At 37.5% G+C, this 106613-nt stretch overlaps 1 protein-coding gene and 1 long non-coding RNA gene across 3 annotated transcripts; both read left to right on the top strand.

Annotated features, from left to right (window-relative positions):
• Positions 1–298: 298 nt before the first annotated feature.
• LOC144211095 (uncharacterized) lies at positions 299–26670 on the top strand. Its single transcript, XR_013329523.1, has 4 exons — positions 299–350; positions 2191–2292; positions 12106–12182; positions 26527–26670. It is a non-coding gene; the product is annotated as an uncharacterized LOC144211095 (long non-coding RNA).
• Positions 26671–36401: 9731 nt separating this feature from the next.
• Positions 36402–101564, top strand: fibcd1b (fibrinogen C domain containing 1b). 2 transcript variants are annotated; one of them, XM_077738120.1, is made up of 8 exons: positions 36402–36764; positions 54519–54602; positions 59204–59683; positions 64760–64919; positions 67985–68121; positions 80482–80578; positions 99630–99809; positions 100669–101564. In XM_077738120.1, exons 1-8 carry the CDS (start codon positions 36705–36707, stop codon positions 100932–100934), a joined length of 1464 nt encoding a protein of 487 aa, XP_077594246.1. In that variant the 5' UTR covers positions 36402–36704; the 3' UTR covers positions 100935–101564. The 2 variants fall into 2 exon arrangements, with proteins under 2 accessions (XP_077594246.1, XP_077594247.1); XM_077738121.1 differs by lacking the exon at positions 54519–54602.
• The last annotated feature ends 5049 nt before the right edge of the window (positions 101565–106613 follow it).

Raw genomic sequence — 106613 nt, 5'->3', positions numbered from 1 at the left:
ACAAGGAAGTTGTCCCCAGAAATTACATTTGGAATGATAAACTATTGATTGGACAAGCGATTTCTAGCGTCATCATCGGATAATTCCAAAATATATATATGTAATAAGTGTAATAATGTTGCACTCGTTAATACATCAACCAAGAAACTATCATATATAGATAAACAATATTATATACTTAAAGAAAATATCATTCAGAAAGCTTGTTAATGTACTCCATCAAGAACTGGAAACTGGAATATCATGTGATAATTACAAGAGTCAATAATGGTAGAGTCCATGATCACGTGACTTTTGGATCCTTTTGGATCGGCCATCGAACCTGAAACAAGCTTAATGGTTAGCAGGTGGTAAGTTTTTGTGTTTTTGTGATCGTTTTTTAAACTAAATCTTAGTTTTTAAAACGGGATCAACACTTTGTACTGACAGTTCACAAAGATCTGAACTTTAAATGGTTCAAATCAATTAAATTGTTACAAAAAGCACGCACACTTGTACGCTAGACAACGTGATCGGATTTTCCCGGAATGTGCATAAACGTAAATCATAGAAATCGAATGGGAAGACAAATCAAAAAATCGTATAGTCATTATTTGGGATTTTTACCAATCTATCAAAGTAGGTGGAATCAACATTTTTGGTTATGATTGACATATGGATGCTGATATTAACCCTTTCATGCGCTCAATAGAATTGGATCGGACGTCTATAGACGTCAATGGCAAAAACATGAGCATCCACAATCATTTAATATAAATTGGACATCTATCCCAGTTACTGGCATGCAATCAGCTGTATAAATGTAAAAATAAATGGAAAAATGGTAATTAAGTATGTTACTTGGGGGGTGATGAACAAAATTAGTTGTATTAATATTGCAATCATCCATAATAATATAAAAGTAATCAAACAATATAATGCAATAATATAATATATTATTAGTATTCTTAAAGGACAAAAATGCTGCCCTATAATGGATCACTTTTTTTTTTTTTATCCCTGTCCACTGTTCCAGAAAGGGAATAAAGTTATTCCATTTATTTCTTACTGTCTTAGTTTTGCACGTTTACATTTTAAATGTAGTGTTTCCTTGAGGATGGAAGTTTTAAATATTGATAATGTTATTTCTTTCCCCCCTATAAGTTTGCCATTTTTTATTTAAATATGATTCTACCTACTTGAATAGAAAAGTGGACTATTTTTCTAACCTATTTAAAGATGCATAAGTCATTCCTAAGCTTTAAATGCACTTGCAGAGATCAATGATGTTTGTAGTGTGTATGAATACTTTAACAAAACAAACAAAAACTCCCCCCAAAGATGTTGGGGATGCATTCGGGGGGTGTGGGGGTCTTCATGCCATCCTTTGGGGGATTTACGGCAAACTTTTGCTCATGTCGATGTGTGATTGCCTTGATTTATTGAGGCTGCCTGCACTCAGGCAGTCGCTTTGCAAGTCGGAGTAAAAAGCTGCATCAGTTAACTGTCAATTCCTTCAGCGCTCTCCAGGCTTCATGGCTTTTTAACTGTGGCTCGGCACACCACCGTACAAAAAAACATTCATTGTATATCGAATATGTGCCGTATTTTTTGTTGTTGCACTGTGCCAGAAGGAAAAGTAATGAAGTTAAAAAAAAATGGCACAAAAACAAAAATGTGCCGTTTACTGCAACTCAAATTGGAAGTTGACTCGAAAACTAAACAACAAAGAGAATAACTTTTTTTTACAGCTGTATGATAACTTGTAAAATTAGCACATGCATGTCACACTTCTCACAAAACTTTAAAAATTTCGTAATTAAGAGAAATGCAGTAATCCCTCGAATATTGTGGTTAATTTAGACCACACATTAATCGAAAAATGTATGATCATATAACTTTTATTGATGAGTCCTTAGTAGAAAAGTGGCTTCATTATTAATTTCAGTGTGAATTTTCACATTTTTACGAAAAATATTAATAAAAATATGTTTAATAACCAGAAAAAAATGCACAGCAGTGAATTTACGATAAGTGAAGTTACAATAATTGAGGGATTACTTTAATAGCAACTCATGCAATTAAATATGAAAATAATAATAGGAATATCTTCTTTATCCTCTGCAAAGATTACTATTGTAGATGTCCATTAATCTTATCTGAATGATGTCTAATGAATAATTTCTAACATTCATTCAACTTCCTTGATAGGGTTGCTGCAGCCTAACTTGACTGTCATTGAGCGAAAGGCAGACAACACCCGCGATTGGTCGCCACATATGGCACAAACAATCATCTAAGCACCTAAATCAGGTAAGTGAACCACTACACCACTTTCTAACCTATGATTCTATTATATTATATCTGTATTATAGTATTTTTACTCATTTCAATAGCAATCGGTGACAGATGTGAAATTAAACATGTCAATTTTTCACATTCACTAAACTGTCCTACATTATAAGGAAATATTTTTATACCCTTTCTTTGTTTAATTGATGTCTGCTTCACTGCGCCAAAAAATAATCTGTCCAAATGACTCCACATGAAATGTTGAAGTGACAAAGATGAAAAATCGGAGGCCAAAAAATTGGATAGGCCAGATTAGGTTGACATGGCAACATTGAACCAAAAAATAATACATCAAAATCCCAATTTCATGTACTACTAGAAGTACTAAGATATTTTGTAGGAGCTCAATTTATGGCGTTATTACTCTACTATGATACCTGATTTAGTTTTGTTTTCAGATTATTTTTTTCCCCTGGTAAAATGTTGATTAAAAAAAGATTTGCAAACTGTAAGCGAGATGAGAGCATACAAAGTGTAGGTTGATCCACATGCACTTAGTTTGGCGGTAGCACTTGGCGTACGTCATTCGGGTTCCTCTCCAAGCTCTTCTTTCAACCGTGCGTGGCATCATTAGCAAGCATGGCCGCGCTCAACAACACTACAGCCTACACGTTTTTTCACGTAGGAGTTTTTTTTTTTTGAGTGCCGCCATCAAATTCATAACCAAAGCTAATGGATGAATGGGTTTTCACTTTTTTTTTTTTTTTTTGGGAGACCGCCACTAATGGATGCCCCCAATGCAACAGCGCAAAAAAAAAGTGTGAAGAGAAAAACAGCCGTCACCCTCCTCCAAATAATCAAAACTCTGGGCTCTGGTTTTATATATAAAACAAGATTTTCTTGTTTCTTTTTAACATAGAAATTCTTTGAAGCTTTATTGAGAAATGCATCAATACAGAGTGAGAAACTAGTGTAGAATTGAGATGATCCAGACCATAAAATGTTACAATATCTCTGTAAAATTATATTTTCACATTTAAATTGCAAGCTTAAAAAATACTTAAAAAAGACAATCATCATGTTTATTAGTTTTTCCCCCCGAAACATAGCCTGTATAAATCTATGGAATAAAAAAGAGCACTAGTAAGAAAGGAGTAAAGTGTACACCCTATGATTAATGGTGGATCTGAACAGGAACAAGGTAACAAGGTGTCCTTTCAGAAGGCAAGAATGGATCACATTTATCTACCACAAAACACATTACACTTGCTACCCAGACGTTATTTTTGATGGCGGCAGATAATCGGCACTTTGATGAATTCCAAGTAGGGCGACTGCCTCGTATATGCAAATGATATTGGCAGAACCAAACAACAGTTTTTCATGCTGGTTTAGTTTTCAAACCAAATTCTAACATCTTTTCCCCACCATAAGCCTCTCTTAAAATTATTTTATTAGTCCCAGAAATTGATAGTGCCCTCTACGTATAAATTGAAGTTGTGCTTAATGAGCCACACCCTTAAAATTGCCTTAAAAATCATTGAATTTTACAATTTCTCGCGTATAAGCCGCCCTCAAGTTCACAATGTTGACCTCCCTATTCATGAATTTAAGTTAGTTAATAGTTTTTTCATGTTTTATGTAAGATACCATTTTTTTTCTTGAATTTCACTCATAGAAGCATTTTCTTTCCTCAATTTTGTCACCTTGCAGTTTGGTCAAGTCTAATTTATGCGCATATAAGCCTTACCCTTGATTCAGTCATCATTTTTTAGTGACAAATACGGTACTCAAAAAACTCAGTTATCATTGATCAAACCCATAAATTAAAGCAAGTTGAATATTTCAACAATATTTACAATGTTAAAAGTTAAAAACAAATGTAAAGGCACCCAAAGTCTTTTGTAGGTCTAATTAAAAGTTTTCAAACTGAGTAAGCTTTTCTTGCAAGTACGCACTTTGCATTACGGAGGGGGATTGTAAGGACAATTTAATATGATCCTATTATTTGGGTAATAACTGGAACAGCTTCTGGGCAGCTCAAGTAGTTTGTGAGTTGTTGTTTCACAGAGCTACGCGATTACAAACACATTGCTTTTTAAAAATGAAAGGAAAGCCCTCCAGGTATTGTTTGCACCCAGAACCTGGCTGCATAATTGTTAAATAAATGCCTTTCAAAGTGCCACGTCCATATTTCAACCATTGCTTACGTCACATTTATCTGAAATTATAGCGTCAGGCGGGCAAATATTTCTTGGAAATGTTTACTAAAACAAAAACGGAGACATCTTTTCAAGGAATGATTCCAAATCCTGGTGGGTGTAAATGAGGCGGAGGCACAGAATTACAGTTTTACTAAATTTACATGCAAGGCTCGCTTGAAAGCTATGTGGTGCATTTAAATGAAGATAATGGAGGGGTAGGGGCATCGTATTATTAATATGCAGAGTGATTGCTGAATCTGTCTTTCTTAGACCTATACTCCACTCATTATAAAACCAAAGTGCATGAAAAGCGTGATGGGAGTTTTTTTTTTCTATAATAAAGTGTAGAAAGTTGGTTAAAATGAGCATGCAGCATTCTCAACATTTGCATTAAGGTTGCCTTTTGATACCCTAATGGCACTTCGATAAATGTCATGCTTATTGGCGATGTTAAAACATGAAATTTGACATCAAGTGCTTTTCAAAATGCAGTTAAAAGCCAATATGGCATTGTATTAACAGTAACATTAACAAACTACAAACTGCATTTTCACGACTATACGGTGCACCACATTATAAGGCGCACCCTTAACGAATAACACTTTTTTTCCCATATATAAAGCACACTGTCTATTTTGGAGAAAATTGCAGACTTTTAAGAGCGCCTTATAGTCGGGAAAATACAGTAATGTGGTAATAACGTCGCCTTGTAGTTTTTATGTTCTCCCCATGCCTGCATAGTTTTTTGGGAGGTTATCTGGTATACAAATTGACCACTTCAAATTGCCCCAAGCGAGAATATTTGACCACTCGTTGTTAAAACTGAAAATGAATCATTTTGCCAATGAGTATCAAGTTAAAACTTCACCTAACATTTTGATTAAAAAGTAAAATGTACACACTAAACTGAGCAAATTATCAAGACTGATTGATTTCTCGCTAATCAAATCCAAGCTAAAGAAAGCTGCTTTTTTTCCACCCAGAATTAAGTCACGTTCTAACGACTGCGAGACCATCTGACAGTTTTAACTAAACCCTTAATTAGAGTCGAAGATTGTAATGGGTGGATTGAGGGTGCCATTCAGGCATCATCCTAACAGTCAAGCATCCTCCAAGTGACACTAAACCGCAGCAGTACAGAGGATTAAATCTGTAAATAAAAGCACTGACATGACCAGAATGTTCTTGGCCGTAAATCTGAGCCCTAATAATGTTTTCAAAGTGAGTCGTAAGGGATTATCATTGCCAGGAATTAGCTCCGTCCTTTTCCTATGCACTCAAGTATATTTGGGTCCAATGACATTTATAGTGCAATTTGTCACCCCGAGGTTACGCTTATTGGCCTCTCCGAAGACTTTGCAGCAGGCGATGATCACTCCCACAGGGCAATTTTCCTTGCTTTTGGCGTCTGTTGTATTTTTCCTTCTATTGGAGTAACGTTGAGCCCACAGTGGATGTAAAAAAATCCACACACCCTGATTGAATTCCCCCAAAATCCCAAACCGAAATGTGCACTTTCTTTTCTGCGACTGCAAATGCTTCAATCTTTCGCGATCGCTCCATGTCGCTCACTACTAACCCAGCACGGAATGAAGACAGACGGGTCATTGGAGCCTATTCAAGGGCGTAAATTGTCTCATCACTTGACCTGATTACCCACCCTTATACAAGCTAGGAAAGCAGGGGGTCATTTTTTGATTGATTTGCGACATTATGAACCCTAGTTGGAAGATGGCTATACGTTTCTAAGACTTTTTTCTGTTCCCTGATACACTAATACTGGTGCTCGGACGTTTGGTCGCTGGTCTTTTGGTCTTATGGTGACATAGAGTTTAGTGTTGAAGCCAGCTCTCAAAATTATATTCATGAGAGAGTTTAATATCTAAGTACTGTTTAATATCTAAGTACTGTTTAATATCTAAGTACTGTTTAATATCTAAGTACTGTTTTCTATCTAAGTACTGTTTAATATCTAAGTACTGTTTAATATCTAAGTAATGTTTCATATCTAAGTACTGTTTAATATCCAAGTACTGTATAATATCCACATACTGTTTAATATCCAAGTAGTGTTTAATATCTAGGTACTGTTTAATATCTAAGTACATTTGACCGGTGACCAAAAGACCGGCAGTAAAAAGTACACTAGAATTTTCTTTGCTGTCTTGGTTTTTCAGGCACCTGTGCTGTACTTCTTGCATTTGAAAACCGACATAATTCTTCGATAGTGCGTACCCAAGTATTCGCCTCAGAAGAAGTTAATTTCCTCGGACTGAGAAACATGTAGCAGAAAATTAGAAAACGGATGAGCTATTTTTCCCGAATTTTGTAGCTAAAATGAACAATGTAACGCTTCCAGATTACGACATACTTCTACATATGCTGAGTCAAGCGTTGCCTTGTGGATTTTGCAGACTATCTAATAAGTTGGACTGCTGCATCGCTAATGACTCCAACCGCAGAATCGTTGGGCTTGAGTGCACGCTCGGATTCAAAGTTTCCGACCACCCGCTGCTAGACTCGACGGCTACGACTTTCCGCTCAAAGCCCCGCTTTGAAACGCCAGTAATTTAAAGGTTACACATCATAAAACCAGACTGCGAACATCTCTGTGCGTTGCTGTAGCAAGAGCTAATGGTATCTTCCGTGAAAGCGATTGACACGCTCGGCTACTTCGCACAAGTGGAGCCACCGATCCAGGCGATAAGGTCGTGCTTGCAAAGACATGCCCGGGTTTAAGGAAAAGTCCTTATCTCCCGCAGAGGACCAGTGATCGCAGTCTTAGGAAGGGTTGGAACGAGAATCATGGCATGCATTGCAATTGTCCAAAAGGTATAGAGTTACTTTCATTAAGGGAAACAGTCGTGAACTAAAGTACTTCTTTACATAAATCAATATACCTGCTCTACTGCATTTACAGGCCGGGGATAGTTTTAGGTCTTAATTCTGAACTCAGACTCTGAGGCAGTTTTAGGCCTTTCGGAATGTTTTTTCTCACCACCATTTAATGATGGAGAAAGAAAACGTATGTCACGTCTGGAGTGAAAGTGTAATAAACCATTTCTTTCTCCTAGCGTTCAACAGTTGAACAAGAGTAAACAGATCGATAATCAAACAGCCGTATCGATTGATGGTTAATTACTGAGAATATGAGTCAATCAAATGCAAAGGTGCGGATCAGTGCATGGCTTTTTTTCAGATAGCAAGAAGAAGGGTTGCTCTTTATTGATTGTTGTGATAAACCGGCGGGCAAGCTGAAGTTCAGAGCTGATTCAGAATTGAGTTTTGTTTTGGTTAAGGATAGGTGCTCTAAATATATTGACCTGACTCTTATATGCAATGAATTCTTTTACCAATAGGCTCTTCATACGTGGAAAAATGTGACCTCAATGGGAATAGCAAACGGCATTACAAAACAAGTTCTGATTTGTCATTTTACAACCCACGGGCAACAAAAACTGAGTAAGAACTCCACTATCTTCCCATCTGTATGCTGTTTAAAATAGCCACATTTTAAATGCCCTCACCCTTCTCTATTTTTTTTATACATGCACGTAATCAAGTGGTAAGTCCAGCGACTAATCTCTCCGAGCTGTGAACGTGATGAGTCAACTGATGACCGGTTCCGCCCCCTCACTCAGAGATATTCCAACGAAAAGCACTTGCCGTTCAATGAACGTAGTGCAAAGATGGGCATGAGGTCCCATGAGTTTTCTCCACAAAAATCGGACTCGCGTATAAACGTAAACATCTGAAAACTAGGGCTACGTTTTAAAAAATAACAACATAATTTCTAATTCCTCTCCCGTACTAAATCCCCAAAAGACGACATAACCACTGTACATTTAACGAAATGAACTTCCGAAACTAATTTTCAATCAATGAAGACTGTTAACTAAACCTGAATTGTGTATAGCTGTAGAAACGTTATACTGATATTCCTTCATTCTTGGAAGTGTGCATTTTCAGTGTGAGTTTAAATAACGAAGCGTTTGGCGCGGGATCAATGCAAGCCGCCGCCCTCCGGGTACGTCGCCTCGCTACTTTCCCAACACCGTCCTCCGGCTGTTGGCGTTGGGCGGGGTGTAACGACGGAATCTGTAATTGCGAGTCATTGAGATTCATTAGCTGGTTTCCTGCTACAATGGCACAAAATCTATACCAAACGGCAGTTTGGTTCCTTTCTTCACTAAATGACTTTGATGGATGAATATGTTGCGATTAAGTTCACACTCTCGCCTCCTCACTACTGTTTTCTCTCACACGTCTGACGTGATTACTAACGCTGTCGGCGATGATTGCAATCCTTTGAGATACTACATTTCCATACCAAAAAGTAAACGGTAGACTTTTAACAGTGGGCAACAAATGTGTTGAATTACTAATGACACGGATGAGCAGCTCTTCCTATCAAAATCAGATTAGTCTCGATTACAAAGGTAGCTGTACTTTTTGCAGTCTACAAATGCACAGATGAGTCTTTTACAGGGAAAATCTGGAACGCAAGCCTATAAAATTTGGGCAAAAGGGGAATTTTAGACTCTTAATTGGTAATTCTTTGCAGTTAGTGAAATACCATTTTGTGGCATACCATACTGGGCATCACTGAGTTCTATTGGAAAAGATCTTGTGCAAATGTATATGTTAAAATGTTCATATTAAATCATTTGCTACAAGTGACAAACCAGTTATGCTTTAAAAACGTCAATTTTTTCCTTATCCGTTTTGATGGCAATCAAACTAATATAATTTCATCTCTATTGTTGATATAAATAACATACATTTTATTCTTTTACCAACTACCATACCACATACTTTGAGTATTCATTTTCTGTTCAATATTTGAAAATGACTGGAATCTCTTAATCCAGGCTCCAGGCAGGTGAATGTAAATTGGATAATTTAGAGAAGGGTAAAGCCAGAAAAAAATGAAGACAAAAGCCAAACACGCCTCATAGAGTTCGTCTCTAATGGATGAGTTATTCAGAGAAGTACATGAACAAAGAGACTTGGTGCTGTATTGCAGCTTGTGGCTAACTCAGAAAAATAGATTTTTTTTCTTAATGCCAATGTGTTGTTTCTAGGAAGGGTGGAGTCAGGTGATGGTGGTGTTTGCATTGAGATAACTCAGCAGGCTCTTATAGTTGGCAAAGTTATGTGCCGTCCAATTAGCTAAGTAAACTAGACAGTCTTTGAGATGTCTTTGTGATCGTGACTAGATTTATTTTGGCAAGAGACTTTAGTTCTTTAGCTCACATTTAAGAACGTTGGTGATTCTCGACCAATGTGTTGTGTGGTGCGACGCAAGATAATAATCTATTTTTTGAAATGAAACAAAAGGAAAGCATACAGTAATGTTAACATTTGGGATGTTTTGTAATTACACATACACATTTGCATGAATACCTCGTATACCCTGTAATTTGTTTCCGTGGAATAACGTAGAAAAGGTCTTCCATTGTTAGTCTATTGAAATGGCGTTTCTTCCCACCTTCATCCGGTGCCATGTCCACTTCACTGGACTGTTTATGACAGCCAATATCGGCGTGTAATTTATGCTCCTCTGACTGGAGCTGCCAATTTTATTTTCATTAGCAAACAAAATGAGCTCGAGCGCGGCAGGGGGAAAGCTGTCATGCCGCAAATTGATTAGCAAAATGCAACACACCAAACAAGATTGCGCTATGGCAATCCCCCCTTTTGTCCTAGATGGTACTCAGATGTCATCTCAACTTGTGTTCATGATGCCTGACAAATGTTTCGCCGCTGAGTACGATTCCGCCACGGCATGCTCGGAAGGGAAGGAAATTGAATAGAACTGACAGTAAAAGTCATAATTTGGCTGTGATTGATAAAAGCTCAACTACAGGCCTCTTAGACAGAATAATAATTCTTACTACAAGACCCAATGGTGGGAAGGAATGAAGATATTTTTTATAAATGGATCACAATTTGTTTTCAAGGTAAAAGTTTGAACAGATGTAAATATGTTTTGTCCTAAAATTTATCGCTAAGCCAAAGTATTGTAGTACAAATAACTAAATGCACTGAAAACAACGAAAAGCATAATTCATCAATTTCAACGAAAAGTTGAAGGTTAAAAAACTGACTATTTCGAACATCAAATTGCTACATTGGTGATTCTGTTTAGTATCTCATTCCTCTCATTGGTGCTGATGTTGGGTGAGCCTTGACTGATGCATTGAGCAAATTTCCCCAAGGACAATGAGCACAACTCACCTGTCGCACGTCTGAATCCTCCCGCTTTCCTCCCCTCCAGTAATTACGCTTCTTAATTAACATTCCTGATGCGATTACACACCTAATAAAATCTCATTTAAGCGTACAGTCAAACTTCACCCATTGCCTTCCTTCTTGCCGTGACCTTTACATTTGTTGTAGCATTGCAATAACAACGAACGTCAATACAACTAATGCACGTTACTTTCACTATTTTCCAAAGCCTGAACTGGGACAACACACAGATTAAATAGTAAGTAAATAGTATTGGATGTTCATTTCATCAAAACTTCAGCGGTTATGTTGTCTTTTGGGGATTTAGTATGGACGGTGGAGGAATTATCGTAAAAAGTAGCTCTATTTTTCAGCTTTTTACGTATAATATACGCAAGTCCGTTTTGTTTTGTCAAACAGAAGAATGTTTTTGGGTAAAAATAATAAAGGAGCAGTGACAAAAGTGTGCATTTCCGTTGAAGGGCAAGCCGAGAGGTTATCATTATAATGTCTGAAACTGTTAACGGGCTGCCTCAGTCAATATAGCGGAAATGCTGTTTTGTATTTCATCAGATAGTGACTATCAATTTATATCTAAAGCAGTATTATTCATGCTGAAAAGAGCCACCATTAAGTGGATAAAAATTAATGCATGATGATTATATTGTCGAAATAATGAACCAATCCAACCATAACATGAAATGTACTGTAAAAACTATTTATCTTAATACTCGGAGTCTTTCATAAGGCATGGTGCCTATTTTGGAGGTGTATTTTTTTTTAATCATGTTTCATTGATAGCTCAAAGAGTTATCTAGTATCAAAGTAAAAGAAAAATGACTGTAATTACCAGCTCTTGAAACTTAAACATGTCACGGTGACTCGGTTGCCGTTAGTCTTCCCATCATGGCGCTCGGATGGGGCTAAGTGCGCCTACATCAGCGTTCCAAACGAGGCAATAAGCAGTCCCTGTTGTGACATAAAGAGCCATATGCTTGATGCATTTGTGAAGGCGCGTTCCCATGCAGAAACATTAGCCGTTTTGACGTGACATACTAAATCATCAAGCGATTATCGATCGGCGGAAAAGGACAATGTCGGCGGGGGAGAGGAAGAAAAAAAAATATAGCGTGATGTACCCCTTATAGGAAATATCTTTTTTCAAAGCTACTCTCCAATGAATGTTTTCTAAGCCTTATGTCAAGTTGAATCGATTGAAGGATTTGAAGTAGCATATTAGAAATGCCATAAAAATGTCTCTTAATCTTGGTGTGGATGCATTTAAAAAAAATCAGAATAGTGGAGATGGATGAGACAATTTGACATGATGTTTATGACTTATTGATTGTTTTTGGGGGGATTTAGAACAGATATTTTTTCTTACTTTATGCAACAGAATTGATGACAGAGCTGGTCAAGAGGATGGCCCCCCAATGGACAATTTCAGCAAAGAGACTTTTTCACAGACTTCTCGTGAGTATTAAATGTATTATTTACAAAAGGGATCATTGGGATTTGTCGGGGAAACTAAACTACCTCAATTTTAGTTGTGTGGCAGCCCATTTATAAAAATAGAATTTCACAGAGGTCGTCATTCATATATTACAGCATTTTCAATCAAATTTAACTGTAAACTAGAAGATGTTTTGCCTACTCTTCTATTATTTAATTGTGCTTATAATTTTGGGCATTTCATTGGCTAGATGTCAAATCAATTTAGACTGGCAGAGGTAAATGAATTATTAAGAAAAGCTTACATGATGGTTTTTTACTGGATTTTCAATTATTTGTGCAGCATTACTATTTAATCCCATTACAACAACCAGTAAGGTAAGGTCAACAAATGTGAACTTTGAATTTACATTTGAAACAAAGTATCTGTAGTAACATTATGAGTATTTGAAAAACACATTCATATTGTTTTGACTGTCTGAACTGCTTGAATTTACATCCATTGCGTACTTTAGTGTTTGTCCCGAAGCAGCTTGTAGTTCATGATCCAAGGCACTTTTATTGTAAAACAAGGAGCAAGTATAATTTTATACATTTTTCCTCCCCAGTGATTTCAGGACAAATACACTCGCTAGCAAAGAATAAATAATAATCATCCGCCTGTCCTTGTTCTGTCTACGGAAAGTAGGAAAACAACTTTTTCCTCCGCCTCTATGGGTCTGAAATATCATGTTTGAAACCATTGTGCCCTTATGAATAATTAAACAATTTGTCTTACTGCACAAGTGCACAGCGGTGTGCAATTACTTTGAGAACGTAGACGTGTGGCTGTATATTAAAGGTGTCGTATTAATAGCGCATGTCATCCAGTGACGACGGCAAATGTTCAAAAGCGCCCAAGTAAACGTGGTGGCTGAGCAGCGTGCCTCGCGGGATTAAGATGATGTTTGCCTCGTACTGCAGTACTCACCGATGCAGTATTTTCAACCATGATGATCAGGAGGAAAAGTCTGCCAACATTTTTTTTTTTGCCTTTTCTCCCAATGCATTTTTTAGCGATGGGGGGTTCTCGTGGGTTGAGAAACACGAAATTGTAGCTGATACGTGCATAATTCAACCCTTGCAAATACTACGGAAAAATATACCCACCTCAGCAATTGTATTTTATTTAAAAGTCGTCTTGTTCGACAAGAACCAAGTTTGTCTGGTGCCGACTTCATTTCGCCGTTGATGCTTAGAACCCGGAATTTTTCATCGCCTAGGAGGGATGAAGAGGGCGTACGCTATAATGAGGCGCAGCGTTTGACAGCTGCGGCAATGGTGCACTGCTAAAGGAAAGGGGAGAGGTGGTAAGCTCCTTGGGAATAGAACATGTCAAGAAGCGAGACGGGATCGGTGCTCATTTTTTTTTTTGAGCAGGTTGATCTGAAGCCGTGTCCATGTCCTCGGGATTGTACCGTTATTCTTGAAAGTTGCTTGAGTAGGGCTGTAAATTTTTCATCTCAACTTGCGAAACACCAGTGACAAGTGATTAGGTTTTGGTTTTTAACTTTTTGGCTGCGTTGGAGGAACCAGAGTTGCTCTAACAATGAATGAGAAGATGATATTTCTGGAGAAATTGCTTGGGGATGCTTTGCCTTCTTATGGGTCATTTTCTGTAGATTTTGGGGCCTTTACGGACACTTGTTGAAACTATGTCATTTTTCTCCTATTGGAAATGAATGGGGGTATTTTGGCAAAACTGCACAACCTATGCTTAAGACCCTAACCCTTATTTACAATGCTCCCTTAAGCTGGAAACCCTATATAACTATCTTGCCCAGCGGTATCAATGCCATTTTTTACTTGTGCATCTCTACTGACCATTTTTTATCTGGTGAAAACATGAACAAATTCAACACTGCAGGTAGGAAAGCCAGATGGAGGAAAATTGTGGTCTCGACACACTCGGGTTGTTTTACGCAGTGAGCTGTGGTCACGGTCCAAGAGTTGGTGACCTACGAGTTGCGCTGTGGTGATGAGCGTGCAATGCTGCCTAGGAACAGAGAAAAATGTATTATTTTTCTTATTCTGTTCTTTTTTTTGTTCTTATTCTGCTGAGTTTAGGGGTCACACTTTCAGAGTTGACCTTCTCTACACACAAAGGAGTCTTACTGTTGTTGTGGGAAAGCTTCCAACCTTACTTTTGAGTTTCAAATAGGCAAGAAATTGTACCAGACTTGGTGGGCTAACTAATATTGTCTTAAAATTCGACCTAGATTTTGAAATGTTTAGTTTTGTAACTTTAAGCTAGTGTAAAATGGCATTATTGACCATAAGGGTGAAACTATAAGGAAGGTTATTGGATTTTCTTCATCCAATGGGGCAAGGTTTTGGATCCAACAAAAGACAGGTTGCCATCTTGGTGCCAACTCCACCAATGGCAAAAAAAAGTGCAGACTCCCTAACAAAATCCACAAGCTCCAGCCTTTCAACCTCAGGATCCTAGGCCCATTGGATCACCCGCAACAGGAGCCACGGAAAGGGGTAAAGACAAATGCTTAGGTGTTGATTGTTCTTCCGGCATTAGTCCGTATTTGCGCTAAAGCACATCAGGTTCTTATTGAGTGATTCTAAATTGACTTGGCAATTCTCTGAGAGGCGCCGGGTGTCAGCGAAGAATAACAATGAAGAGATGAGGAGCCGGTGACGGAGGCCGGCGGGGGGAAGAGGAGAGAGTGGAAAAAGGAAAAGGGCGGACTTATCAATAAGCAATTCCTTCTAATTGCTAGTTTGGAGAGCAGGACTCGGTGTGCAAATTCGTCGGCCGGTCACGTTTGCAGCTGTCTCATTCTCGGACTCTCGTTTTAACGCTAGTGGTTAAACAGAAAAAACAAGAAAAAACTACGAATCAGAAAATGCAATTTAACTTGACGCTGGTAACATTTAACGCGTCATACTTGGTGGAAGAGAGACTGTCTTATCCGTTAACGACAGTACATGTCTACTTTGTTAGAAGTGGAAGGGGCTGACATCATATCATCATATTTTCACGACTATAAGGCGCACTTAAAAGTCTGAAATTTTCTTCAAAATAAACAGGGCGTCATATAATCCAGTGTGCTTTATATATGGAAAAAATAAATAAAATGTGCCGTTTAGTTGTGAAAATAAGGTCCGTTTTGTATTTTTGAAAAATTGTTCCACTCTTTTACGCATTGGAATTTAGGATTAAAATGTTTGGACTTGCTACTTACTATTTCCTAGTTCAGAGGTATCAAATTGTATAAATCCTGTTAACAAACCAACTGTTCAATTACATTCACCACAACAGACCACACCAGAGTATCATGTAGTTTTTGTATCATTTGCATGGTCCAAACACATGAGAATTTTAGTTTGCTGTTTTGTTTTTGTTTCCTCTCTCCGCTGCCCTCTAGGCAAGTGTAATGAGCAACACAAACAGTGTTTATGCATGCAAATATATTTTTCTATTTTTCATTTTAAAAAGATGAGGGTGGTTATACTCAAGTCGAAGTTTTTTTTAGATTTAAATTAGTGCAACAAATGGCATACAGCCTAGAGGTAAGTCCTTGGAAAAAAATGAATAAAAATGGTAGAAGGATTCTTCCCAGCTCATACCTGAATCATGGTGAGCTGTGTCATTAATACTTTATTTCTATTGACCACCACTCATCCATGGAACGCTGTTGCCATGCACCCTTGCATGGATAAGGCCTTCATCCAAATACACTTAGACACACAAGCATGCACAAATAGTCAGTCTATTTTCACTGATCAAATTAGAGGTTTACTAATATTTATTCTGATTATCCATTGCTTGTTCTTGATCAATCCATGAATTGGACGTAGTTACCTGTTATAGCTATATATTTACATGTTTGTAATTGTACTTGTGTACTTGCACACATACACATACATGCACGCAAACATTTATACACATATATACCTATAATATACACATACATGTACACAAACATTTATACACATATATACCTATAACATACACATACATGTACACAATTATACACACACATACATACACATAGATGTACATGCATTTCTGTACAGGCGCGGAAACATGTATTGTGGTTGATTCTATTTTACATTTATCGCGGCCATGTTTGGTCTACATTAACTGCAATATTCAAGGGATTACTGTATATATATATATCAATGTGGGTATTTGTATGCATACATATGTACTTTAAATAGGAGAAAATATTGAATCTTTTGTACCTTTGTTAACACCTAGGTTTAGTATTTGTAACCACGCTTCCTTCTCTGCGTGCCGCACCACCTTTACGATCACACCTTCATCCAGGAGTTGGTTGTCACTTCTAATCACATAGCATATCACTCACATTTGCTACATTTCATTAGCAAAAGCCATGTGAAATCTGTCCGCAGGGACTTGGTTTTCCTTTTTCTAATTGGAGTATTTGTTAGAAAGCTAAGTTGCATTGCATTGCATTGCCTTTTTTTCCTCTGGAGAATACTGGCACCTTTGACAAGGTGGTCAGAACTATTTATTTACTTATTTTTTAAAATTACATTTTGTTTAACCTGATGTTCCTGCCCTACACTGAGGAATTTTGGATCCAATTGATTTTACAATTGAATTGGATGCTTTTATTGTCATTATATAAGTATAATGAGTTTTATAGCTTTCACCACATAGTGCACAATTACAACAACAAACAGGCAAATAAGTAATCAATTTATAAGAGTCCTAGCTGCAGAACTTGACTTGTGCATGGTGACAGTTCTTAGGAAGAAACTGTCCTTGAGTCTTGTTTGTCTTGGCCGTTATGGCTCTGTAGTGCCTTCCAGAGAGCAGCAGGTTGACGGATTAGAATTGGATTCTTGGCCTGATCAAATTCTGTTAATAGATACTGGGACAAAAGTAAGGGGTTTTCTATATAGTTTTAATCAAGGACTATGGTTGCCAAAAATTGTCCAAGTATGACTCGTTTTCTAATGTCTGAACATTTTCACTCCGTCACCAAGACAACACCACTAACGTGACCTTGGCCAAGTAATAAAGGGAGCCGGCCTCCTTTTGTTCACCCGTGTAAAAGTGTTTCTTACCCGCGGCGTCACTCCGACACCTGTGACCATGTGCACTGGAAAATGAATGATTTGATATGAGTCTTGAGCCCGATTGGGCTTTCAAAGTCCTTGTACTTTAGCGTTTTGGTTTTTTTTTTTCCATGCCAGAAAATAGCCTCTGCACTCAAATTTCCTGTTTCCCCTGATGAGATTTAAACTAGAAACAAACGGGTTGGATGTAGCAATGAGAATGCATAGATAGGAAAAAAACAAAAGGGACATCTGATTTCCATTTGACTCCATCACAGCTCGTTATCGAGCGCCCACTGCGGCCGACTTTGCCGCTGAGTGTTTAAATGACCATAAACGCAAATTGAATGGAGAGGAAATGCTGCACACTCCATTTTGATGCACCAAAAGAAGAGCCTCCAAAATGGTTCAAATTTAGAACTTTATTCAGCAGCTTACAGCTTGCGACTTTAACTCACACTTGGTGTGTTATTGCAGACAACTAGTCTATTTTAGAGGGACTACTTTAGAATGTAAAACATCATTTTACAAAATACCTTTCAATTCCAACAATGGAATTTCTTAGTAACTGGCACAGAATGGTCAAAAAATTGTCTTTATTCAGACTGATTGGTTATTTGTCTCAATGTGCCCTACGATTGGCTGGCAACCATCGCCCAAATTTGGCTAGGAAATAATTCAGCATCCTTCCGGTTAAGTGGAACATAAAATGAATGATTGAAATTTGCTGCCATTGCTAGACCTGACGTTACTTACTTATTCCGACTTGTGCGTTGACAGCACACCTGTGCAGACAGACCTTGAATTTTTAATCAACCCAACATGGCGTAACGCCACGTACAAAGCATCACACCTGTCGTTAAGCACCTTGACCTCAGGGAGGAGAAAAATCGAACGCAAGCAGGCTGGAATTCCGTCTGTGCGTAAATCAGGTTTCATAGCCTTCCCCGATCGACTGGCGGGTCACGATCCCCCAAGTGCTATTTTTGGGACATTGCCATGTAAGACAAGCAATGAGACAAGTTCTCAATGCTCTTACTCACAATAGAATAAAAGGAAAACGTCATATAGTGTTACCATCCGACATGCGTTGTGGCCGAAGGCATCATAAAGGCAATGAGGCCCAATGAAACTTAATAGCGGTATTGGGAGATGGCGTGGGCGCTCACTTACGCGGTGGAGGTATAGCGACTCTCGTAAAGATCCATTTGTGCCTCACCAATGTCAGCATTTTGTATTTAATGAACAACCTCATAGAGTTGCAGTAAATACACAAGCTGTCGCCCTTGTTTGTGTGTATGGAAATGGCAAATGTGCAAGGGGTTAATCGGTGAAGCAGAACCCACGCCTTGGTGTATGTACAGTTAGTTTATGGGAAGCAGATGAGTCAGTTTAGAGTCCTTAATGAAGCTTAACTGTTCTTTTTAATTGCTTAGGCAAATTTTGTACTGATAAGATTACACTTTGCAGATCATTTATGATAAAGAAATGTGGGTCTCGAACAACTTTTCATTATCTTGGTTTTTTTTTTTGGAAACATTGGAAGTAAAATTGGCTTAGATAGTTTAGAACATAGATGTCAATGTGGAGGCTTGGGGGCTAAATCTGGACCGCAACATAATTTTTGTGGCCTGAGAAAGTGAACTTTCTGTTTTAGGTCTAATTTAAAATGAAGATTATAGATGTATATTATATTTCCTGATTTTGTTTCCCCTTTTAAATCAATAATTGTAATTTTTAATCAATTAAAATGAAGATTATAGATGTATATTATATTCCCTGATTTTCCCCCTTTTAAATCAATAATTGTAATTTTTAAATCTTTTTCTTCCTGTGTTTTTAGTTCAAAATCGTTTTGTAAAATCTAAAAATATATAAAAATACTTTGTTTTCCAGTTTAATATGGAACATAATGATTAAGTTTCCTTTACTAAGAAAACAAGCTCAAATAAACAGTTTTAGATCTATAAAAACTGAATATTCAGGGCTTTTAATCCAGTTATTTTAATCCATTTATAAACAAATAAAAAAATCTAAATATTATATCTAAAATGATCCGACCCGCATCAAATCAAGTTGACATTAATACGGCCCGCGAACCAACCCAAGTCCGACACCCTTGGGATAGAACATCCCTGTTGAGTTCTGACATTCTTATGTGGACTTTCCAAGACTGAAAGTGGAAAAGAAAAAAAAAAACTCAACGTGACTGAAGTAAAGTCGCCCAAGGGTCAAACAATCTCCCTCATACAGTATGTCGTCCCTGGGCATTTGATCTGAAATCATCCCCCCGTGGCCTTGTAACAAGAGGTCTCCTGAAATTTCAGCGAGACCAGCGGCACTTTTGTCCGACCTCCTCTCATCTCCTGGCCTGGCAATTCCCTTCCGCTTTCTCGCCGCTAAACAAATTTTATCCCGAGTCAACCTCGCTCACTTCCTCTCTCCCGTGCTAGCCCCGGGCTGCTCAGATCCAATTTAACAAGCCGGCATTTGCATGGCGCTCTGCTACAATATATCCTCTTACACCGAGTGCTCCTTGAGACATTATTGATGAAGCCTTGGCAAAAGTTCAATGAGATTCTTCCATTTCCTGCACCGCTTGTCGTTATGCTCCCCCCTCTTCTGATCCCGGGCTGCTGTCCATCAAATAGTACCTTTGCCATTTTTACTGGATCTCATTCTGAATTCCCCCAAATTTTCCATGTTTCTCCATGTATTTGTCTACTAATGGTGTTCTACCTTTTTAAAAAATGGCAGAAGTGTTGTGGCGAGTCGGCTAAAGTTGTATTATTAGAGGTAAACTACAGATGTCCCCACTGTAATACAGAATGTTTAGACTAAAGGACATACGCAGCCATGTTTTTGTCTACTATTGGTGTTCTACCTTTTTAAAAATGGCAGAAGTGTTGTGGCGAGTCGGCTAATAACATGATTACAGATTTATTTGTTTTAAAGTTGTATTTTTAGAGGTAAACTACAGATGTCCCCACTGTAATACAGAATGTTTAGACTAAAGGACATACGCAGCCATGTTTTTGTTAAAGAGCCTGACAGCTGATGAGAGGAAGGTGCTGATGGTTCCAGTTCTTATTCTTTTTGAGTCACATTACCAGTGTCAGAAAGTTTGATCGTTTCATAGCAATTTGTTTCTCTCCCTCGCCCATTTTTGCCGAGTTAGTCTGCAAATTCCAGGCGAGGGATCCCCCGCCGGCATGCCACATTCTACCCGTCGCCATCTGCCGTTCGGGTGACCCATCCAAGAGTTTCCACCTCCCGCCTCCTGGCTTCACGCCACTACCAGCTGCATGTAGAGCCCCGAGGCATAGCGAGTGGTCGCACTCACACGACAAACACCAAACCAAAACCAGTACGAACAACTGCTTCCCAAGGAATCCATTTTGCCTTTCCTTGTGCCCAACAGCAGCTGTTTCCAGAAAAGCTGTGGCATCACAATTCCACTTTCACACAAAAACCTGTTTACGCCGTAAGTGTAGGAGTGGCCAAGTATCTCACTGTCGTCTCCCTTTTTTGTAATCTTCCCAATGCGACACATTTTCAGGGCGCTCGTACTGATTTGCGAGAAAAGCTCGTTAATAAAAGAAAAGCCGTTTGATTGTGGCACACTCGTTTGAATGGAAGCTCCAGGTGAGCCGTTTGATCTCTTGGGATGTCAGACATCAAAATGATTCTCGTCGAGGGGAAGTGAATAAAACTCTGAAGCTTGTGAGTTGTTTGTTGTTTTCTACGTCGTTTGTGTGATTACGTGCCGTTAAAGTCAAAGGGCTAAAAATATTGAGAGTTAGTCTTCTTTTATGGTATGTCTTTTAAGCCCTGTGTGTTTAAGCAAACAACATGGAAGACATTTTCAAAAGAGTTTCAAAAGGAGAGGTTGTGGGAGTACCCGGAGAAAAATCACATATGAACCCAATAGGGATGTAACCCTCAATCTTGACTTCAAGACAGAGTTGCTAACCATTCGGCCACCAAAAAATTGAAAAATGACCATTTCTAAATCGATCAAATCAATACATTTGTGATCACTGTACATTTTTTTACAATTAGGAATCAAATGGCAACTTAATCTCTTCTTTTTTGCAACCGATTTAAGCAACAACAATCTGGATATTGGTTGTCATCTCACCTGGGACAAGTGCAAAATAACAGGCTCAGTGATGGGATTTTTCTCTAATTGGAGCAAGGTGCCTATTCTGTTTGAACGGTGAAAGTAGATAAAGCCTGGATTTAGAATGTGTTGTGTGCCAGATTCATACAGATGAGTAAATTGGAAATCCATTATGCTACATGCCCTGGTGTTTGTTTACATCCACAAACTCAAGTATCAGGTGGTCTTATCCATAAACTCGGGTTTCTGGTGACGGCAACCAAACCAGTTTTTTCAAGAACTGACATATTTCTTCATCTTCACGTCTTGTTAGATACATTCTTCCGCACTAGACTCGCAATTCTCAAGATGTCATACTCTGTTATGGTATGTTTTTCGAACCACTTTCTTAAAGGATTGTTTGGCCTTGCCGGAAATTAAAAACCCAAGACACATTCATGGACAGCATGCACGTCTTCACAAACATTAGTTCCAAATCCTCTATTCCCTCAACTCCAATTGTCAGTTGTCGAGTGGGAGATCGATAAGCCATGTCTTGATGGATCCCAGCTCGTTAACGAGCCACCAACTAAGAAGTGTTTCCGACTTAGTCATACGCAGCGCAAATCAATTAACTTTGCTGTCTTGGCATGTTAATTAATCCCCATGCATGTTTTTCTAGTCTTCCCATCTGTTCCATACATTTCGAATAAACAACATGACATTTTATCTCATTTTCTGAACTGCTTTATCCTCGCTGGGCTCTTGGGGGTGCTGGAGCCTATCCCAATTGGTGGCCAGCCAATCCCAGGGCATTAGATTGACAACTATGTTTTTTTTATGTTGGGATCATTGACCTGAAGTTTTAAGCAAATTGGAATTAGAAAAAGTGTCGACTCTCCCTAAATTTTAAGTAAATTTGCCTATAGAGCATTTTTAAATTTGATTTTAAATCAAATTGTGCTTAAATAATTAATATATTGAACCACATTGATAGTTACTGTCCATATTTGGCTTATTAGTAAACATATTGAGTTCTCCAAGAAATCTTATGTAGACACACTATAAAAGGCACAACTGACATTAACAACCTGATATAGAAAAGCCCAGACAATCTTTTCATTTATTTATTATTATTCTAAGCGCCCTCACTGACACCAGCAAGATACATATTGTGCAAATAAGAGGCGGAGCACACAAAAGTGCCATTGAAAAACAACAATAACCTTGACAAAGTTTTACACGGCAGCTGTCGGAAGCTTTTCTCGTCAACCTTCTGGATATAACATTAACAATAACATATAACGCTTACACCTGACTTCTTATATAGTCTACCTTAAATGCTATTACACTGCTAGATACGTCTGAATAAGTAATGCTTTCAGACTTTTATTTCACTCTTAGCACTTCAATTTTTTTTACCTTGCATTTTGATACTAAAACTCCATAGCCACCATAGTTTTTATTGTATATAAATCTTTTTAAGGCTAGTTATTTATGATGACGCTTAATTTTATTGTACTGGTATAATGCCAATAAAGGCAGTCAATTCAATTTTGAAACAAAGTCAGGATTTGTGCAGTTTAAGTATAATGGTTCAGGTTTTGTACAAAGCTGACATATCACACTACCTGTTAATGCTACCTGCAGCTCTTCCAGAAGAAGCAATTGCTTCCCTACCTCCTCCATGCCGTTTCAGTCAAACCTGCACTAGTATTGATAAAGTTGATAAAGCAATGCTTGGGCATGCACTTGGCGGATTAGACATCAAATCCCCCACCTGTCCACCCTCACCCGGCGGGGATGCACAGCAGCCAGACGGCAAACACTGAAAGTCCCCCGACGGTCAACAGGCTCTTTTAGAGGAGAAAAAAATACCAATCGCCTACTAGATTTGTTTGCCTGGTTGGTAATTCCATTTTTTAGGCAAGTGTTTTATAGGAGATTTAGACACCAGGGAGAAAAATTGATTTTCGTTTTTTTAGAGGCGCTATTGATTGGATATAAATGGGTGGCGGGTGACATTTTGAAAGAATGACTGGAATTGCACTTGGAGAAAAAGGGATGCCAGCATAGAGATGGTTTGGCCAGAGATTTACTCTAGAGGAAACTGCAAGTGCTTGTCGAGAAAACGTGTGGATGCCAGATATACAACGCTGTGTCCAAACATGATGGGCCTTACGCAAATATAAACCCATGAAACGTACCGGAAACCAATTAATAAACATCAATGGTCTTGCATAGGCTTGCGTTTACGCACTTGTCAATCTTATAGGCTTAAATGGAAAATAGATAGGAAAGCAACATGGGCTACAGCTTAAGAGCGAACATTACGATGTCTGTGATTGACTGGCAACCGACCCGACGTCCTATGAGTAAATTCTATAATACTAGCATGGATTCGTAGCTCCTGGCTAGAATTGTTTTGTGGGTATAACTGTGTGACAGGAGGAAAATGTTTCTCTATATTTTTACATTAAACGAAATGTCCCTGATTGATCGACAACAAGTTTAGGTAGTAGCATGCCATTCGCCCCAAAGTCACCTGGGATAAATGTCACCTCCACTCAACCCTGAACAGGACAAGTGGTACAGACAAAATTAATCACAGTCTGTCACTGAATCCACAGGGAATGGAAGGATTTTGTGTAATTCTGTCACCCACCACTGCATTCACTACAACAGTCGCTGACCCAAAAGTCCGCCACCACCGTTACCGCAGTTGTTACCAGCCTCAAAGGTCTGGTGTTCTTTTGCCAGTAGAGGAAATGTCTTAAAGAAAATTCTTTTTGTATCCCATCTGACCTAAGTAAAGATTCATATGTCTTTCCAATGCAACCTCAGCTTCTGCTACTTCAATTGACACAGTTTTTTTCGTATTCTGGCTGATGTGGACTTTTTGGTGCCTGTGTTGCCTGTAAATTGAGTTAGAACAATCAGGCTTGTTTTGTAGTTGACGTACACGAAGCTTGGAGCGGAATACTGCATTTTAAAAGATAATGCTCATTAAGATTGGGCAATAAGGGCACATGGGTATACTTTGTGGCCTCAGTAATGATTGACAGATGGGTGAAGGTCATGTACCCCCTCGCAGCGTGACGGATGTCTTCTACGCCGAAGAGCAACGGAACCCATTCGGGGGGCTCTTCATCAATGTGTTTCGGAGCGGCACTAACCATTAGTTAGCACATCTACCGGCTGACATTTTCAATTTGGAGCACATTTGCGGTGCTTCAAGCATATGTCTGACTCAGGTAACAAGAGAATAAAGTCGTAATTATGGCGATAAATTTAAAGCTTTAGGAGAAGTCATGTTCTGAAGCCATTCAAGCATTTTTTTTTTGCCCCGCAATGGTTTCCAAGGCTCACGTTGTACATCTCCGTAATGGCAAAATATAATGTGGTGCGCGCAAGAATTGAAGGAAATTAAAGTGTTTTTTAAAGAGGGGACCTAATTTTGGGGGAAAAGTCCAAATCTGGCATTGGCAAATTAGCTTAGTATTTCAATGATTTTACAATGATGGTCCATGAGAAGGATGCTACACCAAGTCAACAATAGGAATTACATTGTACTGATTTGTTTAGCAAATATTGGCTTAAATGGTTGGTGCACAATGAAAGGAATGACAGGCTTAGTCGTGTTCCAGCTGGTGGCCTTTGACAAGCGTGCAATCTGCGGTTGGCACCGGAGCCCACTCAATTCCCGGGTCGTGCCGAGACTGCCGAGTAAGATTAAACCAATCTCCGGCTTCATTAAGGGTGTGATAGCAGAGTAGTAAACTTTGGGGCTCTTCCTGTCCACATAAATCTTTACACTGCCCATCTCCCCTCTAATCATCTCCACTGGAGGACATTTTTCTCATTTAGACCAAAGCACAAGTAAATAAAACTTTTTCCGCCATAAAAAAATAGAAAAGAAATGACCACTTATGTAATACAGTTAATTTCTATAATGATCAAATTATGTGTTAAAGTGGTGCTAATATAGATGAATTCTATTCAAGGGAATTAAATTTGCTAAATAAAAAGCTCACTTCCTATTAATGAGACATTTTTCGCATAATTATGCTGTTGTTAATCTCATAGTGGCTATTAAATGGTCACCCCTTTCTCCCCCACCTTCCTAGTGGGGAGATTATTCTTTTTTAGTAACAACCTGCCCAAGAAACAATGGCGCTTCCAAGACTCGAAACAACGGACAGCATACTAAAAAAAAAGCTTGTTTTTGTACACCCATCTTGGTAAACAACCCCAAAAAGCCTTCAAATATATTACAGCTTGTGACCAGACAGCAGAAGAAAAAGATCCATGTCCAATTCCCTCTGTTAAAGACACCGAAAAAGGATAAAGTCCAAAAAACAATCCTTCTATCATAAAGCAAGGAAGACAAAAAAAACCTTACTGGAAAACAGCAATTAATTTTATGTGAACGGTCGTCCTGCAGCGACCTCGGGAAGAAAAGGAGTCAGCCAACAGGCTTTTGCTGTAAATATGTCAAATATATCCAGCCGATAGACACACAGGGTCAGGGATAACGTGCGGATTTACCATTTTCATGCATCTTTCATTTAGTTGTTTATCGAGCTGTTTTGGGGGCCTGCTTTCTCTCCATGGCAGAGCCATTGATTTCCATCATGCCAATGTCATTTCCCCATTTGACAAACTCATTTCACATTCATTTTCTTGTTCCGACAATAGAAACGTGAAGAAAAGAATCTGTCTTAACTTCTTTTGTCATTTAAATTGGACACAACCTTACTGTACTTGATAAATGCACTGGAGTGGATCAAAAAAACTTAAAAAAAACAATTGCTTAAAATCTAATTTGTGTTTTACCTACCACTAGAAAGGTGCCCATGGCCCTCAGACCATATTTTTGAGGACTACTTGTCTTGAATTAAAGTAGTTAACAGAACATTTATTAATTTAAAAATAATGGCTCCAGTTTTTTTTAACTAGTTCTACAATGTCTTGTGTGTCTTGCTACTGCACACAAAAAAATCCCAAATAAGGGATAAAATAAAGTTCTAATCTAACCTAACCTAATGCACATATTTTAAATCAACCAAAAACCCTTAAATCGAATTATTGCAGTCTGCCTAATACAAAAGTTCATATCTGAAGAATTGTATGGTCATGAAAATGTAACATTTTTCTAACATATCCTCTATCTCTTCCTAGTTTTGTCAAAGACCACAATGAGGACCTCAATGAAAACCCAAATTGTCGGCATCCCCCTACCGATTTCCCCTAAGAACTTCACTCAGGCGTGAATGGTCTTCACAAGCTCGCCGGCAGACTCTTTGTTTGTCTTCTGCGTCCCAGAAGGTCAGTTGCATTCATTGTTTTCCTGTCTTGTTCACAGCGTGACATTCCAGGCCCAGCAGTCATTATGTCTTTACGCATGCGCATACCCCGCTGAGGTAGATGAGCTCAAGTTGGGATAAGCGGTTCAAGCGTGTCAAAATGTGAGGACCTAGCTCTGCAATAAGCGGCCAAAGCCATGTCAGCATGACAGCTGTCTGTGTTGCGATAAGGCTTGTCAGCGCCATTTTTAAACTCTGTGTCAATGTATGAAGGTTAATTTTCCATCTTAAGTTTTTTTCCCTCCTTTCAACTGCTACATTTAGTTTGACTTTGCTGTAAAAAGTAGCTTTTCATCAGCACAGGTCGTGGCAGGTTTCTTAGTCGATGGTCCCAGGGTCTTTGTTATCCCTTGTCATTGATTGTGGCGCTCATGGATCCTTGACGCCAAGACTGTAGTTGCGAGGAGCTTTTGTTCGGAAAGGCTACAAATAATGGTTAAAAACTAAAAGTAGGGACATGGCAGTTTCCAAATTTTCACTCAGAGGCATTGATTGGAAATGAGAACATGGTCATTCATGTCACAAGAAGATATTTCTAGAAGTAACTATTGAGAGATTTGCAAGGGTTTTTAAGGGTATTTTGTACCACATGACTGATTGCAAGACAGAGAATGCTAAGAATGCTTTTAAATGACTATGGTAAGACATTTCTCCATGTGTATGTATGCTGTTTAATTAGTAGACGCTTATATACGGAGAACAGGTGAGTGGTTTTGTGGATTTATGATAATTCCACATTTCATTTTGTACATTTAAACTCGTGTACTTGTAGTTGGTGAATTTAAGGCAGTAGCAAAGATAAAATACACAAAAAAACAAAAATTTTCTGTTATCATTTTAGAAATTTAACTCAATTGGGATTCATTCCTTAATATGTACTGTAATACAAACAAATATTTTTTTAACCTGTTGAGGTAAAAACGAACCTGGATTTAGTTAAAAAATGTTTTAGTCAAATATAAACACTTTGGCAGTATTCCTTACTTTCAGTTTAAATGACTCTGTTTCAAGAATTTCTCAGTTATTGATAGTAAAGTAGGTCATTGGACCACCCAATGGTATTTTTTTAGTAATTTTGGATGTATTGTCAGACAAATCAAAACCATTAGTCCACATTTGACTTCCATTTCCCACCCGCACGTCTTATTCTCGTCCATTTTTTCTTCCACTCTCTGTCCAAACTACCTCCTAATTTCTCATCCCAACGACTTTAACTGTTGCTCGGCGGGATGATCCCATTTCCGTATCTGTATCATAAAAGCATAAAAACATAAATGCAATAAAAAGCACTTTTGGAGTAGCACGCAGGCATATAAAGCACCGCCGTCTGTTTGACAAGATCAGGGGAGGTCGGCGCAAGGTTATCAACATTTGTCCAGCATATTGATCAAAATGTGCCGGCGGGGAAATGAGAGGTCGCCGGGGTGAAGAACTAAATCAAAGAGGAATACTAAGAGCAAGGTGACGAAATGTTGCCTGCGTAGCTTTGGAGACGGCGCTTAGCTCGTATCAATTACGCTCAAAGTTGAGAAGAGACAAGTGAGCCAATTAAGGTTTGCAGTGCCTGCAGGGTACGCTGGCGACCAGTCTTTCTTGGAGGTCAAACCACACACGGGTACACACACGTCGTAAAGTACCTCTTTCCATTTAGCATGCATTATGGATACTTTTTAATGAGGCCAGGTGATTCATTGTCGACGCCTTTTTACCTACGCGGCCATGATTTTTTTCTTCTTTTTTTGCTACTACTACTACCTTTCTTTCTTTTTTGCCACCCGGAAACAACATTATTAATTCAGACACAGCAACGCTTCACGGCTTGCCTTATTGATCACGACGTAGTAGCTGCCCCTGAGCTAGCCGTATCACATTTATGATACGTGATATCCTCAGGCTGATAACATTTTGGTGTGATGGCCTGATCTCACGTTCGAGTATTCTTGCATCTGTCATAAAGTCATAAATCGAAGCACAAAGATATTTAGTTGTTCTGATGTATCGATAAATAGTCTAATATCTAGAAATCTCTCTATTTCGTACCAAGAAGAATTTAATTTAACAATATTCTAAATCACTGTGTCAAAGTGGAGGTCTGGGAGCCAAATCTGGCCCGCTATATCATTTTGTGTGGCCCGGGAAAGTAAATCATGACTGCCAACTTTCTCTTTTAGGATCAAATTAAAATGAAGTATACATGTATATTAAAATTCCTGATTTTCCCCCTATTAAATTAATAATTGTCATTTTTAATCTATTTTTTCTGTGTCTTTAGTTCAAAAATCATTTTGTAAAATCTAAAAATACATAAAAAAAACTAAAAAACAATGTTTTATATCTATAAAAATCTAAATATTCAGGGCTTCTAATCCAGTTCTTTTAATCCATTCATAAAAAAAAAAATCTAAATATTATAGTCTGACACCCTTGCTCTAACTACACTATGACACACAAACTAGACTAAAACATATCTACATTGTAGTGTATTTTTTCTCCTGACCGTAAAACAAGACCACTGACTACACAGAGCAAATGGCATCAATGACAGTTGCCGTCCCATTTTTCTCTCCGCCACGGGTTGAAGGTTGCGGTTCAATCACGTTATTTGGTAGCTCCCCTTTTTCATCATACCTGCCCTCCATCCATCCAGCTCTCTCTGGCCTCTAATGGCGCCTCTTCACAGATATCCACCGACCGTAATAGAATTATGGACTGAAAATGCGTTTCGGTCATGCATTTCTCCTTTCATCTCCAGTTTTTCGTTAAGAGCCTACCAAGCATTCAACAACAGTTCTGATAGAAAGACTGACATTGCTAAGATAACGGACTTTGGTTAACAAGCTCATTAGCAAAAACCCCGCTTAATCGTCCCACGCCAAAAGACGGCCGTTACTTTGAACTATCGATCAGCTGCTGCCTTTTCATTGGACGTCTAGGTTGAGAAAACGGAGGTCCGTATTCACCTCACGTCTCCAAGTCGTGAATATCCAGGGAACGAAATCATTACTGCTTGGGTTCACACTAGAGAATCATTTTACACCGCACTCCCTGTTCTAACGCCATTGACGGGTAAAGGTAGACTACACGACACCAATTATCTTGTCAAACTGTAAAAGTGTTTTGTCTGGTGCATTTCTCATATAGCTAAATTCAGGAAAATTCAAGAAAAGTCACCATGAATTAGTTTAAATGGAAATTGAGTCTAAGGGTTTGTTTATAGAAAAGAAATACATATACCATATTTTCACGACTATAAGGCACACTGCATTATAAGTCGCACTCTTAATGAATGACACATTTTTATTTTTTTTCCATATATAAAGCACACTGGATTATAAGGCGCCCTGTCTATTTTGGAGAAATTTTAAGACTTATGTGCACCTTATAGTCGTGAAAATAAGATGTATTTATGTCACCGAAAATAATTATTTAGCTAAAATCCAACCACAAATAACATTGTCCAGAGAGAAAACATTTTACATAACTAAAGCCTAAAAAATTGACAAACCTTGAAACATTTTACCCAACATAAAATTGCATATTTTTCCTTTGTCACATCCAACTGTGATAATAAAAGCATAACTTTTTACCCCTCGAGTTTCACAGACAAATAAAGTCAAAAATGATTTGTATTTAGATGAAAAAAAATCACAAAGCCCCACAGGACTTTAGCTAAGATTTGAACTTTAAGTATAGATGTTGTAAAACAGTGACATTTGCTGGCTTTTATTGCCCTGTTGATTGAATCCTCTTGTGAATAGACACCAGACATTTTGAGATAGAAAAAAAGGGGAACATAATTGAAAAAAAACAGTTGGAAGCACGGCTATAAAAAGTACTCATCAGGTGACAACGATAGGAAATATCCTTAAATAACCAAAAGCTTCTTGCATCATTGTGGTGGGCACGACTTCACCGCCTCATCAAAGCGGAACAAAAACAACATCGTCGGCCGAGCTGACAAAAAATCTGCAACCATGACGAGCCGGCCTCAAAAATAAAAAAAATAACAAGAACGGTCCGCCGTTGGGACGGTGCGAAATCAATTAAGCGGGGGGTCTGTCGGGAAACGGGGGAGGATGTTTGCTGTCGTTCCCTGATAAGAATATCTTCTTGCGCTTGATTTCGGGCCGTGCCAAGAGGAAGATTATCGCCTGGCGCGAGTGCCACAAAGTGGGGGTGCCTGTGCCAGTTTTTTTTTTACAACGCTGCAGCCAATGAGTGGTAAAAAACTAACTCTTGGCCTTGTTGAATTTGGTTTGAACCCGTTTTATTCCTTAGCGTATTATCCGATTTTTAACGCCTGAGGTAGCAAAGTTAGCGTTTTTACAAGATGGGGTGTTACTTTTTGTAGGATATTTGTGTATATTTGTGGGAGGGTCCACACAATACATATACATACACATACAAATATATACGCACATATATACATATACATACATACATATATATAAGCACATATATACATGTACATACACATATAAGCACATACATACATATACATACACACATATATATAAGCACATGTACATCTACATACAAATACATACATATATAAGCACATGCATACATATACATACACATACATATATAAGCACATATATAGATTTACATACATATAACCACATATATACATATACATACATATAACCACATATATACATATACATACATATAACCACATATATACATATACATACATATAACCACATATATACATACATATAACCACATATATACATATACATACATATAACCACATATATACATATACATACATATAACCACATATATACATATACATACATATAACCACATATATACATATACATACACATACATGTAAGCACATATCTACATATACATACACATACATGTAAGCACATATCTACATATACATACACATACATATATATAAGGGTTTGGGTAAAATTATAGACTTTAAAGTGCACCCTATATGAGTAAATATGTATATAATATTATCACTTAATATGGGGAATTTCAATCATTAATGAGGGGTTGACAGATACGCAGAATTTAGGTGGGAACATATTTCTTCATTCTGAAATGTATTTTAAGGAACAGATACATTCCAATTAGGAGGAATTTGTAGTTGATAGAATTTATAAAATTTGTGTTCCTCTGCTATTTGACAAGCATTTATTTATCGTATTTGTTATTTTCAGCTCAATCAAAGCGTGTGCATACACTATAATAGAGCCGGGATACATCATGCTGTGTTTTTTAAAAGTTTTCCCCCTGACTTAAGGTGCAGTAGAACCAATCTGATTGGTTGTTTGGGAAATAAATCCTGAATAAAGACTGCAAAAGCGTTTTTTTTTAGGTTGTTTCTGTATAATAACCTCCTGCAAAGTAACAAATGTTGGAGGATTCTATCACTGGTAATTGATCTAGACTTTGACAAGGACTTTCAACTTAAGACTCAGTCTCAGTGGGATGGGATCGCATCCTTCTTTTTCCGTTTCCTCTTGACCCTAAGATAAAAGAAACACAGTCACTTTCATCCAGTACGTCACTCTTCCGTCAAGGTGCCCCGTTTTTCCGATAGCCGTGGCAATGTTGCAGCAAGCCAGAGTATAAAAAAATCCTTGATTTGTACTATTTACGACGGGTCATTTTCATTCTCCTCAACCGCTTAAAGTTGACTGGCCAAGGTGGTCCATTTTCATTCTGTCCTTTTGGATTTTATCCAACTATAAAACTCCAAACCTATTTTGACCGTAAGGCGAATGATGAAATTGTTGTTTTGTAAATGCGACAGCGATAAAGCAGCTTTTTTTTCTCTCTCTCTCAGGAAGACTTAACACACGCTCATCGCTTCAGAATATTTACACGCCTGGCTGTAAAACCGACTACCTTTTTCCCCACCTTTTCTGAAATGTAAACAGCTCGGGGCTGCAGTTGTGTGTTTTAAAATGAGCTTTACTCTGGTAATGTATGCAAGGCGTGTGGGTAAAACATCGGTAGTGACGAATGTGGTCTGCCAGGGAGGAGGAGAAATGGTTGTAGTGATACAATTCTCTGTTTTTGAATGAATCTTAGGAACAGTTTACAAAGTGGACGGCTTGGAACAGAGCTTCTGGGAGAATGTACTTCAATGAATCTGTTGTTTAGGCTGTTTAGGGCTTTATAAAGTTCAGTACTTTGTTGGATATTGGTTCCAATCTTTGCAGAATACAATGAAATCTCTAGACCAAACATTTTGGTTCCAATACTTACTTTTTAAGGACCCAACAACCCACTTAGATGAGTCAAATTTAACTGTAACATGTCGCCGTATTTTGGAATTACGTAAGAAAAATCACCACCCCCACTTACTAGGAAACTCCAGCTAGCTAAGAAGCGCAACAAATTTCGTACAAGGGTCGAAGGTTCCGGTAATGATTTAATAATACGAAGCGGTATATTGGGATTAGCTACCTGCCTAATTCCCAATCCACTCGAGAGGTGCGGATCGGACATAAAATGGAGCATTAAGGGCAACTTATATTCCTTCCACTGGGATCCCATTAAGCGTAATCTTGTTTAAGTCGTAACCCAAGTAGGAAGTAGTCCCCCTCCCCTACCCCGTCTCATTTACCCTAGGGGTTGTCGCCCCAGGGGGACCTCGCAGATAATTGCACGGTAAGCCATTCGTAAATGTTAGCGAGGCATCCGGAGTGTCGGGAAAACTGATCGTAGTCATACCCGACCGTACGAGTCAGTGCATGTGTATACATGTGTATACATGTGTATATATATATCTGTGTATGTGTATACATGTGTGTACATGTGTGTACATGTGTATATATGTGTATGTGTATACAAATGTGTATACATATGTGTATACATGTGTATACATGTGTATACATGTGTATACATATGTGTATACATGTGTATACATGTGTATACATATGTGTATACATGTGTATACATATGTGTATACATATGTGTATACATGTGTATAAATATGTGTATACATATGTATACACATGTATACACATGTATACATATATGTATACACGTGTATACTCATGTATACACAGGTGTATAAATGTGTATACATGTGTATACATATATATACACATGTGTATACATATGTGTATACATATGTGTATACATATGTGTATACATATGTGTACACATGTGTGTACACATGTGTATACATATGTGTATACATATGTGTATACATATGTGTATACATGTGTATACATGTGTATACATGTGTATACATATGTGTATACATATGTGTATACATATGTGTATACATATGTGTATACATATGTGTATACATATGTGTATACATATGTGTATACATGTGTATACATATGTGTATACATATGTGTATACATATGTGTATACATGTATGTACATATGCATATATATGTGTATACATGTGTATACATGTGTATACATATGTTTATACATATGTGCATACATGTGTATACATGTGTATATAAAACAATATAAAAATGGAGAGCTCTATAGTCATTAATAGAATTGTTAACTTAAATAAATGCCTCACAAATAGTTAAAATATGAATATACCTATAAAGATTTGAGCTACCAATAACGGCAACAGAACAAGTGCCAATCATGCACAAAATGACCGGACGCTACACACTGATAAAGACAATGAACAAGCTGCTCGTAAAGGTTTTGATGGCTCATCATTGTCCTAAAGCTTTTTATTTTCTGCCATGTGACTCCATCCCGTTGATTTATTTTACACCCAACGAACGGAAGTCCTCACCACTAGCAAATGTCATCGAGCTCCATGACTGCTTGAAGGTATGCGAGGATAATGTTGAAGGAAATAGTCATTTTTATAATAAAAAAAGGAGGGCATAAAATTTATCTCATGGTAGGCTCATATTCATTAAGGTTTCATGTCAATTTTATCGTATTTGGAAAGGACATTTACACTAAAGGAGGCTTTTTCTTGAGGTTTCATTCACTTAGAGACTTTTGATACCTCTCTTTAGTTTTCTCCCATTTTACCTAAATTACCCTGGCATTTTGAGGAAGGGCAAAAATACTAGGTATGAGTACAAGTGGTCCAAAAACAAACTGCATTTTAACCAGACATGGCAACCACACCTAATTGTAGACATTCCCCAAAAAGTTGTAGTTTTTTAAACGCCACCAAATTTTATTTTAACGACTTTTGAAACAGACTCATAGGCCAAACCAAAGGAAGCGTTCACCCCCTCCATCCCCACTTAACAACTTCCCTAGCAGCAATTTCTTGCTTCTCAGCTGTCAAGTCACTTTTGCTATTGTTGTTATTCTAATACTTCTCTTACCCCCCTAGCGCACGTTGGCAAATTGAGCATCCGCGCACTTTGACTATTTGTGCAAGCTTTGCACTTTTCGAGAAACCATGCCCCCCCGCCACCCTGCCCACCCCAATCCCCAACCCTGCAGGCAACGTAAAAATATGGGGCGTTAACTGGCTCTTACACCTCAGTCGATACGCATTTCCTTTTCTTTAATAAATGGCGGTAGTTCGCGTTTCAGCATTAAACCCATGAAAATGTCTTTCTATCCCCCAGCGCTCATTCTACAATCAATCCTACGTCACCAAAAAACAAAAATGCTATGGAAAAGTATTGCAAAACATGATAATCCATACAAATATGATAATAAATAATATTGTGCATTGTTTCCATTGGGGCATATGGCAGATTTTATTTACAATTTAGCAGTATTGTAATTTATTCCCTATTATATTTCCAGGTACTTCATTACTATAGGTACTTAACTTATGTTCTTATTCTGCAGATGTATGCAGTTTTTTGATTAGAGTTATGGTTTGACTTATGCTGGGAAATCATGATAAAATCCTAAACGTGAATTATTCGCCTCAATTTGTTACAGATGCGCAGCAAATTAATTTAAATGGTCGGTGTGTAATAGTATTTTGTACAACAATTATTCAATTATCTTAAAGGGAGCATTGGTAACGAAGATTGATATCAATGGCAACTGTTTTTAAATGTGCTAAACTGCAGCTTTTAAAAAAAATATCCAGTCTAATGGAGTCCTATAATTGCTTTTGCATTAGCTAAAATATAGTGACATTTTAAACAAACACCAAACAGTACAAAATTTGCCCCAAAAACTTCCATGTAAAATGCGTCTCCTTACAAAAAATCCAAGTTACAAAACCACTTCTGCACCAAATAATGTTGTAAGTAGAGGCACTACCATTTCTCCTTTTTACCCTGAATTGTCATTCTCACTTTCAAATCACGACCACTTAATTCTTTTAAACTATGCGGACAGTCAATGATTGCGAATTCTCCACCGACAATTCCAATCCATTCCATCTCACCATAATAATTCCCATCTCCAATAAATTCTCTCAATCCATTGAATTACTTCCAATGTAAAACTCAGTTATTTTTCCATCCCCATTACAGTATGTTACTCTTCACATAACTCCAAAACAGACCACCTCCCATCCATCAAACCGGGGCGTGGTGACGTCCCAAATGACACCCCATGCCCGATCCGCTTCCCTTTGGCATCTCCACAATGATTAACGCATGAAGACAGCTCATCATCATCACCGTAATCCTCCCAATCGGGCATGTTGAGAGCCCTATTTACTCATTCACACACACTTAGTCTCACTGTGCCATGATGTGCAATATATACTCCAAGTCTCGGTGGGAGGGGGCGCTTAGTAGCGGGCGGGAGGGAGCGCAGTAACGCGGCGGCAGCGGCGAGGAAGGAAGAGCGCTCGGCTTCTCATTCACTCTCTCGGATGTCGCAAAGAGGAGCCGCCGGAACGTAACGCTGCGTCTTTTTTTCTTTCTTCCTGGAGTAGAGGACTTTTTCTTTTCCACCCCCACCCGCGGAATTAACCGGCGTTTTGTAACGGAAAGCCATCGGGGAAGTTCTACCGTTAATGGAATAGAGGCTGCGGGACTTTCAGGGCTCGGATGGTGGACGTAATGCGCACATTCTCCGCGGGACGTTAACCGGCCGATGGGGGGAAAGATGGACACGTCTTCAGAACTCGAAGATGGGACTCGCCATAAAAATCAGGTGCGTCCATTGCATATGTTTGGACGCTTTTGGAGGTTTAGCGGGAATAAGTGCGGGTATCTTTTAATACATGCATATATACACCTTTCATTCATGTGTCGCTGCCTTGGGGGTGATGGTACTCGCGCTCCTTGGTCAAAGTCTTACTGGCAATTCCCTCCAGGGGGTCTTAAACCCTCAATACCCAATAATTTAAAAGATCATCTTTAAAATTATGAATACAATCTAAACTCCATTTCATTGCCTTTGCATTTTTTTGCATGACTTTGGAGTTTTAAATGCTTACCTTCACATTGGTCACATGGAAACAACAGGGGGCGCTTTTTTTGACACCCCCCCCCATATTTTTTCCCCATTTTTCTTTCATTCAAGCCCTCAAGTTTTTCCACAAGGTCATAATCACATCCCAAAAATAATACCCAGCACATACTTGGACTTGAAATGAGATTTCATAGCAGCAATGCACTTTCATCTAATTTCAAACTCATCAGCTCTTGTTTAATATGACTCTCATCATCCTCTGAGTCATTGCGACGTTGCCAGAAATGCTAAATTCCAGCCACTTCAGTACAGAGAATCTCATCCGAATTATTCATTTTTCTTCCCAATCAATACCACACTGGCCTTCTTGGTCAATTGGTACTGGCAGTTTTTCTTTTCCTATGAATGCAGGGACAATTCCATGAAGATCACCTCGCTTCCTCACCTGAACGGTCCAATCATATTGCTTTGATGTCACACACCATTCCTACCCTGAACCTCTAGAGGGCATATTTTCACACTGTTTAGTCACTGCTGTGATTTAATTAAGTTCCTTTTTGGAGGTATTTCTTGATTCAAGTGTCAGAATTCACACTTTTTTTTATATATTCATTTTTTTTTTTGGTCCAGTCGCTTCTCCTGCTTTGAGACTAAATGATCACACACCATTTTGTCATCGTCTGACAGCTTTTTTTCTGTTTTTTTTCGCACTGAGGACTGTTTGCCTGCCTTCCCCCCCGTTAATGGGAGAGCCGGTGAGTCACTTAGTGGCAGAGCGAGCTGTTCCCCATTCATATTGACTGATTACCTAAGAGGTAATTTGTCATGCGTGACATCTTGTGTAATGCTGATACTTCTCCGGAAATGCTGATCAATGCTTCCTCAGAAAACCAACATGTAAACTTTGTATGTAAAATCCAAATGGCAGTCTAGAGTGTCAAATCAACTTATTTACTTCCATAATGGCAATAGATGTCCAGTCCATTTGACCTGAGGAGAGATATATCATATTTCAGTAGCATTTACAGTAAGCAGGGTCCAATCTGTTTGAACTGGGAGGGATGGTACTACTGTCAAAGGCAGGGAAACATTTAAGGAAAATGGCAAATTCTTAAATAACATTGCAGTAAAATATGTCATCATAGGATATTCTAAAATAATTGAATCACTATGCCTGTATACCAAGGGTTAACTTAATTTCATGTGGGATGGACCATTTTAAATATAATATTTAGGTTTTTTATTTTATAAATGGATTAAAAGAACTGGATTAAAATCTGTGAATACTCAGTGGGCCAGTTTTGGCCCCTGGGCCGCCACTTTGACACATGTGCTTTATACTATAAGGATATACTCTTTACTAATAAGTAGGTAGGACTTTATTCCATCAATTATTTTTGGGTTTATTAAAAAAAGCTTTAATGAGTAGAAGAAGATGACCCCATTTTTAATCGTGGGTTACATTCAGCTTTAAATAACAATGCACAATTTTCCGGCAAACTGACGATCACATTATCTGGGCTAATGGCTACAAAGATGCAGAAATACCATTAAAAAGGCTTAAATCATTTCACAATGTACCTTAGTTAAAAAATGCATTGGAGCAAAAAAACATTAGGACTATTTATTGTTGATTAATGTGTACTTTATGCTTTCATTTTTTTATGGGCAGTTTAGATGTGTTATGGCTGTACAGTTTCCGATCTTTAATGTTATATAAATAACAGTACCTTTATTGATTTGCAAGTGACATACAGTCAGAAATTGACACTAATTATAGTTTGGTATTGGTGTTTGTCAATTGATTGAATGATTGGGCCTTTGGTTCTTTGTGCTTTTGCCTAATATTGTTGTATCCGTGGATTAGATACTTGGCTTTGTGAAATTAGTGAGAAAATAACTGGTTGATCATGGTCAGAAATGCCAATGGCATAAATTAGATGCCTCACTTTTGTAAGACTGCCCCAAGGCAGCTGTGACTATAGTTGTAGTTAGTATAGAGTGAAGGAATTATTCATTGTAAAGTATATTTAGATATATTTAGTATATAAACGCAAAGTATCCTTGCAAAGTTTCTGTTTTTTCTCATCTTTTTCTTTTTGGCATACACAAGTTTTGACTTCTGAACATTTTTGGGAACAAAAATCTGTACTTGCGAGTAGAAGGAAGCGAAAATCAGCTTGCAATTGATATGAAGAGCAACCATGAATGACTAAATGTGTCTTTAATATGCCGAGTAGTACGAGCGGGAGGATTAAAGGCCGAAACGTCTCTCCCCTAACCCCTGAACGCTCGCCACCGATCACACGGCGTTAGGGAACACCATCAGATGAGCCACTTGCGATTTCCTCCTCATTTTCCATCACGCCGTCTACCGTAAACTGCATGACGGCAGCCCTAGCTTCAGTTTTTTTTTTAACCGGTGTATTTTCCCAGATCTTGACGTGGCGGGGGGTGCAAAGAACAGAGATGAAGTCTTTTGTTTTGACACATCCAAACTTTGCATATTTGATTTGCTGTCGGAAGGTGTGCTGTCACCCCCGGTGCCCTTTTTCCCACAGATGGAGTCCAATTAAGAGGAAAGCGCGTCTTGCAAGTCTGCCGGAGTCTTAAATCTCACGGCGGCAGAGACGGCGGCAGCTGCCGCAAGGCGGTCAGATATGTGGCTAATTGAGACTTAAAGAAATAAACAGGACCGTCAGGTGGTGCAACTTGGAAATACTGTCACATTTGGGACACAGAGCGTTAGCTTTGAATGTTTGGAGTATAGTGTTGCCATTCCATTGGTAGGATAGACTTAATGCACTTTGTTGGTTGCTTTTGCTTAAAACAGGGTTGTCATATTCGGGTTGGTTTGCGGGCCTCTTTAAAGTTAACTTTGTTTCATGTGATTTTAGATAATATATTTAGAATTTTTTTTATAAATGGATTAAAATAACTGGATTAAAAGCCTTGAATATTCAGTTTTTTAGATATAAAACAATGTTTATTTTAGCTTTTTTGAAATAGATTTTTAGATTTTACAAGGTTTTTTTTTTTTTACATTTTTTATGGATTAAAATAACTGAATTAAAAGCCCTGAATATTCCGTTTTTTTATAGATCTAAGATGAGGTTTATTTGAGCTTTTTTTAAAATATTTTTTTAGGTTTTACAAAAGGATTTTTGAACTAAAAACAGAAAAAATGGATTAAAAATTACAATCCTTGATTCAAAAGGGGTAAATCAAGAAATGTAATATACATTTATATTCTTCATTTTAATTTGATCCTAAAACAGAAAGTCAACACTCATAATTTACTTTCCCAGGCCACACAAAATAATACAGCAGTCCAGATTTGGCCCCTGGGCCGCTACATTGACACAGTGGCTTAAAAGTATCCAAATGCAGACAAGAATCAAAAGTCAAGTCTGGAAATTTCAATCAATGGAAAGTGTCGAGTTGTGTCTCCGTGGACTCGCCCATTGGTTTGGAAGCAATCAATAGGCAACTCCAACTCCTCCAAGGCACCAAATGCCTGAACTTACATTGAAATCAATACTACATCCGCACAACAACATTTCAAGGGGTGCTTCCTCATTGCTTATAAAATGTAGGTGTACTAAACACAGAAAAAACAACAAGTTGCCTTTTTTCCACTTCAGAGTTTCTCAAAATTAGACACAAGCCCTTTTGTTAGTCCCCAAAAACAACCACACATGGTCCATCACCCATTTGTAGAAATAGCCGTCTAATAACATTGCAAAACAACACAAAAATACTCAATAATTCCAACTAGTTGACTGTTCCATTGATCTATTAAGTTATTTCCCAATACAAGTCAACCGAGTCAACCATTTTCAATTTCCAGGTTGACTTGTTGCTAGGCAAAAATCAAACAACCAAGTCATAGCCTTTTAAAAATGTTCAATCTGGCAGCGTATCTAACATAATGACACACAACCTCCTCCATTGATTTTTTGATGATAAAGAAATGTCGGATCGAAAGAGACGAGCCCGTTTATCTTTGTGATTTAATAAGACGAAGGCAGTAAATACTTCACTTCTGTCGTCTTTTTACGGACCATTTCATTTGCTGTCTTTCTCCCAGAGGCCAGTATTCACTTTGCTTCATCATCATGTGACTTGGGGTTCATTTGGACCAATTTCCAAGGACGCTATTGCCCTAAAAAATGGTTGGTGTAAGTCCAAACTCGGGTTTGATTTCTGAAGTTTCATAAATAGCCCCAATAGACAAATCTGGCTGCTACCAATCACAAAAGCCTATTTCTTCTGGGTTTTTTTCTGGAGCCTCTAGTTATAATATCCATTTTTTCTGTCAATTGATGAATTTAATAGCGACAGATAATTATTTCCAGCAATCCTGGATGGAATACTAAAAAGTCTCCAGGTCATTGTGTTGAGAGACATCCACACAATTTCAGGCTATATTTTATTTCTATAGCCTGAGAACTACTCAAAGACTCATCATAAGCCAGTTCATTGAGATTGGCTATCTATTTAGTCATGATGGCGTTTTGACTTTAGAGAATTGCTCAATTTGGAAGCAGGAAAGAAAGACATTTGCGCAGCCAATGAAAAGAAAGTTGCAAAGCAAAAGGTGGCTCAATCAAAGCCGCCCTGGCAGTGAAGCTCCCACTATGATGGCAAAAAGAGCAGCTTTTCAGCAAAAACAACGGGCACATGCCAAACCCCCAACACCAACAGATGCTCTGGCTCATGGCCCGACTTTCTCCTTTCTACCGGCCAATTGTCACAATTGTCCTGCGGAAATACAAAGCACAGTTGTTTTTTGCTTTTGATTTTTATTCCGCGCTAGATCCAGTCAGATAATTAAAACCCAAATGATTTCAACGTTAAGATTTGACGACTGGGCTAATGGAGAGGTAGTGAACAACTCTATTTGGTGGTAAAGATAATACGTACAACCAATGTTCACTCTAAGATTGTGCACTACTCTCGACTTCTCTGCACAGTAGCAATCATATGGCGCGCAGTAAATAAAATCCAAACTTTTTATTTAAATTATTTCTACCCCTTTCCCCATAATGCCATCTAGTGACAATAGCTCTGTCTACTCTTATGTTTTTCATGTTTTACAGCATGTTTTACATGAAAAATTGGAGGGAACATTGAGTGCAACCAATTTAAGCTTCTTGTGTGAGACATATTCAATGATATTTGGATTATTTACTGCGAGATTGAGTTAAATGAATGTACAAATGGATGAAAATTACTTTGTCAAAGTACAGCCAAGACATTGGATTTAGCGACCCTAAACCAAATGTGATGCAAAAGCTGCATAATTGCATGTCATCTTTTGAAGTCGCCAACTTGGGACCTTTCTCAGCATCCTTTGATAAAACCCACTGTTATTAATTGTCGTTTTTTTTTTTTATCTATGGCCTCTTATTGTCTGTCCTTGACCTGGACTTCAGCAAATATACTGCACTGTAGTGAGTACAATGATTCTGCAGTTGTACAGAAGTATTGATTTGTCTTTGTGTTTCAAAAAAAAAGAAGAAAAGAATCCTGTGATAAGGAAAAGACAATCTATAGTTGTAGGAAATCCAATTAAATATCTGTACTTCCTAGCACAACTGTCTACTCTCGACATTTTCTAGTGATTGTTTGATTTTTTTGAAATTTACAAACAATTACAGAAGGTTAATTATTCATTTGTGTGTTTACATTACGCCACACTCGGAATTGGAGACTTAGCCAACGTCAATTTAAAGTTGCGGAAACAATTACGAGCCTGTCATCCTACTCCCCCTCGTTTACGTCTCCTCATTTACACACTGGCAAATAGGATCAACATATCTTGTCAATTTCAATGCATCATAGTTTTTATGAACAAGCCTTATGGCCATATATGTCTTGATTTAGTCTGTCAATAAGTCATGAAATGGAGAAATCTCAATAGATGGCGCATACTATTCGAAATCTAGTGTAGTCTAGAGTAGTTTCAAGTACCTGTGATCGAGACATTAGTACTATCTTTTTTTAAATGACATTTTAATATTTCCTAATACATTCCTTTTGACTTTGTACTTTATACTTTAATGATGAGTGATGAGTATGTTAATACTTTAGTCCTTTTTCTGTTTATGTTTCATATGAACTGTTAACGGATGCACTTTTTTATATGTATCATATCTTATGCTGACCCATCTGTCAAATTTTTAAAGTCAATATGGCACCCGGGCCCGAAAGTTTGCCCACTCCTGATTTAGCCTGTCAATAACTCATGAAATGGAGAAATATCAATAGTACAAGAGTAGTCTAACACCCACTTTTTTCATTTTGTTGGCATGTACTATTCTAAATCTACATTTAGTTCCAAGGACAAAGAGTAGTTTCAAGTACCTGTGAGAGAGACGTTATTACTGCAACTAAGGTATCAATGTAGTATAGAGTAGACCTACCGTGTTTGACAAATATATTAAAGTACCATCACCTACTCAGGGCTGGAACTCGGAATCTTTCAATTTGGTCACAGTGAGGAGTTTTGACTGTCAAGAGCCGAGTCAGCGAGTCTAGCAGATTGATGCCCACCTTGAGTGTTTGGGACGGCTGCGCTTTTGTTAAGCTCGGCGACCGATCACGGCGCAGGTACATAAATAAACTCACCGGTGTGGTCGTTTTCACACCGGCGACCTTGATTTGTGCTTGCTCGGCTAAGGAAATCAACACTCCTAGGAAGTGATCGTAAAAAAAGTACTATTAAAAAAAAAAGCCTTTGTGAATGCTGTTAAATTTGTAGTATAGTCCTGATTTTTTTTTGTGGACATTTTACTATAAATCTGTATAATTGTTAACATTGACTATAATGGTACCAGTATCTCAGTCAAATATTTAAAATTGATTAACTGATTAGTAAATGTAATGTAGTACTTTTAGATCAAAATCTAAAATATTGTTTATTTTACATTTTCATCTTTACCAGGGGTGTCAGTTTTTTATAGATCTAAAACAATATTTATTTTAGCTTTTTTAATATATTTTTAGATTTTACCACATAATTTTTAAACTAAAAACACAGAAAAAATTGACTAAAAATTTACAATTATTGATTTAAAAGGAGGAAAATCAGGTAATTTAATATACATCTATACTCTTGATTTTAATTTGATCCTAAAACAGAAAGTCACCACTCATCATATACTTTCCCGGGCCACACAAAATGATTCGGCGTGCCAGATTTGGCCCCCGGGCCGCCACATTGACACGAGTATTGTGTCAATGATGAAGTATCCATTCTTGCCAAACTCTGACTTTTTGTAGAATCCACTTTGCTCCTACTTCTACTTTCTATTTGTAAGCTCACCGCCTGCAAGCTTCTTTCATCGTAACTATAGAATTACTTCGAATCACCAGGGTTTATATTGTTGGACTCCTTACAAGCAATTAGCCTTTGGATTTTAAAGTGCTGTAGTACATTGTATTGGCAAAAAATGATTTCCCTGGGATTCAGCCAACCACTGTTATTCTCCTCCTCATTCTTTTCCATATAAAAACAACAGCTCTATCAGTCCAAATTTGTAGCAGATCATATTTTCGCTGAAGGAAAAAAAAAAAAACATTTGCAACCAGAGTCGTAGTGCTGCTGTTTTGCACCGCCGGGCTTGTTTTTCATTAGCGGCACTGGCAAACGTTTTTTCGAGCATATCATTCCCGACGAGCGAAAAACTCCCGCCCCCTGGCTACCGCTAAAAAAACCAGGCAACATATTTACTATTTCCCTTGTTTCCTCTGCCGAGACGTTGCACTTCTCTGCAATGGCATTGAAATTGGATATAGAAACCCTAGATGGGTGGAGGTCACTTCTTTCTGCTGACTCTGACGGGGTCCTCGGAGAAAAACGACACTCTGACGCCACTAGCATCTCGTAGGCATCGCTGACACGCAAAACCTGGAGAAATCAAGTTGAGAGAGAATCGGATATGTCCTCATGCTTGTGGCTATGACTCTGTTTCCATTCCCAAGGGGGGAACGTACCTACCGACTGGTGACAGCTTTGGCCGGCATCAAATAGAACATTTGCAGCCAATCAAAGCAATATTTCCCAGTCCCTTTAATTTGTCAGATGCCTTTGAGGGTTGAAAGTGAATGATCATAGTATATCTGTCAGCGTTGAAAGGATTTGACGTTCAATCATGGGAGGAGTTGGCAGCATATTCAATAATTGCTACTTTGTCATTGAAGGGGTTCATATGATGTATCTACTGGATATGTGGTTGTAGTCAAGTGGATTTTTTTTTATGACATTGAATCAGGAAATCGATGTTAAAGACCATTACAGACAAATAAAATTAGCAATATTCTTTCAAAAACCAAAGTAACCTTTAAGAAACTCTTTGTTCAAACATTTGTTTCAGGAAATCAATCTTAAAGACCGTTACACACAAATAAAATTAGCAATATTCTTACAGAAATCATACCACTATGAAATTTTACCATAAAAATACAGCAAATTTCAGGCTTAAATTTTGATAGTGAAGTGTACATGTAAATTATTACCACATACAACACCTAATGTTTTAACAACTTAAAAAAACTGCTAATTTCAGCCTTAAATTTAGAATTTTGGAAATTATTGACACATACAACACCTAATGCACACATTCCCCTAAAACTATGAATATACCATAACTGTACTGAACAACCACCCTTAAATAAAAATCCCAATTCAGTCACTCACACTAAAAAAAATGTCACTTTTCCTCTGCAGTACTGTCACATCTCTTAAAAAAAGCAGAAGTGAAAAAACAAGGCGTAGAAATTCCCCAACGTTCAAACCCAACTCTGCCGTTTTGAACTTTTCCCGTTTTTCTGATGCATTTTAATTCATTTCGCTCCGTCTCCACTCTCTCCAACGCCCTTTTCCCCGAAATGCTAAACGTTAACTTCTCCCCAACCCCTGCCGTTCCGTCAATCATTTCCATCCAATGTCTGGAGCATTCTCCTAAAAGCTCCTCTCCAAAACGCAAGCACACTTTGGCTCTCTCTTGAGCCATTTGTCTGCCAGCTCCAGTCAAATCTCCTTTACGCATGCCATGACTAATGCATGAAGATGTGAAAAAAGGACGGGAATCAACTGCGGAGAGTAGCGAGCGAACGCCGTCTGATGTCCACAAAATGTCAGCAATTACACTGTACACACAAAGAATGTCAAGTGTACGTCACTCGCTTTGACGGCTGAGGAAGTAATTGCCGTGTAATTGCTGACAAATTCTTTCTAGGACTGTATGAAGTCTCTTTTGCCTTTTGTTTTTGCTTTTTATCAGCTTATTCCAAAAGAAAAACTTGGGAGTTTTTACACTGGCTACAGATGCGGAAAGACGACGATGCCTTTGCCGAGCCATGATGTGTTAACATAAGAAATCAATCAGGCTCACACACCTCCCGCAGCCTTTCAGCTGCTATTGATTTATCACCAGCTCGACTGAGATGAAGAGCGACTGTTGTAACGTCCGCCATGCCCGAGAGACAGACGGTGGCGGGAGATTGAAGGGTAGAAGCAGGGAGAGTTGAAAAAAAATAAGGGGAATTTGCTAGGTGTTTTTTTTTTTTTTTGTAAGGTTGACCTGACAAATTTTTGTGAGACATTTCAAAATTCTGTCCCTTGAGCAAAGGGTGTCAGACTCGGGTTGGTTTGAAGACTACATTAATGCCAACTTGGTTTTATGTGGGCCAGACCATTTTAGATATAATATTTAGATTTAGATTCGGATTAAAAGCCTTGAATATTCCGTTTTTTTAATTGATGTAATACTATGTTTATTTGAGTTTTTTAAAATATATTTTTAGATTTTACTAAGTGATTTTTGAACTAAAAACACAGAAATAATGGATTAAAAATGACAATTATTGATTAAAAAAAGGGAAAATCAGGAAATTTTATATGTACATATATACCTTTCATTTTAATTTCATCCTAAAACATAAAGTTGGCACTCATGATTTACTTTCCCAGCCCACACAAAATGATGCAGCGGTCCAGATTTGGCCCCAGGATCTTCACTTTGACACCTATCCCCTATACCCATTTCACTTTAGCAAGTCAAGCCTGTTAAAACACACAAAAAAAGTAGCTTTCCGGTTATTTTACCCGTTTTTTTCTCTTATTACAGTCGGAAACTCGTCTTTGGGCTATTGTGAACATTTTTTTGGGAGGAAAGAAAAACCATTTTGTGTCAAATTAAAGCAAGCAAACTCACAACAACAATCCTCAGTCCAACAAAAACCAATTTACCACTGATGACATTTTTAATTCTCAATTTGACAAGTGTATGCTTTGCTGCTGTCAGCTCCCCTTGCAAAAGAGGGCGGCGGTCAGCCCAAGCGCCGCCAGCTTCCGTTCCCTTTAGACGCCGCGGCTAAATTCCCAGGCAACACGGACAGCTGCTCTCACGTCATTTGCATAGTAATGAAACTCACATTTGAACCTGTTACCAGTGTAGCATTAATCAGGCAAACTTAAAATAACACTCATTTAAATAAAACCTTTTTACGGACAGAGTACCAAAAAGCCATCTTGGAATTGATGTTTCGACTTTTTTTGTGACAAATCAACCTCTGATAACCTGACAACCTTGCCTATTCATTTTTTTAAGTAATTATTTTCTATATATTCTGTTGACTTTACAGAATTTTCCGCCGACTTTGCGATTTCTTCTGCAGCTTCCGATCCATTTTTCTTCCTTTCACCGCATTTTTTTTGCATGCAATAGATTCTAATGCCAATATTTCAACTTTCAGATAGCTTCGTTAAAAAGTAATTGCAGTCTGCATGCACTACATACTCATCCACAGATTTTTTTCTGACTCTCCAAAAAATCGAATTCACCCTTCCGGGAACATTTAAAGGATTCTCCGTTCTTCTTCTCCTCCTAATTATTTTTTTCAATGATTTTCCCCGACATTAACCGATGGTGACGACTAGCGACCATGAACGATGGGACATCTATAACTAATTTGCTTTTGGCGTTTCCCGAATGATTTCTTCCGAACACTTCACACAACTCTCTCGCTAGCTTTTGAGATTTATCGTTTCTCATTTAAATTCTCCTAAAACGTTATGTTTATATCATGAGTACATCGCTGTTGCGTGTTGGTGGCCATATGTGGCTTTAGCGGGGAAGTTCGGGGTCTCTCAAGGGTGGGCCATTCTGATTGAAAGGGTTAAAAAGGAGATTAAAGCGATAATGTACTGGGATAATCCCCCCGAGCACTTTAAGGATGAAACCATCTCCAAAGGCAGAGTTACTGTACATCTACAACCGTCACCAAGGCAACAGATTAATCCGAATGATTATCCTGGCATATGTGTCTTGTCACAATTAGAAAGTTGCATGTGGGTTGGCTCATGGGTTGGACTTTGCCCCGAACACTTTGTTGACGTGGATCAAAACAGATATAGTTGCATACAAAACAATGCATAAGCAATAAGGCCGACACATAGTTTTACTTGTACGAAGTACTGCAAGAAGATCCACAACACCGCATATTTATTTTTTAAATCTGGTATTTTCTTGGAGCTGTTTTACTATGTTGTATCATTTGGTGGATTTTTGTGGTGGAATGTGAATATTATTTGCTTAAGTCAGGTGTGTTGTCAAACAGTAGAGGCTTATTTTACTTTGTACTGATATTCTTTTGCATGGGATGCATGTATGATTTAAAAAAAGGACTAGGTTGGATTTGGAAATATCTGAAGTGGACTGGTCATAATGCATGATAATATCAGATATGGTTAGTAAATGGACAGAAAAATGGGAATAGACAAGGTCAAATCCTTGGTTTTGTGTTAACTCTTGGTACTACTTAGCACACAAAAAATGAAATCAAGCCTTGAATACTTTTTTTTCGAAGAAACAAAGAGTCAAAACACACAAATAGGCAAAGTTGCACATACAGCTGCAGTTCAACAAACACTAAGACAAAAAAGATGAAGCAGCACACAGATGCCGGCGCACGAGATGCACGCACATAGCAAAAAAGCCACAAAGGCAAACAAACAGGCACACTAACCAAACATAGAATATCACACTCCAAAATTCCTCGTATATATCTATGTGTATATGTATATGTATATGTATGTATATGTATATGTATATGTTGATGTATATCTATATGTATATGTATATGGATATGGATATGTATATGTATATGTATATGTATATGTATATGTATACGTATACGTATACGTATACGTATATGTATATGTATACATATGTTTATGTATGCATATGTTTATATATATATGTACATACATGTATACGTATATACATGTATATTTATATATATATATATATATATATATATATATATATATATATATATATATATATATATATATATATATATATATATATATATATATATATATATATATATATATATATATATATATATATATATATATATATATATATATATATATATATATATATATATATATATATATATATATATATATATATATATATATATATATATATATGTAAGACCATACTTATAATTAGGCCAGGAAAGGGAGCACAGAAAAGACAAGCATATGACAGTTTATACCATTTCTTTTCATTTTAACGGGGTAGGATTTGGAGTGTTTTGTTGACTTGACGTCGCGCTGTAGATTCAACCGGATGAGCCCCACATAAATCTGCCGACTTTGGAGATTGTCACCCGCCACGTCGTCAGAATACCCGCTGGCACTCTGGGGAAAAATAATTACTCCATTCTCAGCCAGTCTTAATTGCTGCCTTGAAAGCTTCCCCTTCCCTTTCTTACACGCCAGCCAAGCACACTTTTATCCCCTCGGCCCCGCCCTCGCTTGTGTCCTGTCCTCGTTTAAGTGGTTTTATCTCCTAACTCCAGGAGAATGTTACGTCAGGGAAGGCGCTAAGTGGTTCCTGGTACGTCTGGGTTAAGAAAAAAAAAAAAAAAAAACATCCAGCCAGCCCTCTGTTTGGACTTTGTCTTTCAATTTAGAAAAAAAAAAACTACAGAAAACAACCAAAATACAAATAATAAGGGCGGTTAGCGATTATCTCCAGGCTGTTGGATTTATGGCAAATGGCTGCAACATCTCACATTTTGACTGATCGCAAACATCAGGAAGGCCAGATGGAAGCTAGTAAAATTTGGCGCTCCGGCTCTGGAGCGCAATTTGTTTCGCTCCGACGCCCCTCCGTGGCCATCATGTTCTTGGAAATGTTTTCCGCGACTCCCTGGAGATGAAGCGAGCATTTATGCTAACAACAAAAGCCATAACCAAACCGGCTACTGCCATTATGGCTTATCTTGGTTATCGCTTCCCAGTTTGGGGCCCGATTAGAACCCTCCAGGCTGATCCAGCACTATGTCCCTCCACGGGCAAGGGGCGAACTCTGGGCACTTAGCACCCGATATCGCTCGGGCGGCAAGGCCAAAACTCACTCCCTCCCTTCAGTCACGCACTAGCCACACGTGTATAAATGACTAAAACAACAGACGGCATATACGTCGCATGCCATCGGGCTCTAAATGGGAATTCCTTGCCAGCCAAGGTCAAAAATGTCAACAAATCTAACACGGGTGCACGAATGTACATGCAAAAGACAAGGCCACATAGACAAGACAAATAGCATTGCATACATACACTACAAGTGTCAAAGTGGTGGCCCGGGGGCCAAATCTGGCCCGCCACATTATTTTGTGTGGCCCGGGAAAGTAAATCATGAGTCCTGATTTTTTGTTTGAGGATCAAATTCAAATGTAGAGTAGAGATGTGTATTAAAATTCCCGATTTTCCCACTTTGAAATCAATTATTGTATTTTTTAATCATTTTTTCTGTAATTTTAGTTCAAAAATCATGTTGTAAAATCTAAAAATATATATAAAAAAAGGTAAACATTATTTTAGATCTATAAAAAGCTGAATATTCAGTTCTTTTAATCCATTTATAAAATAAAAAATCTAAATATTATATCTAAAATGATCCGACCCACGTGAAATCAAATTGACGTTAAATCAGCCCGCGAACCAACCCGAGTTTGACACCCTTGCGCTATAAAAACACACACATATTAACGTAAACATGCAAATGCCCCCGAGCAACAATCTGCAAGGTGGCTGCACTGCGACACGCAGCCTCCCACGTTCACCCACGCAATCATCATCCTTCTTACCATCACATTATGTATGAATGCCTTGCAAATGTGCAAATGTGCAAATGGTCAGGTTAAGTTCACTCTTTTTCTACTCGTTATAAATAGAGGCCGACAATCTTTGATATGGTCGCCATATGGTCGTGTTTTTGGCATCTATTCAATGTTTTATTGCGGCTTTTGATGGCGTCAGTTATGTTAATGTTTTGTATTTGACTTTTGAAGACTATAGAATAACCTGTGAGTGGTACATTAGCTCAATTCAACCTTTTATTATGATTATTATTGTTTTTTTTCCTACACAGTCGCCATTGCAGCATTTGGTTGTCAATACATTTCAACTGAATATTGATTTTGTCAATGCCTTTCTTTCACTTTATTATAAAGTAATGAGATTTTTCCAAGTCAATTTAAGAGAATTAATTTAATTTCCTTCACTCAAAGCACAGTTTTTTTTTTACATTAAAAATGTCTACGTGAAACAAAATAATGATCATAAACAAAAATATTGTTTTCTGTTTATATTGTGCTTATTTTTAGTATTCTAAATACTTTGTGTATTCATTTTAACCAATTGTAATACTTTACTGCCTTACCTAAATGAAAAATACTACAAAATAGAAACATGAATACTATACATTATGCGACTATAAACAGACCCTCATTTATACAAGCATATATATTCCCAAACAATATACTTTATACTTCCAGGAAAAGTGATAACACAATCATATATGCAGCAAAAATACAACAGGTTGCGCTGAATAAACAGAGCTTATAATAATAAGAACTGCTACATCTACTCTATAAAAACAATATCAAATAAACTAAGCAATACACTATTTATGTCCCTAAAAAAACAACTTTTTTTATGAGTGTGCAACTCGCTGATGTGAATACTTCCTGATACTTGTGTTCTTCTTTTTTGCCTTTTTGCATTTTTATGCAACTTTCTTCATTCCTTAGGCTTTTTTTTCCCGTACTTGTTTGCATGAAAGTTTAATTTCCCAGTCGGGACGAGTCAAGTTTATTTGTGTGGCCTAGCGTCATATTTAATGTCTCAAAGGAGGGCAACAAATTACCCCCAAAAAAATCATCTTAAAATGCTAAAATCCAGTTCCCAACAAATGTACTTTTTATAACCAAAATGGTATTTGTGCGTCATATGGAAAATGTGGTTGACAGGTTCACTTGGGTGTGTTTATGTGTAGGTTTGTGCATGTGTGTGTATGTCAGATTACTTGGTGCACTTCAAGGACAGGCAATGGAGAGAAAAGCAGGTGATTTGTCTCGTAAGATTGAGCTCATCTCGCCTTCCATCCTCTCTGCGTGCCGCATTATTTTAAAGGCAGTTTCTCAGGCGTGCAGTGCAGTCAACTCAGCGACCCTCCCCATGCCAACTCCCTTCGTGTAATGTTTCTGGTCCTAGGTCCCTTTTTGTAATGTCTTTGTGAGCACTGGGCGGGGCATTGTATTTTTTCTGTGTTTTTTCTTCTTCCGTTAGTCAGTGCAAATGGGGTTAATACTACTTCTCGTTGGAAAGTGGTGGTGCGTTATCCTGTTGTGAGGATATTTCTGTGGATAATTGTGTAGATATTTTGAAGGGAATACGAACTCAAACAACCCTCGATTATTGACTGAAAGTCAGTGTGGGGGCGGAGCAAAAAGAGACAACTTGGGAGAAGAAAGGTATCAAAATGTCAAACAAAATTAGAATGAAGTTTAGTGTTTTTTGGATTGGATAACTTTATTCATCCCTAATTTGGGGAATTTTGTTGTCATGGTAGCTAGAGGGGGAGGATACAGAGACATAAAAAGAGATTTTAGACATAGATAGATGGGTAATAAGTAAGTTAATAAATAAATACATGAATAAATAGAGTGTTGCTGAAATATATAAGGACATATATACAAAATATATATAAAACTGCACCATGATGATATGATTTTCTAACTGTTTGTTCAGGATGTTTTATAGGGGAAGATTTTGGGTTACGAGCTTGCAATTGAAGCAGTAGTTGACATAAAATGTGTCGATCCAACAGAATGAGTTCACAAGTTCTATTCTAATGAATGTAGGAGCACTCATCCCCACTGTGTTACATGATTAGTCGGCCCGCTGGTTAACTTATGCAAAGCCTCCCCGCCCGCTCTGCACTCCATCAGCTTAGGCAAGAGTGTCGGATTAAACGCACCTTTTCTAACATCAACACACACACATACACAAATACAATTCAAGTCCAAGGACGACGACAACGTCTAAAAGTAATCCCAGCATTCTCTGACCTGTTTTGGCCGTTAGGATTTGTGAGCAAGCTCAACACTTGTTCATTCACAAAGTATGCACGTACGCATTTGGTCACAGTGGCGTTCAAGCCTTGGGTCTTATATACATTTTATTTTTTGTATGTGTCCACCAGCTTCCATCACATTTCACTGGGGATGCGCCAAACATCCAATTTTTCAATTAGGTTTAAATCCTCTGCGACAAAGTGGGAATAGGGAGAAAAATGTGGAGGATATAGTATCAAGCCGTGTCTCTGCATAAACAGGGAATGTGGGTTAATGTTTAATCACACATACCTCACCATGTGTACTTAAGTTGCTGTTTTTGTGCTAAAATTGAAGCCTTTTTAAATTCTAAAGTGTTGCTTTCTTTGCTCAAACACTGTTGAAACATAGAGAAGTTTCTTATATATATAATATCAGTGCTTTTTAATAGTATTTTATTATTTTTAGATAGTTATACTCTCCCAATTCCTCCAAAAAACTACAACATGAGCCTCAATTTGAGAGGCTTTTAGCCTGTTAAAAACATTAACAAAACCTTAAGAGACAACACTAGGAAAAATATTGACAAATTATTAGTTTTAAATAAAATAGCAATTTTCTCTTGAAAACAAGTTGCCATTTTAATGGAAAAAGCTTCATAAATGTCATTTCTATGGCTATTTTACCAAACTAAAGATGCATTTTCATTGGAAAAAACACCATATGAATGAAGGCGGTTTGTCTTTAAGGGGTAATTTATTTGAAGGGAAGGTTGGCGACGAGTTATTTGTAAGTTAGAGGTCCAAGGAGATAAAAACAGTGCAGCGAGTCCAGTTATTCCTTGACGTTTTTAGCAAATTAATCAAGTACTTAGACCAAGTGTATCATTAACCAGGGCGAAAAAATAAGTCTGACATCCATTTGTCGTTAAATTGCAGAGAATTTGTCATCTCGCTGCTGCTCGAATAGTTTAAACACCTGGCCTTTCCCCCAAATTGATTGCCACTAACGTAGATAGAAAAGCATTACAACAACACACAACAATTGCTGTGTGTTTGTCCCATGCAGACGTTCTGCGAGTGCGTTCCCAGGTCTTCGCAGCTCAAACATCGCTGGTCCGATGCGGAAAGCACCCGGGAGATGCCGGCCAAGGTAAGGCCTTGCCCTCCCCGTCGCTATAATAAGATACTGCACAAACGGCAAAACCTGAGCCAAAATATCCTCCATTTCATTTTCGTTTTATCATTAACAGCGACGTTGTCACCTTTTGAGCTCGATGAATTCCCCTGAATTCGGCATGTTATCTAAAAGCAAGCCAGGATGTTCTCAGATCTCATCTACAACATCCAATTGGATTGCATTGATCTGTTATTCTCAAGCATTGCACTGCAAGGAAACGATCCAAATTCAAAAATCATCATTTATGTGACTGGACGTTTCGTCCCCGGACCTTGTTTATTTATTGTTGTTTGAATAGGAAACTATGTTCATTGGAGAAAAGCCGACATTAAACAACATTTATTAATCAGCATTACATAGGAAATAAACCAAATTATTGCTAAAATCATTGTTTTACTAGTGAGTCAGCACCATGGACAGGGGTCATCTGCCCAGTTCGAATAGATGTGACCTCTGTCCATGGTGCTGAATTACCAGTAAAACAATGACCCTCATTCAAAAAAAACATAATAACAATCTCTGTGGACATATTTTTCTTTCAATAACCCCCCTAATATAACAAATTAAACTAAATTTGTTGTGGATTTATAGGGTGGAGCTTTTAATGTACTTTTTGGAGACAAAATGCAAACCTTGAGATTGTGCTAATGTATTCACAATTTTTATCCAAGCATCTGTTTTACATTTGATGAGAATCCAAGCCGAGTCGCAAGGCCTCCCGCTGCTGTTCCATTTCCTTTTTTTTTTTTTTTTTGCTTTTTGTGATCTGTCCACTCCACCCTCGTCCTCCCCCCCTGTGGTCCTATTAAACCCCGCTGTGTGGATCCAACTCGAGCAGGAAATCTCAAAAAAAGCTCCTCATGACACACAGGGGGTCCCATGTTGATAAAATAAGAGATATTAATTTGCCACAAAAATGTGCTAACATGCTGCTGATGTTCTGTTCCATCTTTTCCAGTTTTCACACCCCGTTTTTTAGTTGAAAAGGCTTCTTGTTTTCACCTTCATTAGCTCACTGTAACACCTACGTTTTAATGAGCCAGTCATTGATTTTAACTGCTTTAAAGGTCCCAACTATGTGGTAAATGTTAGAAAAGCAGCCTACACAAAGTTCTACCTTATTCCCTCTAGAAAATGCTTCAGTAAATGAATCATTTGACAGAAATGGAAAGTTCTGCCGGTTCGATCTTGGTATGCAAAGCCTCTCTAATGCGTAAGTGTACGTAAGTCTGTGGGTAGATATGACCTTGCCTTTGAAGATGTTTGCTGCCATTATGTATGTTGCTTAGCGCTACACAAAAGACTGAATATATTGTTTTTATTCACCTAAACGCTTACAGAAATTTAACTCGTTTGAAGTATGGTATCATAGTCCATCGGGGATAGAAAACGGGGTAGTGACCAATTTTTGTGTTGCTTCGCTAATGGTACTCATTTTTTAGGTTGGCATTGTCGGTAAATGTTTAAGGGTTTTCACTTGAATACTTTTAAGATATTTTTATGGCTATAAGGTGCACTTAAAAGTCTTAAATTTTCTCTAAAATAGATAGGGCGACTTATAATCCAGTGTGTTTTATATATGGAAAAAAAAATAAAATGTGTAATTCATTGAAGGTGCGCCTTATAGTGCAGTGCGCCTTATAATGGGGTGCGCCTTGTATTCCTGAAAATAATCCAGTGTGCTTTATATATGGTAAAAAAAATAAAATGGGTCATTCATTGAGGTTGCACCTTATAATGGGGTGCGCCTTGTATTTGTAAACATACCATATTCAAAGTGTTTGACAATATCTTGTTTCTCAATCAAGTCCATTGAATCAATCAATTGTGCTCATTAACCTTGTACATTTTGCCATCCAGGTTGCTCCTGTATCCTTAAACGGAGGTCATTTTGGTCGGAGTTACTCGTATGGTAACTTAACAGTGGTTATCCGCACTCTTAGCCACATTGGTGATTACTACCCTTGTGGTTGTCCTCATACTCACAGTGGCTGTTAGTTGACATCATTGTGGTAGTTACACTACTTTGTGGCCTTCCAAGTGGTCTTCATCTCTGCGGTTGATCTTCATAACAACAATACGTTGGCGGTAATTTGGGGTTACGGTGTGAGATAGCTATTTCTATTGTGGTAATAGTGGTTGTTGCCCTTTCCGTTTGTAGCCCTGTGCGAGTTATGTGCTCTTATGTGGTAGTCCTGACACTTGAACTCCAAGTACAAGTGAAAGAACAATCTTAGTCCTTGAATATATTTCTAGGCTTTGCTTTCTGTCGTGATTAAATCGGCAAATTTCTGACACTTGTATGGAAAAGCAGTGAAGTGTCAGTTGTGCCCGAGTTTGACTGCTGGCAGAGAGTGCAAGTTGCGTTGTATATCTTTCCCGTTTCAGTGTAGCGGAGCAAGCTATGAATGTTTACTGCAGTGCTGCTCTGCTGATGGCCCCGACTGATGTCTTGGGGCCCCGCTAGCAATAAAACTCAGACAAACTCTGCTTACGTCTGCACTGAAGAGAACATTACCAACCAAAAAAAAAAAAGGCCAGACGCGGAGGAAGCTGCATGAATAGTACAGCTGTTGTGTATAGCTTTTGACAACATCCAGCAATTTAGAAGTTTTAGAAGCCTTCAAAAGATTGGAAAATTACATTTCCAAAAGGCTATTGAGGTTTGTAAATATGACGGTTGGTTTTTGACTTCAAGGATGATCACATTCACTTTTCAGCTTGCCTTTATGTTATTGATTGGAAATGTAGTTTGCTGATGCCATCATGTTCAATTGAATGAACAAAAAAGGCTTTTTGTGATGAAAGATGGAATCCAGTTTTTTTTAGGGTCAGTGCTTTTATTGTGTAGGTCTGGAAAGTGATTCAATCTGACTTGGGGTTGTAGAAGGAATTAAATTTCTACGCTGAGGTAAACCGCCATTAGTTTAGTCAAATGGAAAAATAGTTTATTGCAGATGAGGATTTGACCTTGCATCACTTTTTTTTCATATGTATAATTTGTGTGGCTCATTTGTTAGTTTCCTGCATGAGCCAATTGATTTTCTTCACATTAAAGAAACCATAAAGCTCTCCCGTCGTTACGCATTTACCCTTAGCTGTCTATTAGTTTGCTTCCCTACGCCTGGGCAGCTCATTTGCATATTAATAAGCCCGCACTGTCTGGCGCACACGTTTTTTGCACATACAAAAACATAAACCAAACAAAGTACGTTGTACTCCTCATTCATCCTCCGGTGTGGACTGAACAATAATAAGAAATCATCCGCTGATTCATTTTGGCTTCGCTTGTAATCACGGCTTTAACGTTTTCTCGTGTCCGTGTCTCAGACTCGGTGAATGGACAATTTAGCCCTAGTCGTAAAAGGCCATATCTGTGGCTATTTTACGGTCTTCTTAATGGCCTCTAAAAGACTGTCTGCCTTTTTCTGTGGATGTTTACGTAATGTCATTTGAGATGCGTATACGGCACGCCACGATTTTACGCTGGGATTTTATATCATTTACGACTTATGTCATGCCTGAGGTGCTTGTGTACCTCGTGCTTGTGGTGTCAAAGTGGTGGCCCGGGGGCCAAATTTGGCCCGCTGCATCTTTTTTTGTGGCCTGGGAAAGTAAATGATGAGTGCTGACTTTCTGTTTTAGGATCAAATTAAGATGAAGAGTATAGATGTATATTAATTTCCCTGATTTTCCCACTTTTAAATCAATAATTGTACTTTTTAACCATTTTTTTATTTCAGTTTTTAGTTCAAAAATAATTTGGTAAATTCTAAAAGTATATTAAAAATATTTAGGGCTTTTAATCCAGTTATTTTAATCTATTTATGATAAAAAATGTTGAGAATCATTTTGTTAAATCTAAAAATATATATATAAAAAGCTAAAATAAACATTGTTTTAGTACTATAATTAACTAAATATTCAAGGCTTTTAATCCAGTTCTTTTAATCCATTTATAACAATTAAAAAAATCTAAATATTACATCTAAAATTGTCCGGCCCACGTGAAGTCAAGTTGACATTAAAGCAGCCTGCGTACCAACCTGAGTCTGGCAACCCTGTCATAGAAGGATTGACAATATTAACACGGTTGGGTGGATTTTTTAGACTAGATGTTCACACCTTTATTTTGAGTTTGGGTTAGGCTTGCAATATTTTAAGAAGGGTTGGATTTTCACACTTGAGATCGAGTTTTGACAAGGTCTCAAGTGGAGTCTTTCAAATATGAAGGGTGGACTTTTGGGTCGCCATTACATTTTACAGCAGCAGACCACAAAAACAAGGTTAGGTTTTAATACAAAGGATTTCCAAATGGGGATTGTGTGTCCATCTTGTATTAGGCTTTCAAGAAAAAAAGGTTAGGATTTCAAGATTAGGATTTCAAACTGAGGCTAAGGTTTTACACAAAGATTAGTCTTTTTACCAAAGATTACCTTTTTAAGTTGGCTTCAAATCAGGTTAATAGGTTTTACACAGGGAAGATCCAAAGGTGTTGGGAAAAACCTGGTAGTATTTCTCATTGGAAGTTCAAAAAATCTTTACATTGTGACCCCATTTTTGCTTTTTTCCAGAGGATGAGCTGCAGCTACCTCCTGTGTACCATCCTACTCTTTGTAGCCGTCCTATTGGCCGTCACGGTGACAGGCACCATCCTATTCATGAACCACAACCGGCCGCCACCCATGTCGGACGGCGTGCCGCACATCTCCACCAACCCAGACGAGGCTAACGCCCTAGTGACGGTGGAACGGGGAGACGGTTCCCGCGTCAACATCTTCATCGACCCCAACTGCCCCGACTATAGCGGTAACTTTTTGCGCCTGGAGGGCGTGCAGACCTCGCTGCTCCACTCCCTCACCGACCACGACGCCGACCTCAAGTCGGTCAAAGGTCAGGACCGCGCACTGCTCGTCAGTCTGGCGGAGGAAGTAGCCAAGCTGTCCGCCCACGCGGGACAACTCAAGATGGACTACGAGGCCCTACGCCGGGGTCAAGGGGGCCTGGGGCAAGACCTCAACACCCTGCAGTCGGAGCAAGCACGCCTTATACAGGTAGGAACTAGAAACTACACCAGGGGTGGGCTAACTTTGCGGTCCGGGGGGCCACATTGACTTTAAAAATTTGACGGGTCAGCACAAGATTTGATACATATAAAAAAGTGCATCCGTTAACAGTACATATGAAACATAAACAGAAACAAAGGACTAAAGTATTAACATACTCATCACTCATCATTAAAGTAAAAAGTTTAAAGTACAAAGTAAAGTGAAAAGGAATGTATTAAGAAATCAATTTCTTCTAACAAATGTCATTCATTGACACTGCGCCTTATAATGCGCTGCGCCTTGTAGTTGTGAGAATACTTTACTCAAAGCAACATACATCATATTAATTATCAAATACCTGATACTACCCCTAATATATAAAGGATTTGGTGCATAAATAGCTATACCCACTTATATGAAATATGCTTGACAGACAGTGAACCATTATTTTACTTTTAAATATTATAGTATATGCAGTACCACTGCAGAAAAATGACTTGTAAGCAGAATTCCAGCAAATAGGAGATTCTGCCTGCATTTCAGAGTCAGAGTGCAATTTTTAGGAGTATACGCGAGCATATTTTAAATTAGAAAGTCTTATTTTTTTCTACATTTGAGTGATAGGTTTTAGTCAATGGAAATTTAAATACATAATTTTATGGAGTAGGTAAAACTGAGTTTTTTAAAGATCTTTGTACCCTTTATTTTGAAGATTACCTCATGATAATGTGCATAGAAGTATACATATAAATACTTTTTTAGTTGGACTCATCCATTGAGAGTATACACTTGACAGGGTAAGTATCTAGTTAAAAACTCTGTTATACATAATACATGCCTTATGTGCCACTGCCATTGCTATGATATCACCAACATAAAATACTTTTACACAGTGAACATACAACTTGAAAGCAAATGCAAACAAATAATGGACGCACATTGAGTCCTGCCCTAAAACCTTTGGAAGCTCATTAGTCTACTCAAATCTTCCTACCTCTCATTTTATTTACTCACTTTCTTGACAGCCATGTCAGATTCATGCTCAATTACTCAGCTACACCAGGATTGTGACTTGAATCTTAAAGAGTAGCACACCAACTGTTTGGCACACTGATTTAATGGCGGCTCGGCCAATTCTACCTCTGGTTTTCGGTCAATGCGAAGCCAGGCACCAACCGTCCACCAAAGCTAAACGAACCCCCCCTACCCACGTTCGCCAACACGTCCGGACAATACCCGATGATTGATGGCGTCTACGGGCCGGTGGGGTGCACGGCCGGCGCTTCCGCCGCCCCCCACCCACCCGTCTGTGATCTATAGGCCACCTGTGGCCGGGATTGCGATGCGGTCAGTGACGCACGGCTTCCGCCGTTGCCAGCCGTGAGCAATGACTCACTTGTGTGTTGTAAAGAGCCCCCCTCGGACCACCGCTATCTTTCTTTCCTTCTCCAACAGCGACCGATTGCGCGAAAATAAAACACACTGAGGAATTCTATACCACTACAATTTACACAGACGCAGAAATAGATATAAACATACACACACTAAAATATCAACCTTGTCGCCCATGCCAAATTAATGTTTTTTTCAGTTTTTTGTTCAAGTTTTATATTGAATTGATTCACTGGAGAAATTGTATTTAATTGCAACACAGCTGGGTAATCTTTTTCATTACATTGTGTTTTGATAATAGCATTTTAGGTGACTAGTTTGAAGTTGGGGTTGTATTTATGGCAGGATGGTTTATACTTTTTAGCCTAAAGAATAACTTTTAGATGAATAACCCACATGTATTGAATACAGATGAAATTTTCCCATTTGGATACACAAATATGACTTTTTTTTGGGTCATAACAACTGAGAATTTTACAACTCTGTCTTTGACATTGGCGGTAGTTTGAGTCATTGTGTTAGGAAAATCCCAAAATGCATTGAAATAACCAGAAATGGAAACAAGGTTGGATTTGCTCTGTGTAAAAATTAGATCTGATCTGTTTTAAGCTTTTGATTCAGGGTTCAAACAAGGGTCACACATTTAGGATTTTAACTTATTGGCTATTATTGACGACCAAAATGTGAAGGTTTGAGACCAACAAAGTTAAGTTTAAGTTTTGAGTGAACGATCTAGCCTTGGTTAGTTTTAAAATAGAACATTTTAATGCTGTTGACATTGCTTAGTTTCAAATCTCGGCATCCGATAGATCTCAATGACCTTTTACCCAGATTTCTAAAGGTTTTTTGTCTTTTTTTTGCATTGAGTGGAGAGCTTGGAGTCATTGGTCGGGGCTCCATTGATCCCACTTGAAAACAAGCTCCTCTCTTTGCTATCTTTCCTGCTCTTCAAGCCAGCATCAAACAACAGAAAATTAGGCTTTGACAGGCGGCCCAATAGAAACGTCAACGAGCAACCCAGCTCAGCGGGACATCTGCGGAATATTAACATCACCGGTGACTCGCGCGACTTTGGCTTGGAGATGTTGATGGCTCCTGACACCAGGTCCTTTGAGGAGACGTAATGAGAAAGAAAAGCTTGTCGCTGCGGCGCAATTAACTTTGAAAGCTCCACCAGATAACCGCGGATAATGATAATTGGATCATTGGTGGATAACCATCAAAGTCATGTCGGTGATTCAATCCCAGGTCAATTAAGTAAATGGCCAGCTGGGAAGATTTAGAACCAAATATACTCGCAGTATGCACCCAATTTTTGCAACATATAATACTTAAGAAATTTAAATAATGTTTCCGTTATGACTGCCAAACTCTTTTGCGGTTGACTTATTTTGATTGGATCGTTATAGGCCTAAAAATTAGTTGTTTTACAAAACAATGGTTTTATTTTTGCAACAAATATAATAATTTACCAACATATCTCATGTTTATTCTCCGATGTTTTGCTTAAGATATGAAACATCAATTTAATACATACTTGCAGAACTTTGAAACTTACTATACCTGTTGTAGAATGTTGCAAAATGTACTGTATTTTCACAACTATAAGGCACACTGGATTATAAGGCGCCCTGTCTATTTTGTAGTAAATTTAAGAGTTAAAATACATACAGTTATCCCACTAAATCGCAACTCATTACTAATTCATCTGATTTTACTGGAAAATTTTAAACCGTAAGAAAAATCCCGTTTCTTGCCGATTTTCGTTCTTCATTTTTAACAATATTTGGTCATACTCATATTTTTTTTACCACTGTGCGGACCCAGTACCCCAAACATACGCTTCCATTTAGCACTGATAATGAGCGTTTAATGGCTTGATAATGACTGAATCTGCTGACTTACTCCGGCAGGCAGTGTGAAGGGTGTCTAACGAGAGCTAATTACATCAGCGTCCTAATTGATGGGCCGGCGCTACGCACTTAATGATCAAGGCCCGAGAAGTCTTCGCCATGACGCTGACGTGCCCACAGCCATTGGACATGCAGACGTACCCCCCCCCCCCGACACTCTTGGGTTTAGATTGTTGCGAGATTATACATTTATTTTGGCTGACAATTTGCCTTCAATTATCACGTTCTAATAACATAATGGTTTGATTTATTTAATAAGGGGACAGCACATATTAAGGAACATATTATATTCATGTTAATGAATATTATGTAAGATTGTAGCCAAAGGCTATTTTCCTTCTTTATTCCCTTGTGTAGGTTGAAGATAAATGATGACACATACTAGACACATACATATGTAACACAGTTTTACACATTGTTGTCTCGTAATTTAGTTTTTTTTTAACAGCCAGGCTTTAAGATGATTGGCCAAGAAGTTTAGAGACTTATGTTAATTGGTATTGAGTTCCAGGTATAAATAGAGAAGGTGCTTTGGGTAATTTAGCATTTTTAAGGGAACTACACAGTCACCTCTAGAGCCAGCCTTGTTAATGTATTGTACAAAATATTGTATTGGAGGAGGAGCTTAGTCTTGGTTATTTATCGTATTTTTAATCTGTCCTTTTAAGGTTTCAAGTCAGATGCTCTAATCCCATTGTTCAAAGCCTAAAATGTTTCATTGGCGATTGAGGTCAGGTGACCATGGTACCTCAGGTGTGTGAATGAACCTGCCAACGTCAACACAATGGGACGAAGTTAGGCCAAACACCTGGTGAAACGGGGACACTGGCCAACTGAGGCAGCAAGTACAAACGAATCCGCAACACAGGCAGGGGTTGCCTTTGCGCCCGGGTGGGGAGATGCATCCATCACTAGGCGTCCATTGGGGCCGTCGTGGCCTTTTGTGCTTGTCTTTACGTCGGTTTCTCCTCCCTGGACTCTAAATATGTCGTTTATTTTTGTCAAGTGTTAACGCTATTTCCAATTCTCAACTGAAATGCAAAACATCTGTCCCGAGCACCTCATAAGGTCTCAGGGTTAGGATTTCATACACTGGTTGTAAGTAGGATGATGTTTTTACTCATTCCTAAATGTCACTAGGCAGAAAACGATGTTTGACAGTTTTTGTACAAAGTAGCATGATTTTACAGTTTTAAACAAGCATCAGGAATTTTAAATCTGAATTTTTTAGCCTATATTCTGACTTGTCTTTGTTTTATAACAATTCATCATTTTTAGCCAGATTTAGATTGCCAAATGATGGCTGTTTTTTTTCTAAATTTTCCCATTTCAAAGTCACCTCCACCGTCCTTGACAAGGCACTCAAGGATACAGCGACTAATTATCTGTTAGTGGTGAAAAATTAATGATTCAATCTTAGCCGGCGGACAAACGGGTCAAGCTTCTCCAACAAAAACCATTGTTGGCAATGTCATGATGTTTTAAATGAGTTCATAACATAGTAGTAATTAACATCCTTAGAAGAAACAAACACCAACAAACCTTATTGTGAAATAATGATGATACCAAAGACAATTTAGTCTGTTATTACCAAGCAATTTACTGACATTAAGAAGCCTTTCAGACTGTTCAAGGAGGACATTTACTTAATGTGTTAATTTGTCACCAAGTATTTACTAAAAAAACTGCCAAATAACTGCTCCTATCCAAAAAAAAATCATCAAAACCCCCTCCCTAACCAGCCCAGTTTTAATGCTTTATTTTCTCTTACCCACAGCTGCTGTCAGACAGCCAAGTAAACATGGTGAAGGTGGTCAACTCAGTGAGCGATGCCCTCAACGCCATGCAAAAGGAGAATGTGGGCCTTAAAGCACGTACCAAGGCTGATCTGCAGAGAGCGCCGGTCAGGGGCGCTCGCTTCAAAGGCTGTGCCAACGGTAAGGCTTGCATTTTGTCCTGAAATGAGCAAAATGCCTCTGGGAGAAGAAATGCTGTCCCCTTCTCCCCCCCACTCGCATCTTCATTAGATTTACCCGACAAAGCATGTACAATCCGAGTCGATATGAGTGCGTTTTTACTGTTTACTCTTACGCGACAGAGCAGAAACTCGGACTATGACTCACGTTTTTTTGCCCTCCGGAGGGTTTATAACGTCATTTCATTTTCTAATGTATAGTTATAGAAGTTATATTTTGGATTTCTGGCATGTTCCAGCTATTGAAACGCACCTGCAAAGGCTAAATTTTAAGGGAAGAGAGATAAGGTTTAAGCAATATTTATTAAATTGGTAATTTTTCGAATTTTTATTGCGTTTTGGTGCTTAACAACGAACCTTGGCCAACGGAAACGGCCCTTTCCTCCCCTTATTATTAATTGCAATTGTAAAAACTGGTCAGACATCTTTGTTTTTTAGCATTTATTAGTGTGAAGACTAAGTCTGATCTAGTTTCATTTTTTTGTCATGTTTTGGGATAGTTTTGCGTCCAAAATATGGCCCGATGTAATGTTAAAGTCACTTTGCTGTCATATTTCATAACACCTCTAAACACACACCGCAGAAAAACTATAATGGCCGGGTGGGAAAATATCTGTAAGCGCTGTTTTTCTTGGCGAAACTTTTGTTCAAATACAATACGAGAAAGCTCCATTACAGCTATGTGCTCCTTGTGTCGTCAGCCCAACGTCGAAACGCCGCGCCTGACAACGTCAGCGCCGGCGTGACCGCTAGCGCCGGGGTCCTGTCAGGGAAGATCTCATAAAGCCGGCCGCTTCTCATTATTTTCGACAAAAAGCCCGCCGGCGGCAGGTGTCCTGTTGGCTCAGCTGTCTGTCAGGGCTCGTAGGTCATCTATCAAACGCAGCAGCAGCCTTTTCTCGTACTCTTCTTCGGAACGGGTCATGCATGCTCAATGAATTTGGGAGATTGCCATGAAATATTTATCGGAATTTCAAATGTAGGCTAGGGATGTCGCCGATCATGTGATCGAAAATTGGGACTCATATCGTCTTTTTTAAAGAATCTAAACACAATAAGGTATTGATTTACTGTCCTTTTAATATTAACTGATTGGCTGGTGTCCTTATAGATATCTGACCATTGTATTTTTTATTAAATAAAAGGTTTATTGATACAAATCTGAATATTTAACTACCAATTGCACCAATTTGCAGCCTTAATTTCTAATGCACATTTTCCAAGGTATTTGAACTGTACTCTGTATTGGGTGCATAAAACATAGATAAAGATAAAGCCATGTTTTTTTTAGGGCAATTTATATAGCTCAAAATAAATCAGGCTTCTTTCACCGTTAATAATATATCATTATTTTTTTAGACCTCCCTATGTCATGTGTTAAAGTGGATGAGACTTGTTTCTTGATTGGCTGCGAATTGTTTAGGTTTGTCCTTATAGCCACTTAGTAAAATGATACACTATATATTGTGTAAATATTCATGAATCACTCTTGACAAATTTGATCACAGCCAAACAGCCAAAAAAAGATTAATCTAACCATTAATGAAGTCATTGTTTTACCTCCCCAAAGGAATATAGGTTTCCATTTGTCGTATGTGAAAACTAATTAGACGCTCTCTGCAAAAAAACCCCAACAAAACCAAACAAAAAAACGTGACTTGATTCATCACCGTGATTATGTTCTTACTCGTCTCACAGGACCATCTTTGATGGCTTTGGTTTGGCGGAAATTAGGTTTTCCTGTGACATATTCGGTTTTTAAAGGCGAGCCAGATGGACAGCTTAGTTTTTACGCTAATGGCCAATAGAAAGACATGTTTGGCGGTGCTTGTGGCGAAGATTGTCAATGCTTATTATGTTGGGATGCCGGAAAACCTTTTGGGAGAACCCGGTTTGGACGAACAGACGTTTTGATGAATGGAGACAAATGCTGGGTGGATTATGGGTAGATGTAAAATGACAGAATGGTGGATTGATGAGTAACAGGATTGAATTTATGACTCTTGGGGAACTAAATGTACCGATAAGTGACAGTTAATAACGATTTAATGAGTTGACCAATCTCATATTCATTCTTTGGACAACAATATGATATTTGCCTATATCATAGTCTATGATAATTTGCGTCAATGTGAGCACAATTGAGACAATCGATCGATTACTTGTCGTAATCGGCAGTATAATAAAAAAAAAACAGGTCCGTTGTTGACATTTTCAATGCATTTGAAAGTACTTAAACATGTCGACATGAATCATTTGTCTTTTTACGCATTCTAAACACGCTGACTGGAGTCTGAGAAGTGTTTACATCAACTCAGCACGACGGGAATAAAGACAAGCAGGCATAAATCAAACGTGACCTTTTTCACCCAGCGTGAAAAAGTTTGTGCTGTGTCAGCATCTTTCCTGCCTCGCTGGAAGAGGAGAAACAGAGATTACATCAACAAAAAGAGATATTCCAATACTTAAATACTAGTTGTACTATCATATATATTATAATCTTACATATACAACATGTTCATTAACATGAATATGTGCTGTCCCTCAAATTTAAGCTATTTATTTATAGTATATTTAACATTTTGTATATATTATTTATAACTCTTTGCATCATATTACCTATGTTTTAGACCTCCCATTGTCGGTATTGGTGTGCCACTCAACAGGGGTGTGTTATTACTCCAGGTATTTGTATATTAAGGTCCAAAATCCCTAATTTTTTTGTGAAAATGTTTGAAAAAGCAACATAATAAAGTAAAAGGAAAAGTTTAGATTTTTGACTTGACAGTGATCCAGTAAAAAATTAGAAAGCGACATACTAAAGTCAGAGGATTAGTTTAGATCTTTGACTTTACAGTGATCCAGTAAAAAATGGGAAAAGCAACATACTAAGGCCAGAATAAGAGTTTAGATTTTTGACTTTACAGTGATCCAGTAAAAAATTAGCTGGCTTATTACAAGAGGAATTCATTTTGGTCATTTGAGTCATGAATGTTGATTTTTTTTCCTAATCTTTTCTTTCGGTAGGCTCACGCCCACGTGATTGCAGCGATTTGTACACCAGCGGCCAACGAGAAGATGGCATCTACTCGGTGTTTCCCATCCATCACCCAACCGGTTTTCAGGTCTACTGCGACATGACTACAGATGGAGGCGGCTGGACGGTAAGTTAGTCCAAAAAACTAAATATTGGCTCAGGTTTTTTATCCGTGTTACTTTTCCTCTGATGCATAATTGGCTATGTAAAACAAAAACAAAATAATGAAGTGGATAAAACAAAAAAAGCTGGAGGAAGACCAGTATGAAGTTGGAATGTCATAAAATGTTTTTTTTTTTTTGCTGTTGCCGTTAGGTAAACAAAACTAACTTAAGACAACTCTAAAGCTTTTATTCCATGTCCCAATTTTAAATATTCATTTTTTTCTGCTCATTACCACGTTAGGAAAACTGGCGTGGAATTCTATCACGTGTCACTTTGCGGTTTTTATACTCTTGTTTTAACTCGGCCATCTTTGAAATATATAATGCATACATTGTGTTATTTATAATGCTTGGTTTTAGTGAGCTATATTTAAAGTATATCTTTTTTTAACTCAATTTTATAACACAACTTTTTAGTAATGAAGCATTTTTTAATTTTTTGGTACTACTTTTGGGAGGTTTTTATTGTAAAAGTACTTTTTGACTCGTATTGTTTTTTTTTTAAATTATTTTATGGCGTTTTAATGTTTTTTTTGCAGTATTTCTGCAAATCATTTTTCCAATGTGAGTTACAGATTTTTATTCAAGCATTAATTTAGTAATGAAGCATTTTTAAATTTTTTGGTACTACTTTTTGGAGGTTTTCATTGTAAAAGTACTTTTTGACTCTCGTTTTTGTGTTTTTTCAATTATTTTATGATATTTTAATGTTTTTGCAGTATTTCTGCAACTCTCAAACGTCCATCATTTTCCTAATGTGATTTACAGATATTAATTCAAGCATAAATTTAGTAATGAAGCATTTTTAAATTTTTTGGTACTACTTTTGGGAGGTTTTCTTTGTAAAAGTACTTTTTGACTCGTTTTTTTCATTACTTTATGACGTTTTAATGTTTTTTTGCACTATTTCTGCAACTCTCAAACGTCCATCATTTTTCCAATGTAAGTTCATTCAAGTATAATTTCATTCCAAGTACCATATTTTCTTGCAAATTCAATTCACACGTTAAAATGGTCATTAAAAAATCTGGGGCATCCTTATCCGCTACTTTGGAGGCGAACAAACATTGACACAGCGGCGCTTTTTCAAGATATATTCGTAAACGCGTTTTTAATGTATTTGACCATCTCCGACACAAACACACACGCAGTCACTTTGACAAACGTGGAAAAAAAAAGGCGGCACACTCCTTTGGGACATTTATTTCTGTTCCGAAAGTAAAATGTCCTGGAGGGAGTAGGATGCCAAGACTTTTCCAATGTAATGTTGACTCGAAGCGACATCTTTAAGTGTTTTCTTTTGCAATTTTTGCATCTGCCCAAAAACGCAAATCAAAACTGCGTGTAATTTTTTATTTTTTTTCTCTTTCCTCGCCCTGAACTTTATAAAAAATAATTGGTTTCTTTCATGTGTGCCCGCTAGTGCGTGAAAATGGACTGTGCGCTTAAAGGGAATAAAGGCAAGCACTATGTTTATATTTTAATAAACCTAATATGCACTTTTTTTTCGTACTGCCATTTGGAAGATATTTGAAGAGCTCTTTGGAATGAAGCATTTATTTTTTATTATATTTTTTAGGTTTAAATTTGTCTGATCATTTCAAGCACCAAATTAACACAATTTAAATAAATCAGACTTTTTGGTCTATACTAGATAGTTTAATCCTATTTATATTTTTAGCATATGTCATAAGTTTTAATGTAATTTGAACAAGTTTGCGTTAAAAATATCCTATTTGTATTTTTACCATGTCTTAATTTTTAATGTAATTTGAACAGGTTTGCGTTAAAAAATATCCTATTTCAAGCTATTTTAGGGTCAAAAATTAAAATAAAATACTTAACTTAAGCCCTTAACTCTGATTAGTCATTAAAATGAACAAAAATTATCACTTTTCATTCAAAATAACTATGGAATCCACATTGGAGATGATTATTTTTACTCCTTATATCTTCCTATATCTTAATTTGATCAAATTACATTAAAACACCCCCAATAAATTACAGATAAATGGACAAGACACCTTGTTATTGATGTCCACCATTGACAAAGATTGACAAACTGTCACCATTACCTCAACTGAGACGTGACCATTTATTGCCTGCCCTCTATTGACCAATTGTTGGGTCTATAAATAGGTCAACATCTGCAAAGCAAATTTCCACCATCGTCCTCCTTTAAAAAACGATGACTCACGACATTTAATTTTATTTCCCCCTCCCTTCCCGCAAGCTACCCGCCTGCACCTCAAATTTGCCAGGCGGGCAAGGTCGTGGCTTCCCAATCATCAAATAAAGCGATCCTGTCAGAGTGACAGCTTGCTGAGCACAGCGCGACGGAACGTGGCGGTGTAGCCGTCACTCATTTCCCGCCTCTTTGTATCCAGGCAAAAAAGAAATAAATCAAACTACTCTACGGCACCCCCCCTCCTTCCGTAACGTTCTTTTAATAGGATTTGGTTTTCCGATGGCGACTGCTGATCCCGCTCGGCGTGTTGAGCTGATTGCCATCGCACCTTATCCTCATTAGTAGATCAACGGCGTTGCCAAAAAGCGGGCAGGAAGCCGAGTAGGGCTTGAGTCGCTAGCTTTGCGCTCTGACGATCTGTCTGTCTCTTTCTCTCGGCTCAACTTAAATAAGGAATGAGCCATATGCCGCATTCGCATTAGCATACCGCCGTGACATGTCGGCGACTCTAGGGATGAACAAGGTTTGCTAGGGGAGAAGAAGTAAAAGAATATGGCGACTTGACGGGACAAAAAGAAGAAAAAAATGATGTAAAAGAGCAAAAAATGTTGACTAGAGTCCTGGAAACTGTTAAAAACGAAAAAAATTTCATCAAAGACACGATAAATGGGCTCTCATTGATAAATAGATGAAGGATTTGAATCCATCTCCCATGAGGGAAAGACTCTTTGCTTGCTTGGGTTGAAAGTCTTGCAAGAATGAGTGGTCGATGGTGGTCAGAAAGATGGCCTACGGCGTATAGTGGCTGCCTCAGGGCAAAGACGGATGTGGATAATGGAATGTAAAGTGTCTTTGAGTGTCTTGGAAATTGCTATATATATCAACAGAGTCATTATTCATTTAAAAATGGAACTTTTGTGACATTCCAATTCCTTGCTCTTGTCATCCAATGCATTCTAACCAAAAGATTGGTTGTCAAAACCAAGTTTTTCTACAAATTTAACAATTTATTCAAGCCTTTAGTTCAACCTTTTTGATGGAAAGAGCCATAAACAATTCCTATTTTCTAAATTTTAATATTTGACAGCCATGCTTTGAATTTAGAAGTCAACATACATGAAAATATCTGCCTTTTTTAGTCACTTCCCCACTTTTAAAGTACAAAAACTCTCTGATTTCTTTTGACAACATATTTTACATTATTGCTAATCAATGAGTATCAATGAGAAAATCCTTACAAAAGAGTATAATGGAAAAAAACATGATTATAAGGCCATTGGGGTAGTATCAATGCCATAATACCAACATAACACTGCACTTTCTCACCAGCAGTTTACATAGTTTACATCACAGTTTAGTGGAGAGCCATATGTGGCTTTCTTCAAAATGTACTCCAGGTTTTCTCCATTTTCCATCCAGTAAAAAACCAAAAAAAACCCAGTAAAGACATTCCAAATCTAGTCTACAGTCATCCAAACACTAAAAGATGTATTTGCTAAAGTAATCCTGCAGGCCAACAACATCTTTCCCCCTCCGAGCTTTTAAATTTGGACTAATGTCTCCTATTGTGACTTTGCGTTAAAAGGTATACGGTGTAAAAATAAGTATGGCTTACATTATTAAAGGCAACCGCGTCACCAAATGCCGAAGGAGCTTTTATCAGAAGTCACCAACAAATATACCATTCAGACAAATGTAAAAGTTGGGTCTGGATTCCGTTAGATTCTGCCACAAGAAGCATAGAGTGCCTACCTTCATTCCCTTTTTGACATTTTGCGCAACGTCTGATTGGCTTCAATATTTTATATGTTGGTTTATTCCCTCGGATGGAACAGAAATGGAAAAAATAAAAAGCAATGCACCTGTCCTATTCATGAATGTTTTGTAAGCTTGCAAACCTTAAAAAACTCCGATTTGGCCATTTTGTTATTTTTATTTCCTTTTCTACGTCTATTTTTTGCTTCCTATAAGTTCAAACATGTTTTTAAATATAGCTGGCCTATACGTGCCTGTGCCAAAATAGATATACCCATTATCTAAATGAAGTTTATCATCATAAATTCTTAAATTAATACAATTCCGTCACCATCGTCAATATTTTATAGTCTTCCCGACTCTACTGAAAATTTGAAATCAATGATACGTAATAACAACTTTAGATCCAACAAGGAGGATAAATAATCACACAAAACAAACTTATATGTAGAAATAAAACAGATGATTTATGAAAATTCATAAATAATAACATGGCAAACACCATTACAACGTTGGTAAAGAATTATCTTAACAAAGACAAGACATAAGCAATTATTTTTAACATTTTATAAAAGATCACAAGGCCAATATGAAATTTAGACATCAATTTACAACCGTATATCACAGTAAATTGTTTCCATGACATAAAATGACCCATATTACGATACATTTTTCTTCCCGATCCCCTAAAAAATAAACCATTTCAATTCTGTTCCTAGCAGAACTGACAATTGACCCCTTTATCTAAAAAAGTCAGACTATTTTACTGTTTTCATTCATGCTGAAATCAAATTCTTATGTTCTACGGTCAGTTCAGAAAGTTTTTTAGCGGTCACGACAAGTAGTGGATAAAAAATAAAAAAGCCATTTGAAAATGACTGTAGAGACCATTGATGCCTTGACTCATTGATGTATTTGAGCTGTTAATCCCACCTGCCCACCTTGTACTTCTGCCAAAGTAAGAGTACTTCACTCACTCAATTGAGCCAAGAGAGTAAGTCAAGAAAAGCTCAAGGAAAAGCAAGGTTGAGCCATTTTAGAGTCCCTCGCCCAACAAATCAGCTGCAACTCTAAAATCACACAATACCATTCTTATCATGATTCGTAGGTCACCATTCAATTCGGTCCCAATTAATCCCAAAACTACACTTTTTTTTAAACCAATTACTCATTCCAGGGCATCACAACTTACTGCTAGTGAATTTGAGTGGAAATTTAGCCACCAATTGTTTATTTCCACCAAAACTACATGCTTAAAGATCGATTTTGAACCAATTGGAGAATTGTGTGATGAAATATTATGATATATTCACCCTGTAAGACCACAAATAATAATATTCTCTTCCATTTTGCCTGTATTGCTTCACAATGGTGGCTTAAAAATGCTCAGTTTTGAATTGAAGTATGTTATTGTCATTATAAAAGTATAAGATTTAAAGCTTTCATCATGTAGTGCACAAATAACAAAAAACAGACAAATAAGTAATACGTACTCCCTTCAAAAACAGAAACGTACTCCCATAAGTACTCTCAGCAGAGTGAAGTGGTCTTGTTTCGTCTGAAAAAACACACAAATACATAGATAATCAATATACAAAAGTAATGGTAAGTAATCAATCAATAGTCATAGATAATAAGTAGTCAACATAATAAATAAGGAGTATAAGTAGTAGTAATAAGTCTTTATTAGGTTCTTAGTGCATAACTCAGATTGAGTATGGTGACTGTTCTTGGGAAGGAATTGCCTTTGAGTCTGTTTGTCTTGGCTGTTATGGTTCTATAGCGACTTCCAGAGGGAAGCAGGTGGAATTGGCGTATTGTCTTATACCGATTTAGTTGGACTCGATTACGAATGAGCACACCTTGTGTGTCCATCTTAAGCTAACCAGCTCCATGCCCATATGGTAAATGAAGGTTTCTTCTTCAATGCGACGCTTAAGCCAAGAATAATCTTATCAGCTCAAACATACGCAAAAGCAAGAAAATGCTGCGGGATGATTGCATTTCTCCGTCTGCTACCGCCTGTTGCCGCCGTGTTTGTAGCACATCTGTCTCTCTAATAGGATTATAAAACATTCGCATTCGGCATATGTTTGCGTACTGCTGCAATACTGCCTTTCATCATCAAATTTGTCCGATGATCACATTCTTCATCGAGCTGTTAGCAAACGCTGCCATTTTTGCCATCAAAGAACAGGTTTTTTGTGTTTTTTTCTGCGTAAACTGTGCGAAAAAACCTAGATCGCCCGTTTTGCACCTTATTTTTTCGTACGCCGCTGGCACGCCGCCTACTTTCTAGCCGTTCTGGTTCCAGATTGTAAATCTCCCGCAAACGGTCTTCCCTCCTCAAAGAGCTTATGTAGATTCTGGCCCAGCGTTCCGGTCGGGCTGACGGCGTGTCCCATCTGTACACGCCGCGGACTCCCCGCCACTGACAGAAATCCCGCTGAAGTGCTTAAGGCGGCTTGTTAAATAGCCTTCATCTACTGCCGCGATTACAGCGAGGTTAATGCGACGCATGCAAATCTAACCAACCACGGGACCAAGGCATAGCTTTGGGTGTGATGTTGCAATGGGATTGACTAAACTTGGAGTTGTTTTGTTTAGGGGGGGACATATGATATTACTTTACGGATTTTTTTGTCAGTTTTTCATCCCTATTTCGCAGTTTTGTTAACCAAAATAAGTTGATATACTCTACTGTCATGTTACTACAGTCGTTGTCAACCTCGGGTAATTGCTCCCCTTATTAATTCCTGTTATTAAGTAATTTAAAAAAATCTACCAAGGCAATGCAGCACATATTTACTCATGTAAAAGTCATAAAAAATTCTCCAAAGTGGATCATTATGCACAAAATTCAAGATTCTGGAGATGTCGCTGACAGCTTAACTGTCCGGGTACATTGCTTGCTGACGTGCTATATTTCTATAATGAAAAGGCGGACCTTTTAAAGAGGAATGTGCATATTATGCTTAAAGCAAGACAATATTAGCAATCAACAATTAATTTTTCCTACCAGTAACCAAGACAATCATTATTAGAGCCAAAATGACTAAAACTAGATCGATTTTACAAAAAGAAGTACTTAAAAAAATCCTGTACAAGTTTTTATACGGTGTACACAATTTCAAATAATCCAAAAACTACAGGGAAAGAAGTATAAGTTGACAAGTACGCAGTATCTGGTTTAAAATATTTCAGTGCGTATAATTTACTCATTAACCTATGAATGGCAACAATGCACTTAGTTGTTAACACATTTTTAAACCTTACAGGGTCAATTTAAGGTCATTAAACTATCCTGGTCAAAATAACGTGTAATGAGTCTAATATAACGAAAGATTGGTGGTTCAGGATTTATAGCAATATAGATGGTTGTGTTACATCATTTCAGATCGGCACACTTTGAGTCAAAGATGTTGAGATGGCAAACATCAGCTTGTCACATCAATTGTCAGGAAGAGAAATGGCGACACGTTGGATGTTTGACACGTTCAGGCTTCTTTTGTATATGAACCAAGTGTATCTGGCTGCCAGTGATGACAAATTCTTAGGTCCCATGCTACTGACACTCAACTCTTAACCATAAGTGAGTCTTTTTATAAAAGAGTCTATCCACGAATACGAATCATAATATATATATTTTTTCGTTTTGTTTCAAATTCTTCGACAGGATTCTTTCTACTGGGATACACTTGCTCTCCAAACCGTATCTTTTAACAACTGCCAATGTGGGAACTGCTTGAAAAAATACCTGGCAACGCAAGAGTATAACTCTTTTGGGAAAAAAAGCCTGTTTTATTTTTTATTCCAACTATTACAAAAATAGCAAAGATCAGCATTGTTACCCTTGGTATCAATTACTAGATTTGATAAATTAGCATTGTTACCCTCAGCATCAATTACTAGATTTTTTATAAATCGTCACTATTTCCAACTCTATAATTTTCGAAGCATAAACCAGCCATGAATTATCCCAATAAGGACTAACAACAACATAAAAAGGCCAATATATTGACTCAGCCATTAAAAGCCATACCAATTGAGATTGTCCTCCAATTAATAGTCAGTGCCTTTCACTTGGAGATAAAACTATTCTTTTTTCAAGCCTTTTGCCGCAGGATAAACCTTTCCAACACTTTGGGATTAACACGTGCACAGACTTGGTTTTGCAGTCGACATTTTCATATTTGAACTAGACTTGAGCGCTGGGAGAGTGTAGAGAAAAAATAAAAAGGCCGGCTTTATAGAATTAACTCCAACGGAGGGGATCGAGCATAATAATGGGGGCACGCTGTCTGCAACGGCTAATGCACAAGACGTCAAGATGTTCAACCAAGCGTGTCAACGAGGCCCGTTCAGCTCAAGCGTGAGCTCATGTAGTAAATCCAGTTTTTTTTTTGCATTTGGGGAAGTTAAGAATGTTAAACTTAACCTTCTCTATTAAAGGGTCACGTCAGGGAAATGTTGCTACATTTTCTAATCATATGGAAAAGAATGCTGAGACTAAATTGAGGTCAAATTAAGAGTTACAATTTTAATGTTTTTGCCAATTTTATTATCATATTTTCACGAGTATAGAAGGCGCACCACATTTAAAGGCGCACCGTCAATGAATGACACATTTGAATTTGTTTTCCATATTTTAAAGAACTGGATTATAAGGCGCCCTGTCTATTTTGGAGAAAAATTAAGACTTTTAAGTGTGCCTTATAGTTGTGAAAATAGGGTACCTTTTAATAGTAGTATTTTAATATTTGCTACTCACAAATTAACAAGTACAACATTTTATAGGTAACATTTTCCCTGTATTTGATAGTTTTTTTTTGCCATTTTAGGGATGATAGTGCCAAGGAACTATGTTATAGTAAGTTGAAAACTTCATAATAGTGCATTTAGGCAATAACTACTTTCTCTTACAATGGATTATCTTTAAATTTATTTGACCAGAGTCCCAAAAACAAACATACGCTATAGTAGTAACAATAAAAAGAAGAAAATAGAGTAAATAGGTGTGTTTTAACAAAACATATGAACAGTTATTCCAATAAAAAAAACTGGAAAACAACCAAAATGTTTACTGATCTCTCCATCTTAACATAAACAACATCAGTACAGAAAAATATAAAAATTAAAACAAGCAATATGTTACAGGCCCAACCACACTATGAAAAAAATATGGAAGAACAAGTTGTAACTTCAGCTATTAAAATATAGAACGTCTTAGCTCTGAGCCTCAATTTTAGCTGCCATTTTCCCTTTTATTCTTGCATCTATTTTCCCAAATTTCCTAGCCGATTGCCACCAGCTTTAAAGTGTCTATATTGACAGTTTTCTTTCTGATGTCTGAATAGGTCGCTAAGCAGACAACCCGAGAGGTAATTCTGCGGTGAAATTGGGTTGTTTAGGCTTTGTGGAGCATGTAGAACAGCATGTATAAAGAATTTAATACCTAAGCGCTGCACACACAGAGAAGGAGATTGAACTGCAAAATGGAGACGGGGCACTATACGAAAAGAGCTTGCGAATGGCCCAGATTCATCCTTGATTGCTATTTTTTTTTTATATATAACTCTATGGGAGGTGAAAATATTGATCTTTCATTCAAACTAGCAGTGAACAGAAATAAGGAATCAAAACTATGTAAACAGAACTGAAGGTTTGCTTATTTAGATATATTTTGCAGGTCTAAATAGTATTTACAGTATGGGCAATAGGATTTACTTCCTGCCAACAACTGAGTAAGATGTATTTCACCTCGACATTGACACAACTTTGATCACCTGTTGCCCTCTGGCTAAACGGTGAGGATGTGAGGATTTTGGTAGCTAGTGAAACGGCAGGGGGTTGTGTTTTGATGTCTTGTGCAAACATTGGCGCTCGGTGACATACCGCCTTTTATGCTTTAAACGGTGTCAACATGAGACATTTTTAGCTGGGAGATTCAGGGTACTGCGAATATTTTAGACGAGAGGAAAAACTCAGCCTGTCTGAGTCCCGGCTTGAGTTGAAAATTACGGAAAATATGTTTACGGTGTAGAAACCCTTGACTTCGTAAATGGCGCTTGATAGAGGCCTGAAGAGACTTTCAATGGAATGAAACTATGATGGACATTTTCAGTGTCTATTAATACATTTTCTGTATACTTTAGTTGATTATTAGGAAGTACAGAAACTATAGTAAAAACTAGCAGACCAGGAATTACTTCATTTTACTTTGTTTATATTTTTCTTGGTCTTCCAATGATGCATAACAAACTATTATAAATGTCTTTTGATTGGCTGGTGTTGAGTCTAGGAAACATGTGTCAAAGTGGCGGCCCAGGGGCCAAATCTCAGCCCCCCGCATCATTTTGTGTGGCCCGGGAAAGTAAATCATGAGTGCCAACTTTTTGTTTTAGGATAAAATTAAAATGAAGAGTATAGATGTATATTACATTCCCTGATTTTCCCCCTTTTAAATCAATAATTGTCATTTTTTTATTCATTTTTTAATGTTTTTAGTTTAAAAATCATATATTAAAAAAAGCTCACATAAATATTGTTTTAGATATATAAAAAATGAATATTCATGGATTTTAACACAGTTCTTTTAATCCATTTATTAAAAAAAAATCTAAATGTTATATCTAAAATGGTTAAAGCGGCCTGCAAATTGAATGAATGAAACCATTAAAAAAAAAAAATATCTCTGTATAAATCCTTGCGATCTCTACATAAGATGAAGAACAAAACACTTGAATCCATCTAGTTTTTTATTCTTGCCTGGAAAGGATAGCAATAATTGTCCTGTCGCCAAAGATGGGGAAATTGTGACCTCCAAGGTCGCCTTGTAATTAGACTGGAGAAAAGAACTTGCCGGTCACATAAGGACGGCGGATATTGAAGGCGAGGGAAGCCGGTCGAAGGCACTTTAACCTGCAGCTCCGCCCGAAAGCTCGGCAGTTGACTTAGACGGCCATAGAACTGCTTGAGGTGACCTCTGAAAACTTTCAAGCTATTTTCCAAGGGTTGCTCTTGACATTGACACGGAATTTCCATTCAGTTCAACCATGCATTTGATATTATTTATTCCGCTTTGTGAGTTTAAATTTTTTTTTTTGCATACCAGAAATGATAAACTTCTCCTAACTTTACAGTCTACGTTTTTCCTCACAAAAAAATGTTACAGAAGACCCCAATCAGAGCAATTGTTGACAAAAAGTAGGTCAATGCCGAATAAGAGCCCGATCAAGACAATAGAAAAAAATGGGGGCAGCAACAGGAAGGAAAAAAAACTAAGAAAAAACTGGGCGAAACTCTGGCTATCCTTTGATGCGGTGCATTGTTCACTGTTGCTCCATCACTCACGCTGTCAACTGAATTCAATTTAGAGGACGACTCAATCTGTCAACACAAAAAACAGGATATTTGCGCCTTCTGGACTGAAAACAACTTTGCTAAAGAAAACATGTCACGGTAGAAAAGGAATTGTGCATGCGAACACTCAATGTAGCGTGATTGGTCAGTGGGTTGAACAGAAACGAATACAGTGCAATAATTGGGTAAAACTGGCTTTATCTGGCCAGTTGTTGTTGAGTCATATCAGCCAATTTACCATGTTAGAATGATTAGGTATAAAAAGCTGATGTTGATATGAAATATATTGCAATAAAAGATCTAGTGAATGATTTTCGACTTGCACGCATTTGCCGCCGGATGAAATATCCTTTTTAATAGATATGTGGGGTCAAAGTGGCGGCCCAGGGGCCAAATATGGCCCACCGCATCATTTTTTGTGGCCCAGGAAAGTAAATCATGAGTGACTTTCTGTTTTAGGATCAAATTAAAATGAAAAGTATATATGTATATTACATTTCCTGATTTTCCTCCTTTTAAATCAATAATTGTAATTTTTTAGTCATTTCTTTCTGTTTTTAGTTTAAAAATCATTCTGTCAAATCTAAAAATACATAAAAAGCTAAAACAAACTTAGTCTTAGATCTATAAAAAATGTAATATTCAGGGCTTTTAATCCAGTAGACGTTAAAGAAAGTCTGAAACCCTTGGTTTATGTATTCCACTTGTCTCTCTTCTGCAAAACCAGATAAAACTAAACCAGCTGTATTTTTTCAGCCCTGCTCTCCTCAAGCGTGGAGAATAATTTTCACAGGGTACACTCTGAACTTCACTCCAATTCGATCGTGATTTAATTGATGTCCTTTTGGCTACGTACTTCTTTATTTTCTGGCTTCTTTCCCATCTTCTCCCTGCCATGAGCTCTAGCCAACAGTAGAGGGCTTTGAAGGAGTCATCACAGAGATAGGATAAAATACTAGATGGATCTCCATCTCATTTGCTAACCCACCCTGTCTCGCTTTTGTCTTGTCCTGTGTAGGTAATCCAGCGTAGGGAGGACGGCTCGGTTAGCTTCTTCCGGGCTTGGGAGTCCTACCGCGAAGGATTTGGGAAAATCACCGGTGAACACTGGCTTGGTAAGTCCCACAACGCTACACTTGGTCATATTGGTTCTCAGGATATTAGCCTTAGTCTCCTGTTGGATAAAATTCATCTCAATTTGTGATGGTGTTCATTTATAGCCAATTTTTAACTGAAATAGTCCTGCCCCAGAATTTAAATGGTTATAAAATGATCTTAGTGTATAGTAGTTGATAGGTAACACAGCCCATAGTCTCCTATTGGATAAAAATGTGTCATGCTGAGATATGGGAACGTAGATAAGCTCAAGATCAAGGTAAGTGGAAATAGTTCAAAATGTACTGAAGGGGGGTAACATAAAATGTAGCCCGTAGTTTTTTTTGTTGAATCAAATTTGCCATGCTGAGAAAATAGTAGGTGGTTTTTCCTCAATTTGATTTTTAAGCGTAACAACGATTCTCAAAATTGAGGTTGTGCGAAGATATCACACTGTGCTTTTATAGATAAAATTCTCACTTGGGTCCTTAGCTTCGTATTGGAGAAAGTTTTTCATAGTGTAACAGTGGTTGGTCTTTTTTTTAAGCTTTTTGATTGTAAAATACAAAATGTCCTAGATTTCTTTTGGTTTTTCTCAGTCTCTTCTCGGATATAATATTTTGTCCAATGCTAAGAAATGCACTAAGAATGATTATCATCCTTTCACTTCATTGTTTTTTCCAGTAAATATTCGTTCTTATTGGAATTTGCCCTGGGTGTCCTTTTCTTAGAAGCCTATTCCCTAAAACCTATCAAAACGAAGGCTTCAGAAAAAAATCTAGTAAGCTCTCCTCCTCTGCAGTCAGTCCAGTTCAAGCTGTGACTTTCCCCCCAGGTTCTTCGGATGTCTTTCAGACAAGGTCAAAACACAAAAAAACCCCCAACAATAACAACTTACTTACTTCCCCAAACTTCACGTTAAAGATACTTTCTACCAACTCTGAATTTTTTCCTTTCAAAGACACAGCTGTCCCCATTTTGCCCAAAAAGATAATCATTTGCTAGGAAGTATATTCAGCTTCAGCCTCTGCATTTTAATGAGCTTTCACTGTTGTGACCATATTATTTGTGTGCATCTTTGAAACCTCTCATCTTAACCGCAAATCACTTTAGAAGCGCAAATGCAACCTGAAGAAGAAGAAGTTTGGTTTCAGTGACGTAAACACTCGCAGTTTCAAGTCCAAAATTCCCGGACGTGAAAGACGTCGTCTCTCATCGGCGCTGGAGATAAAAAGCACTCTCTCGAACACTTTAGGAGTGCAATGCGCCCCCGGGGAACTTGCCCTCGCAAGGCAGAGCAGACCTAATGTTTGGAATGGAGCGTGTTAGCCCGGAGAGATTTTGGGCAAATAGCCTCCAACTAAAATAACAACTGAGGCAAGAGTATGACTCATTCTTATGGCGAGAGAACCAATTACAATAACCGATGGACAATTTAAAGAGATAACTATTCTTCTGATTTAGAAACTGCTTTGTAATCATAGGGTGGCTTCTTCAGGGCCAGAATCAACAGCAGGGGGAGTCTTTTGTGGATGACAGGGTCCGAATTGTGGACAAGGACTATCATAGAGTTGTGTGTAACTAAAGAAGTTGTCCCTAAGTTCAGGGAGATTCTTTTAGGCATTGGTTGTCGATTTCAATTATTGGACTTTGAACAAAATGGACAGGAGGCAAGACCCGATTTATTGGAAAGCTAAGACATCTTTTATAGGCTGAACAAGGTACTTGGACTTTTGGTCCCCGGTCAAATGGTGACCGAGAGTTTACTGTTGAAACCAGCTCTCAAAATTATATTCATGAGAGAGTTTAATATTTAAGTACTCTTCAGAACAGTAGCTATTTAGATATTAAACTCTCTCATTAATATGCTTTTGAGAGTTGGTTTCAACAGTTTTTAGATATTAAACATAATTTAGATATTAAACAGTACTTAGATATTAAAAAATACTTAGATATTAAACAGTACTTAGATATTAAACAGTACTTGGATATTAAACAGTATTTGGATATTAAACAGTTCTTAGATATTAAACAGTACTTAAATATTAAACAGTACTTAGATATTAAACAGTACTTAGATATTAAACAGTACTTAGATATTAAACAGTACTTAGATATTAAACTGTACTTAGATATTAAACTGTACTTAGATATTAAACAGTACTTAGATATTAAACAGTACTTAGATATTAAACAGTACTTAGATATTAAACAGTACTTGGATATTACACAGTACTTAGATATTAAACAGTACTTAGATATTAAACAGTACTTAGATTTTAAACAGTACTTAAATATTAAACAGTACTTAGATATTAAACAGTACTTATATATTAAACAGTACTTAGATATTAAACAGTACTTAGATATTAAACAGTACTTAGATATTAAACAGTACTTAGATATTAATCTCTCTCTCATTAATATAATTTTGAGAGCTGGTTTCAACAGTAAATCTAACCTGTTGCCGTGATTCAACCTTTCTGGATCTTGTTCGAATATGCCCCCTATACAGCACTTCTCTTTTAACACCCCTCATCAACCTTTCCCAGTAAGCAAGAAATCCAAAAGGTTGCCTTCTGGGTTCAAATCTTCTCCACTATTTATTTTTTTGCCTGCTAGTCTCTTGTTATTTCTGTGGATTTGCGGCTGCTAAACGCTGGCACTTGCAATTGAAAACAACAGACACGACGGGAAGCCGCCTATATCCCGGCAAAAGCACCGAGGGTTACCCAGCTTTCCCGCTATGAGTACACAGAAGCCAAAGGAGCCCAGCGGCCAAGTTCCACTTGTAGCCTTTTGTGGCTCACCTAGGGTGCACTTTTGTCTCGTCATCGATTGCCCTGGGGGCAAAAAAAAAAAAAAATGAAAAATGGATTGAATCTGGAGAGAGCACGCCAGAAAGAGAGCGAGTCATTGCAAGCTTCCGCCTGCAGACAAATAATGCTCAAGTGTTATTAGCCCGCCACCTCTGAAGAAACATCCCTTCTATTTTTTTCTCTACATATTGCACTCCTCTACAAATTGCCTTCTCTTTAGCCTTGAGGCCAGTCCAGACCAGTTCCAAAATGATGGTGGCTACATGAAAAATGACTCCATGACAATTAATTTTGAGCATTTTTACTAAAACAACAAATATGAATGATATCATCGTACATGGCTAATTAGTAGAGCATTTTTGTACAGTTTTTTTTGTCTTGCTTCAGATCATGATTGGCAATATTTGTAGAAATGTCAAAATTTTCATGCCTTTCGTGTTATTCGTTTGAAAGATGCTCCCACTGGGAAGCATAAACAGAAATGGCTATTACATTTTCATTTTCTTTCTTTTTTTTGAAGAGCACCATTTGTTGAGGATTTCATCTCACCGTATCCATCATTTTCTCAATTTTCTCCAGCGCAGCGGTTTTTAGCTCTCACCTAAGCATCGTTTCTGTAAAACAACAAAAAAAGGCATTCTTTACAGCCTGAAAAATAGATTTAATTTAGAAGGGTGGGTTGTAGTCATGTAATTGTTTGCATTGTTTGCCTGTCACTGAAAATGCCGCAAAAAAACAGGTAAAGTTTGAAATAATTCCTTCATAATCGACTTAGTAAAAGGCAGACATTCAGTCAAATCTTCAAAAATGAACTAATCTCAAATCCAAAGCGATTCTATTATGCATATGGTTTGGTAATATGAAATATTAGCGACTCTGTACATATCTTTTAGCAAATGCATTTATTTTAACCATCCATTCAGATGAATAAGGTTATTATGTCAACTTTCGTCGATAACTCCCTGGCAATGTTCCTTCATTTCCACAAAGTCCAGATGGCATTCTTCTTCTTCCATTTTGGCTTATCGGACCAGTCAAGCCTGACTGGGGATGTAAACACTTGGTTAGAAAAAAAAAATGAGGACAAATGCCTGCGGTGAGCAAAAATAGCTGACGCGTTAATGGAAAGAGCTCAGAGGGCCCAGAGAAACAGATTTTCTTTAAAACGCCGACATCAATACGGCAACCTTCAAGCGCGTCCTGTCGCCGTTGATTCCCCCGACGGTGAGATGCTTTCCCCATGGGTTCGGGGTAGTCCAATGGATAGATAAACTCACAGCGCACCGGGGGGAGCTTTTCAAGTGCAAACCATGAAAGCAATTTTCACGTGGTGTACTCTACGGAGTCTAAAACCATCGAGTGAGAAGCGTTTAAACGGAATCCATCGACATTCTGCGACGAGTTGTCCATCGAGTTGAAGAGCTTTACGAGGACCGTTAGTTAAAGGTCATCAGTCATCTGGAGAAGTGGGTACAACGATTTAGCTTTCTGTTGAAGCCTGTTGATGAAGCTTTTGGAGGAGCCATTGAAGACCAAGACTCTCAATCAAAGCTATGATTGGTCGTCCATTTGAGCCCGGTTTGGAACCGATTGGCCGTTGAAGTCTGTTTGGTTAGTGGGATTGGTTCAGAGAGTTCCTTGCCAGTTCATCCTGAAAAAATTTACAAAAAAGTTTACTGTTGAAGCCAGCTCTTGAAATTATATTCATGAGAGAGAGTTTTAATATCTAAGGAAGAGAGTTTAATATCTAAGTATTGTTTCATATCTAAGTACTGTTAATATATAAGTACTGTTTCATATCTAAGTACTGTTAATATCTAAGTACTGTTTCATATCTAAGTACTGTTTCATATTTAAGTAATGTTTCATATCTAAGTACTGTTCATATCTAAGTACTGTTTCATATCTAAGTACTGTTAATATATAAGTACTGTTTCATTTCTAAGTACTGTTAATATCTAAGTACTTTTAATATCTAAGTACTGTTAATATATAAGTACTGTTTCATATCTAAGTACTGTTTCATATCTAAGTACTGTTTCATATCTAAGTACTGTTTCATTTCTAAGTACTGTTTCATTTCTAAGTACTGTTAATATCTAAGTACTTTTAATATCTAAGTACTGTTAATATATAAGTTCTGTTTAATATCTAAGTAATGTTTAATATCTAAGTACTGTTTAATATCTAAGTACTGTTAAATATTGCAATACTGTTTAATATCTAAGTACTGTTAAACTAGCTCTCAAAAGTATATTGATGAAAGAGTTTGATATCTAAATATCTACACTTCTCAACAGTATTTAGATATTAAAATTTCTCTCATGAATATAATTTTGAGAGCTGGTTTCAACAGTCTCTGTCACCAAAAGACCGGCGACCAAACGTCCGAGCACCATAGTAATAGAGCTGAAAGAAAAGAGAGTAATTAAAAATACTATTATTATTATTATTATCTATGGGTCATTTGGATTAATTGGATGGATTGCGTGTAGAAAAATGAATCAAAGTTGCTTTGGCCTAATCAGAAAGATTGTACCAATTATTTTAGTTATCAATTGTTTATTTACTCAACTTCATTTTAAACAGTTAAAGCAATAACATGTCTTCTGAGCATTTTATTTCTCTTTTTAGATTTTGAGAGAAAGTTGATAGTTGGAGGCTGTTTTTTTTCACAGGTTTCTTTCCCTGACAACGTCGCAATCCATCCATAATATCCGCTGGTGTATCTCACGTCCTCGGGCGAAAGCTGTTGTGTATCAAATGAATTTGATGAGGTCTCGCTTCATGCTTGCTACAGCTGGCTCATTAAACACTCGAGTAGGCACATTATAATTCTTTTTACTTTTTTTGCCATAATGACAATCCATAAGGACTTACATGTGTTTTGTTTGCCCGCCGCCAATCAACCACATTTGTCAGCATTATGGCTCTTACTACAACTGATTTTGCTTTTTTTACAGTCGCCCTGCAACAGCAATACTTGCGTGTAATACACAAAAGGACACTTGAGTTTATTTTTTTCTGCTCCATTGTGCTCCTGCGTCATTCCACTAAATGCATGACCAATTTCCAAAGATGTCCCTTTAGAGTCGATATCTGCCATGATTCACTTTTATTTTTTATTTTTTTAACACTACTTTGAATTACTTCATTTTCCATATCAGTAATCCTCACAGGGGTCACTGGGTTGCCAGAGGCGGGGTATATCCCGGACTTGTTGCCAGCCAATCGCAAGGGTATATATCGACAAACCATCTTTCACATTCACGATCATACTAAACGTGTATATTAATGTTTTTCTGGATCTAAAAAGAAGTACCCAAAGAAAACCAACATAGGTCAGGGATTAAACACCAAGCCAGACATGCTATCCACTCCCTCAGTGCAAAAAAATTGTATAATAAAAGAGTATAAAATAAATTAATCCCAATGCAAAACTGCAAAAATATATGTATATACATGTGTGTATATACATATATACAGATATATATATATGTGTATATATAAATATGTGTATATATGTATATATATATGTGTGTATATATGTATATATATGTATTTAATGTATATATGTATATATATATATGTATTTAATGTATATATGTATATATATGTATGTGTATATATATATATGTATATGTGTGTATATATGTGTATATATGTGTATATGTGTAAATATGTGCATATATGTATATATATGTGTATATGTGTATATATGTGCATATATGTATATATGTGCATATATGTATATATATGTGTATATGTGTATATATGTGTATATATGTGCATATATGTATATGTATTTATGGGCCGGTGTATATTGGGGCATTTGGGCATGTATATACTATGTGTATGGATATCTATCTTTCTCTCTCTCTCTCTATAAATAGCAAGCATGATCTGCATGATTTATATTTGCTTTCAAGTGGCATTGAAATTTGTTTCCCGCAAAATATGTATTCGGGTTCCTTGCTTTTTAAAAGCCACTGGCCACTGCACAGGCCTCCAGTAAAGTCAGCTTTCAACTGGCAGCACCTCCCTTTTGGAGTGTCAACCTTTCTCGTATATTATATAGGCGACCTTCTCCCTTCCACGGCCAATGGGAGTCCTTCGCCGTAGCCGTAAAAACGGAGGTGGCTGTGCCTCGCCGCTTCTTTTTAATGGAACACTTTCCCCTGCTGCTCGCGACCCTTTGGACTAGCGTGACCTCTTTATGTCCATGGTAGAATTGAGACTCGTATTTCTTTTGTTTTTGTTGAATTTTTGGATTCATGGGAATTACTTGCATGCTCACGTTTCTGACCCAACAAATTCTCTACTACAAGTTAACGTATCTGTCGCTAAGTATAAACTCTACAGACGGCGTACTGCAATCGTGGTATACGTCTTTTTTAGTCAAACGCAGCCTGTGGCAAACACTCTCGGCGAAACACTTTATCGTGGCACTCTGAGTTTGGAGTACGGAATTAAACTGCATCCGCGGTGGTTAGTAATTATGCACAAGCGGCAGGGGGGCTTCGGGGTAGAAAGCCAAAAGGCAAATGAGGCGCAGGGGCCGACTGTGTGGGCAGAAAGTGAGAGCAAAAGAGCTTTTTGCCGACTTTAGGGGTCACCCGCAGGTGAACGCAGGTGGGCGCAGCAAATAGATCTGTCATATGATTATTCTGTGTTATTACTGGATGTTATGCATATCAAGTAGCAGATTTGTTGGAACTACAGTGATTCAGGAGGAATTCCCAAAAACCTATGTGCTAAAAATAGTATAGTTTGAAGTTTTATACCTTAAAGAAAGAGTTGGTTTAATGTCAACTTGATTTCATGTAGGCTGGACCATTTTAGATATAATATTTAGATTTTTTTTTTAATAAATAGATTAAAAGAACTGGATTAAAAGCCCTGAATTTTCAGTTTTTTTTTAGATCTAAAACAATGTTTATTTTAGCTTTTTAAAAAAAATATTTTTACATTTTACAGAATGATTTTTGAACTAAAGACAGAAAACAATGTATTAAAAAAGTACAATTATTGATTTAAAAGGAGGAAAATCAGGAAATTTAATATCCATCAAGTTGTGATCAAGTAAGCCATTGCGAAAAGATAATTTTTTCAGTAATTTGAAAAACTGTTGTTTAACCAAGATTTTGTTTTTGTTTGTATAAACGGCAGTGCACTTTATATTTTTTTAACAATAATGCCACTATCTCTCCCAAGAACTTTGTGTCCTGTTTCCCAATCAGTTAAAACGGAGACATCCGCTGTTTGGGTAATTTATTGCCACATCTGAAACGTCAACCACCTCTAATGATCACACTTTCCTTTTGTGCATTTCATTCTATATTGCCAATCATTTTCCGAATAGCCATTTGTGCGTTTCGATAGAACACGTCTGTGTTGGCGGAAGTTTCCACAATAGTGCCGATATATGATTGCGGCGGAGAAGCCAAGCAGGTAATTACCTTGCTTTAAGAGCCTCAATTCTTTCCTGCGCTCTTGGCTTTTGTCACAAAACCATAAAAAAATCCACAATCACTTGGCCAAAAAATTATTTTTCAAAATGAGCTCTCAATTTCAATACCTGAGTGACGTAATTTATTCCAACCTAATAATCACTTCCGACCATTTCTAATTCTTCCGTGACCGGACGTTTGGTCGCTGGTCTTTTGGTCCCATTTGGTCGCCGGTCAAATGTACTTAGATATTAAACAGTACTTAGATATTTAACAGTACTTAGATATTAGACAGTACTTAGATATTAAAAAGTACTTATATTTTAAGCAGTACTTAGATATTAAACAGTACTTAGATATTAAACAGTACTTAGATATTAAACAGTACTTAGATATTAAACAGTACTTAGATATTTAACAGTACTTAGATTTTAAACAGTAATTAGATGTTAAACAGTACTTAGATTTTAAACAGTACTTAGATTTTAAACAGTACTTAGATATTAAACAGTACTTAGATATTAAACAGTACTTAGATATTAAACAGTACTTATATTTTAAGCAGTACTTAGATATTAAACAGTACTTAGATATTAAACAGTACTTAGATATTAAACAGTACTTAGAAATTAAACAGTACTTAGATATTAAACAGTACTTAGATATTAAACAGTACAAAGATTGTAAACAGTACTTAGATTGTAAACAGTACTTAGATTGTAAACAGTACTTAGATTGTAAACAGTACTTAGATGTTAAACAGTAATAGATGTTAAACAGTACTTAGATTTTAAACAGTACTTAGATTTTAAACAGTACTTACATATTAAACTATACTTAGACATTAAACTATGTTTCTTAGATATTAAACTATCTTTCTTAGATATTAAACAGTACTTAGATATTAAACTTACTACATATCTAAACATATTTAGATATCTAAACGTCCGAGCACCAATTTTTCGAACATCCTTCCCCGACAATGGCTGCCGATAAGTTAATAAAAAACTCCACGTGATGGAGTTTTCTGCAAGTGATATGATAGCATGATTGCATGACCAAGAAGAGAGAACTGCAATCCCCCTTTGTAATCTATTATTCAGAGAGCACCTAAGTGTTTTCAATCCGCCATTCCAATTGCATCAATTATTCACCGCCGTCATTCCTGCCCAGTGATGAAAGCCTCTAGTAGTGGGGTTTCCGGCCCGTGCCAATCGGCCACGGCGTTGACAACGCCATGCCTCACCCCGTCTCGGTCATACCTCGCGAGGGTCGGCCCAATCACAGCCGTGGCAGACACTCCATCTGCTCCAGATTGCCGCGGCGGACGGTAGATAGACACCATTTGCTACAATTGGCTCGCCATTTCGCTATGTATGAGGGAGTGGAGAAAAGTCTAACCCAGCTCTCCACAAAGCCTGAGTGCTTCATTTGATACCCCTTATCGCTTACCTATTTCCCCCACACACTAAAGCTGAAGTCAGACTTGTTTTAACATGGCTAAAGAATGGCAAAGTCGAATGAAAGGAAATATACTAGAAGTAGGCGTTTTTAGAGGGAGCAATTTTAAGATTTGATGATTAGGCTGCTAATGAAAGAACATTTGGTTCTGCTTATCTCTCAAAATATCAATTAAATTCTCGCTTTTAAACCTGTATGTAGATTATATGCCACTCGGTTTTTCTTAATTGTTATTTTTAATGGGAACTTTATCTAAACAAAACAAACTACGTGAATGCAACACATTAACATGATGTCAGTATCAATACATTACATTGCTAATGGTTACTTTGAATGGGCTTCCATTAAAACATAGTAATATTTGTAACACTATGCAAAGAAATGCGTGACAAAATTGATTGCCGTTGGCGACCCCTCTCGGGAAAAGCCGAAAATGTAGTAGTAGTAGTACTCTGCATATTATGGATATCAATACATTACATTGCTAATGGTTACTTTGAATGGGCTTCCATTAAAACATAGTAATATTTGTAACACTATGCAAAGAAATGCGTGACAAATTTGATTGCCGTTGGCGACCCCTCTCGGGAAAAGCCGAAAATGTAGTAGTAGCAGTACTCTGCATATTTTACATCCCAATTGCTTATAGCTTTCAGACTGACGGACTGCCTCTTTAGACCTCTAATGGCTAAAAGTCTTAAACAGAGAAGTGCTCATAACAGAGTTATTTTTAAAATGTTCCAGACTGTTAACTTACGATACAGGCTATTAAGAACGTTTTGTTCAGTGTCTCTTTAAGAAGCCATGATCAACATGTACACTCCATTAAAAAAAAATCTGTCTCACAGCACTGAGATTCATGATTATAAAATATTTAATGCATCTCCGGGCGTTAAAACCTGTCAAAAAAACATGTTTAAGTCTTAAACATGCCTATATGCTTATTAGGTCATACCTTAACATGGGCGACTTGAATTATTAATCAATAATAGTTGTTTTTTCTGATGCTTTGATTGTGCCGTAGTGGCATGAAAATGAAATATTTAAAAGGAGTTGTCATCAATAGTTATTACTATTTATTATTCATTATTTCTAAAACTTTAAGGCTTTTGTAAGATGATGCCTGGCGGTTAATTAGTGATGAACACGTAGCCATGTCTTGTCAAGCTAATACTGCTCCAGGCTCCCTTTAGACACTTGTTCGATCTGGATTCTTGTAACATTTAAAAAGAAAACAAAAAAACTGAAATCAGAATATCAAACAGATGGCTCCAAGGCTTTCTTTTGGTTCCTGTTGTCCAGCGTCCTCATGGGTTCTTATCTCATCTGCATTCTGTCAAGCTCCCCTGTCTATTTTTTTCTTGAAGGGGAGTAGGGTTGTCAGTTCACACACTCTCGCAAAAGCAAGGTCAAACCCCTCAGGGCGGCAAATTAAATGCAAGTGTCCATCGGTTACAAGTAGGTCTGATCTCGTATCTGTCAGTCGTGTCGTGTACAAGGTCTTCTTTCATCGGAACGTGGATTCCTATGATTGTTCTGAGCTGTGCGTCTTAAATGGTAAAGATTCTTAAATTTGAAGTATCATGAATATTAAAGAAGATTCAGAAATTCTAATTTGAAAATCAAGACTGGTAAAAATAGACACCAAATTATGATTTGATGATGGTGAACTCCATAATTCCTTTCCAAAACCACCAATCCCGCTAAGTTGTCCAGTTCATGAAGCAGCATAACATACAACCATGTAGTCACAACACCATCATCATCTTTCATGGTATATTTTTACATTTAAAGTACATGTAACTTGACACATTCACCTTTTTTTTATCAGTACACCATATAATATTATTTCCACAGTCTTAAAATCAATCCCATACTTTCTAAGTAAATAAGTATTAAATTAATCTGCTTCCCAAAATTCATTTTACAACCACCATCACACATTTTACATTAGAAAGATCTCACTGTAGTCAAACTAGCAAGGAATACTATGTTCCAAAGTTAATGGAGTTAATGTTTTTGGATTTTACAATCACATAACATAACCATCTTGGTGAAAGTATCGTAATTAAAAAGCACACCTCGTCTATCATTCCAGTTAATGTGTCATCACGTTGGCTTTTTTTAAAAACAATTTTTACTACTGTCTCCTCAGTGTTAAATTATCCGCATAGCATTATTTTATGTTTCATGCTTGACGTCATTGATGACAGGGCAGGAAAATGGATGTCGTGGGTGGGCAATGTGGTGATAAAGTCGAAATTTGTTGTTGTGTTGCTAAATCATTAACAAGTGCCAATATGTATGACACTAGCCATTATTAAGGAAAACATAATCCTTGGGGATCCCTATTAAATGTGGTAGGTGCTGTGAAAAGAATTGTTTCTCTTTGTATTGAAGAAGAAGTAAGACTATTCGTGGTAAAAGTAGAACTGACAAACTATGGGGGGAGAGTAACAGGTCTATTTTCTTACCGCATGAAGAAGTAGAATGGAATCGATCACAATCTGACTGTTGTGGTTCCCTGAGAAGACATTCATGCAGGTTGGTGTTTGGTGTTGAATCCAAACGACTTTGTATTTCTCTTCCATGGTTGAGACACTCTCACAAATCATGAATGGTATCTCTTTTCCTGGATGGGTAATAAAACTGGTTTAGATACAGTGAAGGAAGGAATCTGCCTGCAAAAAAACACACTTGATAGTATTCCATTTCATTGCAAAAATAGTTTTATGGACACTTTAAAACCTAATGTGGCTTTTTTTTAACTAGATACTAAATAATTGTTTGTGTGTATGGTATTAAAGACTACTTAATTTGTAGAGATATTGTAAAATACAGTTAAGGTGTATACAGTGTAGTTGTTATGTAGATATTTGAAAGTTGAATATGTGATACCAGTCGATACAGGCGGCGCACTTGTTTCCCTCGCTTGTAGTTGTCTCTGAGCTCACACCGTCAGCGTCAACAAGCGACCGAGCGTGCCGGCATTCATTCATTTGGAATGAGTGCTGGGAGGTAATGCTGGGCCAAGTGACAGCTGGCGGGAGCAGAGGAGGGAGTTGAGCCAACTAAAGTTCAGTGGAAACTGAGCTGGTCCTGGAAAGATTCAACACCCGTGTTGCTTTATCCATGAGTAAAGTTAAGGGTGCTGTAAAGTTACTGAGTTATGATTTGTGGTCTTATCAGGAAACATTGGAGAGCACTGGAGGATCTGGTCCAGGTCCTGGTTTTTCAGTTCTAAGCAAGTTTTATCAAGTATGTTTTTCAAATATGAATTTTTATAGTTGTAGTTCTTCTTTGTGGGTAGTAGACATGCACTTGTGTACTCGTCCTGGTGTGTAGCCATAGAAAGTACTTATGATGTTGCTCAAAGTGGTCCTCAGTCTGTTCAGGTCTGTATGCCCAGATATATGAACAATTTGAGGAAATATTGGTAGCAACTATTCCCCATTTAAGTACTGTTTAATATCTAAGTACTGTTTAATATCTAAGTACTGTTTCATATCTAAGTACTGTTTCATATCTAAGTACTCTTTAATATTTAAGTACTCTTTAATATCTAAGTACTATTTAATATCTAAGTACTGTTTAATAACTAAGTACTGTTTAATATCTAAGTACATTTGACTGGCGACCAAAAGACCGGGGACCAAAAGGGACCAAAAGACTGACGACCAAAAGACCGGCGACCCTAACTTTACCCAATGGAGGTCTTAAGAGATTTAAGGAAGTCATGTATCCTCGTATGATCCTGGTCTGCAAGTCTAGGTTTCTTGGGGATGACAAAATGCTTATTTTGAGTTAAAATGCAAATTATAATAGCAACAATATGGTTCTTTCTAGTTACCATGGTATTCTGCTTTTCCTGTCAAATATGTTTGTTTCCTCTGTATTGTTGTATCCGCAATTTACAATGTCAAAAAGCTTTCTGTTTGTATATCTTTTGAAATACAAAGTCATTATCTGCCATTCATCTGTTTACCGCTACAGGAAATTGAAATAACAGCTTTTAAAAATCGACGTCTTTAAATCCCTTTGACCAAGGGGTAAACAAAACTAATCGTCAAATGTCATCACCATTTTTTTTGCAGTAATACTCCCAACAAAAAGTAGCTCTTTATATAATATATTCCAACAAAAAAAAAAGTAAGTATTTCAAAACTGGATGCAACATTGCTCCTAAGATGCGTAATGAGGGCGCTGTGGGCAAAGTGAACAAACACTCCCGCAATAATTATTCCCAAGTTAGACTCCGCCTGGGGAAGAAGCGAATACCCAACCACTACGCCATAAAATACACAGGAACGTTCTTCTTCTTCCCAAGCAGAAAGAAAATTACACCTCGTTTGGTATTCAGTCATTTCCATCAAAACTCCAGCCGCCCTCATGGGATCAAGATGTTGTTTTATTTTCCACTTGTCCTATTTACCACTCAAATAACATACACCGGCAAAGTAAACCCAAATAAACAAAAAAATGCGAGTTTTCTAAAACCTCCTTCCTCTCTTGCTACGTCCCCCCCGGAGATTTAAAAGAGGGGATGGCCTCGATAACCAACAGGCAGGCTTTTTGGTGGGGATCCACCATGGAGGGACAAAAAGAAAGATGTGACAGAATCAGACAATTATTTTCTTTCTTTCTTTGTCCCGCCAAATGTCACCGGCGCCTTCGGGAACAGGACGGCGGCGGCGGCGGCGGTGGGGTCTTAGGGTGTCACAGTTCAGCGCGCACCTGTCTGTTCTTTTCTTCTTTCCTTTTCATGTCAGGTTGGCTCGAAACGACAATAGCAAAGCTTTTTTTTGCTTTACCCTTCAAAGCGGATGACGTTTGACGGCAAGGAACTAAGTAGGCTCCGCCCCCCCCAGGCTATGCACCCTTACCCCCTGGCTAAGGAAACGGGAAGTGAACTTTAAGAAGTACAACCTTGTTGTACTTTTCCCGGAACATATTCAAAGTGGGTGAGGAGTTAACATTTGCATGGCGACGCTAAAAGTCACGGTTTGATACTTAATTCATTTTTTTTATTGGTCTGCAGGAAATGATTAAAGTGGGATTTGAAAATGGCCGAGAAGTTAGTTGAACATTTTCAATTCAATGCAGGAAACTGTAGACTTTTTTTAATTCTTTTTTTCGTGTTTTAGTTCAAAAATAATTTTGTAAAATCTAAAAAATATATACAAATATTTTCTATTTTCCACTAGGACTTTTGGTCGCCCGGACGTTTGGTTGCCCGGACGTTTGGTTGCCAGGACGTTTGGTCACCCGGACGTTTGGTCACCCGGACGTTTGGTTGCCTGGATGTTTGGTCGCCCTGGTGAAGATAATTTTGACAGCTGGTTTCATCAGTAGATATTTATATATATTAAACTCTCATGAATATAATTTTGTGAGCTGGTTTCAACAGTAAACTCTGTCATGTTGTCAAACGTCCGGGCGACCAAACGTCCGAGTATACATGCTGTGAAAAAATAGAGGCTAACTTGGCCACATTTGCAAATATTCTCCAACCACGATGGAAGTAAAGCTTCACATAGATATGAAGTCAAAGAAAGGAAGTGAAAGTGTTTGGGGGAGGAAGGCGGGGGAACTTAGAAAAAAAAACACAAAAGCTTGAGTTATGATGATGCAAAGATGGGAGCTGCTTCTCTCCTGTCGAGTCGTCTCAGAGCTACCCCCCAGGCAACAGAGGGGAAAAAGCATGATGAATAATTAACTGGGAGAAATGTCACGACCGACTCTGAAAAGTGTAATCATTCCTGTGGTGAATTTGGGGGATCGTCTGGCTTAACATGACTTTGTTTTTACCTTATTTATACTAGTACGGCATCCACACCACTATGTATTTGAAGGAGCTCGAATAAGGCACTAAAATGCAGGTATTGATTCGCAAATATGTAAAAATTGTGCACTGATAATGCGCAATAATTGAAATTTAGTTAAAAGTCTGGAAACAAAATAGCCAAGTCGTTGATTATTATTTTTTTTTTTAGTCTATGATAGCTTAAGTCTCCATTAAAGCGTGAACTTTTTGCGTTATGGCATTTCAATAGTAGTAAATGACTAATGAGTCCTTTGGTTTTCCAAATAAGCTAAATTTGTCCCTCCTGTTGAAAAAGAAGCTCAGCTGTGGAAAAGAAGTTATGGATCATTGTGACCCACTTTAAGGATATAATTGCAGATATACATCATCTTTTATAGACGGAACAATGCTTTGCTCCCATGTGGAGCGCTTCTAAATTTAATACCGGCCTATTTTTTTTTTTAAGTCTTGGTGGGTGTCTTATGATAATATTTTAACATAAGATTTTAACAAAAGGATTTAGATGGCACATTTTTCATACTATTTGGTCCTTTTTATTTTCTTTAAAATGACTCCATTATTTATTTTTATGTTATTTCACTTGATGGATTTTAATACTGTAATGAATATGCAGTATGTACATTTAAATAGACTAAAAATATGAGATATGTATTGCTATTAGTTCAAGTTATTTTTACTTTAAATAAGTAAATTGATATATTTGAGTTTTTTGTGCGCTTCTAGTTTAAATCTAAAATAGAATTATAATTATATTTCAATTAAGCTCATAAAGGATTGACATATGTGCAGGTAATAATTAGTTTCAATACAAAAAATACTATTACATTGTATTTAAATGTTTACACTTTTGAAAATTCAATACTTTCAAGAATTATTTGATAAAAAACAATATCCGTATTTACCCTAAAATATTCTAACGAGCATATTATCATATTTATGACAACTACAACATCATTTTTTCAGTTCCTGCTACTCCAAGTCATGTAAATAATTTCTTTTACAATTTGTATTATCTTCTTATGTCACCCCACAAAAGTTTTCCCACAAAAAAACATGGAATCAAAACGCGGGTGTCAGATTTTGAGTCCTCACTAAATAAATAAATGCCACATTGAGAACAGAAATAGTTAGAAATTGTTCTCCTTTGAAAAAAAAAACTAAAAGCATCGCTGCGCCATCCGCCTCAGGGGAGCGCCACCCTGTGGAGTCATTTGAAAAACTTCAAAAGACTTACGGGCATTTTTGATTTCAGGAAAACCACCCCCAAAAAAATAATAATAATGATAATCTAGATGCACATAAACACATGCACACGCAATACTATTTATAAAACTGTGAGAGTGTATTTACATAACTTTAATTCTGTCTCTAATTAAAGCCCCAGAGAATCCCCTGCTCGACTCTAATTTGGAATAATTAAAGAGCAACACAAGCAAAGTAGCAGCACGCACGTCTCCCCCTTCGCAATCTAAACGCTCAGGTGTACCTCCCTTTTAATTAAATGCTATTGTTCAAAACGTACTCGCATGAGAAGGATTTCCAGGTATTTTGCTTGCTGAATTAACACCCCCGAATGAGATTGCTCCATCGGGGATCGGCTTTTTAGCGATGTCACAAATAGAAAACTGGAAAAAACAACAGAAAAAATATATATATCAACTCATGCAGGCTAGAGATGGCCTTCACGCTTATTAAATGCAAAAAGATATTTTGAAATAGGAAGGCTCAGTGGGTTATTTAGCCATTGGTGTTGCTCCAAGATGGATGCTGAAGTTTGCAATAGATATTTTCGAGGTTTGTGTGTTAATTTGTGGAGATGGGTGATGCTGCTTTATGATCTTGACTGAGTAAACATAATAGTCGGATGGAAACTAAATTATGAGCTATGAATTGTAATCTAAAAGTTCGGACTTGGGGATTTTTAGCATTGTTGGGTTTTGATGTGTTTTTGTGGGATGAGATTTTGAGAATAGTTTTGGTGCTTAATGTCTATTTTAATTGGGATGTCAACTATGAATAGGAAGTGGCCACACATTTGTACCATTTTAGATATAATATTTAGATTTTTTATTAAATAAATGGATTAAAAGAACTGGATTAAAAGCCCTGAAAAATCTGTTTTTTCTAGATCTAAAATATTTTTTTTGCCTTAGCTTTTTTATATATAATTTTACATTTTCCAAACTGATTTTTAAACCAAAAACACAGAAAAAAATGATTAAAAATACAATTACTAATTTAAAAGGGGGGAAAATCAGGAAATGTATATACATCTATACTCTGCATTTTAATTTGACCTAAAACATAAAGTAAATTTTCCCCTAAGTCACATTTTGTCATCATTATCTGCAATATTACCACATTATTTTCCAGGAGTATCTGTTAAAGTGAAAGCTCTTCACATTTTGACAACAGTTAAAGCCTCCTATCACCGTGAAAGGACTCGGCGAATCCTAAAGTAAAGGTGTCGTATCTCAGCTTAAAGCGCACCTCAAACTCTTGAAATCTCTCAGCACGAGGGCATTATTTGTGTCCCCCCTACTGTCGGATGTTGTGTTTGAGAGACCCGCCGTGTGTCTCCGCCGGCGTCTTTGATCAAGCCGTGAGAGACGTACCCGGCCTGGGAAACATCACTCCTAACGCAGCAGGTGCTTGGGAAAGCTTTTCTAGCGTCTGTGTCTTGACACCCTCAATTTTCAAGAGTGAGTAACAATTAAAAAGGTCGTTTGACGTACAGCGGTGAAGCCTTCGGTTGTTGTTTTTCTTCTTCGCTCTACCCAGAGAAACCTGTCAAAAAAAATCTCAGTTTATGTGGTATGGCAGTGACAATCCACCCACCACATTGGATGGAAAGCAAACATCATCATTCATTCAGTCAAAACTAACAAATGTCAACCTGATATAAATGAGTTTTGTGGATGGGGAGATGGGATTTATTTAGATTTTAACATATTCAGAAGTTATAATACTCAATCATAACTCATTCTGTAGTTGGATTTGTAACTTGGATTTTAGTAAAAGTTTCCATTGAGGTTTTTTCGTAAGTAGAGGTAACTTTGTATTGTTATAGTCTCTGTGTAAAAATGAAAAAAATATATATTCAGGGTATATTGCTTTGGACTTGTGACTTTTACTTTTGTACCCTTGTTGCTTGACTTTTATAGTTGCAGAATATAACTAGAACTTTTTTATGCTTGAAAAGGTTAGTGTGTATATTTTAATTAGCTCAGTGTGGTACATGGGACCAGATTGTACTTGAGGGACCATAAGTACAGTGCCCCAAAAAGTTTTTGGAAGAGTTTAAACCATTGGATGATTTTAAAGGTAGCTACCAACTTTGAAAGTTTGTGATTGGCTAGTAACCAGTTCTACATATGCCACATTTCAGACAGATTTGCCTTATGGGCGAGTATTAAAGTACTATTCAGTTATGTTTAACTTTAAATTACTGTTTGTTCTGTATTCTGTTTTGAATGTCTTTTTCCATCTAATTTCTGTATTATTTTTTCACCAACAGGTCTCAAGCAAATCCACGCTTTGTCCATTCAGGGCAACTATGAACTACGAATTGATTTGGAGGACTTTGAGAATGGTACAGCGTACGCCCAATACGGCACCTTCGGGGTTGGACTCTTCTCCGTTGACCCCGATGATGACGGCTACCCTTTAACCGTGGGCGACTACTCGGGAAATGCAGGTACTGAACTCAAACACTTAACTTAATTTGCGTTAGTGATGTTAAACAATCCATTTTTTTACTATTACTGTCATGAGGTAAGTTTGTGAAACTGCAAATTCTTTTTTTTAAAAAGTAACATTAAATAACTTGGTTTGAGGGGGTAATTCACAATTGCAAAAATCCCAACAATGCCACTTTCATCTCATCTCTCATTTTCTCCATCAAATTCTTGTCTTGTTCTTTTTCCGCTTCAATTTCCATCAACTAAGACTGCCTCAAACAATAATTTCAATTAGTCACTGATTCTTTTCTCTCGTGAGTTGACTAAACAGCTCCCAAATAAAGCATATGTTATGCTACCTACTATCAGCTTAACATTCTAACTGGAAAACAGCAATGGAACCCAAACCAATCCACCTATCAACATCCAATCGCACGACTCCTCTCATCCTTCTGCTGTCAATTCAAATAACTTCATCCATCTCATCCAACCACCTCTCCCACTTCAACTAGCTTGGCCAACTGGCCTTCCAAACCCCAGAACATCCTCCATTTCCATCTACCATCAAATTCACCAGCAAATTTCTGGTGACCAACATTTCTGCAAAAAAATCCAATAACTGAATATTGGCACTTTCGAAACCCAATCAGGATCCCTCCCCACATTTCAAAAGCCCACCAGCCTGTAAAAAAAACCCCTTAAATCCTCAAAGAACTGTTATCCACGGGGTTCCAATCAGACAAAAAAATGGCGTCTCCAAGCCAGGAATTGACGCTAATTACTTCTGTTTCTGTCACTACCACTATTTGTCTATCACCGCCCCTTCCATCCCTTCGTCATGTCGCCAATCCCTTCCCTCTCCCGGGCCCGCTACAGGCGACTCGCTCCTGAAGCACAACGGCATGAAGTTCACCACCAAGGACCGCGACAACGACCACTCGGAGAACAACTGCGCCTCCTTCTACCATGGCGCCTGGTGGTACCGTAACTGCCACACATCCAACCTCAACGGCCAATACCTACGCGGTCAGCATACGTCCTACGCCGATGGCATCGAGTGGTCGGCGTGGACCGGCTGGCAGTATTCCCTCAAATTCTCCGAGATGAAAATCCGACCTACACGTGACCCGGAAAGCAAATGAGGCTCCGAACGGACCTCCTTGGTGTCGTTTAATTTGTTTTTTTCACCCCCACCACCAACTCCTAACTCCCTAACGTCTCCGCCCCACTATGTTGCTTCTTTTTGGGAACAAAAAGGATGTTTTAAACAAAACCGGCAAGGACCAAAACAGATGGAGGAAATGCTAATTGCTAAAAGGATCTCATTCCTGCAACCTGGGCCAATTTAGAGAATTGCTTATGGATGGTTAACCCCAAACTTTTTGAGTGAATGCACGTGATCATGAGCGTGCACGCCGGGCGGAAAAAACGAAAAAAAAAATCTTGAATTCAGTCGTCAGATGTCTGGACGCTTCTTCTTCGTTTAATCCCAAACTATCGGAGTTGCGTTGTTTTGATATATTTTAGTTGATATTTTGCGTTCCTATTATGCAAATGACACAAAAAATCAGCTTATAAATATATATAAATATATAGATATATATATACAAAGAATAATGTTACGGACACAAACGATGTTGGGGATGGAGATTTTTATGTTGTTTTATTTACATTGGTTAGTTGTTTTAATATTTCATATAAAATAGCACATTAGGGCCATGCTAGGAGGAGATAGAGTTGCCATTGGAAGGTTAAAAAGTTTTAATTTAACTTTTATTTTAAGGAACAAGCACATTAGAATATGGATCTTTTCAAGTAGTATTATTTTATTAGAGCAAAATATTGCAAAATCTATTTTTGAGGATTTTTTGCAGTTTTTTCCTCCATGGGAATTTTAAAAAAATGCCTCAAAAACAATTTTGGACAAAAATAACATAAACACTTGTTTATTCAAACTTCGCCGATTTTACAAAATATTGTAAAATCTATTTTTGGGGAATTTTTACAGTTATTTCTCTGAGGAAATTACATGTAAAAAAATTGCCTCAAAACCAATGTTGGAAAATATAACGTAAACACTTAAAGATGTTTATTCAAATTCCAATTGGCACATTTTCAAGAATTTTAGTTTGCAGATTTCATAGTCAAAAATCTTGCCTTTCTTAAAATTACTACTTTCCTTTCCTCATTTAATCTTCTCTTCCCAGCTTGGCCCTTTCTCTCCCTTCCCCTTTCTTTCGATGTACTACAAGCTTTAAAAAAAACAGGAAAAAAGTGTAGATTTGACTGTACAGCGTGTATGAATTTTAGAGCATGTCCGTTTTTTCTTACCAAGTTACAAAAAAAATCAAAAACAAACAAACTCAAGCACATGCAAAAACACACGCGAAAAAAATACAATCCAAATCCACAGACTTTTCGAAGAGACTCTCCACATTGCTGAGCGCTACCTAGTGGTGAATCGGATTATAGCACAGAAGGTGGCGTGTGGCCGCTAAAGCACACGCTCTCCAATGAACACGCAAGAACCTCCTTCGCTGTTTTTTTTTTAACGGTGGGGTGCGTGACAATGCGACAAACATGGCGGAAAAAGCCGCTCGAGTGGCAGTGGCTGGACTGAGTGCGACCGCGCATGCAAATGCGCTAACGTGCGTATGCACATGTGAGCAATGGCCAACAAAAGGCTGAGCCAGAAAGCGACCGAGACAAGACCAAGCTCCTTCCACACGTATCTAAATCTGGGTATTTTTTAATTATTAACTTTTATATTTTTCCCCCTGATTTTTGTTTTTTTAACATAAGTATATGAGTCACAGAAGTTTTGTAATTTGTAATGCTTCTAAATTAAATTACTCGTATTGTTGTCGAAATTTAAGGTATTTTTTCCAAAATTTAAAGTATTTTTTTCCAAAATTTAAAGTATTTTTTCCTAAGTTTAAAGCATTTTTTCAACTTCATAACTTAAAGATTGAATGCATCTTTTTTTAATTTTTATTTTAAGGATGTTGAGCCTGATAAAGGTTGAAATTGTCATTAAAAACACAAACTATAGTTGATAAATCTTAATATTTTATGTTTTAAAGTTTTTTAATTTTTGTCATTTTGAGGTGAGGCCTGTTGAGCCTGATAAAGGAAGAGATTTTCATTAAAAACATAAAGTATAGTTGATAAATCTTAATATTTTATGTTTTAAAGTTACATTTTTCTCATTTTTTGGTGAGATTTTCCCCAATTTTAGGTCATAATCATTCTTATAACCCATTTTTGTGTTTTCTTGGCAATAAAATCAACCAACAATACTCGTAAGCACAGAACCCCAAAACATAGAACAAAAAATCCACCTCAATTCTTTTTCAAGCAAATTATAAAATACCCCTAAGTACGTGTGGACAAGAGATCTCCGTCCAAGTCACATGACGCTTGCGTCCAATCTCCACCGCTTTGTTGCTCTTAGTATTGAGCCAACAGAAAGTTTCCCACTCTGTTCATAGACGGACCTTTTACTTATCGTGATTGTGAACCAAATGGAGTGGCTTTGGCCCACTGGTACTGTGTTGAACTGCTCTTACTTCCACCCTAACCCAGCCCAACTTCTTCCTCGCACCACCCGAAAACCACACCACGCCACGTTGTGCTTCTTGTATACGTTGCTGCTTTGTTGAATAAACGTTGGAGCCCACACTTCCCCTTGATAATTTTGATGACTTTCCATCAGGAAATAATCAAATGCCATTCCCAAAAGTTCCCCAAATTTCCCTAGAAAGTTTCCCCATACTCCTTTAAACCCTTCCTAGTGCAACAGTGTTTTTACCCATCAAAAAAATCCATCCACAACCCAACCAAAAACTCCCCAACTTTTATAAAATGTCTCTACACCTGCAAAAATGTCCTCTAGACCTTCTTGCAAATCCCCCAACCTCACAAAACTTCCTAAAATACCCCTCCACTGTCTTTTAATCCACCTGAATCTCCCAAAAGAAGCCCCCAAAACTCCAAAACATCCAAAAATGTCCCCCAAATTAGGCATTCTTCTCCAAAGATTCCTTTCTTCTTACCCTTTCCTTCTTCCCTGTGAACTGCTAGCGATTTATGTTCTCTTTTCTGGGGGCTGAATCTTGATTGTGTGTTTTATTGTTCTCGTCAACATTTAATAAATGTTCACATTTTATAAATGGAGGACAGGGAGGCCTCAAATTGTCTCTTCCTTGCGCTAAACTGCTCATTAGGGACAAACTCTGATCTTCTTCCTTGATTAAAAACATTGATTTTTTGGTTTAATTTAGACTCTGAAGCGCGTTTCACTTAGGAAACCTGACATTTTGGTAAACGTGTCCATCACAAATTATTCCGGAGAATCTATGCAGCAAAAGGACAATGAGAGACTTCCACATTGGCTTGAAGCTGCTATTTTTATGGCCATATTTCTCATTTTCACGAGTTCTTTTACTGCCATGGATTTCCATTAATTACAATAGGACGTTTCTATCTTGAAAAATTCCTATTCCGACCGTCAAATAAACTGACGAGGTGGAAATCCGAATATAGAAGTCAAATAAAACTGACTTTTACACGCATTCAAATGCTTTTAAAGCACCCTTTTAAAATCCTAACCTCAAAAAAATCTACCTTTTCAGACAGTTTGTCTTTTAGGTTTGCCATATTTTATTGTCAGACAAAAAATGTCTACCTAAACTTAGTTATACTTAATTAAACGTGTCCTAGTGGGTGAAAAACAGATTTAGGATTCCATTTTTTAGTCATTGTCGGCCACATTGCTAATAATAGACAACCTGATAAACTGCAATATAGTGGTGGATCACTTTTTCTACCATCTGTAGCAATTACGCACTACTCTCGTCTTCTCTGCGCAGCAGCAATCAAATGGCGTGCAGCAAATAAAATCCAAACCTAGTAGCTCTGTCCACTCTTATGTTTTTTTGTGTTTTACAGCATGTTTTACATGAAAAATTACAGGGAACATTAATCTGGGCTATATATTGATATATAAATCTGATTAAGTTTAAAGCAACTTCTACAAATCGTTCCATCTCAGTCCTTTTTCCGACCACTCAAAAATCAACATGTATAAAACTGTGTCTCATCTTTTTTGACTATCCTTGACATGCATGCCACTGTGGTACCATGTTTTCCGCCTCCCGCGCCCGATGGTGATAAATACTTAAAAACGGGACACATTGACAAAAATCTAAACCGCCTGCATTCAATTCAAGCGGGGGCCTTCATAAGCTATCAAACTTTGATGATAACAAATGTTCTCACAATTCTATTTTACATTTAAAGCCTCCTTCTTCTTGTGAAAACATGGTCGTTATTGTGGCCGGGACTCGCCCCCCGCCCCACCGCCGCTCCCTTGGGCTTTGACGCCGTCCTTCCGCCATAACAACTGCGAGTCGCCTTATCATTGTCAAAGCCACCGAGGAGACATGCTATCAGATTAAGCGCTGCAACAAAACGGACAGGATTTACCGTTCTATGCGGCAATACGACATGACGACAGCATCTTAAAACATCCTGGCCGGCGCTAGAGGATTAAAGTTAGGCCAATAATGGCCAGGGAAAGCTATACTAAAATCGGGAAAATCCGTAAAAAAACGAAAGATCGGATTTGTAGAAAATGTAGAACCTCAGGGGGAAAAATCTCAATGCGGTGGTCCAATATAAAATGCATAGTAACGAAGGTTCTACTTGTGAAGTCATGATTTAATTTAGTTCTTCTAGTTCCGATGATTGTATAATACATCAATTGGAATTGAAACTTGGAGTACAACTGATAGCATTTTAATGTGGAGGGAGTCTTGTCTCTTTTTGGAATGTTTTCAGACTGATGTTCAGTGAATATAAGAAAGTATGGAGCATGGAAATATGGCATAATTGGAGGAATCTAATGGTAAATATAATATACAGCTACTATTTACTGAAAGAGAACAAGGTGGCCATATGTATTGTAGAAAATGTATGTATGTATATTGTGGGATTTCGCTATTACTCAATGTTACTTTAAATCTTTCCACGTTAAAGAGTCCTCAAAAAAATGACTAAGTCTAAAAAAACTAGGCTAATTTATACCACTTGAATATATTTAATGCTATTTATGTCCCGTTATGTTATTCTACCTCAGAAGTACATTTGAAAAACATTTTTTACGTTAATTGTTACATTATTGTCCACGTTAGAGTCTGCAGGCCAAAAAAACAACAACTAAATCTTAAAAACTAGTCTAACTTATACCACTTGAATATCTTTAATGATATTAATGTCCTGTAATGTTATTCTACCTCAGTAGTACATCAGAAAAACAAAAAAATTGTCAGGTCGTCCAGACCCAATCCTTCTCATTTCCGTTTATACGTAAAAGCCACTAGTGGGGGTGAGGGATAGGGTTTTTTGGTGGCTTTTTTAGGCAGTTTTGAAGGATGTGGTGTCTTCAGAAAGCTGCCATCCAGATGGCTCACGCCTGACTTTTAGCCCATCAGTGGAGCAAAGCGCTACAGCAGAATATAATGACCTTGCAGAACTAAATACCTGGCAGACGCTGATAACCAGAGAAGCCCAGAGGGAGTTGAGGCAATGTCAGATCGACTTCACTCCCAGTGATGTTGAGTGTCAAAAGTGCTTCTTATTGCTAACCAGGAGACGTACGCCTAAGGGGAATTTGGCTTTTAACCCTTCCACAAATTCACATCTTCTGCAAAAAGTGCTGTGAAATAGTTAACATGTTGAAGATATGTAAATTAGTAAACTAATTTAATTGCACATGTAGAATTTGGGACTAAACTCCAGCTGTTTTTTGTACTATTTGT

The sequence above is a fragment of the Stigmatopora nigra genome, chromosome 17, assembly GCF_051989575.1.
Source record: "Stigmatopora nigra isolate UIUO_SnigA chromosome 17, RoL_Snig_1.1, whole genome shotgun sequence".
In the NCBI taxonomy this organism is placed as follows: Eukaryota; Metazoa; Chordata; class Actinopteri; order Syngnathiformes; family Syngnathidae; genus Stigmatopora; species Stigmatopora nigra.
The sequence above is the reverse complement of the archived record's forward strand: the minus strand, read 5'-3'. Positions and strand labels throughout refer to the sequence as shown.

Bases quoted from the DNA above. Each gene is read 5' to 3' on its own strand.
- fibcd1b (XM_077738120.1), top strand. From the start codon at position 36,705: ATGGGGGGAAAGATGGACACGTCTTCAGAACTCGAAGATGGGACTCGC. The intron at 54,603-59,203 runs GTAAGGCCTTGC...GCTTTTTTCCAG, and splicing joins CCCGGGAGATGCCGGCCAAG to AGGATGAGCTGCAGCTACCT. The intron at 64,920-67,984 runs GTAAGGCTTGCA...TTCTTTCGGTAG, and splicing joins CTTCAAAGGCTGTGCCAACG to GCTCACGCCCACGTGATTGC.